The sequence below is a fragment of the Euleptes europaea genome, chromosome 16 (genome assembly GCF_029931775.1).
Source record: "Euleptes europaea isolate rEulEur1 chromosome 16, rEulEur1.hap1, whole genome shotgun sequence".
Lineage (NCBI taxonomy): Eukaryota > Metazoa > Chordata > Lepidosauria > Squamata > Sphaerodactylidae > Euleptes > Euleptes europaea.
In genome coordinates, this window is record NC_079327.1 from 20,849,519 (window position 1) to 20,993,697 (window position 144,179).

General features: G+C 42.7%; 1 protein-coding gene across 1 annotated transcript; it reads left to right on the plus strand.

The window, feature by feature from the left end:
• The first annotated feature begins 55,295 nt into the window (after nt 1–55,295).
• Nucleotides 55,296–100,553, plus strand: IPO5 (importin 5). The gene is made up of 26 exons (XM_056861713.1): nt 55,296–55,397; nt 61,214–61,294; nt 62,918–63,110; nt 64,173–64,275; nt 64,830–64,926; nt 65,487–65,591; nt 69,397–69,519; nt 70,619–70,739; nt 72,498–72,585; nt 73,479–73,585; nt 81,613–81,737; nt 81,820–81,909; nt 81,992–82,165; nt 82,447–82,665; nt 84,122–84,205; nt 85,282–85,414; nt 85,491–85,612; nt 86,133–86,229; nt 87,641–87,813; nt 88,745–88,856; nt 89,790–89,845; nt 93,172–93,294; nt 94,095–94,314; nt 97,209–97,437; nt 99,297–99,438; nt 100,415–100,553. Exons 1-26 carry the CDS (start codon nt 55,302–55,304, stop codon nt 100,499–100,501), a joined length of 3,300 nt encoding a protein of 1,099 aa, XP_056717691.1. The 5' UTR covers nt 55,296–55,301; the 3' UTR covers nt 100,502–100,553.
• The last annotated feature ends 43,626 nt before the right edge of the window (nt 100,554–144,179 follow it).

The window sequence follows — 144,179 nt, forward strand, 5'->3', positions numbered from 1 at the left end:
TCCTCCTTTCTCCCATTCTATCACTGCCTGTCCATTGCATAGGGTTGCCAACCTCCAGGTACTAGCAGGAGATCTCCTGCTGTTACAACTGATCTCCAGCTGATAGAGATCAGTTCACCTGGAGAAAATGGCCACGTTGGCAATTGGACTCTATGACATTGAAGTCCCTCCTACACCCCACCCTCCTCAGGCTCTACCCCAAAAACCTCCCACCAGTGGTGAAGAGGGACCTGGCAACCCTAACATTGCATTAGCCTTGTGTTGTATTGTTGGCATTGTAATACTACTGGGGGTGTATTTTGTTTGTTTGTTTTTTGCACACATGGCTTCACCTGCTTGCTCATCAACTGATATATCGATTAATGAAGAGACTGCCCCAGCCCTTCCCTTTTCCAGGGCAATGCAGATGCAAAACTCTGGGCATCTGCATGCCTTGAGCACATGGGAAAGGGGATGCAGGGGAGGTGGTTGGCAGGAGGGGAATTCCTGCATTCATCTGAGCATGTGATGAGGAAGCAGACGATACAGGAAGCTACCAGATAATTCTCAAAGTGTAAAAACTGTATTATACATGGTGTTGAGCCAGCGTGGTGTAGCGGTTAAGAGCTGTGGACTCTAAATCTGGAGAACCTGGTTTGATTCCCCACTCCTCCACATAAGCAGCGGACTCTAATCTGGTCAACCGGGTTGGTTTCCCCACTCCTACACATTAAGCCAGCTGGGTGACCTCGGGCTAGTCACAGCTCCCTTCGAGATCTCTCAGCCTCACCTACCTCACAAGGTGTCTGTTGTGGGGAGAGGAAGGGATGGAGATTGTATGCCAGTTTGATTCTCCTTAATAGAGAAAATCGGCATGTAAAAACCAACTCTTCTTCTTCTTCTTAAACTTTAGATGGCACATTCTGGAGACAGTCGCATTCCTACTTCAGGCGACCACACCCTTCAGCACCAGCAATGCTGCATCTGGACTGTGCAGATTAGCTGGTCACCTGACAGGACTGAGCAGGAGGTTTGGGGCTCCCTGTCCTTAAATGGCTGGTTTCATCTGCTCTGCACTTGAACACATGAACACATGAAGCTGCCTTCTACTGAATCAGACCCTTGGTCCATCGGAGACAGTATTGTTTCCTCAGACTGGCAGCAGCTCTCCAGGGTCTCAAGCAGAGGTCTTTCACATCACATACTCGCCTAGTCCCTTTATAAAGATAAAAGATAAAATACAAAATGCCATATAAAATACAATTAAAATCTATCCTAGTTGGTCATCAGTTCTGGCTAGTTACATTCTTTGGCACCAGTTTGGCTCTTTCTAGCTGCTAGAGCAAAAAGTGACAGCCTGTAAGTGATAAATGAGTCAGTATCTGACAATAAAAATACTAATTTATTGGAATCAAGGAATGAGTTTAACCCAGTCAATATGGAGGTACCATAGTGGTGAATAGAGTTTTACCCAAACCAGCCTCTCATTCCTTACTGGCTCAAAGGGAGCAAGATGGGGGGGAATAATGGGTGCTAAAAGCCTCAATGGCCCCAAGACTCACCAGGTGAAGAGCTGATGATGATGTTGAGGGCCTCTGTGGCCCCACTAAGGTATATTTGGAGGAAAGAGCAAAGACCAGTAGTAGGGGCCAAGCTCACGCTTTAAGCCACGGTTGAATTGCCTGAGCAAAGAACGCAGGGGAAGAAATTGTTTCCTAGGTTTTACCTTAGGAACCCACCCTGATAAAAGTGGAGGGAAGTCAGAGGTAATCTGTTTTTTTGCATTGCAGATGAGTTGAACAGTCAAAGCTAGTTTAGTCCAATGTAGGGTCTTTTGCTTTCATGTCAAGGTAGGGGAGCAATAAATTATGTTAAATCAAACTGATTTCAATTACTCATGTAGGTATACATATAAACATATTACTCCAAATAGGATGTTACAGGAAGGGCCCAGTTTGAGCCCAGGGCCTCCTTGGGATAAGCATAGAAACCTAATTTCAATCACATAATTATTTCTTGGAAGAAATGAAGAGAGTGCCTCTGAGTATATACAGAATAATTGCTAGGAAACCACAATCAGCACCCATGTGCCTGGCATCTGGCACGAAAGACAGGGCTTGCAGGGAGCCTTACGCTTGGGCTCTCTTTCTAGAAATGTAAACACTTGCCTATTGCCTGCCATAAACCTAATCTATCCTGAAGAGTCTGTTATCCTGAATGGAACATTATTCTTTACTGGAAAGTAAAGCATTTGAAGAGCTGTTAAAAGGGGGCAGCCTGTTTCTGCTTTTTTGGTGTTTTGAAACCCCGGCCTGGCTTTTATCGTGGGTCCTATTTATTTTATAGGTTTCGGAGAGACTCCTTCAGAATGGTGAGTATCTCTGATATCCTCATTAAAGGATACACCCAGATTCCTTCCCTTCCCTTCCCCCCCAGGGCATATTTATGCATAGGGTTGCCAGGTCCCACTTTGCCATTGGTGGGAGCTTTTGGGGGTGAAGCCTGAGGAGGGCAGGGAGGGGAGGTAGGGACTTCAATGCCATAGAGTCCAATTGCCATTTTCTCCAGGTGAACATTTTCTCCAGGTGAACTATCGGCTGGAGATCAGTTGTAATAGCAGGAGATCTCCAGCTAATACCTGGAGGTTGGCATCCCTACTTATGCAGCAAAATGTACATGGCTTCTATTCTCATTCTCTCTCCTGAGTTCCATGGGAAATGCAGTTCTTTGGGGGGGATAGGAATCTATAACAGAAGTCACAGCGTTCTCGCTATATGGAATAAGCTACTGAGTCATAAGCCAGGAAGCCCGGCTTCTGATCTGATCGGTTCCATTAACTCATAAATTGGCCTTAGGGAATCAATAATACTGACCTGCCTCGCAAAATTGTTGCCAATCTTGCTGCCAAATATGCTGCCAATCTTTTTTAAACTATCTGCACTGTATTCCTCCCCTTCCCCTCTGACTGATTAGCCAACAGCTCTGACCATGAGCTTGGCTATTCCTATGATTAAAATATATATAATCAGGGCTAAATCTGCTCTGTACTTTTTTTTTAAGGGGGGAGGGAGAGAGACATCAAAATCCTGCAACCAGGCAGCACAAATGCCACAAGAAGAAAGCAGAATTCTGCAAGCTGAATATATTATGCAGATTAAGCAAAAATGAATTCCCCAGTTTTATTATTTTACACAGTTCTGCTTCTGTGAGGGGAACAAGCAAGGAGCTGAAGGGGTAAAGGAAATTGGAAATAAATTTGCAGCACATGGTGAATTCTCAAAAGCAAGAGGAGTTATTGGAAATCTTCTTCAGCAGCTGCCCCGGCTTTTGATATTTCACCAGTCCTTGCCAAATATTTTCCACCAGATCTTCTCAACCATAAAGGCTAGAAAATTCTTTCAAAAATAAAACTGAGGCTCTCAGTTTTCTTTAGTTAATTCCACATTCCACAGCACTCTATCCCGTCTCCAGGAATTGCAGTGCCCACATTTCCACACAATGAGTTCTCATCAGGTACAAACCTAACATGCTCAAGGTTCACTCTGTTCCCCATCCATTTGGCCCATAAACGTAGCCCCAAATGGACTTCACACCCAGTTCAACTTGCAAGAACAGCTAATGAGCACAGGTGATGTCTGACACGTGTTCTGCCAACACAACACCCCTGAGACCAAAAGTCTAAGGTAGCCCATTCACACTTCAGCAGATCCAGCTATAAATGTTAACGTGCTAACTGACTGAAGTTGAACACCACCTCTAATGTGGATTAGTCCAGCAGACAGTATAGAGAATGCTAAATCTCTTTTTCCCCCTCACTGGCCAATGGAATCCCACTGATTCAATTACTCAAGGCTTATGGCACTGTTGTATTTAGATTCTCATTAAGGTAGGGTTTGGAAAACAAGTTGAGTAGATATCACTGGAAATTGGATCTCAACAAAGTACCTACTGTGGTGGTGGTGGTGAATTTAACTAATTAGCCCAGATGTCCAAGTTGCCCTAGGTTGTATGTAGATCCCATGTAGAGGAAATTGCTATAGAACTCAATAGAGTCCTATTTCCATCTTCCACACCTCAGTGTGTAATCATAAGATGTTATGGGGACTGACACATCTTGTGCATGCTTCCTATATTTCCGTTCAGTCCTCCATGTCTTCTTGAGTGAGAGGGAAAGTCTGATGGGTGTGTAGATATGTGCCCATATCGCCCAGTTTATGAAAGGGCCCATCATGCTGCACGAGGAGGAGGAGGAGAAGATGAAGAAGACGAAGAAGACGAAGAAGAAGAAGACGTAGATGAAGACGAAGAAGAAGAAGAAGAAGAATTCTATTGATCCTAGGATGATATCTCCATATGCAGTTACTGTAGCCATGATAGCATGAGTCAGGCCCACAAGTTATTCTTCCTGTGAGAAACATCTGCTCAAGTAACATTGAAAGACATCTGGATCTTGTGTTTACATGGAAGTCATCCCTTGATATTGTAGTCATCTAGAGATGAACACACGTGCACAATCTGGTTTTACATCAGCTGCTTTCTTGGTCTTCATTTTGCTTTCAAGGACTACTAATAACCAACACAACAACAAAGGAGCAGAAGCATGGCTTCAGGTAGCTATGTTTTTGAATAGTCATCACAAAACAAATGCAGATAACTACATGGTATGATGCCCTGCTTATAAGTGACCTGGCAAGGTTGGCAGAACACCTTCCTGGGAGCAATCCCCATGGAATAAAATGGGACTTACTTTTGAGTAGACCTGTTTGGGATTGCTCCTATACATTGTGGAGTATGCAAAATTAATTCATTGTAAAACAAAGCCACGCTAAAGAAAACACTTAATATCACACGTGCATTGCATTGCAAAGCACTGGAATGGTGACAAGTGATTATTGTTCAGCCTTCCTACATGGCCATCAGTTGATTCAGAAATCGTGGAGTTAAACACATAAGGGCGCCCACAGTGAGGAAAGGACTGAACAGGGTTGTAAGTAACAAGTGTGCATGCAGCAGCCAGCTGCAATACACTGAAGACCAACAGCAGCACACTCAAACAGTGGTCTTGCTTAGGCAAGTCTGTAAGAGCCAGGGCAGGCAACAGCATACCTTGATATGGGGCAGCTGCCAGGGCCCAGGGCTTCTGGTGGGGCCCACTGCCACAGCCTACACCACTCCCTTGCTGCCCACCTGCCCTTCCCCCACCTGCTTGCTTGGAAGCACTCTGACACCCATGCTTCCAGCCATATGCACTGACCAGCATTGTCAGAGAATGGGCATGTGGGTGATGCAGTAGCGTTGCCAGGTCCCTCTTCGCCACCGGTGGGAGGTTTTGGGGGTGGAGCCTGAGGAGGGCAGAGTTTGGGGAGGGACTTCAATGCCATAGAGTCCAATTGTTAAAGAGGCCATTTTCTCCAGGTGAACTGATCTCTATCGGCTGGAGTTCGGTTGTAATAGCAGGAGATCTCCTGCCAGTACCTGGAGGTTACACAAAATATGACACCACTGTGTTCAATAGTATAGCTAACCTGAAATCAACACAGAACGGCAAAGATACCTAATAGACATTAGGTATCTTTGCCGTTCTGTGTTGATTTCAGTTTAGTACCTGGAGGTTGGCGACCCTAGTGATGCAGGCAGGTGAGTACAGGTGGTGAGAGAGCTCGTGAGGGGGTGAGGCAAGGATGCACAGTGGATTGAGAGGCATGAGAGGGAGGCCTGGTAGTAGGCGAAGGAGAGGCGGGGGGGGGCTGGGTATTCTCTGCCTCAGGGACCCAAAAATCTGAAACCAGCCCTGCTAAGAAAGTTCAGCGCATCGATATATGGCTAGATGTCAGACTGCACGAGACAGGCTTTAAAAGTTGCCATCACAATGCTTCCTTTTGTGTAATAACCGTGTGAGAGTCATTAGAAAGCCATCCAAGAAAAGACTTCCCTTCTGTGCACAAAAAATCCTCGTGATGCGCTTAACACTGGGCTCTCTCACGAGTTGCAATGTGCAGGAGCTCCAGAATGGTTCCTTTCAAGCTGCATCCCTCCAGGCTCTTCTATCAAAGAACACTGGCGCCTTTGTGTTGTTTGGCTCTTCACACATCATTAACTGAGGGTTAATAGAGAGTCGAGGGTCTATTGTCCCTGCTGTTTGTCCTTTGTCCCCACTACCAACACCAAGGCTGCCACAGTTCATTCGGATCTTTGTCTAATTCAGCCAGAAGACATATAAATTAAGGATACTGGAGAGGGAGACATGATTGGTTCTTAATTTGGAAATTAATTAATTTATGAATGGTATATACCAATTGCCCCTTGCAATAGTAAACTCGCAGACTTTGGCAGCGATCCTAACAATATGTTCCTGGGAGTTATCCCCACGGAATAAAAGGGGACTTATTTCTGAGCAGGCCTGGTTTGGATTGCTGCCACACTTTGAGATCCTATGCAGATAGGGTTGCCAACCTCCAGGTACTAGCAGGAGATCTCCTGCTGTTACAACTGATCTCCAGCCGATAGAGATCCGTTCACCCGGAGAAAATGGCTGCTTTGGCAATTGGACTCTATGCCATAGAGTCTATGGCATTGAAGCCCCTCCCCAAACCCTGCCCTCCTCAGGCTCCACCCCAAAACCTCCTGCCGGTGACGAAGAGGGACCTGGCAGCCCTACTCACAAGGTGTCTGCTGAGGGGAGAGGAAGGGAAGGAGATCGTAAGCCGGTTTGTTTCTCCTTAAAAAGGTAGAGAAAATCGGGATATAAAAACCAACTCTTCATCATCATCTCTATTATCTGGAGATCAGTTCTAATAGCGGGAGATCTCCAGGCCCCACCTGGAGGCTGGAAACCCTAAGCAGGAGCCATGTGAGCGAGGCTGATTGCCTGGCCTCCTTCCCACTCAATTGCCATGTTCCTTCCAAATGAGAATTTTTAAAAAAATCTGTTAACATCTTTTCTGAATGCCATAAATATGTTCTATGAGCGACAATCCGTATCAGCTGAAAGGAAACGACAATCTATGAACCCCAGAAACAGGGAAGCAAAGGGAAGGAGTCTGATGTTTGTGTTTCCTGCTGTGAAAGTGAGCAATGGTAAATGATGACAAATCTTAACAATTGCAAACGAAACTCCTAATTGAACCAGGAGTTAATACAGGAAATATGCTGAATTTGGGGAAGGAAGGACAAACGTCTTGTTAGCACTTAATTAGTGTGATCGGTGGATGCCTCGTTGCCCCCACAGGCCTCGTCCTGGAGGCCTCAATTCTAGAGGCGATCTTATTATCTATGTTCTGTTACCTTTAGGTTTCCTTTTCCCATATAACTTAATTGCAATGTTTCGGAAGGAGAACTTTAACTCTGTGAGAAGCTTAAGCACCCCCAGCGGGATGTGCGTAAGGATGAAAGAGGAAAAGCTCACGGGCAAGGCTGCTGCTTCTAGCCATGTGCCCTATATATCACATGGCACAAAGGCTCACCTCTTTATGTCTGTAAATGAATTGAAAAGGCCTCTTTTGCAACGAGGGTTTCTTGCACACATTTGGTCAGCACTGACCTTGATGATGTGAAGAAGGCATGTACCAGTCTGAAGACACATACTCTTTAGTATTCGTACATCAAGAGGTGGTCAATGAACCAGTAGGGTTGCCAGTAGGGTTGCCAGGTCCCTCTTAGCCATCGGCAAGAGGTTTTGGGGGTGGAGCCTGAGGAGGGTGGGGTTTGCAGAGAGGAGGGAGTGATCTCTGTCGGCTGGAGATCAGTTGTAATAGCAGGAGATCTCCTGCCACCACCTGGAGGTTGGCAAGCCTAGTTGCCAACCTTCAGGTCATGGCTGGAGACAGGGTTGTCAACCTCCAAGTGATGGCTATTACAACTGATCTCCAGGTGGCAGAGATCAGTTCATCTGGAGAAAATGGCTGCTTTGGAAGGTGGACTCTATGGCATTACACCCCACTGAATTCCCTCCCCTCCCCTAACCCCGCCCTCCTCAGGCTCCACCCCCAAAATTTCCAGGTATTTCCCAATCTGGAGCTGGCAATCCTAGCTGGAGATCTCCTGCTATTACAACTGATCTCCAGGTGACAGAGATCAGTTCCCCTGGAGAAAATGGCCACTTTGGCAATTGGAGTCTATGGCATTGGAGTCCCTCCCCTCCCCAAACCACGCCCTCCTCAGGCTCCAACCCCAAAACTCCAGGTATCTCCCAGCCTGGAGCTGGCAACCCTAATGGACCATACATTTCCTTTGCATGGAATTGTTGACCATAACACTAAAAAAAAAAAAAACACCTATCTGCTGTTGGTGAGGAATTGCACACTGGTCATTTATGCATGAGTGTTTTTCTTGAGGTTCATTGCTCACTGAACCCACACTTTTCTGTTGCGAATCCAAAAATTGCTATGCACCAGCAGTCTTCAAGGTCAAATCAAGAAGCATTTGAGCCCCCATCCTTTGAAACGCTGCTTTGTAATCGGCTGTAGTGCTTACAGTGAGAGAACTGTCCAGTTCCCCTTCCCCCAATTCCGTGGAAGCACAAGTGCCATGTTAAAAAGCATTTCAAAAACAAAACGGAGCTCTTTAAAAGGAATGTGGGGGGGGGGGAGAAACCCAAGCCTTGTTTTTAAAACCCTTTCTCGTGTGAATCTGCTCAGAAAGAACTCCAAGAAAACAGGAAGCATTTAAATCCCCACCCCTTGACACTTCTATGCAATTGGCTGTAGTGCTTTTTGTGAGAAAAACATTCCCCCCTCCCAAGTTTCTGTATCCCGCGCTTTGGCTTATGCATGGAGATTTCACCTGGGCTGATCTCAGGAGACATCAAAGAAGCAGGATTTCACAGCAACAGGAAGACCCGGGATTTGCAAGGGCTGGGTGCGAGGTCATCTCTAATGGATGGAAAACTGATGAATAACTCCAATGACCAACCAAGTCAGACTGGGGGTGAACATGAGTGAAAGTACCCACGCATAAACGGCCACTGTCTGCTAGCTAGTGAACATCCCAAGCTTTCTTTTTTCTATAGAAACGTTTTGTTATTTATGGTTATTTGATTTACAAATTAAAACACGTGTTGTTCCCTGAATACCAACAAGGACAAGAGAGGCATCGATGGCATAGGAAGTCACTGTTAAGTCTTAATTTCTAAATAATTTAGGCAGTTTGATTTTTGCTGCCTTTGTATTTGTGGCCCGTGAGTTCAATTTCAGAATGGATTAGAGCAGTTCTGATTAAGATAGAACAGCTCTGCGACTACCAGGAGCGTGAAGTAAAAACTGAAACGGCAGTCAGAATGCATCTTAGAAAAATGTTCAAAAACCGTATCCTCAGGGCAATTTCCTGTTTGACTGGCAAAGCTATTTTGTTAGCATCTGATAAAGTTGTTTGAACTCTGGAAGCCTCATACATCCAATGAATTATTTGGACATGTCATATGAAGCATTCAAAGACATATATATTTACTGAGTAGCTTATGCTCTCTGAAAAATTGTCTTTCCCACTGTGTGTTTCCGTTCACCCTGTTCACAGGTTACAACGAACATACTTACAACTTGCATGTACGTGCGTACACCTGTTTTGTAAGAAAGAGCCAACACTGGTTCACTTGGCAAATGAAACAGTACCAGGATAAACAGCAGTTTGCATTATTCGCATGGGACTTTTGTTTTTAATCACAAAGGTTGACAAGAAAGGGGTGGTATGTGGGCAGAACCCAGCTCAATGTAAGCACTTGTAAGTGCAGTTGATTTCAGTGTGCGAAAATAATGTGCCTGTGCTGAACTCTCCCACTAAAATTATGAGACTTAAGTGACTCCTATCCACTCTATGTGAATGGATTACTTCTTTGAGTGGCTCTGATTTTACACTGGTCTCTCACTGTATTACCTAACACACACATACACTGTACGTAAAATCAGGCCTAGTTATTGAACACTTCATGCACTTGAAGAAGTGAGCTCTGACTAACAAAAGCTTATGCTGAATTTTTTTTGGTAAATCTTTTAAGGTGCTACTTGATTCTTGCATAATTTTGCTACAGCAGACTAACATATAAGGTTGCCAGCTCCAGGTTAGGAAATAGCTGGCGATTTTGGGGGCAGAGCCTGAGGAGGGCAGGGTTTGGGGAGGGGAGGGATTTCAATGCCATAGAGTCCAATTGCCAATGTGGCCATTTTCTCCAGGTGAACTGATGTCTGGAGATCAGTTGTAATAGCGGGAGATCTCCAGCGAGTACCTGGAGGTTGGCAACCCTATCAGTAATGGTGGACAACCTTCCCTGAAAGTCAGGTTTCCAGAACAATAGATATTGCCCCTGGAATGCACAGCCTGTAGGGAATGCTGGGCATGTTCAGTAGGGCCCCTCAAGCACCGGTGAGGCCCAGCAGCAGGCCATATAACATCACACATGACTGCTGTGTGCATGCTAAAATACTTCCCAGAATCCTTTGGAAAGTGCAGGTGTTCCATGGCAGACATGTCAATGTGCAAAAAGTTCTCAACAGATGGAAAGTCTGAGAAGCAGGCCATAAAAGACAACCCAAAATTCTTGGCAACATGCAAAGGGTTCTGTAGAAGACGCACAGGGGTTTCTCAGCTGAAAGAGTGATCTGAAAATTTGAATCTCAATGATTTAGAAAAAAAAACAGAACTGACAAGAAATTGCTATTTTTTCATTGCTTACTCAAAGTATCAATAGGATACATGCTTTTGCTTCTTTACCAGAATGGATATAGACACTGTTTCCTTCCAGTTTCACATTCCCTAGGATGCTGGTGAAGTTTTATGTTAAAGCACACAAAGAGCGCCATCTAGTGCTCCATATATTGGAATGAAAACATCAGAAAATTGAGTTAACCTCTGTAAATGATTCTCCTTCTACTAAGTAATAGGGGAAATCATACTGAAACTGCACTATTATTTCTCTTTCAGTGAAACAGCAATAACTGGATATTCTAGATCCACAAGTACCCTTATACTCGTTCAATGTATGATTGAACAGTGCACAAAAGCAAAGGAAAAGCCTCAAACTGGTGTTCAAAAGTAGTCATTTTTAAAGGAAGTTCAAATGCAAACAGTAAAATGCTCAAACGCAAACATAAATAATAATCATCAGTTTATGGTTCTGCTGTACAATATATAAAATGCATAAAAACAGACACCGAATCAATCAGATAAATTTGCCACTTCTGCAAATTAGTATCTCATCGAAGGTAAATTGAGGCAAACCCCTACAGATACAAAACACATATAAAGCATCCTTTCTATGTTAAACATATGTCTGTATCCAACAATAAATAAGCAAGTTTAAATTATGATGGTCGATTGTGTTTTGTCAGAAATGACCTCAACGTGCCTCCTTAAAAATCTGACATAAATGCATGTGATGGCAGAAGTCCCCAACACTACCCAACCTGCATGGGCACAATCTTTCTTCATACAGAATAGTGTTACATCAACCACATTTTACAGCTGTCTCCATTGTCTGAAGCCTACAGGAACTCAAGGGAGTCCTGTGGTGCATAGCTGTAAGCTGCAGTACTGTAGTCCAAGCACTGCTCACGAACTGAGTTCGATCCCAACGGAAGTTGGTTTCAGGTAGCTGGCTCAAGGTTGACTCAGCCTTCTATCTTTCCGAGGTTGGTAAAATGAGTACCCACCTTGCTGGGGGTAAAGGGAAGATGACTGGGGAAGGCACTGGCAAACACCCCATAAACAAAGTCTACCTAGTAAATGTTGGGATGTGACATCACCCCATGGGTCAGGAATGACCCGGTGCTTGCACAGGGGACCTTTACCTTTTTACAGGAACTCAAGACTTTCTGAAGATTTAAACATCTGAAAAGTAGAAAATGATTTGCCCAAAGAACCTGCTATCTGAAGAATGAAAAGGGAGAAACATGCAAAATTCAGCTTACCATAGAATCGTCTTCCAAATCTATGTTAGACAAGGATACTTTTTAAAGCAGGCTTTAGCTCTCAAAAATCTCTCTGCAGGAAATCCTGTGAGAAAATCCTCATCTGTTCAATGTTTTGTGGATCTGAGATGGGCATCACTGATGGACAACAACAGAGGGAAGGGGAGGTGTTGTGCAAAAACATGTGGGCTCATTCACGTGGCACCACGCCTTGGTTTGGTGTTATGCCTGAACAATTCCAATGAGTGCTGATTTGACATCTGCAGGTCCAGTTCCACATATTGAGGGGTCCCTTAGTAGGGTTGCTAACCTCCAGGTACTAGCTGGAGATGTGATATTCCAACTGATCTTCAGCCAACCGAGAACATTTCACCTGGAGAAAATGACCGCTTTGGCAATTGGTCTCTATGGTATTGAAGTCCCTCCCCTCCCCAAACCCCGCCCTCCTCAGGCTCTGCCCCCAAAATCTCCAGATATTTCCCAACCCACAGCTGGCAACCCTATGCATTCGGCATAGAAGCTTGCCCCTTATCTGCACAGCTTGGCCATGCTGATCCATGCTACAGTAACTCCAAAGCTTGGTTATTGTAACACAGTTCCCCGCAGGGCTGCCCTTGAAACCAGCTCAGAAACTTCATCTGGTGGCAGTCTGTTTACTACCTGAGGATGGCTGCAGGGAGCATATTAGGCCTCTTCTGAGCTCCCTTCAGTGGCTGCCAATTTGTTTCCTGGATTTAACTCAATGTGAGGGTACTTGCCTTAAAACCCCTTCTTAATGTGGAATCCAAATACTTGGTGTCTCCTACTGTATACCCGTGTGACACTAGGCCCAACAAGACCTTCTGTCTCTCCTATTAATGGGCCCAAAGACAAATAAATGGTAGTTAAATAAGTTAGAAATCTGTTGCAATGGAAAAGATGTATTTGTGAGATGTTTGTTTGTTTGCTTGTTGTTAAGATGAAATTGTTACTTAAAAATATAAATGTAAAGTTATAACCTAGAATTATCAGAGAATACATAGATGGTGGTGGGTAGATATTTAGTTGAACATACAAGTATAATCTATACGTACAGCAGCAATCTTAGCATGTTGGAATCCTTGTATGGTAGCAACCTCAGTTTGATGCATTATATCTGATGATGTTTTTTCAATGTTTGTAGTTTTTATGAAATTTTTCCATGATTTGCATAAGTTTTGTATTTTATGTATTTTCTGTATTCTTTTTCTTTTTTTTCTTGGTATCTATCATTATGAACTAAAAACAAACAAACAAATAAAAAGACCTTCTGTCTGTCCCATCCCTCTGCATCTGACCAGGCCTGGACTTGTTCAGTCTTCACCCACCACTCTCCAAACACCTCCTAGATGGACAAATGGACAACAGTGGGCCATGCCAATGCCAGTGCCTGCCTGCCTCTTCTCTCCCCAGGGGAAGCCCAAACTATTGGCACTGCTCAGAGGAAGCTGGCAGCATCTACCACCAGGGCAAGGCAGTGGCACAAGCTTCTCAGGGGCTAGCACAGTGATCTCCCAGCACCTCCTCAAAAATGCCAACCCTTGAAGCGAGCCCTGAAACTTTTATCTGGTTTTTTAAGGTGGTGGTCCGAAAACAGAGGTGGTTTGAAATATTGTCGTTACAGGGAGGGGGGTGTTTTTTTCCAAAATGTCCCATTTTAGATATAGCCATTGATTCCTCTTATTGTCTTTTTTTCTCTTTTAGAAGAGAAAAAAGATGTAGACAAGCTGGAACGCGTCCAGAGGAGGGTAACGAAGATGGTGAAGATGATGAGGAAAGGTTGAAGGAGCTGGGTACTGTATGTTTAGCCTGAAGAGGAGAAGATTGAGAGGGGATATGATAGCCATCTTCAAGTACTTGAAAGGCTGTCATATAGAGGAGGGTGCCGAGTTGTTTTCTGTTGCCCCTGAATGTTGGACCAGACCCAGCGGGTTGAAATTAAATCAAAAGAGTTTCCATCTAGACATTAGGAAGAATTTTCTAACAGTTAGAACAGTTCGTCAGTGGAACAGACTTCCTTGAGAGGCGGTGAGCACTCCTTCCCTAGAGGTTTTTAAGCAGAAGCTAGATGGCCATCTGTCAGCAATGATGATTCTGTGACCTTAGGCAGTTCATGAGAGGGAGGGCATCTTGGCCATCTTCTGGGCATGGAGTAGGGGTCACTGGGGGTGTGAGGGGGAGGTAGTTGTGAAATTCCTGCATTGTGCAGGGGGTTGGACTAGATGACTCTGGTGGTCCCTTCCAACTACATGATTCTATGATTCTAAGTATTTCTTTCAGATTTCTCTTTGATTTCTGTTTGAAGATAAATCAGTACGTCTTTCTGTAACTTGAGCTGTTTTATGTTACACACCAAACTTCTCAACCAGGAGGATAGGGAGGTTTCAGAAGACATCGCCTGCCTCTAGAAAAGAGCAAGAGTCCAGTAGCACCTTAAATACTAACACAATTCCTGGCAGGGTCTGAGCTTTCATGAGCCACAGCTCACTTCTTCAGTCTGCCTCTGAGCATCTACAGAGGAAATTCTGAAATTTTGCAGAACGCCCCACCTTCCTGCCCCTCCTGTCTTTGAATTTCTCTTTGATCAAAGTGGAATTCGTTAGAAACTAACTTTAAATCCTTTAAAAGAGAAAAGGAAACAGACTGCTGAATTTCAGAGAGAAACTGGTTAAAGACGAATTGAGAGATTTCTCTCAACAACAGTATTTGGAAGCCACAAATACCTCTTTTTAAAAATTCTGCTACAGTGTGTATATCTGCCACTAGGTGGAGATGGCACACACATTTCTAGTTGTTAGTTACAGCAAAACCCAAAATGGAACTAAATAAACTAAAATAGGGTGCGGCTTCTCATCAGCAAAAATGCTATCCATATGTCATTATGTAAAGATATATTTTGGTGAGCATCCAGATGTATCATGGTTACTGAGAATGGTTAAATTGTTAACTGAGCATAGTTAAATTGTGGAACTCCCTGCCCTCCGGGATTAGGGGCCCTAAAACTTAAGCTTCGTTAGTTTCATAGTAGATCCGCCACTGAGGAGAATCAAACCAGCTTAAAATCTCCTTCCCTTCCTCTCCCCACAACAGACACCATGTGAGGTAGGTGAGGCTGAGAGCGCTAAGAAAGTTGTGACTAGCCCAAGGTCACCCAGCTGGCTTCATGTATAGGAGTAGGGAAACAAATCCAGTTCACCAGATTAGATTCCACCGTTCATGTGGAGGAGTGGGGAATCAAACCTGCTTCTTTAGGTTAGAGGCCATTACTCCTAATCACTATAGCATGCTGGTATAGAGCCTGTGTGGTGTAGTGGTTAAAAGCGGTGGTTTGGAGCGGTGGACTTTAATTTGAAGAACTGGGTTTGATTCCCCACTCCTCCCCATGAGCAGTGGACGCTAATCTGGTGAACCAGGCTAGTTTCCTCACTCCTACACATGAACCCAGCTTGGTGACCTTGGGCTAGTCACAGCTCTCTTAGAGCTCTCTCAGCCCCACCTACCTCACAGGGGGTCTGTTGTGTGGAGGGGGAGGGAAGGTGATTGTAAGCCAGTTTGATTCTTCTTTAAGTGGTAGAGAAAGTCAGCATATAAAAACCAAATCCTCCTCCTCCTCCTCTTCTTCTTCTTCTGCAAAACAGAATCAATAGTGGCCTCAAAAATCAAACCAAGGATAAAAAAAGAAGAAACATGAAAGCAAAATGTTTCAGCAATAAAAGCACAAACAAAGAAACCTATGCTAAGCAAAAGTGTGTGTGTGTAAAGTGCCGTCAAGTTGCAGCCGACTTATGGCAACCCCTTTTGGGGGTTTTCATGGCAAGAGACTAACAGAGGTGTTTTGCCAGTGCCTTCCTCTGCACAGCAACCCTGGTATTCCTTGGTGGTCTCCCATCCAAATACTAACCAGAGCTGACCCTGCTTAGTTTCTGAGATCTGACGAGATCAGGCTAGCCTGGGCCATCTAGGTCAGGGCAAGCAAAAGTACATCCTTTTAAATATATGGATTTGGAGGGGTGTAACTCTGGTTAGAATTCCATTCCAAGAGTTCTTCACATTACAATAATCAGCGGTTACAGTTCTCAACGTCTAAATATGACAATCTACATACCATCCTTTATCAAATAGTGTTGTCAGAATATCACTATGTGTTCGGAACAAACAGAAACTCCCCTTCTTTTGTCTCTTAAACTTCCTGAAATGTTCAAGATATGTTTTGGTGAGCATCCAGATGTATCATGTTAACTGAGAATAGTTTTACAATACAATACAATACCTTTATTGCCATCATAACATGATACAGTATAACATGCCAAAACGTCAGTGAAAATAGGTTAAAATCTTCCGTTGTTCATTAAAAATAATATTTATCGATTAAAATTGTATTTTAAGTTCTCTTAAATTGGGGGAGCATGATGCTTATCTCGGTAAGGGCTGAAGCTAACCTGAGAACAGTTAAAATGTTAACTGAGCATAGTTAAAGTGTGGAACTCCCTGCCCCAGGATCTGGTGATGGCTGCCAACTTGTGAGGCTTTAAGAGGGGAGTGGACATGTTCATGGAGGGCTATTAATGGCTCCTAGTCAAAATGGATACTAGTCATGATGCATACCTATTCTCTCCAGGATCAGAGGAGCATGCTGAATGGTGCTGTAGAACACAGGCAGGATGGTGCTGCTGCAGTCATCTTGTTTGTGGGCTTCCTAGAGGCACCTGGTTGGCCACTGTGTGAACAGACTGCTGGATTTGATGGTTCTCGGTCTTTGGCTCTCAACCTGTGGCTATAATTGGCAGGATCTGTGCCTGAGGTCTAGAAGACCAGGAGCAGACCACAGAAGGCTCAGGATATAGCTTCCATTTCATATCCAAAGACAAGACTTCCTGGGCAGATTCTACTCCTCTGCTACCCACCTGTGCTTGTGGATTACCGGTGGTGGGATTTTGCAAGATTATTCGCCTGGGTATGTGTATGTCAGCGGGAGACAGCAAAAGTACTGCCATTGAGGTATTGGTAGGCAGAGGGTGGTGTGGTGGTGAGGGGTGGGCTGGATGAGGAGAAGAAAGGGTCATCATAAATTTATGACCAATTTTTCTTCCAATCCTTCTATCGCCCAAGGGCCTCCTGGTAATCTGGCTAATCACCCATTTTGCTGCTAAACGCCAGGTTGGTTTACAATAAATCAAGCTTCATACATGATCTAATATTGGGTGAGGAGGCTGACCTGGTATGTATCAAAGAAGAGGCGGTGGGGAAGAGGCGGTGGTGGGCCTCTCCGAGCTCTGCCCCTTGGTTTTCCAGTGTAGCATCAACCTAGGCTTGGTGGGTGGAGAGGGGAAGTAGACTTTGTCTATCAGGCCTCTGTGGCATTCCCTAGGTGCTTGTTGCGCAGAGTCCCCCAAATATATGTGCCTGATGCTGGAGACTTGAAATAGAATAGGGATGCTGTTGGTGCACCACCCACACTGCTGCCCAGTGGTCTCCCTACCTGAACTGATGGAGGCAGTGTTGGATTTGGAGTTGAGGACCCTGAAGCTTATATCCTTGAGGATTTTGATGTTCATGCTGGGACTACCCTGATAGGAGTGGCTCAAGATTTCATGGACGCCATGACCACCGATGGGGTTGAAACCACTACAATAACAGATGCTTGAGATGGGCAAAACTGAAAAAGGAGAAGAAGAGTTGGTTTTTGTATGCTAATTTTCTCTACCTTTTAAGGAGAATCAAACCAGCTTACAATCTCCTTCTCTTCCTCTCCCCACAACAGACACCTTGTGAGGTAGGTGAGTCTGAGAGATTTCAAAGAGAACTGAGACTACCCCAAGGTCACCCAGCTGGCTTCATGTGTAGGAGTGGGGAAACCAACCCTGTTCACCAGATCAGAGTCTGTCGCTCAAGTGGAGGAGTGGGGAATCAAATCCTGTTCTTCAGATTAGAGTTCACCACTCCTAACCACTATACCATGCTGGTGTGTATAAGCAAGCAGCCTATAGAAAACGGGATAAGGTATACAATTCAGAAATGTTCTTCCTTAACCTCTATGTGTAGACTACTAACAAAACATTATGTCCTCCCCTGTCCTAAAATTAAACCATAGTTTACATTTAATCTTCAAAACAAAAGTTAAGATTCATTCTGGATGGGGCAAAAATTTCCTTACAAACTCTTTGATACAAAGAGTTTTTTAAAAGGCAAATCCGACTGATAGAAATAATACTTCTCCAACACTTTCAAAACTCAAAGAAAAGTAGAATGTCCTTACCCAGTTGGGGTTGGGTGTTCTGCAAAACAGAATTGATGGTGGCCTCAAAAATAAAGCCAAGGATTAATAATAATAGTAATAATAATTTTAAAAAGAAGAAAATGAAAGCAAAATATTGCAGCAATAAAAGCACAAACAAAGCAACCTGTGCTAAGCAAAGGTACACCCTTCTAAATACATGGATTTAAAAGGGTGTAACTCTGGTTAGTATTATATTCTGAGAGCGCTTCACATTACAGTAATCAGCTGTTACAGTAGTCAGCTGTTCTAGGCATTAAAGTCCAAATGTGAGAATCTACAGACTATGATGAGTCATGACAGAGTTAAGGCATTTGATGAGAACACACTGTCAACCCATCCAATAGCAACTTCTGAATATCAACATGAGAACAAAACAAATAGAAACTCCCCTCCTTTTGTTTCTTAAACTTCCTGAACCATAACAATGCCTATTTTTCTATAGGTGTGGCTACTATATGGTTTTTTTAACATATATATAAATTAGTTTCTTCTTCTAGCAAAGGTGAAATGCAGGACTACTTGCACCCCAACAACCTGCCTGTAGTCTGAGATTTTCTCTGGGTGCTGACTCTGGTGCAAGACTGGTAGGTAAATGGGAAAGTCCCTTTTACAGACCATTCTTTTTGGAGGGGGCTTTGAGGGGGATTAGATGAAGCATCTTCCCAAAGTTGATTGTTTTTTGGTTGCTAGTTTTATATTTGGTATTAGGACTGACTTTAAGGTTCCAAGGTTTTATCATAGTTCTGGATAGGGTGTAGGATAAATTTTAGCTGTTGCTGTTTACTTGATTTGCTTTATTAGTATTGTTACTTTGTTCCTATTATCCTAGTTTTAATTACTTTTTATTTGTATGTAACTGTTTTATTTCTCTTCTTAGAAGATGCCCTGCATGCTTTTTAAAGAGAAGGGCAGGACATAAATGTTATAAAAAAAACAAAAATGAAAATATAAACAAGAATATTGTCGAAGGCTTTCACGGTCAGAGTTCATTGGTTCTTGTAGGTTATCTGGGCTGTGTAACCGTGGTCTTGGAATTTTCTTTCCTGACGTTTCGCCAGCAAGTGTGGCAGGCATCTTCAGAGTAGTAACACTGAAGGACAGTGTCTCTGTCCTTCAGTGTTACTACTCTGAAGATGCCTGCCACAGCCCGGATAACCTACAAGAACCAATAAACAAGAATCTCACAGAGTTTAAGATACTCTGTTCATAAAGTGGAACAAAAGCATAAACCACATAGATACACACTGTGAAACATAACAACTTTCCCGAACCCAAAGGAACCTACCAAGCCCTCAGCCCCAGAAGCCAGAGTAGATGGTGACCTGGAAAATCAGGTCAAGGAGGAAGAAAGAAGAATCTTGAAACGAGAGTGTTTCAACAGTAAAAGCAAAAGCAAACCAGCCTATGCAAATAAAAACATTAAGCAATTTTCGCTTGACAGCAACAGCTGAGGTCAGTCTATAACTGGGAACAGAATCCACCTGTGAAATATCTACTGACTTATCATGGGTCATGATAATTCTGAGACAGTTACGGTAATTAGAACTCGCTTTCCCAGATATCCAACCACCACCCTGTACCTAAAGAGTAAAACCTTGAAAACAGTAGTTAAGCAGAACAAACAGAATCTCCTCTTTATTCTACTAAACTGATTCAACAAGGGCTTCCCTGGTCTGAGGCCATCGCAAACACCACAGGACCCTCAAAGATTAATCAGCCACAGAGAGAATCTGTTCTCTATAATTCAGAAGACAAAAGTTTCTCATGTTAAACTGACTCCCCATAATCCAGATTATTTAAATTGCCACCATTGACTGGCTCAAACATGCCTGCTTTCTGCCAGAAAATTACACACCTTACTGTCCCTTTACCTAAGTCTTGAAAGACTTGTCATCATTATCATTGTTGGGCACTGCTGCTTGTCTATAACTGGGAACAGAATCCTTCTCCAAATAGGATTTCTCATTTTTGACCAGATTGGGACTGGATTCTTGTGAAGTACACTTTGACCAACTCCAAATCTCTCATGTTTGTGCAGCACTCCCACGCCATTGGCTATTCTGCAGTTGTTCTGCCATAGCAATCGTTCAGAACACATTAAAATCCACTTGTGAATGGCTACTGTAGTGCAATGAGTGTGGAATATTTAACCATGTGAGGTGCTTTTCAACCTGTTCATCAATGACCTGGAGTTGAGGTTAAACAGTGAAGTAGCCACGTTTTCAGATGACACCAACTCATTTAGCGTGGTTAAAACAAAATCAGACTGTGAAGAGCTTCAGAAGGATCTCTACATAATGGAAGAATGGGCATTAAAATGGAGATTCAATGTGAGCAAGTGTAAAGTGATGCATATTGGGGCAAAAAATCCCAGCTTCACATATACACTGATGGGATCTGTGCTGGCAGCGACAGACCAAGAAAGGGATCTTGGGGTGCTGGTGGATAGCTCAATGAAGATGTCAACCCAGTTTGTGGCTGCTGTAAAAAAGGCAGATTCTATGCTGGCCATAATTAGACAAGGAATAGAGAATAAAACTGCTGACATCATACTGCCCTTGTACAAATCTATGGTGAGACCACACTTGGAATACTGTGTACAGTTCTGGTCACCACACCTAAAAAGGATATTACAGAGCTTGAGAAGGTGCAGAAAAGAACAACCAAAATGATTAGGGGACTAGAGCAACTGTCCTAGGGGGAGCGGTTGAGACGCTTAGGGCTGTTTAGCTCTGAAAGAAGGCGGCTAAGGGGAGACATGATAGAGGTCTATAAAGTTATGCATGCTTTGGAAAGAGTGGACAGGGAGAAGTTTTTCTCCCTCTCCCATAATACTAGGACGCGAGGTCATCTGTTGAAGCTGGAGGGTGACAGATTCAAAACAGATAAAAGGAAGTATTTTTTCACATAACGCATACTTAAATTGTGGTACTCCTTGCCCCAAAATGTGGTGATGGCTGCCAACTTGGAAGGCTTTAAGAGGGGAGTGGACATATTCATGGAGGAAAGGGGTATTCATGGCTACTAGTCAAAATGGCTACTGGTCATGATGTATACCTATTCTCTCATCATGATGTATACCTATTCTCTCCTCCAACACCACATTTCAAAGGAATCTACTTTCTTCCTATCAGCTTTCTTCATTGTCCAGCTCTCACACCCACACACAGTAATAGGGAATACGATGGCATGAATTAACCTGATTTTAATTAACCAATGGCATGAATTAACCTGATCTTGGTGTTTTACACTCCTTACACTTAAGAATCTTTTCTAGCTCCTTCATGGCTGCCCATCCCAGTCTCAATCTCCTTCTGATTTCTTGGCTGCATCGCCGTAATGTACTTCCTTAATCTGTGGAAATGTAAAATTGGGTGATTCCTAATTTTGTTGGCCTTGGTTGAAAACATCTACTCTGTATGGTCAGTTCCTGTTTCACCTGTTTTATCTGGCATACTAGCAGCAATTAACATTTATTTATTTACACCCTACTTTACTTGTGCAAATAGCGGAATGTTATTCTACAAACACATTGAGACTTGATTCTGATTAGACATGCTTAGGCTGCACAGACAAATGCTTAATGCACCTAGCTGTAATTTCTACTGGAGTCATCCGATCTTCCCAGTTTTAATATATTTTTATAATTCAGGTGGAAGTTGATGATAATAACATCACTACATCAAATATTGGTAATGTTTCAAAAATCATGTATGTTCCTATGTATTATTGTACACATGTGCAAGGAGCTCTCATCAGCGCTTCAGCACCAACTATCATTGTTTCCTGTAATAGTGCAGGCAAAAAATGGGTGAACTCATGAGAGATGAGCTCATGTCAAAATCAAAATCAAAATCACACCTTTATTGGCATAAAAGTAAATACATATTGAAGTTAAAAGGAGATTTTTAACTTTGAACGGACCTCTTCCTTGCAACATTAAAAGTTAAAACTTTAATATAAGTCCCAGAAAGCTCGCAACCCCTGCAGTAACCTGGGGATAAATATAACTTAAAAGAAATCTAAGTAACTCCTTATCAGTGCCACCGGGGCAATCTGTCAGAAGGGGTTCAATAATCTGTTCCCGTAAAGGTGAGCCATGCTTGCAGTGTAGCAGTACATGGGCCACGGTTCCAACCTGTCCAGAGGCACAAGAACACAGCCTTTTCTCATAGGGGACTCTGGCATATCTGCCAGTGGTCCAGGCTGTGGGGAAAAATTTAGACGGGCTTGCATAAAAAGACGCCTCAAGAAAGGGGAGGTCAGAGTGCAAAAGTAGCTAGGTAGTGATCCCAGGGCCGGATAGATACCAAAGGCAAAGGGTGAGCAAGAGTTTGTAGCTCTAGCAAGGAGCGTTTGTTTCCCAATGTCAGTAATCCTTAGTTCTAGAGTTCTAAAGGCTTGCGCCTCATTTAGGGGGAGTAGCCCCTCGAAGGATTTGATTTTCTCACTGATATTCTTGATTTTCTCACTTGATTTTCTCACTGATATTCTGAAACAGAGTGATCCGATAGCATATGCCACGTCAGACTCAGAGGGGTGGCTCTATAGTGAAGCTAAAGCTGTCGATTCGGTTCGTCCCAAACCGAAAAACAGCCGAATTTCCCCCGATTCAGCGGTTTTCAGTTTGGAAAAAAATTCAGTAAAATTTGAATTCAGCGAAATTTGGCCCGTTTTGATTTGGGAAATGCCGAAGTCTGAACTTCCCGATTCGGATCTGTAGAATTCGGCACTAAGTTCGGAGTTCTGGAAAAAATTCGGCCGAATAAAGCCATTAAAAACACGTTTGTGTTTACGGCCCAACTGCTGAGGCAACCAGACCCCTGGGCCGGGGTAATGGTACGGCCCAATTGCCGAGACAGCCAGACCCCCGGCAGGGCAGATGGGTGGGGGGACCCCTTCTGGGCCCCATAACTCGGGACCCCCTGACCCAATCTTCACAAGACTTGCAAGAAGGGTCTTCTCAAGCTACACTGAAATTTTGGAATTTCTTCCTCCAAAAATGCCCCCGCCTGGAGCCGCAGAAAGCCGTGACTGTGCTGTAAATGGAATAAATATGCACATTAAGGAGGGGGGATCCCTTCCGGGCCCAATAACTTCAGACCCCCTGACCCAATCTTCACAAAACTTGGGGGTTCTTGCAAGAAAGGTCCCCTCAAGCTACACTGAAATTTTGGGACTTCTACCCCTAAAAATGCCCCCCCAGAGCCACGAAAAGGCTCGAATGTGCACACATACCCTCCCTCACGGGGATCTCTCTCACACAGAGACACTCTCTCTCTTTCTCTCCCCAGGCCACACAGCAGCTGGGCTCAAGCACTCAACTGTGACTGATTGGCCAGAAGAAGACCCAGCTTGGCCACCGATTGGCCGGGAGAGAATGCTGCTTACTAACTGACGGTTATTAGAGCCCCTGACTTTGCTGAATTTATTCAGCGATCGCCCAGAACTCGCTGAATTCGGCTCGTCATTTTCCCGCCATTTTTGAATTTGGTTGCATTTGAACTGAAAACCGCCGAATCGGGGGAAATTCGGCTGTTTTTCAGTTCAGGACGACCCGAATCGACAGCCCTAGCCCAAACTATTGGCAATGCTCAGAGGAAGCTGGCAGTGTCTACCACCAGGGCAAGGCAGTGGCACAAGCTTCTCAGGGGCCAGTACATTTATCTCCCAGCACCTCCTCAAAAATGCCAACCCTAGAAGTGAGCCCTGAAACTTTTATCTTGTTTTTTAATGTAGCAGCCAGAAAACAGAGGTGGTTTGAAATAGTGTTGTCATGGGGAGGGGGGTTTCTTTTTCCAAAATGTCCTATTTTAGATATAGCCATTGATTCCTCTTACTGTCTTTTTTTTCTCTTTTAAAAGTCGTATTTCTCTTTATTTCCTCTTTGATTTCTATTTGAAGATAAATAAATCAGTACATCTTTCTGTAACTTGAGTTGTTTTATGTTACACCCCACACTTCTCAACCAGGAGGATAGGGTGGTTTCAGAAGACGGTGCCTGCCTCTGAGAATCTACAGATGGCAATTCTGAAATTTTGCAGAACCCCCCCTTCCCACCCCTCCTCTTTTTGAATTTATCTTTGATCAAAATGGAATTGATTCGAAACAGACTATAACTTCTTAAAAAGAATAAAAGAAACAGACTGCTGGATTTCAGAGAGAAACTAGTTAAAGAAGAATTAAGAGAATTTCTCTCAAGAGCACTAGTTTGAAGCCACAAATACCTCTTTTTAAAAATTCTTCTATTTTATGGATATTATATCTGCCACTAGGTGGAGATGGCACACACATTTCTAGTTGTTAGTTACATCAAAACCCAATATGGAACTAAATAAATTAAAATAGGGTGCGGCAACTTCCAAAAAAGTGCTATCCAATTATTATTATGTAAAGCTATATTTTGGTGTGCATCCAGATGTATCATGTTAACTGAGAATACATATTTGTGGTGTGAATTAGATCACTGTGCACAAAGGATCAGGGGTGTACATTGTTTCTTTAATCCTCCCAACAAGTCTGTGGTATAGGTTAGACATCTCACCACATAGCCGAGGCTTGTGGAGTAGGGAGTGAGAAGTGGAACCACCTAAGAACCCGCAATGAGACCTGCTGAGAGCAACACCCTTCCTCTTTTACATGTGCTGATAAAGGCAAACCAGCTTACCAGAGTTGCAAGCCAAAGGGCAAGAGCCAAAGGGCTCATGGACTTTGGCTTTCAACCTGTGGCTATAATGGGCAGGATCTGTGCCTGAGGTCTAGATGACTGGGAGCAAACCACAGAAGGCTCGGGATATAGCTTCCATTTCATACCCAAAGACAAGACTTCCTGGGCAGACTCTACTCCACTGCTACCCACCTGTGGTGGTAGGTTGCTGGTGATGAGATTTTGCAAGATTATGTGTCTGGGTATGTTGACAGGAGACAGCAAAAGTACTGGCATTGAGGTACTGGTGGGCAGAGGGTGGTATGGTGGCAAGGGATGGGCTGGGTGAGGAGGAGAAAGGGTTGTCATCAATTTATGATCAATTTTTCTTCCAGTCCTTCCATCAGCCAAGGGTCTCCTGGTAATCTGGCTGATCGCCCATTTTGCTGCTAAACGCCAGGTTGTTTTACAATAAATCAAGCTTCATACATGATCTAATACAGGGTGAGGAGGCTGACCTGGCATGTATCAAAGAAACCTGGGTTGGTGAAGAGGCGGTGGTGGCCCTGTCCCAGCTCTGCCCCCCTGGTTTCCCGGTGTAGCATCAACCTAGTGGGTGGAGAGGGGGAGTAGACCTGGTCTATCAGGTCTCTGTGGCACTCCCCAGGTGCTTTGTTACGCAGAGTCCCCATTTTAAATGTATGTGCCTGATGCTGGAGACTTTAAATAGAATAGGGATTCTGTTGATGTACCACCCAAACCCTGCCCAGTGGTCTCCCTAAGTGAACTGATGGATTCAGTGTTGGATTTGGAATTGAGGACCCTGAAGGTTGTAGTCCTTGAGGATTTTGATGTTCATGCTGGGACTGCCCTGATGGGAGTGGCTCAAGACTTCATGGATGCCATGTCCACTGATGGGGTTGAAACCACTAGAGTAACAGATGCTTGTGGCTGGCAAAACTGAATGAGGATAAGCAAGCAGCCTGTAGAAAAGCGGATAAGGTATACAATTCAGAAATGTTCTTCCTTAACCTCTATGTCAGTGGTTCCCAAACTTTTCAGGCCACCGCCCCCTCGGTTCTACAAATGCAACCCCAGCACCCCCTACCCTATCCTATAAAAAGCATTATTCAAAATAGGGGTTTGCATGACTCACTAAAGAAGATAAGAACAATAAAATTTCAAAACAGTAACGATTAATTGCGCATCTATTCAAAATCAAATTAAAACTTTTTAGTTGAAATTTATTTAACAAAACTGATGAACTTGATCCAGTGGTACCAGCTCTTCAAAGTCTGGAAAAAAAATTCTGATAGTTTCCAGCCAAATTTGCCAGCATGGTGCCATAGCTTGATCTATTATAAATTAGTGAACAACACAGTTGAAGGGGCACACCTCTAGCGCCCCCCTGCTGCCCCCTTGCCTCTTAGTACCCCCCTAGGTAATCCACCCCCCCAGGGGGTGGTACTGCCCACTTTGGGAACCACTGCTCTATGTGAAGACTACTAACAGAACATTATGGCCTCCCCTGTCCTAAAATTAAACCGTAGCTTACACTTAATCTTCAAAACGAAACTCAGGAGTCATTCTGAATGGGGCAAAAATTTACTTACGAACTCTTTGATACAGTTTTTTAAAAGGTAAATCCGGTTGATAGAAATAATAATTCTCCAACTCTTCAAAACTCAAAGAAAAGTAGAACGCCCTTTCCCCAGCTGGGGTTGGGTGTTCTGCAAAACAGAATCGATGGTGGCCTCAGAAATCAAGCCAAGGGTTAAAAAGAAGAAACATGAAAGCAAAATGTTGCAGCAATAAAACCACAAAAAAAGCAACCCATGCTGAGCAAAGGTACACCCTTCTGTATAGATGGATTTAAAAGGGTGTGACTCTGATTAGTATTGTGTCTGATTAGTATTATATTGCAAGAGCGCTTCACAATACAGTAATCAGTTGCCACAGTAGTCAGCTGTTCCAGGTATTAAAGTCCAAATGGGAGAATCTATAGACTATGAATCATGACAGAGTTGAGGCATTTAATCAGAACACACCGTCTACCAATTTTTCGTCAGATAGTGACATTTGAATATCACCATGCAAACTGAACAGAAACTCCCCTTCTTTTGTCTCTTAAACTTGCTGATAGTTCAACAATTCCTATTTTTCTATAGGTGTGGCTACAATATGGATACGTATATATTTGTTTCTTCCTCTAGCAAAGGCGATACTGCAGGACTACTTGCTCCCCAACAACCTGCCTGAAGTCTGAGATTTTCTGATATTGGCCTTCTCTGTGTGCTGACTCTGGTGTAATACTGGTAGGTAAATGGGAGAGACCCTTTTCCAGACCATTCTTTTTGGAGGGGGCTTTGTTTTTTTGGTTGTTAGTTTTATAACTGGTATTAGGACTGACTTTAAGGTTCCAAGGTTTTATCATCGATCTGGATAAGCTATAGGATAAATCTTAGCTGCTGCTGTGTTACTTGATTTGCTTTATTAATATTGTTACTTTGGTCATATTATCCTAGTTTTAATTAATTTTAATGTGTATGTAACTGTTTTATTTCTCTTCTTAGAAGATGCCCTATGTGCTTTTTTTAAATAGAAGGACAGGACATAAATTTTATAACAAAACAAAAATGAAAATATAAACAACAATCTCACAGAGTTTAAGATACTCTGTTCATAAAGTGGATTTATAGTATAGATCTCTTGAGAAAAATGCTGGTCGATTCAAGGTGTAAACAAGGGGACTCCTTTGACGAGTTCAGATGTTGCATTAAGGTACACGTAGACCTTGCATTTACATTACATTACTCGAGAAGGTGGATAATGGCAATGCTGTCATTGTGCAATTAGATACCTTATAGTAAAACCCTAAACCCCGTCTGCCTGCCCATGATAGACTCAAACCAAACCTGAGCCCCATAAACTTGAGAGTTTCAAAAATTGCTTGGAGTTCTGAACACAGTCCTCCCAGTACATGTTTGGTTTGTCAGGACACAAGATGAACACGGAAACAGTATAACATGTGGTTAGGCCGGGGGTCCCCAGTATGGTGATTGTGAGTGCCATCGTGCCACCCAACACCATTTTTGGTGCCCACCAAGTATTTTTAGACAGTGGGTGGAGCCAGGTGGGGCATCCTGTTAAATAAAGCTTCTGCCTGAAATGTTCAAGAGCTACAGTTAGAGTTACATACATAACATCACTCCCTGACATTTTGTGTGGTTGGTTGCACCTCCTGTGGCAGCTATTCTGTGGTTGGTGTCACATCCTATGGCAGCCACTTTGTGGTTGGTTCCCCCTCCTGCCCTGCAGCAACCATTTTGTGATTGCGCCCATCCTCCTGTGTCAGAATTCCAAAGGTGCCCACAGACTCAAAAAGGTTGGGGACCCCTGGGTTAGGCCCTCCAATGAAAGATCCCGTGTTCCTGATATCCTCTCTCCAGGTGACTTCTTTCAGATAGTACATAATTGAGAGTTTCCAGGGCTCAGGTTTACCTGGAAATCATAGCCTCTGACCATAAACTTTTACAGTGAAGGATTGCAGAATGTGTTCAGGTACCAATATTAGAAGAAGGTTACAGCCAGATACCACAAACAGTAGCAGCCAGGAGGAAGGCAAAGCAACTTCTTACCTGCTACAGCAACCGGACAATAGAATAAATTTTAGTCACCAACTGTGATTGATTTTTTTGCTCCTCTGAAGGAAGCCATTGTAAAATGTACTGTGCTTATTGGTGTCATTTTTATTATAAAGTATTAAATAAGTACCAAAAAGATATAACTTCCTATATATAAATGCAAATTGCCATCATACACATAGTATCGACATACTTTGTGACTTCTTCCAACATTAAATAAAGAGTATCCAGTGTTGCATTAAAAAATCCTTAATGTCTTCTTTATGATATGCTTTTATTTTAAGACTGATATTTTGTCCATTAACATAACAATATTTTACTTTTTCTGACATTTCCATGTGTATTTTCCATGCATATATCAGTCTTTTTTCTTTGCTGTCAAGTTGCAGCTGACGTATGGTGACCCCTTAGGGTTTTCAAGACAAGAGACATTCAGAGGGGGTTTGCCAGTGCCTTCCTCTGCGCAAAAACCCTGGTATTCCTTGGTGGTCTCCCATGCCAAATACTAACCAGGGCAAACCCTGCTTAGCTTCCAAGATCTGACAAGATCAGGCTAGACTGGGCTATCCAGGTCAGGGCTATCAATCTTACTCTATTATAATATGTTAATTATGACATTAATGTGAAGCCCCAATACAAATATGGAAATTAATTATCAAATCTATCATAAGTTCCAAGTCATCATCTAGAATTATATTTTTAAAATAATCCCACAGAAACACCCTAGGTCTGAGTGGTAAGTTATAGCTATCTATTATCACAAAAAAAAACTTGTTTCCAGAATTGTTTTTTTATGGGGCATTGCCAAAAATATACAGCAGATCAACCCATAAGTTCTGGCACTATCAACACATATCTAATATTGGGTTATAAATAAGTCTCAATTTCAATAGTTGACACTATTTTTTTATAAAGATTTTCTCACACCACTGCTGATATAATATCAGGAAGGCTCTTAGAACAAATCCAATTCCAATCTTCCATTGAAACTTCCAGCCCCCAAACTCTATTCCATTTATACTGATTATCCATTATCCAATTCGACTGGTGTGTGTGTGTAAAGTGCCGTCAAGTCACAGCCGACATATGGCGACCCCTTTTTGGGGTTTTCATGGCAAGAGACTAACAGAGGTGGTTTGCCAGTGCCTTCCTCTGCACAGCGACCCTGGACTTCCTTGCTGGTCTCCCATCCAAATATTAACCAGGGCTGACCCTGCTTAGCTTCTGAGCCTTATTATTAGCCTTATTATTATCACTATGATTATCATTATTCCTAGAAGCCATTTTTTGGTCTCTTTAAACATCATTGTGGTCGCCAAGCTGAGGAAGGATTGGATTCCGAAACGCGTACTTGTGATAGACCCACCTTGGACCTTTCTTCGTCTCTTCGTGATTTTTCATGGACTATAATTCTTGAGTATACATGAGCCCTTGCTAAGGCCATAGAAAAAATTTCTTGAATTTATGTTGTTCATGTTGTTTAAAGCAATCTGTATTATACATTTTTTGTTATTTTAGACCCTGTGAGGTTTCTGTGTGGCTTTCAACACAGTGTTTATGAATATATGTTGTGTTTTGGATTTTTCAAAAAATAGAATTATTATATTCTATAATATTGTTTTCTTTTCAAGTTGGTATATTTAATATTATTATCTTTAAAGCCACGTGCTGCCATTTATTACAGTACAACCTCCAGGTAACAGCAGAAGATATCCTGCTATTACAGCTGATCTCCAGCCGATAGAGATCAGTTCGCCTGGAGAAAATGGCCACGTTGGCAATTGGACTCTATGGCATTGAAGTCCCTCACCAAACCCCGCCCTCCTCAGGCTCTGCCCCAAAAATCTCCCACCAGTGGTGAAGAGGGACCTGGCAACCCTATGGATACCCCACCAGGCCTGGCCTGGAGACCCTCATCCAGGCCTGTCCTGGAGACCCTCCCATGTTGCCAACATCTAGGCCTGGCCTGGAGACCCTCCTTGGTTGCCAACCTCCAGACGTCATCTGGGCATCCCTCCTTTTTGTGCATCTTGTCAGATCTCAGAAGCTAAGCAGGGTTGGTCCTGGCTAGTACTTGGATGAGAGACCACCAAGGAATACCAGGGTCGCTATGCAAACGAAGGCAATGGCAAACCACCTCTGTTAGTCTCTTGCCTTGAAAACACTTCTGGGTTGCCATAAGTCAGCTCTGACTAGATGGCACTTTACACACACACAAGTGTTTCATGATATCCCTAGCAGTGTCCAATCACCACAGAAGGCATCGTGTTCTTTCTTTCAGAGCACACATTGCCTACTCAATAGGGCTGCCAACATCCAGGTACTAGCTGCTATATCTCCTGCTATTACAACTGATCTCCAGCAGCTTAGTTCAGTTTACCTGGAGAAAATGGCTGCTTTGGCAATTGGACTCTATGGTATTGAAGTCCCTCCCCTCTCCAAACCCCACCTTCCTCAGGCTCTGCCCCAAAAACCTCCCGCCAGTGGCAAAGAGGGACTTGGCAACCCCACTACTCAAATGTCTCTACTATATGAACATACTTATGATCTGATTTTTGCAAACTTGCTCTTAACAGCCAAAGTTGTTAAACAAATTATCAAGCTGGCTAATAAACAATAAAACAATCCAAATAAAACTTTAAAATTTTGATCTTTAGATATCTATTGGCATTATCACATGTGTGTTTTATACACAGTTCTAATTGGTCAAGTTGAGTTCTCACTTGTTCTAACAGAATGTTTGTATTACCTGAAGCGCTGTAAAACTAAGCCATTTGATCATGTCTAGGTGCATCATCTTCTTGCCCATCTTCCGCCTGAACAAAAACACAAGTTTGGAAAGGCAGCAGTAAAGAATATAAGAGATTTTGCTTTGGTTGTGTCAAGAAACATGACCAAAAGTTGTGATGCACTTTATACCCACTGTAATATCTAAATACAGGGCTTTATCAGTTACTACTAATGTTGTTGTAAAGGGACCTGCGATTAATATTGGTCTGCCATCTTACAGTATAAACATGATCTGCTGCTGAATATTAAATACAGATTCATACATGTCAACCTGTGAGTGTTCTGAACCCAAGATTCACTTAGAGGAGGGCAGGGAGCTGTAACTCTTGGCAGCAGAGGATAGGACTTGCAATAATGGGTTTAAATTGTTGGCGGAGAGGTACCAGCTGGATATTAGGAAAAAGTTTTTGATGATAAGAGTTGTTCGACAGTGGAATCAGCTACCTAGGGAGGTAGTGAGCTCCGTCTCACAGGCAGTCTTTAAACAGAGGCTGGACAAGCACTTGTCATGGATGCTCGAGACTGATCCTGCATTGAGCAGGGGGTTGGTCTAGAAGGCCTGTATGGCCCCTTCCAACTCTATGATTCTATGATGTGGGAAATGTTCTTGTGGAACAGGTTGTACAGGGAAGCAGCCAGGTACACTTTCTGTGATTGCAGCTGCTTTAGTTCTAGTTTTCATCAAAATTGTTGTGACTAAAATACAACTTCATTCAAACCAACATTTCCCATTGTAATTTTATGCACACATATGGCTAAGGATAACCCTCTGCTGTTCACGTATAAGGAAAACTGTGTGAGCCGAGCCTTTCCTATGCTTTTCCTAGGCTCCTGCTTAGCATCTCTCTGATTCCCCTAATGTATACAGGAAAAAATTGATAAAAATACTTCCATATGTACACTTTACACATCTGTTGTATTCAGACCTCACAACAAATCGGAAGACTGCTAGTGGCAGACTAATACGGCTACCCATTGTGATCAATGTTAAACTGTTATCAGGCATGAACACAGCTTGTAGTTGTGTTCACACACCCTATCCCATCTTTTACTTCCCTCCTCTTTTGCACTTCCAAAAATGAGGAGAATTAGAACATCCTGGTCCAGATTAGCTCCAGGACATCCCTATGGTATTTGCAATGGGAGCAAAGGTTTACTTATGAGAAGATAAGAAGGTGCAGGAAGCGTAGCCAGGGAAGCTATGATATTATTATCATATGATATTATTATCACTATGATAATCATAGTGATAATAATAAGGCTAATAATAAGGCTTATTATTAGCCTTATTATTATCACTATGATTATCATTATTCCTAGAAGCCATTTTTTGGTCTCTTTAAACATCATTGTGGTCTCCAAGCTGAGGAAGGATTGGATTCCGAAACGCGTACTTGTGATAGACCCACCTTGGACCTTTCTTCGTCTCTTCGTGATTTTTCATGGACTATAATTCTTGAGTATACATGAGCCCTTGCTAAGGCCATAGAAAAAATTTCTTGAATTTATGTTGTTCATGTTGTTTAAAGCAATCTGTATTATACATTTTTTGTTATTTTAGACCCTGTGATGTTTCTGTGTGGCTTTCAACACAGTGTTTATGAATATATGTTGTGTTTTGGATTTTTCAAAAAATAGAATTATTATGTTCTATAATATTGTTTTCTTTTCAAGTTGGTATATTTCATATTATTATCTTTAAAGCCACGTGCTGCCATTTATTACAGTTTCTACTATTTCCAGCATAGGTATTTTCTTCTTCCAGTTACCTGGAGGTTGGCAACCCTAGGTATCCACCACCACCACCACCACCACCACCCCACACACACACACACACACCATCCAGGTCAGGGCTATGAAACAGTTAATACCTCTTAAATAAAATACAACTCTTCTATAATAAAGAAAAGGGTATGTGAGGAACAGCAGAAGTTCTGAGTTGCCTTCTTATTTTTAATCTAGGAACTAGCACAATCCAATGCTGCTAATGCAGACATACCTTTAAGATGCAGGCATTCTGATGCTCTTTTCTTAGAGTACATAAGTGATTGTACATTGATTGTTTTTAAAACGATGTTCACTTTTACTATGCCACAATTTTGTGTCCAAGGTTCTTCTGCTACTCCTTTAGATACTCCACCAAAAAGGGAAAGAATGTGACAACCAGGAGCAGAAACTCCTCAGAAGTCAAACAACTGGAGAAACAGCAGAAGTTCACAGAGGAGCAATAAGAAAGTTTTCCTGAGGGCTAAAATTTTGGATATTTGATGTCTATTTTTATTCTTCATTTTTTCACTAATGATATGGTGTTAGATATTACAGATTTAAGCAGGCTTATGGGGTTTCCTTGAAGGGATACTGGTATCTTTTTACCCGCTTTGTTCTAAAATGGCAATTACAAGAATTTGAGCCTGGCATTCTCAGGCTTGCCATAGGTTTTCCTCACAGAGGCAACAGTACTGTTAGTAGATACATGACAGTCAGTGGTGGCTTTTCCCAGAAGCAGCAGCAAGAAAGACTTCAACTTATGAATTTCTGTGTGTTGTGCAATAATTATAGTCCAAAACAGATGAAACTTCATAGCTAAAAAGTGTGAATCAAACATTCTCATATGTTGAACACTTATTTTCTACATTGGTTTTGTACAGAATTAATTTATAACTAGGATCCTGGTCATGATGACAATGAATGGCTTATCCAGCCCAATGCAGTTAACCATGGGCTTTTCTGCATTCTCATTTTCCTCTCTTGTAAGTTCCTGTTTCTTCAGGGGTTTTTTCCCCAGTTCTGTAGGTGTTTTGCTCCCTCTAGTGGCCGATTCAATATCACACAGGTTTTTGTCCCACATAAAAACCTGCAGTTTACACATGCAGGGAGATATGCTGAACATAAACATGTGTGGTATAGATTCGGCCACTAGAGGGAGGAAAACACATGCAGTATTGGAGGGGAAAGCCGAAAGAAACAGGAACTTACATGAGAGGAAAATGAGAATGCGGAAAAGCTCCATGTCTGGCAACATTTGGAATGTCCAAGGACTTGGGTTTAAGCTCTGCTCTCTGAGACCCTCTCTCCCAACTCTTATGACTGTCTCCCCTCTTAGTAAGTATTTAATTGTACAGACCTAAGCAGAGTTACTCCAGTCTAGGCTCCTTGATTTCAATGGACAGGAATACCTCTGCCTAGGGTAGCCCCTTAAATTTATCCCACTATGCTCTGCATCAGCTTCCGTTTTCTAATAGATATATGCTTAAAACTTCCCACCTCTTTACTCTGAGACATGCCAAACTGTAATCTCCTGTGATGAGCCAGGCATATATTTACCATGACTATGAAGGTTCAGCCAGCTTGACATTATGATTCCCTTTTTATGAATGCAAAACTCAAACACAGGCAGTTGTATTTTTAGGCATATTGGTTGTCTCCTACCTAGGAAGAAAACCCCAGTTCTTTCCTTTTCCACCGTTTATATGGAAAGATAATTTGTTACAAGAAAGCCTCCGTTTTGGTCTCTTTCCTCCTCCCACCCCACCATACCCTGTAGCATTTGGATTGATGAAAACTGGGGTGTCAAGCTAATTGAACTGTCAAACCATAAGAAAACACTGGTAAAATAAACAGCAGGACCAAACCAGCATGGAAAGTCCAAAAAGCATATTTATTTAGCTAGATTTTATACCCCACTTTTCTCCCAAATGATAACACAAAGCAACTTACAAAATTAGGTTCCCCTCCTGTTTTACCATCACAACCCTGTGAGGTAGGTTAGGCCAAGAGAGAGTGACTGTCCTCCGAAAAAGAAGAAGAGTTGGTTTTTATATGCCAACCTTCTCTACCACTTAAGGAAGAATCAAGCCGGTTTACAATTGCCTTCCCTTCCCCTCCCCGCAATAACACCCTGTGAGGTAGGTGGGGATGAGAGAGCTCTAAGAGAACTATGACTAGCCAAAGGGCACCCAGCTAGCTTCATGTGTAGAAGTGGGGAAACCATCCCAGTTCATCAGATTAGAGTCTGCCGCTCATTTGGAGGAGTGGGGAATCAAACCTGGTTCTCTAGATTAGAGTCCACTGCTCCAAACTACCGCTTTTCACCACCACCGCTTTTCACCCCTACACCACGCTGGCTCTCTAAGATCACCCACTGAGTCTCCATGGCAGACTTGGGTTTCAAACATGGGTCTCCCCAGATCCTAGTCCAACACTCTAATCACCTCACCACGCTGGGTGCAATTCTGGAAAGCAAGGATCCTAATCTTGCTTCTGTTTGTGACTTCTTCATCTTTTCCCAAAGCCGTCCTCTGCTGTGCAGTATTTTTCTTGGGCACTTGATGCTTTTCAGCTCAATGAAAGATGGGGGTCTTGTGTGAATGAAAAAGCTCCTGTCACTCCGCAGTAGAGAACCACCCCTGTCACAGAAAAGGGCACAGCACATGTAGAAGCAAGACTTAGGTCCAAGCCTCAGAAAACAAGACCTGTTCATGTAGATTATAAGTATGTTTAAAATGTGTTGAACTGTATTTTTCTGTACTAAAAATGTGCCTTGATGTGTTAACTATGTAATCAGTGGGTTTAAGGGATATGGGATAGAGGGTGTGCTGATGGGATGAAATAGAGGAAAACATGTAGAACTTAATAGTAACTTATGTTATGTAACTCTTAGGCTGATATAAGGCCAGACAAAACCAGACTACTGCGTATAAGCCAATCACCACCGTAGGGTCTGGTGAAAAATGTATAAAAGGAGGAAGAGGAAGGGTTTTATTCACTGCAGGGTTCTGTCAGATTGATAAAAGAAATAAACTCAACAATTTGTGTGGTGAGACTCGATCTTGTGTCTGGCCAAGATGTAGATAGTAAGATTAAGAACTTTTGTATTAATCTGGTAGTTTAGATAAGTATTAGGTAGGTTATGGGAATATTCTGTCAGAATTATAATCAACAAACAATAAGGAATGCCTTAAAAATAAAAGCATTGCATTGCATCATCTGGTCTCAATCTCTTGCAAGTGTAACGCGTCGCTGATGAAAAGAACAGGGGAGGGGTTGTGGCTCAGTGAAAGGCCCTCTGTTTTGTATGCAGAAGGTCTCAGGTTCAATACCTAGGATCTCCAGTTAAAAGGACCACAGTAGGTGATATGAAAGACCTCTGCCTGAGACCCTGGAGAGCTGCTGCCAGTCTGAGTAGGCAATACTGACTTTGATGGACCAAAGGAACCTACCAAGCCCTCAGCCTGGTGGTGTTGGGGATTCCAGAAGCCAGAGTAGATGGTGACCTGGAAAATCAGGTCAAGGAGGAACAAATAAGAATATTGAAACAAAAGTGTTTCAACAATAAAAGCAAAAGCAAACTAGCCTGTGCAAATAAAAAAATTAAGACATTTCCTCTTGACAGCAACAGCTGAGTTCAGTCTATAACTGGGAACAGAATCTATCTGTGAAATATCGACTGACCTATCGTGAGTCATGATAATTCTGAGACAGTTAAACTTGCTTTTCCAGATATCCAACCACCACCCTGTACCTAAAGAGTGAAACCTTGAAAACAATAGTTGGTATGCCAATAAAGGTATTGAAACTGAAATTGAAAACAATAGTTATGCAGAACAGACAGAATCTCCTCTTTTGTCTACTAAACTGATTCAGCAAGGGTTTCCCTGGTCTGAGGCCATCGCAAACACCACAGGACCCTCAAAGATTAATCAGCCACAAAAAAAATATGTTCTATACAATTCAATAGACAAAAGTTTCTCATGTTAAACTGATTTACCATAATTCAAATTATTTAAATTGCCACCATTCACTGGCTCAAACATGCCTGCTTTCTGCCAGGAAAGCTCTCTTCTCTTTCCTTATTTGCCATATTTTCCAGGACCCTGAAATATCCTCTCTTCCCCACTGTCCACCACAAATTGCATACCTAAAGGAAAGACGACTGGGGAAGGCACTGGCAACCCACCCCGTAAACAAAGTCTGCCTAGTAAACATTGGGATTTGACGTCACCCCATGGGTCAGGAATGACCCGGTGCTTGCACAGGGGACCTTTACCTTTTACTGTCCCTTTACCTAAGTCTTGAAAGACTTGTCATCATTATCGTTGTTGGACACTGCTTCTCTATAACTGGGAACAGAATCCTTCTCCAAATAGGATTTCTCATTTTCGACCAGATTAGGACTGGATTCTTGTGAAGTACACTTTGACCAACTCCAAATCTCTCATATTTGTGCAGTGATTTAAATCCTCATCTACCACAGCACAGAGAGGTGGAAATTAGGTATTCTTATTGAGATTAGCCATTTGAGTAAGTGAGGGAGATGGATATCTCTTCTGAGAATATACGTCCCTGATTGTCTCTTTGTAGTCTTTATGACTTCAAAGGTTTTGACTGAACCACGTCCAGGGAGGCCGGTGCTGCACTCCCAAGCCATTGGATATTCTACAGTTGTTCTGCTATAGCAATCATTCAGTACACATGAAAATCCACTTGTGAATGGCTACTATAGTGCAATGAGTGTGGAATATCTAACCACTTGTGGCTACAGCCCTAGAAGCTTTTGATTTTAAAAACAGGAAGACCAATAGTATTTTTTAAAATGATAGGAACAAGCAACTGATGGGAAGAAAGTGGAATGGGCAGGTGTTTAAATTGGGATCAGTCACACCCATGTACCCAGCCCTCCCTTGTCACTTGGGTGGGGGAGGAATCTGTTTACAAACTCTTTGCATGATTCAAAAAGCGGAACAAAACCACAAACCACATTGATACACATTGTGAAACATAACAACTTTCCCAAACCCACAGGAACCTACAAAGCCTTCAACCTGTTGGTGTTGGGGATTCCAGAAGCCAGAGTAGATGGTGAGGGGGCCGTGGCTCAGTGGTAGAGCATCTGCTTGGCATGTGGAAGGTCCCAGGTTCAATCCCCGGCATCTCCCGTTAAAGGGACTAGGCAAGTAGGTGATGTGAAAGACCCCTGCCTGAGATTCTGGAGAGCCACGGCCGGTCTGAGTAGACAGTACTGACTTTGATGGACCAAGGGTCTGATTCAGTAGAAGGCAGCTTCATGTGCTCCTGTACCTGGAAAATCAGGTCAAGGCGGAAAAAGGAAGAAATGTGAAACAAAAGTGTTTCATCAATAAAAGCAAAAGCGAACCAGCCTGTGCAAATAAAAACATTAAGGCGTTTCTGCTTGACCGCAACAGCTGAGGTCAGTCTATAACTAGGAACAGAATTCACCTGTGAAATATCTACTGACTAACATGAGTCATGATAATTCTAAGACAGTTAATTAGAACTTACTTTTCCAGATATCCAACCACCACCCTATACCTAAAGAGTGAAACCTCAAAACAATAGTTATGCATAACAGACAGAATCTCCTCTTTTGTCTACTAAACTTCCTGAAGAAGTGGGCTGTGACTCACGAGAAAGCTCATACTGAAATGAGTATTTTTAGTCTCTCAGGTGTCACTGGACTTTTGTTTTAGTAAGCTTCCCAAACAGCAACTCACAGTTCAACAATTCCTCCTTGTGTGTACCTATTGTGTTCTTGTGTATATAAGTGAGCTTCTTTCTCTTGAAAAGTCATAACTATCTGAGCCATATGAACCTGCACGTAGCCTGAAAATAGCTTTCAGCTATTCGGAGGTGAGATTGTGTCTGAAGTAAGGTTGGTGGATAAATGAGACAGGGCTTCCAGATATCAGTTAAGACAATTATTTGCTGGAGAGGAGTAAACAAAAGATCTCCCCAAAGGGGACTGTTTTTGATAAGTTATTTTGCTCAGGTTTTTATAAATGTTGTTCATTTCATTTTAGCATTATGACTGACTTTAAGGTTCCAGCGTGTTGTTAGATTTGGATGAGCTGTGATAGATTATAGCTGCTGTTTACTTTGTCTGTTTTATGTGGTGATGAAGTGTTTGTTCGTACAATGATCTTCTACATGTTGATGTCATCTCAAGTTCATATTTCAGGGAATTTGGCATAGTGTCTTCTGATTGTCACAATGCCTATCATGACTGTGGTTCATAATGTCCTAGAATGAGGTCCCCAACATGCACCCATGTTAGCACTCCAGCATTGTCCCCTCTACAAGTCATCAATATTATTGACCCTTTGATTAGGGAAATGGGCTCTGGTGATGAGGGTGAATGGACCAAAAGGTTTCTGCTGGGAGACAGCTCACCAATCACCACCCAGGTCGCAAAATTCTGTGCAGTAGCAATGAAGCTGTGTATGTATGTGTGTGTTAAGAGCGTTCAAGTCGTTTCCGACTCATGGCTACCCTATGAATCAATGTTCTCCAAAGTGTCCCATCCTTAACAGCCTTGCTCAGATCTTGCAAATTGAGAGTCGTGGCTTCCTTCATAGAGTCAATCCATCTCTTGTTGGGTCTTTCCCTGCTATCTTCAGCTTTTCCTAGCATTATTGTCTTTTCCAGTGACTTGTGTCTTCTCATAATACGTCCAAAGTACAACAGTCTCAGTTTAGTCATTTTAGCTTCTAGGGTCAGTCCCGGCTTGATTTGATCTAAAACCCACTGATTTGTTTTTTTGGCGGTCCAGGGTATCCGTAACACTCTCCTCCAACACCATATTTCAAAAGAATCTACTTTCTTCCTATTAGCTTTGTTCATTGTCCAGCTCTCACACCCACACATAGTAATAGGGAATACAATGGCATGAATTAACCTGATCTTGGTTGCCAGTGACCCATCCTTACACTTAAGAATCTTTTCTAGCTCCTTCATGGCTGCCCTTCCCAGTCTCAATCTCGTTCTGATTTCTTGGCTGCATTGCCTTAATGTACTTCCTTAATCTGTGGAAATGTAAAATTGGGTGATTCCTAATTTTGTTGGCCTTGGTTGTAAACATCTACTCTGTATGGTCAGTTCCTGTTTCATCTGTTTTATCTGGCATACTAGCCCCAAATAACATTTATTTATTTACACCCTACTTTACCTGTGCAAATAGCTGAATGTTATTCTACAAACACATTGAGACTTGATTCTGATTAAACATGCTTAGGATGCACAGACAAATGCTTAATGCACCTAGCTGTAATTTCTACTGGAGTCATCCGATCTTCCCAGTTTTAATGTATTTTTATAATTCAGGTGGAAGTTGATGATAATAACATCACTACATCAAATATTGGTAATGTTTCAAAAATCATGTATGTTCCTATCAAAATCTGGCCAGAATTTCTATTATTGTACACGTGTGCAAGGAGCTCTCACCAGCGCTTCAGCACCAACTATCATTGTTTCCTGTAATAGTGCAGGCAAAAAATGGGTGGACTCATGAGAGATGAGCTCATGTAAAGGGTTAGCCAAGAGAAGAATTGTTTGTTCTTTTTCCTGTTGCATAAGTTCATTCGATGCCTGCGAAATGAAGACAGATATTGCTAGATAGGGGTTTCTTAGCTAACTCGGTAAGTATACTTATTTTGTGTGTATGCAAGAAAATATTTTAAACGATATGTTAATTTTAAAAGGTTATTGCATTAAATAGAGCTTCTACTAAAATGCTGAAGATATACTATCACAGTTATGCAAAACTTCACTCTCTGACATTTTGTGGTTGCCGAAGCCTCCCATGGCAGATATTTAGTGGTTAGTTCTGCCTCCCATGGCAGACATCTTTTGGGTTGTGCCCTCCACCGTGTGTCAAATTGCAAAGGTACCCACAGGCTGAAAAATATTGGGGACCCTTTTCCTATAATATCTTTTGAAACATCACAGCATTCACATATTCCCACACAGTTCCATAAAGGGGCAAAATAGTAACTTTCTGGGGTCATTTCAGTTCAGGAAAACAGTGTAGGGAAAAGCCTTCAGTCCTTTCTCCCTGTATACCATGGTCTCAATCTGAAACAAGCCCCCATGTGCCTAAGAAGTAAGTTTCAAAAATAGCTAGCATCTCTCAACACAGAACTCTGGGTGGAAACATCTGGTTTGACAGAACCTTGGTTAGACCCAGACACAGCATAATGTGTGGTTAGTACCTGAGATGAAAGATCCTGTGTTGCTGAAATCCCTTGGTGCCTTTCTCTCCGGTTGAGCATAATTGAGAATCACATCATCTGATCATAAGCCTTCATAGTGAATGACTGCAAACTGTGATCAGGGACCAATACCAAGAGGGCAGAGTAGTCCGGTACCACACATAGCAGCAGGCAGGAGGAAGAGAAAGCAACTACCTGCCTGCTTCAGCAACGAGACATTAGAATGAATTTTTAAGCACCAACAGCGACTGGATTTTTTACTCCTCTGTCTAGCAAGTTTTTGAGCTGGACCTTAATGCATTTTCTTTATATGGAAACTGTTCAGAATTCAATGCTGTAATGAGCAGGCTATGGTGATCTTGTTTTGTGATGTGGTAATCAGAAAGCAATGAGCCCCATGGCGCAGAGCAGTAAGCTGCAGTACTGCAGTCCAAGCTCTGCTCATGACCTGAGTTTGATCCCGACGGAAGATGGTTTCAGGTAGCCGGCTCAAGGTTGGCTCAGCCTTCCATCCTTCCAAGGTCAGTAAAATGAGTACCCAGCTTGCTGGGGGTATAGGGAAGATGACTGAGGAAGGCACTGGCAAACCACCCCGTAAACAAAGTCTGCCTAGTAAACTTCGAGATGTGACGTCACCCCATGGGTCAGGAATGACCCGGTGCTTGCACAGGGGACCTTTACCTTTTTAATCAGAAAGCAAAGGCAAAGATTTGGAAGCACAAACACTTTATTTTAAAAGGATGTTGTTAAGGCAGCTGCACTTTATTTGCCACTAGGGGGAGATGGCCAATATACTCATGTGTGTGTGCAAAGTGCCATCAAGTCGCAGCTGACTTATGGCAACCCAGTAGGGGTTTTTAAGGCAAGATACTAACAGAGGTGGTTTGCTATTGCCTTATACTGCATGTAACCGTCGTTTTTTCTGTTAGTCTTTAAAGGGCCATCCTCGGGCCATCCTAGGGGAGGGGCTGTGGCTCAGTTTGTAGAGCATCTGCTTGGCATGCATGAAGGTCCCAGGTTCAATCCCCGGCATCTCCAGTTAAAGGGACTAGGCAGGTAGGTGATGTGAAAGACCTCTGCCTGAGACCCTGGAGAGCCGCTGCCGGTCTGAGTAGACAATACTGATTTTGATGGACCAAGGGTCTGGTTCAGTATAAGGCAGCTTCTTGTGTTCATGTGTTCACATCACTGCTGTTTGGTGAGCATCTTAGTACCATGACCACAGAGACAAAACTACAGAGGAAGACAATTGAAAAGGAAGGGAAAGGGGCCAGAGGTAAAGGTGCAAAACAACAGAAAGAGGAAGGGGTTGAAGCCAGATAATATGACATGGGGTCACATGAACATAAACACATGATACCCCATCTGGTAGATTTGGAATATTTATGCACAGTACAATATAATTCATCTGGTATCTGATGAAGGAAGTATTCACTCTCAAAAGCTTATACCTCGAAAAACTTGTCAGTCTCTAAGGTATTTCTGGACTCGAACATCGCTAATATAATTCATTTCCATTTTATTTTATTTTTTTCCCCTTCACAGTCTCTCCAAGTCATCTGGCTTAATAAAGTTTATTAAATGCCCCTGTTAATCAACAAACTGTTCCCTGAAGAAGAATTCCAAGAAAACTTTAATAATTCAACTTGGCCACAGAAAACACTAGTGCTGTTTAATGTAAAAAAAAATTCACATCGGGGAGTTCTGGGCTCTGAATACAACAATCCTGGTGAAGAGCATGCTGAAGAAATAGCTTTAAAAGAAATTGAAGACTATTTCCCAGAAAAAAGCAAAGTAAAATATAAAATAACTTTATATAGTTCATATACTCCTTGTAATAAATGCTGTAATACTATACAGCTTTTCTTGGGACAAAGAATTGATATACGTATGGAAATTCAAGCTTCAAGACTATATTTTCCTGCAAACGATGACCGGATAGGTTTATGCCGCCTAAAGGATAGTGGTGTTTCAATCAAAATTATGGACAGACATGATTACCAAAAATGTTTTAATATGTTTGTCCACCCATCAAAGAAGTTCAATCCATGGCCTAAACTGGATGACAATAGCAAAAAGAATGCGAATGATCTGGATGAACTTTGGAAAGAGGTAAGAACAGAAAGTGTTTATACAGCTACCACCAAAAGTCCATTATGAAAATAATAAAATCTGATACAAAGGAATTTGTTCAGGTGTATAGAATAACGTCTCCAAAAGTTTATACTGACGTTTATACAAAGTTTATATAGGGGAGGGGCTGCGGCTCAGTGGTAGAGCCTCTGCTTGGCATGCAGAAGGTCCCAGGTTCAATCCCCGCTATCTCCAGTTAAAGGGACTAGGCAAGTTGGTGTCTAGGTACAGCCAACTTATGGCAACTCAGTAGGGTTTTCAAGGCAAGAAACTAACAGAATGGGCAGGTCAAAATCTCATACAATCTTTATTACTCTCACCCCCAGAATTGTACTTTTGCCCAGGAAGAAAGGAAAGGGGTAGAAGAAAAGGGCAAGAGAAAAGCACCCAGTTATGACGAAATGATTGATTCACCCAGTACTTCAGGTAATTAATACATTCTCTTAAAACTAATAAGAACATAGATTGCCCAGTCAGCATTGATTTTATACATGCACACAATAATGCCAAATGAAATGTAAAGACTGGGATTTTAAGGTTTTATTTGAATTGCTTATTGGATTGTGGTTTATTAGTTAGCATGAGCATTTATAAGTGTACCTGAAAAGTTAACAGTTTAGGCTGCTATAACTGAACAAGATTGCAACATTCAGATCACGTGTGCTGTTATAGTAGAAACAGGGAATGTATTTTGTATACTAGGACTTTTACAGTAGGTAATTTGAATCACAACTATTGCTTTAGATATGTCCAAAGAAACACCCCTGATCGCATTATTATTTCACACGTGCCTCTGTTTTCCCAGTTTGTGCTAGAGCTGTAGATGATAAATAAACTCAAATGCTAGGTTCAGGTTTTGTTTCATTTCCTTCATTTGTACACTTTTCTCCCCTGGGGTCCCAAAGTGGCTTACAACATTCTCCCTGTCTCCATTACATTCTCACAACCCCATGGCCGTGTGGATTCAAACATGCATGGCCGAGTGTGGATTCAAATTTGCATGGCCGAGTGTGGATTCAAACATGTTTCTCCTAGATCCTAGTCCAACACTCTAGCCCAGCGTTTCTCAACCTTTTTACCCTTGCAGAACCCTGCAAATAATATTCATGTCTCAGGGAACCCCTACATATGATTTATATATGATTAGCCTATTCATCACGATTTCTTGCAGAACCCCTAGCGATTTCTCACAAAACCGTAGGGTTTTGGGGAACCCTGGTTGAGTCCAGCCCCTACCCCACACTAGCAGTCTTGTTTTTAAACACTGGGCACACATATGTATGTACCATTGACTCACAACTGACTTACAGCAACCCCAGCAAGGGGTTTTCAAGGCAAGTGATTAAGCAGAGGTGGTTTGCCATTCCCTTCTTCTGCATAGTCTTCCTTAGCTGTCCCACATCCAAGTACTGACCCACTGTAGCTTCTGAGATCTGATGAGATCTGGCTATACTATACCATTCCACATCCTGTAGGCACACATAGCTATGAATATGAAAGTAGTAAACCTTTAAAAGTAGGGTGGGAGGTAAAGTGACTGTGTTTCAAGGGCACATTGCAGCTCCTACTGAAGAGTTAATTTACTCATATGCAAGCATGGCAGCTTATTCGTTGCAGTAACATGCTGCTGTAGTTTCCTTAGAGTACTTAAGTGAATGAGTAAGCTGAAAGAAGAGGGACAATGTCTCTCATGATGTTTACTCAGACATTGCTAGGGATGCTATGAGACAGTTAATATCTCATTAATAAAGTAGTAACTACCCTACAAGGAAGTAGTGTGTATCTTAGGAACAGAATAAGATCTGAGTGGTCCTCAAGTTTGTGATCTAGGAACTATCAAAAACCAAATGAGCTAATGCAGATGTACCATTAGGAAGCAGACCTTTGGATGCTGTATTTTCAGATTACACTGATTATTTCAATAATAATTATAGATAGAACTATGCCATAAGATGGTGCTGAAAAAATGTCTGTTATTCTTTTGTCACCAGGGATGGAGAGAACTCTGCACTCAGGATCAGAAATTCCTGCTAAGTTGAGCAGCTCTGACAAAACAATAAAAGTTCAAAGAGGAGCAAAGAAGAAAAAGATTTGAAGTCTTGTGAGGTTAAGAAAAATTGATATTTGCAGCTGTTATTCTAAAACAGCAATTGCAAGAATATTAGCAGGGCATTTCCCACTTAGGCTTTCCATAGTTGTTCCTGACAGAGGAACTGTGTTTTCAATAGATACATGCAGACAGTGGTAAGTTTTCCTGTGTCTGTGTAAAAGTGCCGTCAAGTCGCAGCCAACTTATGGTGACCCCTTTGGGGGGTTTTCATGGCAAGAGACTAACAGAGGTGGTTTGCCAGTGCCTTCCTCTGCACAGCAACCCTGGTATTCCTTGGTGGTCTCCCATCCAAATACTAACCAGGGCTGACCCTGCTTAGCTTCTGAGACCTGACGAGATCAAGCTAGCCTGGGCCATCCTAGTACTGAGAAAAACTTCGTGTACTGATGAAGTCATGCAAAAGAAGACTTATAACTAGAAAGCTTTCATATGAATCAGTTATAAACACTTGTGTGTGTGTGTTAAGTGCCGTCAAGTCGCTTCCGAATCATGGCGACCCTATGAATGAAAGTCCTCCAAAATGTCCTATCTTTGACAGCCTTGCTCAGATCTTGCAAATTGAAGGCTGTGGCTTCCTTTATTGAGTCAATCCATCTCTTGTTGGGTCTTCCTCTTTTCCTGCTGCCCTCAACTTTTCCTATCATGACGGTCTTTTCCAGTGACTCGTCGTCTCATGACATGACCAAAATACGATAGCCTCAGTTTAGTCATTTTAGCTTCTAGGGTCAGTTCAGGCTTGATTTGATCTATAACCCACCAATTTGGTTTTTTTGGCAGTCCACGGAATCCGTAACACTCTTCTCCAACACCACATTTCAAAGGAATCTATTTTCTTCCTATCAGCTTTCTTCACTGTCCAGCTTTCACACCCATAGGTACGATCCAGTTAATCATTATTGACGTTTGGAACATCCAAACATTTGGATTTCAGCTTACATTTACGACCTTTCTCTGAGTGTGCAGTATTTACATTGTCGGACTAGGATCTGGGAGATCCATGTTCAAATCCCCTCTACCATGGAAGCTCACTAGGTGACCTTTGACCTCTCTCAGCCTAACCTAGCTCACAGGCAGGATTGTCATCCTCCAGATGGGGGATAGAGACCTGGAATTGCAGCTGATCTCCAGACTACAGAAATCAACTCTCCCCTGCTTTGGTGGGTGGACTCTATGACATTATACCCCACTGAAGCCCCTCCCTAGGCTCCATCCCCAAATCTCCAGGAATTTCCCAACCTGCAGATGGCAACTCTTTGTGTAAGGATCAGTTCTATAAATAGTGTTTTAAGTGTACTTCCTGATTTTCTGCTAGAAATGTCTAGTTTGGTGGAGGCAGGTAGCAGTGTACTTTAAGCCTAGTTGTTTTACGTAACTGTTCTCTACTTCTCCTTGTAACCTAACCATTTAGCCTCCAATAAAGTTATCTGAAACTTCATGTTATCTTTGGGTGAAACCAATACTTAACAGGGGATGTTGTGAGGACAAAGTGGGTGAAGGGGGAACAGTGTAAACCACTCTGCGTGCCCATTTGGGGGGGGGGAAGCAGGGTAAAAAGATCTAAATAAACAAATGCTGTGACTATGTTGCCCCTCTCATTAAGTCTTTAAACAGTGCAAAATAAATTCCAATTGACTTAGAATAAGTCTACAACTTTATTTTATAGTCTGCTTGTGCCTTTCTTATTGAGTCTCAAGGCAGATTACACAGTGTAAATCAATCCAATCAATAGGACAAGACATCTAATCAACTCATATATAACAGGACTAGGATTACAGCAGTCTGAAACAAAGAATAAAGACCAGCAGCTTGTTCAAGGGGTATTGTGCTTGGAAAAGATTTGCAGCGACCCCACATTGAAGCAAACTAGCACTTCTCTACAAATCACATCAACCTGTAAACGGGGTTTGGACCCTTTCCAGACCAGAAGATCCATCATCTGATCTCATCATGCTAACTGGAGTAGAAGAGGATGTCCCCAAAGAGAAGCCTCACTTTGTCCAGTATCTGGCCACAAGATTTTTCTCCCAAAAAGAGGAAAGATTTTTATATCCCAATTGCTACATATTTTGCATTATCTTTGTCAGGGGATCTAATATATTACCATCTCTTTGTCAAGATTCCTGTTAAATGAGGAAGACACAAGAGCCAATATTATTTTATACCCTGATGAAGCTAATGTGAAACGTATAGGGAATGCACTATAAAATATTTCCTCTTATTGGTATTAGATGATACAAATATTTTTACCTATAAATATCTAATAAATATTTTTTCTTGTGCCATTACCCTTTTCATTTTTTTTGTTAGTGGTATGACCCTAGGACCCTCAAAGATTACTCAGTGTAGCTAGCCACAAATAGAATCTATCACATTGACAAAGGTTTCTTTTCTTGGACTATGACAACCCCATTTTTACTATTTGAATTCTTCACCACGTCACCGATAGGCCTTAAGAGAGTCACAAACATACCCCATCCCTGCTAGGAAACTGCTCCTCTTTTCCCTTATTTGGAACATCTTCCAGGACTCTGAAATAGCCCCTCTTCCCCACTGTCCAAAATTACACAAGAACCTAGAGAATCTTAAGTCTAACAAAATTTATTTCAGCAGGAGTTTTTGTGCATCGGCGCTCACTTCCATGGACACCTAGAAGTGTACATCTATTATGGTAGTGGAAGTGCTGTCAAGTCACAGCTGACTTATGGTGACCCCGTAGGGTTTTCAAGGCAAGAGATGTTCAGAGGTGATTTGCCATTGCCTGCCTCTCTGTAGCACCCCTGGGCTTCCTTAGTGATGTCCCACCCAAGCACCAATCAGGGCTGACCTTGCTTAACTTCCAAGAACTGATGAGATCAGGCTAGTGAAAAGCCATTAAACCTGGTTAAATACATAACTATCAGTGCGGGGATGATGTCACAAAGAGAAGCCTGTGTAAAAACAAGATCCAGTCCCCAAGAGTAGATGTAAGACATTCCCAACCAACATTTAAAACAGCTGAAGTGTGTCCTGGGAGATTAAAATTGTCCTCCTCTGTTTCCAAACATATTGATTTTCAATGGATTTTTGTCTATTAATTCTTTTGTGTAGGAATTGTCCTTTTTCTCTAATGTGGAGAGTAGGATACTGCGGACACATGACGACATATATTGAACTGGAGGATCAGCAAACCCCCACACACACCATTGTGGGGGACTGCAACACAGAAATGGTAGGGAAACCCACCATGTGGAAGGCCCACAGCATTACAACAGCCACAAGCAGCAATGGGGAAACTACACAAGGCCATTCCCATGTGGAAAACTTCCTAGCAAGCCAGATATATACAAAGAGGGAGCGGGTAGAGATCTTTTAGGTCATGCTTTTTTAAAAAATGGAAAAAAGGCTTCTGGCTGGCAAATTCTAGAACTGAAGAAGCAAACTTGGAAGTTGCATTCCGGGGGCTAACAAGGAAGCAACATTTCACACAACAGAGGGTAGTACTCATATGCCTAACTCACTCACAGGAGCTTTTTCTTTTGTACTCTTGACTTCGAATGGTGCTCTGCTCATGCCTCTGGTAGGAAGCTGTTGTGACTACTTCCCAGTATTCATCAACTAGCACTGCATCAAGAAACATATCTCAACATCTCAGTAAGATAATTATTCTCTCACCACTCCACTTGTTCTGGGTGTAATGTAGTCTGGTGTGCTGCACCTCATTCTGTCGGGTAGCTAGACATGTCCTTTCCCAGGTATTTTGTGCATCAGCGCTCACTCCCATGGACACACAGAAGTATACACCCATTGTGGTGGTGGAAGTGCTGTCAAGTCACAGCTGACTTATGGTGACCCCATAGGTGCAGATAACCTATTGCTGTCCTTGGACCTGTTACTGGCCATTGCTACATATGTCTGATTTCTTTTCAGCACATGCCTTTCCTCTCTGGGGCATGCCATTGTACACTTTGAGCAGTCATCAATAAACGTTGTCACAGCCCCATGCTGGGTATGTGTTTTCTCACATGCATGTTGTCTGTTTCTTTTTCATTCCCCCAAGATATAAAACTCAGCCTCTCAAGTAACCAGTGTCTTGGGGTACCCCGGTAAGGCTGCTTCTGAGCAAGTAGAAAGGGCAGAGCTGCCAATTACTTTAGCTTCCCTTCATGTGTGCATGTTCTTAGCATGTATGAGCAGTCTTCAGCGTGTGGGTGGGATTTCAGACACAGTCTGCTTTCTTAAATAGGAATTAAGCTATATTACTAAATATTAAACTGGAGCACATACATGGAAAATAGCTATCATAGTTAGGAGAATACAGATCTAAGGAAATAAAATGAAAACATGTCTAAGAAAGTTGTTTTGCATGGAGCAAACACATCCCCATCCTCCTTGTTGTACTGTTACAGAGGAGGCCCACTGGTCAACACATCTGGGTGAAGTGTTTTAACCCAGAGCAAAGGAAGATTTCACTCTTAAAAACTTCTGCCTGCTTAGGTGACTGCCCCCCGAGAGTTAGGAATCCCGCCCCTTGTGGGAGATGCTCAGCTTTCTGCCAATGAGGCCCTCTGGCACGTAGCGCTAGTCTCTCTCTCTTCGCCCCCTCACTGAATTTTATGATGCCCATTCATCAGTTCCCTTTGGCAGACAGACCAAATGGTCTGGTCTTCCCTGCTGACACCAAGTTCCTGTTTTCTCTGACTCTTCAGCAAACAGTTGGCATGGTTTCAGGCTCCCCCAATCATAACAAACATGATTTTGTATCTATTGCCCCTTGGCATTGATGTCTTCATGGGTCTACAGAAATCACTATCAGCTCTAGACTTCACTTTGCCTATTAAAAGTGGGTTGAATTCCCTTTGCTTTAACACAATATTTACCTTGCCCTGTACTGCCACGTGCAGTTATTGGCATACTTTTAAGTAACTTATTTTTGTCAAGTTTAGAAATAGCATCAATGTCCCCAATAGCCACATCTTCGCAGAGTGACACATTTCATAGGAGAGCAGCGCCTTGCAGTCTCAGCTGGCTCCTTTTGGCATTCAAGGTGAAACAAGTTTTGATGTCTAGTCCCTCCTGCAATCAAATCACTTCCTTTCGTGATTTTACATCCACCTTTTGCAAAGCTCAGTCCTTTCTGAGTCAAGCAAAGCACTGAAATAACACTGCCCTGCAATTCTGGTACATACAGAACATCTTTCAGATGTGCTTCTCTGGCACCACCTGCTGGCATTTTGCAGTACAATGTTCCAGACCCCATTCCACAAGTTTCTACAGATCTCCCATCAATTAGGCATAACCTCTTATTTTTTTATCACTAAATTCTTAAGCTTTTGTCATTAGTCATATGTGCTAAGGCTATTAAAATAATATACCACCGATTAGTTACTTGCCCCGTGTCAATTTAAAACCTGCTTTTCTGTCATCTCTATCTTTTATGGGGATTTCTCCCACCTACTTTGTTGCTTAGGAATCCAGCTCCATTCTATATACGGCATGGGGCAATTTTTCTTTATATGAACAGCGGTACCACAATAAAAACAAATTACTTTCTTTTGTCTTCCTTTACGACATACAGTGAAGGTGGAGCAAGCAACACGGCTTTACGATTCTCCCTCCAGCACTGCGCCACAGCCGATTCAGAACACATGCAAGAATTAAATCTGCCTTTGTTCCAAATCCATTTACTAAGGAATCATGTGAATTTGGTAAGCTGGCAAGGGTTAAAGTAATATCTTGGTTATCCATTTCTTTTCCAATTCCTCTTAATTGTTCAATTAAATCCGTTATTTCTTCTATGTGAGTTTGCAGATTTCCACTTTCTGCAAGCTTCATCCCATAAAGCTTTACTTGTAAATATACTTTATTCTGCAAGCTTTTATCTACGTGCAAATCTTTCCACATACTTGAAGCCATCTCAACTGATGTGTCTCAACTGACTGTTCTCTACAGAATTAGAGATTTCAGTCATAGCTTTGCTATTTTTCAAATCCCAAGTTGCTTGCTTTTCTGCATTTTCAGATGGCCTCTCTTGTTCTATCACTTCCCACAAATCCTCTGGATCCAATAGTGTTTTCATTTTCACATTCCAGAAGTGGTAGTTTTTCCTGTTAGTTTATGCATTGGATCAAGATGCCAAGCCATGCCTTCTTCTGTTCTGTTTCACTTATTTAAGCGACCGCCTTCGGATTACCTGGGTCCAAAACCTGTTAACAGATTTTTATTCATAAAGTGCCCTGCTGTGAGGCACAGTCTGTAAAAGAGAACAAAATAATTATTTAAGACCATCACGCTACTAGAGTGAGAGTTACATATTCTAGCACACTGATCCTCAAACCTTTTGAATTGGCTCCTACTTCTCCCCAATGTAAGGTGCAGTAATCTCACATCAGTTAACATCAAACCAGTTTATACCTTATTTTTCATCTTCAGTATTCATATATATAACATTGTTAAGCAACAGCCAAGATTTTCCATGGCCATTTCTCACATTATACCCAAATTAACCCTCTCAGAGCCTCCTCTCCCAGTTCACCTTTCTCTTCCTCCTCCCTCCTAGCAAGTTGTAACCTACTTGCAAGAAAGTTACAACTTGTTTGCCAACCTCCAGGTAGGGGCATAGAGATCCCCCAGAATTTCAACTTATCTCCAGATGACAGACCAGTTCCCTTGGCGAGAATAGCCTTGTAGGATGGACTCTTCCCTTCCCAGGCTCTGCCCCTAAATACCCAGAAATTTCCTAAGCCAAAAATGGCAACCCTAGTTACAATCCATTTTTGGGTCCCAAACCCACTGTTTGAGAACCACTTTTCTACCTACATTGGTGGCAAGAGGACAGACGGGAGTCTGAGACAGAAAATAAGCCCGAAAGTTTCATTCTAGGGAATAATAAGGAAACAAGGCCCAGCAGAAGGCAGTACCCATATCCTCCGTCTGACTAGATTTTCAATTCCCCATCCCCCTGAGGGAAACTGAATTATTTTGTACACTTAAGGTTGTATACTGCAGCTGAGTATGTGGTCAAAAAGACTTGAAAACCCGGGAAGCAATTTTTAAAGCAATCAAAGTTTCCTTTTTAAGGCAAACATTTCTCAAGAAAGCTTTCTTGCATTAATTAAGAGGCTCACTTCTTGGCCCAAAACGGTCCTGAATTAATTAAGAACTGCATGCCCCAACCCAAAGCTACACATAGAACTGGAACTGATGGCGTGCAGTAAGAAGCAGCAAAATATACAGAATCATAGCGTTGGAAGGGGCCATATAGGCCATCTAGTCCAACCCCCTGCTCAATGCAGGATCAGCCTAGAGCAGTGGTTCCCAAACCTTTTGAGTCACAGAGCACTAATTTTCACCTAGCACCTATATACTAAACCGAATGACAGTAGTATCTTTCCGTCCAATCTCTTCATGGAGCACCAAGTGCTCCGCGGAGTACAGTCTGGGAACCGCTAGCCTAGAGCCATCCGTGACAAGTGTTTGTCCAGCCTCTGCCAGAAGACTGCCAGGGAGGGGGAGCTCACCACCTCCCTAGGAAGCTGATTCCACTGTCGGACAACTCTTACTGTAAAAAATGTTTTCTTAATATCCTGCCGGTACCTTTCTTCCCGCAATTTAAACCCATTATTGTGAGTCCTATCCTCTGCTGCCAACAGGAACAGCTCCCTGCCCTCCTCTAAGCGACAGCCCTCCAAATACTTAAAGAGAGATTATGCTACTACTGCTGCCAGAATCATATATGCGTCATACTGGAAATCTTCTGTTTCCACAGACACGGCTGAATGGATTAATACGCTATTTGAGTATGCCCTGATGTCAAAGCTAACACATCTGATGAGAAACTAGATGAGTTTAACCTGAAATGGCAATTATATGACAAATACTTAGGTGTTTCAAGTTCCCTGACTTTCTTGCGGGTATAGAAGCTGAACATTAAGGTAAGACCAAGCTTTAGTAGTATGTTGTCTTACAATATTGACATGGCAAAGGGTATAGTTAAAGTGTAATAGCCAATATTTGACCAGCAACCACCCATTAGCAATCCCAATTTTCCAGCTTCTTAATATGTAGAAGATACATATAAATTAAAAATCAATGTTATTAATAGTGCAAGTATAACGTTCAAATGAAGACAGACGTATGTATCCTGTATTACATTTAAATGTAGACACTGACACACTGTTTTATATCTGATTCCCCCTTTTCTTTTTCTGTACCCTATCAAATATTTTTTTAAAAAAAAGTTACTTAAAGAGAGCACTCATGTCCCCGCTTCAACCTCCTCTTCTCCAGAGGAAACATTTCCAAGCCCCTCAAGCTTTGAACACATGAAACTGCCTTCTACTGAACCAGACCCTTGGTCCATCAAAGTCAGTACTGTCTACTCAGACCGGCAGCGGCTCTCCAAGGGTCTCAGGCAGAGGTTGTTTCACATCACCTACCTGCCTAGTGGTTCCCAACCTTTTTTGACCAGGGACCACTAGGACTTTTTTGTTCGGTGCAGGGATCCCAAGGCTCAAAATAAAAATTCCAAGAATTTGAAAGTAAACTTTAATCATAACTGTTAGTTAAACATTAAACTTAGAATAATATTTGAATATATATTTTTATAATAGAGAACTTTTAATTGAAAATATTAATTTATTATAGGTTTATAACTTTGTTTCGCAGACCTTAATTTAGTTCTCGTGGACCCCAGAGATTGAACCTGGGACCTTCTGCATGCCAAGCAGAGGCTCTGCCACTGAGCCATGGAACTTCCTTATACCAAATCAGACCGGCAGCGGCTCTCCAGGGTCTCAGGCAGAGGTCCTTTCACATCACCTACCTGCCTGCTTGGTCTCTTTAACTGGAGATACCGGGAATTGAACCTGGGACCTTCTGCATGCCAAGCAGAGGCTCATGCCACTGAGCCATGGACCTTCTCTATGGAGCTGCCTTATACCGAATCAGACCCTTGGTCCATCCAACTCAGACCCGCAGCGGCTCTCCAAGTCTCAGGCAGAGGTCCTTTCACATCACCTACCTACCTGCCTGGTCTCTTTAATTGAAGATACCGGGGATCGAACCCGGGACCTTCCGTATGCCAAGCAGCAGGCTCTACCGCTGAGCCACGGCCCCACCAGTCGCGGGGCTTGGTCTCCAGGCCCCTGATCATCCTGGTCGCTCACCCCACCATCTCATTACCTCACTCCAAGGGATGCTAGTTCAGAGGCCACGGGCCCCAGTCTGAAGGAAGGGCGGAAGGAGAAGCGCTGCCGAGGCGCTCCGCCGGCCGAAAGCGGCGCGGAAGAATGAGGCCCTGCGCTTGCGCGCTTTCCCTTTAGGCCGCTCCGACAAAGGCCCGCCCTCCCAAACTCCCGCGCTTTCCCCCCTCCCCTTTCCAGTACCCCCTCGGTTTTCCCGCCCATTCCCCGAAGCAGCTGTGAGCGCCTCCCGCCAATGGCCGCTCAGCTGGGTGACCCGAGGTCCCGCCCCCCTCCCATCGCCCAGAAAGAGGGCCGGACGGCCCGGGCAGGCATGGAGGGGGAAAATGACTTCACAATGGCTCCTTTCTGTCCTATCACAAACGCGGCAGGAGGGGCGGCCAATCAGAGGAGAGCGCCGCCTGGCCCCGCAGCCAATGCCGGGGCCGCCGCCTGGCGACCGAGGAGGAGGGGTTTGTCCGGCCGACGAGGGAGGGCGGGTAGGTGGGAAGAAGCCTCCCAAGAGCGCGGCTGTGGCAGCTCCGCCTCCGCCGGGTCGGTGCGCGGCCTGGAGCGCCCTCTTCCCTCCCTCTCCCGCCCCTCGCGCTGCCCGGCCGGCCTCGCTCGCTCGCCTCGGCAGCCATGGCGGTGGCAGCAGCGGAGCAGGAGCAGCAGCAGTTCTACCTCCTCCTCGGCAACCTGCTCAGCCCGGACAACGCGGTCCGGAAACAGGCCGAGGTGAGCCGCGCAGGGTTGTTGTTTTTGGGTTCTCCCCCCCCCTTCCGCGGAGCCCTCGTGACCCGCGCGCAGCCCGCAAGCCGGCCTTGCCCTGTCAGCGGCGCGCGTGGCCCGAGCGGGAGGGGGGCCCACGTGCTCCGGGAGGGACCTTCCGAACGGGCGGCCGTTAAAACCGTTGGCCGGCTCCGATCGGCGGCCGGCCGCCGTTTCTTCACCCTCCCCCCTCCTCCGTCTCGGATCTGCCTCCCTTTCGGCCTCCTTTTCTCCGGACCCGCCGCACACGCTTCTCTCAGCCGCTCCCGTGCTTGACCCGTCCGCTCCCCCTCCTCGTCGCTTCCTCCCGCCCTTCATTCTTAACCCGCCACCCTGAGCCTTTCAATGGACGCAGCCCACGCCTGCCCCCCCCAAATTTCTGGTTCCCTTTCTCCTTGTCCTGACTAAACACCCCCCCCCCCATTTCTGGATCCCTTGCCCTCATTCAACACCCCCCAAAAAAAAAATTATGGTTCCCTTTCCCCTTGTCCTGACTAAACCCCCCCCCCAATTTCTGGTTCCCTTGCCCTCATTCAGCACCCCCCAAAAAAATATTTCTGGTTTCCTTTCCCCTTGTCCTGACTAAACACCCCCCCCAAAAAAAATTCTGGTTCCCTTTCCCCTTGTCCTCATTCAACACCCCCCCCCCCAAAGATTTCTGGTTCCCTTTCACCTTGTCCTGACGAACACCCCCCCACACACACATTTCTGGTTTCCTTGTCCTGAGTCAACCCCTCATTTCTGGTTTCCCCTTGTCCTGACTCAAACCCCCCCCCCCCCAATTTCTGGTTTCCTTTCCCCTTGTCCTGACTAAACACTCCCCCCCCCCAAAAAAAATCTGGTTCCCTTTCCCCTTGTCCTCATTCAACACCCCCCCCCAAAAAAAAATTCTGGTTCCCTTTCACCTTGTCCTGACTAATACCCCCCCCCCCATTTCTGGTTTCCTTGTCCTGAGTCAACCCCCCATTTCTGGTTTCCCCTTGTCCTGACTCAACACCCCCCCAAAAGATTTCTGGTTCCCTTTCACCTTGTCCTGACTAACACCCCCCACACACATTTCTGGTTTCCTTGTCCTGAGTCAACCCCTCATTTCTGGTTTCCCCTTGTCCTGACTCAACCCCCCCCCCCAAATTTCTGGTTCCCTTTCCCCTTGTCCTCATTCAACACCCCCCCCACAAAAATTCTGGTTCCCTTTCACCTTGTCCTGACTAATACACCCCCCCCCCAATTTCTGGTTTCCTTGTCCTGAGTCAACCCCCCATTTCTGGTTTCCCCTTGTCCTGACTCAACACCCCCCCCAAAAAAATTTCTGGTTTCCGTTCCCCTTGTCCTGACTAAACACCCCCCCCCCAAAAAAATTTCTGGTTCCCTTTTCCCTTGTCCTCATTTAACACCCCCCCCCAAAAGATTTCTGGTTCCCTTTCACCTTGTCCTGACTAACACCCCCCCCCAATTTCTGGTTTCCTTGTCCTGAGTCAACCCCCCATTTCTGGTTTCCCCTTGTCCTGACTCAACACCCCCCCCCAAAAAAAAATTCTGGTTTCCTTTCCCCTTGTCCTGACTAAACACCCCCCCCCAAATTTCTGGTTCCCTTTCCCCTTGTCCTCATTTAACACCCCCCCCCCAAAAAAAGATTTCTGGTTCCCTTTCACCTTGTCCTGACTAACACCCCCCCCCAAATTTCTCGTTTCCTTGTCCTGAGTCAACCCCCCATTTCTGGTTTCCCCTTGTCCTGACTCAACCCCCCCAAATTTCTGGTTTCCTTTCCCCTTGTCCTGACTCAAACCACAAAAAATTATGTTTTCCTTTTCCCTTGTTTTGACCAACACCCCCCACCCCAATATTTCTGGTTCCCTTTCCTCTTGTCCTGACTCAACCCCCCCATGTCTGGTTCCCTTTCACCTTGTCCTGACTAACACCCCCCCCCCCAAATTTCTGGTTTCCTTTCCCCTTGTCCTGACTAAACACCGCCCCCCCCCCAAAAAAAAATTCTGGTTCCCTTTCACCTTGTCCTGACTAACACCCCCCAAAAGAATTCTCGTTTCATTGTCCTGAGTCAACCCCCCATTTCTGGTTTCCCCTTGTCCTGACTCAAACCCCCAAAATTTATGTTTTCCTTTTCCCTTGTCTTGACCAACACCCCCGCCAACATTTCTGGTTCCCTTTCCCCTTGTCCTGACTCAACCCCCCCCCCCAATGTCTGGTTTGCTTTCCCCTTGTCCTGACTCAAACCCCCCCCCCATTTCTGGTTTCCTTTTCCTGACTCAACCCCCAAAAATGTATGGTTTCCTTTCCCCTTGCCCTAACTCAAAACCCCTCCCCCAAATTTCTAGTTTCCTTTCCCCATGTCCTGATTCAGTCCCGTCCCCCCAGCTCACACTGTCATTTCTTTCCTTCAGCAGTGACACTTCCAAAAAAAAAATCTCATTTCCCACTCCCTGTCCGTGATCTACTGCCTGGGAGATAGATAAAGCTTGCCCCACTCATTGGGCTCCTCCAACAAGTTTTCCAAATGCAAGGGAAGGGTCCCCCTGTTTGGGGTGGTGTGACTCAGTATTGAGATACCTGGTGTATTGTCGTCATGGACGTGCTCCACCTCCTCTCAAGGTTCCCCGTGGATACCCCTTTTTGGTATGGTGACCTACTTTGAAAGAACAGAGCAGCACGGATCAATGGCACTGCAAAAACCTGGCAGCCACTTTTGGTTCAGGACCCACAGGTTGGAGAAATGACCTGTGGGATGGGAAAGCATGAATGCTCCATGGAGGTTATTTGACTACAGTTTAAGTGGTTAATAAAAATCAATCAATGGCATAGTAAACTGTCTAATCTATAATTGTGGATGTACATGAATGTGTACAATGCTGAAAGCAGAAGGCAAACCAATTATTTGATGTTTATGTCTAGTCATTTTTTTATCCGTGCCTCACTTGGAAATGTTACAGCCCTTAGAGAGACAGCTGTTCTGATTGCCCTTCCTCTCGGGATCCAGATTGAGTTTGCAAAAGCAGGGAGAGAGCCTAAAGAAGAATGGGGGTTATGGCGCCTCAGTTAAAATAATTTGCTGCATAAAAAGCTCTGGGATGTGATTAAAGTCATTAGGCTCTCCTCTCTCTTGTATTTGGATGTAGTTAGAATGATGCACATCTTTCTTTTTGTATATTTGAGAGAGATTCTCAGTGAGTGTCTGAATTGTGGGATGGTAATTCTGCCTCCTTAATGTAGTATTTCCTAATCTGTTGAATCCTAATCTCAATTTATGTGGTACTGAATGAAGCTTTCCCTTCTCTATTGTATACCTCTCATTATTAGCTAAATCTCAGATCTATGGAATTGCTCTATCATTAGTAAGTTAGAATAATGGTTTCCTCCCACCCGCAGGAGTGCTTTAGATTCCTTATTGTAAAAACCTAGTGGGGAATCTCTGTTCCATTGAAATAACTGCCAGTGTCTGACTTGGCATTGTTTTCCATTGGATGGTTGTGCTGAGGCTTTTATCCTTTGCATCACTTCAATGGTCAGTAGAGTTCAATGCATTCTTTCATAATGAACAATAGTATAAAAATACTGTTCTGAGTACTGTAATATAAAGCAGTACAGTGATTATTTTTCTTCACATGATCCCTAGAATCCATACCCACCATCACAATTGTACATTTCAAAGCAATCAACTCACTGAAAAACAGCAAATAAGAGGTTTGGATATTTTTTTCTTTTGAACAAGTAATATGGCTAGGATCTGAAGGCTTCAATGAAAAAAGCTGCAGTTAGTTGTCATGTATTATGAGCATTGCATCACTTACCTGCAAATAAGAGGGTGATTAGGGGACATGTCCATCTGTGAGTCTGTCTTGGAGGAGCTTGGATGTTCTGTTGATCACCTGTGTATAGATAGCTTCATGTTCAGAGCTAGATACTGATGGCAGGAGGAGGGAGTTGCCTTTATGAATTTCCTGGAAGCATCTGGTGGAGCAAAGCCTGTTACATTATGTCTCCAAGATTATTTGACGAAAGCTGTTTTAAGTAGAATGGTATCTAGATAGGCAGAGGTCTGGAAGACACCAGTAAAAATGAAAAATTATCACAAGCCTGCCAAATAATAGAAAAAGTCACTCATTTTTTAACAGTATTAAAGTTATATAGGCAAATGCAGTACTTGGTTTTAATTACACTTTATCAGATACATGTATTGGTGTTTAACTTTGAAAGTTTACATGCTGCTATGTTAATAATGGGTAGTCAAACTTATTTTACATTATCAGGAATCTATTTTATTTTAATGATTACATTTCATTCAGGGATTTTAGGCTCAATGTGGCTTATGTAAAAATAATAAATTTGGGAAACGTGCAGTGCATTATAGTTCTGGAGAAGCATAACATCTACATTCTAATTCTTGTTTTGGTTTTTATCCCATTTCACTCTCCTAAAGGCTTACAATTAGATGTCTCCTTTCTTTGTCCTGTGAGGGCTGCAAATCTTTTCATTGTCCAAGGGCAGAGAGGGAGGAGCCAATATATAAGCTGATGTGCATAGTGTTGACTGTGCAGTCCTAAACAAATCTACTCAGATTAGTCCTATGCAGTTCAATGGGGCTTGTTCCCAGGAGAATGTACTTAAGATTTCAGCCTTGATCTGTTGCCTTGCAGTGTGCTCCATGGTTTCCCCTTCCCGCATAGGATGATAGGTCTTTTTGCAGAGAGGGATGAGTCAAGTGTAACAACTGTATCACAGTGGAGGTGCTGATCATTGGCTGTTGGATCTAGTAACCTAAGTAGTAGGTGTTTGTAGCTCAAAATGCTATAACTGTTAAAAAGAGAGGAGGCTAACTTTATTTAGTGGAACGGAGAAATGTTCAGAATTGCCATTCTCTGTCTATTTCTGGTCCTTATGATCTTGTCCATACGATCGCATTTCTCAGCCACTCTAGTGTGAAGGGATAATATGGAAGTGGGAGACTTTACCTTGGGGATAATTAAGTTATAGCAGTCAATGACACTTACCTCAAAAGATTGGGAAGTCCAGTATAATTTAATACAGCAGTGGCTCTCAGTCTATGAGGTCAGGACCCCAAAATGGATCATGACTTGCAGGTGGAAGGCCAGAAAGAAAAGAGTTGATGGCCAATTTGGATTTATCTCCTCATGATGACCCCTTCTCCTATAGTACTGTATATTTCTAAATACTAAAAGTGAAAAAATGTTTAAACCTGTCTCTTGCTTCAAAAAGTTTGAGAACTACTGACCTTTATGAGTGGGAATAAGAGTTCTACTTCTGTATTAAAAATTAAACTAGCTGTCAAGTTTTGTTTAGAATTGCTTCTAAATCAAACTTGATTTGAACTTACAGAGAAATAAAAACTGGTGTGTTGTTGTGTAAATTGCTACACATCTATTTGTTTATAAGTGATTTGTTAAAATTTAGTGAGCGGGGTAGGATGGGATAACATATTTCAGAACTTTAACGATCTGAGATAGAATAAAATCCATGGTTGTTTCACTTCTTGCTTCACAGATTTTTAAAAGTTTTTAGGTGTGAATTTCGTAATTAGCTTTTTTCATTACAGCAGGCTTTTGGCAATTTGATATTTGATGTTGCAAGGATTCCATTTATCTTGTGAAGGGCAGGACTTTCATTTTATTATAACAAAGTTGTAGTCTAGTCCTGATATAAATACTAAGGTGTCATGCTTTCTAGCAAATTTATATCTATTTAAAGAGTATGGGAGTGGTTCAATCTTGGTACTCTATTGCTAACCTGTTTCTTGATCTCTTCCTTTGTAGGAAACATATGAGAACATACCAGGCCAATCTAAGATTACATTCCTTTTACAAGCTGTCCGAAATACTACTGTTGCTGAAGAGGTATCTGTTTTCCAAAAAACTTCTAATAAATCCAGTTTCTTCCTTTCCACTCTCCTTCCCTGATATGCATCAAAACAGTTTGTTAGCGTAGCCATGCTGGGAAAACCATGGTCTCTGTGCAAGGTTTCCAGTTCTTATTTGCAGGCAAACCATAGTTTTCCCAATTCACATGCAGTGGAAAACTATGACATGGTGTGAAGCAGGGAGAAAAGGAATAGGCAGTGCATAATGGGAGGAGGAAGCCCAAGGTTCATTCACATAGTGCTAGACCCTGGTTTTATTGCATCTGAATCGAGCCATCATATTTTCAGTGAGCTGCTTCATTATCCGTTCTTCTGACAAACTCCAAAGTAGCTCTCTAAATGTGTGGAAGTCAAAATAGGACATTGGATAGGAGTAGGCTGCCATAGGAGTTGCTGATGGGAAGCTATCTAAAGTAACTGATGTGCACCTTTGATTTGTGGTGCCTTGAAATAACCTTGTTGTCACATGGGAGAGCATTAAGAGAATTTTGCTAGCCAAACCTCCTTGACTTTTGTTGATTGTGCATTAAGTCAAATTTTCCCTGAGGAGATAACAAAATGTTGTTAAAGCATTTGAGAATTACGTCTTGTTAACTTCAGTTGCAACATGTTGGCACATTATGCACAGTTAAAATCAGTTTTGTAATGAACCTGTGATCTCTTTGACACTTGTGCAAGTGAAGCTGTCATTTCTGTCAGACCGCACCTGCTTCTGTTGCTAGAATGCGCCCATCTCTGTGTTCCTTGATACTCTAGTCCCTCTCTCCACACAATAAGATGATGGGCCCATTTTCTTCACTTTCCCCATGTGTGGTGTACTAGTCCTCCATAATGTGGCTGCTTATTAGCAGAATTGCATATTAGCCATCTCTTCTATCGTCCACTATAGCATTTAGTTAAAAATTTAGCATGCAACCAGTGTTAATTCAAACACCTCATGCCAGTTCCCTTGGAAGCACCAAAAACCTATGTGTGTTTAGTCATAACAGAAACCTCTGGTTGATATATGATCATTCATACTGATGTAGCTAGAAAATGGTGTATTTCCATTTATTCATTTACAGGTGATTAGAGATAAGTCAATTTGTTCTAACTTGGAGTTTGCAGTTTTACACTTAGATCATGTGAACAAGTTCTGTGTATGCAAGATAGTCTTTACCATGGAGCGCATTTCCTCTTCCACAGATGAATGTAGTACAGCTGTGTTATACATTAATCTTATTCCCCTTAATATTAATGTGAGGAAAGTTTAGAAACTGTTTAGAAATGGTGTTTCAATGTACACAATCCTGAATTGCAAAAAAAGATTTGTATTAATTTAGTGAAGTTCTCTAACATAATTGCCGGCTTACAGTTCTTCCGCTGTAGAGTCAGTTGCCTTGTATAGTTCTTATACCAACTGTAGAGTGCAGTGGTTGGGGAAAAATATCACGATGACTAAAGATGCCAAAAATAGGTGTGGTACAGCTAGCCCTTTGGCTCCACTGCTTGGTTTTTGTGCACAGCTATGTAGGAAAACAACATTACAAAGAACTGAAGTGGAATATGTGTTTGAATTATCTTCCACAGCAACCCTACTAACATCACTCTGTCTTAATAGGCTAGACAAATGGCTGCTGTCCTTCTACGAAGACTTTTGTCAACGTCTTTTGATGAAGTTTATCCGACTCTACCCCCGGAGGTTCAGGCTGCCATCAAAAGTGAACTGCTCTTGATTATTCAAATGGAGACACAGTCTAGTATGAGGCGAAAAATCTGTGATATTGTAGCTGAACTTGCCAGGAATCTAATAGGTAAAAGTTTTTTATTTGTACTGTACAAGAAAAGTTAGTTGCGAGAACTAACATTTTAAAAACTGCAGTTTTCAGTGGTAAACTATTAACAGTGGCCACTTAGATTTCCTAAGAAAGCTTTCCTCAGTAGGATTTTCTACTCCCAAAGAATGGGAGACAAAGTCCAACTTCTCTTTGAAGATCTTGTGCAATGTACTCGCTTTATTTCTGAATTCTGATGTCTTTGTGGTCTTTGCTAAAGACTTTGCTCTGGTTCAACTACCTGTTGCGACTAAAGCACAGCTAAGAGAAAATGAAGGTAGTTGAAATACACATTAACATTTTTAGAGAAACTGTATTTGTAGTGGTTGCCTAGATTTAGATGTATGCACAATCCTGAACCTTGGGTGCCTTATATGATGTTCATGGGTAGGATATCTTTATACAAATCCCTTTGCATGGATAGTGTTGTGTGTGTAAAGTGCCGTCAAGTCACAGCCGATTTATGGCGACCCCTTTTGGGGGTTTTCATGGCAAGAGACTATCAGGTGGTTTGCCAGTGCCTTCCTCTGCACAGCAACCCTGGTTTCCTTGGTCGTCTCCCATCCAAATACTAACTAGGGCTGATGATAGAGAAATAAAGTAGGCTGGACTTTTCTCCGAGTTGGTGTCTTTCTTTTTTGAAACAGCTTTGCTGTAACTGTTGTACCTCCTGGTCCTTCACACTTCTACCTACTTTAGCAAACAGTGCTCTAGCTTTGTCCCACAGTAGATGAAAGAATCAAGTTATAGAGCCACTGAAATACTGGTGCATTTAGTGCAACAGCTGCAGATTTTCTCAGTGTTGGTGGACTTTTTGAAAAAAAGTTCTGAAGGATATGGGGAGGTCCATCAGGGCCCTCCAAACCTGCAAGGAATTTCTGTGCAAATGCAGTTTTTTCCCTTTAAGATATGCTTTCCCCCCCTTCTGTCACTTTTAACGCAAAGAGATTGCTGTGGTCCTTTTTGTCAAAGTACTGTAACTTAGTTTAGGCTTTAATTTAGCAAAGAATTATCTTACTGTTCAAAATCTATCTCTTCTAGATGAGGATGGCAATAACCAATGGCCAGAGGGTCTGAAGTTCTTGTTTGACTCAGTCAGCTCTCAAAATGTGGGACTGCGTGAAGCTGCTCTACATATCTTCTGGTATACTGCCAAACAAGTGCCTCCTAAGTGCATTTGAGTAATTTATTTAGCAATAAAACATGGGTGTTTTTATTCTTCTTATTATTTTTAAGTAGTGGGATCTCCAGAATTGAATCAAAACAGTGGCTTTCAAACTGGGTACAAAAGGGAATCCTGTGTTCCACAGATCTTTAGAAAGCTTATCTCACGATCCTCAGTTGAAGAGAAGAGTAATGGTGGACAAGTAGCCATAGGGGAGTGTTGCATGTGTTCTGGGCTCAAGCTCTCATTCGACTGGGTTATGTTAGTGCACTCTCATTCACATAGGCTGAGTGTGTCAGTTCCTGCATGTACATCATACCACAGAATCCTCAACTCACAATGGTTCTGTGGCTGACAAGTTCATGTAGAAAGAAAGCTTGAAAACCACTGTCTTAAATAATGACACCTTGCAGTGCCTTCAGAACACATCATTTACATTTGTTTCATCTGTTCTTTGTGTGATTGCTCAGCGTAAAGACTATGAGGTTTGAAAAATGCATAAATGTGCATGTGTTTTTTTACTGCCCCTTAAGGAATTTTCCCGGTATTTTTGGAAATCAACAGCAGCACTATTTGGAGGTCATCAAGCGGATGTTGGTACAGTGTATGCAGGATCAGGAGAATCCAACGGTAATTTGAAACCTGTTTCATTTTGTTTGCGGTCACGGCCAATTTGAGTTTACATAAGGATTTCTTGTTGCCATCTTAGATCTTTATTCTCACTTTGAACAACCAAATAACTGATATGTAAATGTGTTCCTCTTAGCTGATTGATAGACATTTGCAGCTTTGCAATAGTGAGGAGGGGCTCTGCAGTTGAGCTCCAATATCTGGGGTGTGTTGTGTGCATAAAGTTCCCCATAAAGTCTAGACTTCCTCTCCAAATGAGCTGAAAATTAGGTGGGTTAAATACTCTTGTTGGAAGACCTTCACAATGGATTTGTGTGTGAGTGGAAGGGGGGGATAACTCTCAGACTCTGTGCCCCATTGCAGTCTGATGTGTTTGCGGGAGGGGAGTAGTCATATACTGTTATTGTTTTAAGCACTGCAACTGTGCTGGAATCTCTGAATGCTTAACGTTTGTTGCTGTTTAGGGGAGAAGTACACAAATTAAAATTGTGTAATCCCACTCTAGGAAAAGTATGAGAAACATTGTGTTAAGGTGACATTTAGTCTTTTCTTTCTTCTAGATCAGGACGCTGTCTGCTAGGGCTGCAGCTGCATTTGTTCTTGCTAATGATCAAAATCTTCCACTTCTTAAACATTTTGCAGACTTGTTGCCTGGTATCTTGCAGGTAAGAACTCTTCCAGAAAGATCTTGAGTATGTCACCTCCCCTAGATTCAGTGTTAATGTTTGAGATGCTTGGAGTGTTGATCTTGTGCAGCTCAATATGAATTTCTTGAACGAGCATCATTGGCTGCCACTGGTAGTAAAATAGTTATGACTCCTTTTAAAATATAACATTTTGCCTAGTGAAGAATAGACAATTAACACATAATGTTCCAGTTCTTGGGCTTCTTGCTTGTAAACATTAGGGTACAGCGGCTTATGCAGAGACAATTACCAAATTCAAAGGCTAGGAGTATTAATTATTACCAGTTCCTGCTTTTACAGAGAAGAGTTGAAGGATTAAATTATAATCCTCAATTACCATATTGACTGGCTTCTCTAAAGTGATCAACATTCCAAAACTAATGTAAATGTTTAACCTCTGATGCTTGAATTTCAGTTATGTAATTAAGTCATCCTGTACTTAAACACTCCTAAATTAGACTTCACCTAATTTTTAAATGTATTTACTTAAGAAACATTGTTTTTGTGCTTCATATATTTAACCTCCCCAAGGTAACTAGCAGCCCATTCCTGAGACTTCAGCAGCCGGCGGAGGTGCTGCCGCGGCTCCAAACCCGTTCCCCAACTGTCAAAAAGCTTTTAAAAAGCCTTTTAAATGTTTTTTTAAAAAATGGGGCGTTTTGCCCCATTAAAACAACAAGGCTGTTTTAGATGGCGTACCCGGGGTGAAAGGGGTCAGGAAGCTGCCTTCTGGCAGCTCCGCCCCCAGCACTCTGGTGCGAAGCTTTGCGCCAGCAGGACACCAGCGGGAGGCCAAGTCAACGCCCCTGGGCCGCGCTGCCAGGGCAGCACAGAGAGGCCGGCGTGAGCAGTCCAATGCCTGTGTCCCTACTTCACGGCAGTGCAAGCGGCCTGGACGCCGGCACAGGCCCTTGCACTCCTGAGCTCTTTCAAGCTCGGAAATGCGCTGTTAGTTTGCAGAATGGTCTTTTCACAATGTCTGTTATATGAATAAATTGGTGCTTTAATAAGAATCAGGGAAGATATAACTTACTGACAAATTCACATACAAGCAATTACTAAAATGCTTAATGAAGTGCTATGCAATATAATAAAATGACTGATTATCAATTTGTTAACTGGAAATTCTTTCAGTGTAAAAGTTAATCAAGTCTTGCAAAATTGCAGATTGGAAGTAATACATTAGACCTCCAGTTTATTTTAAAAAAGTGACCTAACCCTTAAAAATTAAACGTAGATATAATTTTATAGACCTTACAGAAAATATATTTAGTATGCAGCACTACATTTATTTGGGTGCTGTGTTGAGTCTAAACTATATATTCTCAAAAACTAGACTTGTAACATGATATTCTGCTTTCTTACTCACATCTTAGTTATTAAATGCAAAACAAACTGAACTTAGTACTATCCAAGATCTCCAGTGCAGATATAACACAATGTGGTTAGGTCTGAAAACAGCAGGGGCTTTTGTGTGTACTAGAGCAGAGAAGGGAAGGAGCTTGCAGTCCTGTATGGTGTTCCCAGTTTCCTAGCCCCTTAAATGAGGAAGAATTAGGAGGATGGGGAGAAGCCTAAGGAGGAGGAATGGGCATAGTTGCGTGGGTGCCTCATGAAATTATTATTATTAAGTAAAGCAGATGTTGCAAATTATTTTTCAGCATTTGGATTTTTCAGTCAGTTGTGTTGGAAATATTGAGCAGAGTTTCCATACTGTAGATTATGAATTTGAGTGTGGTTATATATGCTAAAGTATGAAACCATCAATCAGATAGAAGATCACTTGTGTTATAACTACTGGAATAGAAAGAACTGTATGTGATTGTTATTAGAACCACTAGGACATAAGTATTAGAGGGGTTAGGTAAATTGTATTTTAGTGTTAAGAGGGAGCTAAATTAAGGGGGGGTAAGAGTGTGATTGATGTTAAGAAATTATTAGGAACCAGGAAAATTGAAAATATAAAGGAGCCATATAGTGTGCTGGTGCCACAAACCATTCAACAGTCTATGGTGAGGGGGAAATCCAAAACGTGGCTATTGTGGGTTGAAAGACCAACTGCTAAGTTGAGGTGGAGACAGGCTATAATCCTACCTGGGAGGCTAGTGGAGGGCCGGAGATACCTATGATTGGAGGGTATAGGAGGTGTGGTGGGAAGAGATATGATAGGGGAAGGAGACAGAGACATGGCTATGCTCGGTCCCCTTCCTATCTCTGCCCCATCCCAAGACACGATGGTAGTGAGGTTAAGGTTTTCAACCCTTCTCTGTCACAGATGTTGTTCAATGCCAGGTCCATTAATAATAGGACCAGAACGTTGCAACCTTATTTTCAGTACCGGTTGTAGACCTGGTATGCGTGACTGAGACCTGGGTGAGAGAAGCTGAAACAGTCACCTTAAAAGAGCTTGCTCCGCCAGGTTTCTGTCCATCAGTCGCAAACAAGGGTCTGGGAGGGGTGACAGTGCTCATTCGGGAGTCTTTCTCCTTTAGGGCAGTCCCCACCTTGGAGATCTCCGGGACTGAGCGTGGGGGTCTGGTGTGTGATGCTGAGGAGAGTTTGGCTATCTTAAAGGTGTACCAATTGCCTAGTGCACCAGTAGATATCCTGCCGAGCCTAATAGAGGTGGTCTTGGAGTGGGCCTTGAGGTATCCCAGGTTGATGGTCCTGGGAGATTTCAAAGTCCATGTGGAGGCCGGATCTTCTTCATCTTTGCCTTCAAACCTAGTGTTATCCATGGCAACACTAGAACTCCCAGGATGTATCAGGTCCCACACACCAAGCAGGCCACACGCTGGATTTGATCTTTGATGTGGGTGTGGCTATAGGTCCGATTATTAGGGATAGAGTACCATGGTCAGACCATTTTGCTCTGAAGGTCTGTTTGAACCTTCTAACCGCCTCCTGTGTGGATGCCAAGCAGATTTACAGTTGCCCATGGAAACTTATGGATCCAGTAGGTTTCCAGAATGCTCTGCTTCCTGGCGGTTCACTGGATGTGCTGACAAATGACTAGCATAGCCATCTTTCTGAGGCCATCAATAGGATCACTCCCCAACGTCCTCTTCACCCCCGTTCCAAATTAGCCCCTTGGTATACCGTGGGGCTAAGGGAGAAGAAAAGGGAGCTTAGACAACTAGAGCGAGCTTGGTGGCGTAATCACGATGAAGTTACAAGAGCATCTTATTGGGCATTTATGAGATCCTGTGAGATGGCAGTGAAGGCCGGTAAGAAGGATTATTATGTGATCTCCATTGCATCTGCGAGCTCTTGCCCGGCACTATTGTTTAGGATAATTCGGTCTCATATCCCTTTCAGAGGATTCTCAAAATATTCGAAATCTGTCCGCTAGTTGTGAGGCATTTGCAAGCTTCTTTGGGGATTATATCTTGTCATTCTGCTGCAACCTCCCCACTAATTGTGAAACAGTGAGTGAACTAAAGGCCCCATGGCCATATTTGGGTCTGCTATTAGATCATTTCAGGTGACTCCTAGGCTGATATAAACAAAGTCTTCTCTGTCTCCATCTCTCTGATGTGGGTTATCAGCCACCATTGTCAGTTTTGGGTTTATGAATATTTTTCCCAAAGATGAAATTGATGAATTAGGTACCATCTGTAGTACCATGTATTAGGACAGTTTTGTGATTATAATTATGTTTTAAAATTTTTGTATTGGTATATATTATATTATGATATTAGCCGCCCTGAGCCTGGCCTGCCAGGGGAGAGCGGAATATAAATTAAATAACATTTTTAAAAATATTGATTGTAATCTCTTACAGGTAGTAAATGAATCTTGTTATCAAAATGATGATTCAGTCCTAAAGTCCCTTGTAGAGATTGCAGATACGGTTCCAAAGTATTTACGTCCAAACGTAGAAGCTACTTTACAGCTAAGCTTAAAGGTAAGTCTGATTTTTTTTTATTGTTATATTTTTTGTATTTCTCACTGACGCTCTAGATGGATTACATGGGGTATGTCAATGCAATTATTAGGATGAGAAATCTAACAAGGACTGCAATAGGACTAGGACTACAACAGTCTGAAACAACCATAAAGTATATGACAGGATATGAGGAAGTGGTATTAGATAAGTATAAAAACAAAGCAGTGAGAGTAGGGTAATACATACAGCAAACAAATGTTACATACTATTTCCAGTGGTATAGTCCTGTTCCTTTCACAAAAGCACATTCCTGAAGTTAAGAAGTTTACTGCTCTTCCCCCCCAGCTTGGGGTTTTGAGTTATTGCTCAGTTATGTATGGTAGGTTTAGCCTCCTTCATTCCCTGTTTCAGCCAGGATCAAGTTTTTGAAAATGCACGTTACCTCATTCCTTTTCTGCTCAACCCCGTTTCAACCTTAAACGAACTCTGCTTTTCCCATTCCTCTTCTTGCCGGAGTCAAACGGTCTTTCCTAGCTGAAACCAGATCCAAAGAGTGTGCATACATACATACTTGCCTCGCATTGAGCTTTCCCCGCCCCCTTTCCAAACCCCTCTTCTGTTCTGTTTGCTGATAGCCATACAGGGGAAGCAGCGAAGATTGGCATCTCTCACAGCCAATCATGAAGAGGCAGGGATTCAGTTGCCTCCTGCTTCCTGGGAGCTCTTTCTGAGAGAAAGAAAGGCTTTTTAAAAATAAGGCTTGGATTTCGCCTCCCCCCCCCTTCTTTCAAATGGCTCCATTTTTTGTTTTTTGTTCTTAAAATGTTTTTTTATGCGACAGTTGGGTCTGGGGGGAAGGAAATGTTCTTTCACGAGGTGAGCCAATCACAGACCATCAATTAAAGGGGTGGGACTTGATTTGAACTTGGGAGACTGCTTTCCTGTATTCATGCCCCCGATTTGCACACAGTTCAAGCCAATGCATACAGTTTTCCCCAACCCAGGTTGCTTTGATCCTGGCTGAAACGGGGAATAAAGAAGGGTAAAGTGAGCATGCATAATCGGCCATTGACTATCTGGTCTAGTCTTAAAGTTCTGAACTATGTCTCTGTTTCAGTTGTGTGCAGACACTAATCTCAGTAATATGCAACGTCAGCTGGCCCTTGAAGTAATAGTTACATTATCTGAGACTGCTGCTGCTATGCTGAGAAGACATATCAACATTGTTGCACAAGCTAGTAAGTAAACTCTTGGATCGTTTTAACTATAAAGTATAATCAGAATTAAAATGGAAGTTCTAGATATCTTTGGCTGGATTGTAAAGTAACTAAAAGATGGTGTCTCTGATCCACTACCATTCATGCAGAGCTATTTTTATAAGGGCACAGTGGTGCTTATCAGCAAACGTGGGTGGGTGGGGTTAGATAAATAAATTGGAAAGGAGTGAGATTTATTAGTTAATTTCATTTATACCCCATTTTTGTTCCCCTTGGGGACCCAAAGCGGCTTACAGCATTCTTCCCTTCTCTATTTTATTCCTAAGACTTCTACATTTTCCCTTTCTTGCCACCTATGGCTATATTCCTACTATATGATCATAAAGCTTGTATTATGAACACGTCTCCAGACAGATATTCAAGCACTCTGTGCAGCTTTCTAACATTTTATAGTTCATTGGCTAACTTGAAATATTTTTATTTTCATAGTATCTAGTTAGCAAGCTACTTTCACCCATTTTTCTCTTGTCCCTTGCTCCTTTTTAACGATGTTTTTGACAAACAGTAGCCTTAGTTGCCTCTGCTCCAGGCTCCCGATAATATGAGATTATGAGGATTGTTCAGCCTTCTAGTATTGCTGAGCTTTCCAAGCGCTGATTTCTGTCAGTCAGAGGTGGGGGTGGGAGTTACTGAAAAGGCTAAAAGATTAGAGGAAAGGAAGCAGGGGAAAGTAGGGGGCTACCAGGGGGAGGGATGGGGGAAATAGTGTGGGGAGGGGATGCCCCCTGCGAGTCTCTGTGGTTCCCCTACTTGTTGTTACAGATATGTTAATTTCACATGGGAAACCATGGCTAGTTTCCCCCTTAATGCAGTATAGGATTAACTATGTGAATCATATTTTCTGTCAAGCTTTCAGATTTGTGCATATTTGGTTTTCATAATGCCTTTGGATTCTTTTGGTATTTTTGTTAAAGTAATTGGTTGAAAACTGCATGATCATAACATTCCCTTTACATGTATGTTATAGGCTTGGTTTATAGCAGGCCAGTGATTCTCAGTGTGTAGTGGAATTTCCTAGCGCCTGAGCACATATGAGAAACATCAAAATCTTAACAAGAGTATGCCAATAAATATGGAAAACCAAACAATCTGTCACAGACTGGAAGCGCTCAATCTACATTCCAGTTTCTAAAAAGGAGACATGGAAGACTGCAGCAACTATTGGACCATTGCATTGATTTCTCATACGAGTAAAATGATGCTCAAAATCTTACAACAAAGTCCATTACCATGTATGGGACAAAAATGCTTGATGTTCAAACTGGAATCAGAAATGGAAGAGGAATTAAAGATCATATTTGCAAATTTATGCTGGATACTAGAGCATATGAGAATTTCAGAAGAAAATCAGCTTGTGTTTAATAGATTACAGCAAAGCTTTTAACTGTGTGGATCATGAAAAGCTATGGCTGGTTTTAAAAGGAATGGGCATGCCAAGGAGTGAACTAGGGACCTTCTGCACTCAAAGCATGTGCTTTATTACTGAGCACTAGTCTCTTCTCTATGGAATGATTATATGCCCCTGTGAATCATAAAATTTAGCCATAGTGTTTTGCAACCCAAAAAGCTGGTGTTAGTCCATGTTGTGGCTGGACTGAGTAAATGTGATGTCCTGTTACCACCAGCATTCTACTGGGATCTAAGACTGTTGAGATTAGATAATCTTACGAATCGCTGCTGTCCAATAGGTCATAGGTGACATTGGTAAATCTTTTTTAGTTCCTCAGATGTTAGCAATGATGGTTGACCTAGAAGAGGATGAAGATTGGGCGAATTCTGATGAGCTGGAAGATGATGACTTTGATAGGTAAACAAATAGATTTACAAAGAATAAGATGTTAATGTTGCTCACATCTCTGGAGGGTTCACTCCACTCCAAGCTTTGTCTTGATACTGTCGGTTGTTGTGTTAGAGCAATGTTAGGCTGGCCATCAGACTACCAAGTGGGTTCATAGATATCTCTTAAGAATACAAGAGGGTAGGTGTACATCTGAATGAGGGCTCTAGTTTGTACCACACTGTTATATTTTTAAAAGGGTGGTTTGTTCAAATTTATTGATACAGCCATTAAAGCATGATGAGTTACACTCTGCCAAAAGTACTTCACTGTGTTTAGCATACATCTTTGTTTCCTTGGTAAGTACTTTGTAAATATTGTAAATATTCTCCATGCAAGAAAACAAAAACGAATATCATAGTTACTAGATAATTTGTTTATATGCTTGCATGTTTGAGGTTCATAATGGACGAGAGTAGTAATTGTTGCCTGAAATTCCAACTTTCAGAATCCATATAGGTAGAATGTATAGATTAGGAGCAGGAGATTCAATTAAAGTTGGTTTCCTGGGATTGACATCCTTATGATTATAGCTGTACATGGCCAGAAATCTTAAATACAATGTGTGATCTGTTAACAGACTCCCGAAATTCAGCATTTTAAAGGTGTAGTGTTTTGACAAGCATAATCAAGGAACAAGTTTAACATCAAACCTATGCAGATGGATTTTGACAGTTTTTAATAGCTGTACATGTTCAAAGACCACTGTCCGTTGACATTAACTATTTATTTAGTTTGTTGTGTGACACAAGATGCTAAGAAACATACTTAAATGAATAAAACAAATTGCTATCTTCAGTATTCTCCTGAATGTTGGACTCAGATTTTTTTTCTCTTTTTTTTAATTAATAAACTAACTTCAGCAATGCTGTTGCTGGTGAGAGTGCTCTGGACAGAATGGCATGTGGCCTTGGTGGGAAACTTGTTCTGCCGATGATAAAAGAGCATATTATGCAAATGCTTCAAAATCGTAAGTCATTTAATTCTGGACTTGTTAACATTTGCTCCAGCTTTGTCTGATACTACGGTTGTGATCAGTGACAATGTACTACCAAAGATGGATTTAAGTGACCACAGGCAGTGGCTGGGATTTAGAAAGGAGGATATGGTGCAGAACTTCCTGTAGTGATCACCCCCTGTGTACATCTTTTGGGGCCAGAGCATCAAACTGTCGTTCTGGCCAATGAATTTTTCTTGTCCAAGGTCTAAGAAGTCCCAGAAACAGATTCATTAGCTTTTAGTGGTTCCTTTCCATAACATGCCATTTTCAGATTTAAATTGTCTAAGCACACAGTGGGGCAGTAGGATTGTATCTGTTTGCCATGTTCTACCTTTTGTTGTATTGTGAACACAGAATATATTTGATAATATGGCATCTTTGCTTTCCAAAATCAGAAGCCCTAAGTGTGTGTGCAGACAGAAATGTAGTCAACACAAGATCTTTTATTTTATGGAGGCTGGGAGCAAGGCAGGCACAATCCCACTATGCATTTACATAACTGCATGAAAGTGTGTATATGGCTTTTGAGTATTGGGAAACAACTCTCTGGTCATTCAGTATTGCTGCACAGTTTGACTTCTTCCTAATAGCATCCTGTAACCGATGAATAGGGCAAGTTAGTCTTGGTTCTTTTGAAGCGTGCATCAATCTATTTGAATTTGCTGGACTGAGCTATGGTTGTATTTCTATTTTCAAATGTTTAAAAGTTATCATTGAACCTAAAACATGACCCTAAACATTTCAAGAGCTGTGGGTAATACTTAACCATTCTTATTGTGCTTGTTAACATGCACTTTCTTTTGCTGCTGGAATAAGCAAAGCGAGTAATCTAAACCACCAAAGTAAAGAAAAATTGTGTTGCATTTTAGTTTCTGTTTTGCTAAGTTGTTTTTAAACAGAGGCTGGAATGGCAGTTCTAAAATTGCCGGTTGGAATTTATCGGTTCAGGGATTGATAGTTCTGAGTGTTCTATAAATACTATAGAACTGTGCTGATGCTTGTGTATACTTCGTATGCATATAAAACTCCCAGAGACTACGTTCCTTTCTTGTCTACAAAATGACAGTTTTAAAAAATGAGCTGTTTTCCTTTTGGTTGTGCAACTCTGTGCAGGAGTGTTAAATTTTTTAGTTTACTGGACACTTGCTCTTTCTGCTATACAAAGCTGCTCCATCACTGACACTTCTTTCCCTGTCCTTCCTGTGTAGCAGATATTCAGTGCTAATGGTATCCCGTTGATTTTATTTCCCCCCTGATCCCATCAGATTTCTAAAATTCCCACTAAATCTGCTCGGATTGAACACCAAGCACTCCAGTTCTCCCATCTTCAAAACCTTCTAGCATTTGCCTATAAACACTTAGACAGTAAATTGTTTCATTCTCCAATACCTGCTAGAATGTACATTTTCCCTAGAGCCCTTTGATCTCTTTAAATGGCTGTCATTCTCGCTCAGAGGGAGAAGGGCATCTTCATTATGGGTGTTTCCTTTTCCTCTTATCTCGGGAGGCAGGAACCAAATATTTAAATTTTTCTGACCTCTGAGGGTAAACGCCCCCTTGTGATCAGTTCTATTTCCTGCCTTGAACGGGAGAGCAGCCTTCTAGCAGCTCTCTGCTACAGAAATAATAGAGAAACCTTAACCTTACTTATTAGACCTAAAAATATTCTTATTTTAACAAACCTAAACTTAACCTAACTAATCTACTACTCAATTCTATTTACTGTCTTAATTTTCTGCCTATTCTCCTCAGAAGGGTCTTTTCCCGCCAAAAAAAAAAAAAAAAATGGCGGATTGGCATCAGGACAGCTATATAGCACCTGCCAATTTAGACCCTAGCCTGCTAGTGGCCTTACCACTACAATTAGATGAACCCTCGGACAGTCACTCTGGTGACCTGAGGACCAAAACTCAAAAGGGAAAGGCAAAAGCGGCAAGAACGGCGCAGGCAAGTACAAACGGCTTGGCTCGACCGCTAACAAGCGCGCCAAATGCCTGCTGCAAAACGCACGCTGCTCTGCCGCGCCTGAAAGACGCGACTGCCAGATCGCAACAGAAAGCGGCCGGGAGAAAACAGCGGCGGTAGCCGCTCCTCCCACACAGCATGAACGGGGGAAATGAAGGAGGTTGGCGGCTCGCCTTTTTGCCTCGCCCGCCATGCTCCGTCCTTAGGCGGCTCGCCTATTGTTATTCAAGGACGGGAAGCAGCGGGAAGCAGCCAGGAGAACACAGCGGCTATAGCCACTTCTCCCACACTGCACAAACGGGGAAAATGAAGGAGGCTGGCGGCTCGCCTTTTTGCCTCGCAATGCTCCGTCCTCAGGCGGCTCGCCTATTATTATTCAAGGACGGGAAGCATCAACGGAGACATCGACTGCCGGTAAGGTGACTTCGCCCCCCCCCTCATAGATGCAGCCTGTTTTACTCCTATAAGAGCAGAACTCTCCGCCCTGATTAAAAACGCCTTCTCAGATGGCTTAAGGGCAGTACAACCTCCTTATCCTGCCCCATCCATACAGGGATCGTAGGGATCACACCCTCCAGCACCACAAACAGTAATCTGATTGCTAAAAGGGCAGAATATCAGCCAAAGCAGGGGAACGGCTGTGGCTCAGTGGCAGAGCGTCGGATTGGCATGCAGAGGGCCAATTCTGGTAGTAGGTGATGTGGAAGACCTCTGCCTGAGATCCTGGTGAGCCAATCACCAGTCCAAGTAGTACCAAGAGAGTACGTGCTGGCCAGCCTAAGCAGCGCTGAAAGCTAATTCACGGTCCCAAAATTGCCAATTGGTACCCAGACTGTCTATAGTATTTAACGCAGAAGATTTCCTTCTGCATTGGCATAAAAACCTAGCTACTCTTGATCTCTCAGAGGACTCAGAGTGGGAGAAAAGACTCCAGATAGGTTTGTGCCAGCGCTTGATTATTTCTAACTCTGTTGAAAGCAGAGCGGGAGAAACCAATGGCACCCATACAATGCTCCACAGCCTCTAGGAAGCCTTTATATTTGGTTTATCGGTGCTTCTAAAATTCTAAAAGTGCCTTCAGTAGAATCACCTGTCACTGCCTTCACTCCTTCAACCTTGTTACATGGCCTTGCCATGATTAAGGACCCTACAGATAGGAAGGCAGAGTTAGCAGGCATAAATGCTCAGAGGCCTTGGCACTCACTATCAAGCGCTTCTATCACATCTGCCCTAGTATACAGAGCGGCAATAATTTGGACTAGGAAGTTATATCAACTTTTTCCACAGGAAGAAAGAAACGCCTTTACAGGAGTACCCATGTTTTTTTTTTAGAGTGGTATTCTTTCTAACTGATTCGAACTTCGATACCATGCCATATGCAGCTAGGACACTAGCCGCAGCATCAGATGCCAGAAGGGCATCCATGTTTTTTTTTTGAGAGTGGTATCCTTCCAGCTGATTCTACCTTAGATACCATGTCATCCATGTTTTCGAGAGTGGTATTCTTTCTAGCTGATTCCTCCTTAGATAACATGTCATATGCAGCTAGAACACTAGCCACAGCCTCAGCTGCCAGAAAGGCTCTCTGGGTACGCCCCTGGCAAGCGGAGTATATAGATCAAAATTGGTTATTATGGGCTTCCTGTATCAGGGAAAGACCTTGCTTGGAGACAATTTGGTCCCCATATCAGTGGAGACCAAAGACAAGTTTCTACGCAAGGAATCCAAGGGATCACTCCCCCTATGTCCTTTCGTGCATACCATATACTTCAAAGATACAGACCTGATCAACCTAGAAACCACCGGAACCAGAATCGCAGCTCCTTTAGTAAAGGAGGACGATTCAATAAATCTCCAAAATCCTCCACCTTCCAGGGCAATAAAGGGGATAAACCCGACCGCCCAACCAAACAGTGACGCCAGCCACCAGTCAGTGGAAGGCAGGCTCAGCCTATTACACCGTCAGTGGTCACCTCCCAACCAGGCCTCTGGGTCACAAACATTATCTCACAAGGCTATCAGATAGAGTTTTTCTTACACTCCTTCACATCGACTAGTAATATCTCCAACATTCCCCCCCCCCAAAAAAAAAAAAATCCATAGAACTTCAGAGGCCTCTTAGACATCAAGGCGATGGAGCCAGTCTCACCATTAGAGCATACATTGGGAGTCTATTCAGTATTCTTTACTGTTCCCAACAAAGGCGGCGGATGGAAAGCCATCCTAGACCTCAAGTTTCTGAACAGATTATCCCATTAAAGCGCTTCAGGATGGAGACACTAAAGTCAGTCACACAGGTCCTCAGGGAAAAGCATTTTCTTACATTCTAATACACCCGGCACATTGTTGTTTCCTTCGGTTCCGTACAAGGGACACCTCTTCCAATTCAGGGCCTTACGATTCGGGTTATCATCGCCCCTCCTCGAGTATTCACCAAAGTTCTGGACACACCAGTCACATCTCTGCGCAAGGAGGGCGTGAGAATCACCCTTCTCAGACGACATTCTGATTTGCGCAAGCTCAAACTAGCAGAGCATAGATCATTCAGAGAGAGTTCTGAAGAGGTTAACAGAACACGGGTCATAATCAACTTCAGAAAGACCCACTTAGTTCCATCCCAACGATTGAGAGAGATGGGGGATGGACATAGACACACTGACAAACTCCTTATACCTTCCAGTGGACAAAAATCCACAACATTTCATCTCTAGCAAAGAAAGCGATTAATTCCCGGTCGCCTTCTCTAATGTCCCTGACCAAACTGAAGGGTCACATGTCTGCATGCATTCCCACAGTTCAAGGGGCACGCTTACGAGCAAGACCTCTTCAATGGTTCTTAAGGCCATACCAAAGAGACATACCAAGGAAGAAGTGACAGAAATCTCATCCTGACCGAGGAAGTCAGATCAAGACTAGTATGATGGTTTCAGTCTCAGAATTTGACGAAAGGAAGTTGGTATCTCCGTCCAACACCAATTCAAATCTTCACGGACGCGTGTCTATCAGGTTGGGAAGCCACGCTCAAGGGACAATGGCTCAAGCAACATGGACCATCAAGAACAGAATCTTCACATCAGTGCCCTAGAAATCAGGATGATCCTCAGAAGCGACTACATTTTTCCTTGGGCCGAGTCCAACATCTCATCAAAATCAGCAGAACATATTCAGGGCACAGTCAACATACAAGCAGACTGGCTCAGCAGACAGGACATCAGCGAGGCAGAATGGTCTCTACATCCAGAGGTCTTTCAACTTATTACTCAGAGATTCGGCACGCCACAGATTCATCTGTTTGCATCCAGCATCATCCACCAGCTGCCATGGTACTATTCCATGTACCGTCAACAGGGGGTGGAACAAATGGACCTCTTAATGTCACCAGGGCCACACGACCTACTGTACGGGTTCCCCCCCTCCCTCCAAGGGTATTGAGAAAGGTACGACTTCAAAAAGCATCAGTCAGATTCATAGCTCCATATTGGCTGCGACGACCGTGGTTCCCATCTATAATTCAGATGTCCATACAGAACCATTGGAGACTTCCAGACAGACAAGATCTCCCTCTACAAGACCCAATATGCCATCCCAATCCAGGGTGGTACAAACTGACCGCATGGGCACTGAAAGGAGATGACTTATAGCCCTAGGTTATAGCCCGGTGGCCGTCACTACCATATTGACAACAAGGAAGCCATCAGGAGGGACAGAGCTTAGGGCTAGCTACCTGCACTCTACAAAGGCAACTGGCATCTATAGCTACCATAGTACCCAAGGTATCTGGATACCGCTTAACCAAACACCATCACATAAAAGCCTTTTTAAGGGGCGTCAGTTATTTAGCTCCTCCTGTTAGACACAGGTTCACAACTAGAGCCTGCACACAGCTTTGACAGCACTCACACAACTACCATTCGAACCAATCACTGAGATAGGACAAAATGTAGCTGCAAGTTTCACAGGGAGCAGGACATAGTGCTTTCATCTTCTGCACTAACCCCAAGAATCCTAAGGAGAAGGCCTGGCACTAGCTAGACCTAACAAGGGCACTACCTGTTTACATTTATCTTACTAAAATTATTAGGAACTCTGACTCCTTATTCGTTCATATCTCACCACCTGACAAGGGCAAGCATATGTCCAAGGCATCCATTAGTAGGACCATCACCTTATACATAACACAGGTTTATAGAATAAGTAACCTACCTGCTCCTGCGGGCGTTACTGCCCACTTGGGAAGAAGTGCGGCTACTTCAGCAGCCTTCGACTGCCGTGCTTTATGGAAGAGATATGTAAGGCTGCAACTTGGTCCTCGGTGTCCACATTTGTGAGACACTACAAATTAGATCTATACTTGTCAGCAGATGCCGCCTTAGGCAGACGAGTACTTCAAAGTATACTTCAGGACGTCTAACCCTCCCAAGGGCGGGGGACAGCTCTTGTATGTCCCATAATGAAGATGCCCTTCTCCCTCTGAGCGAGAAAGAGCCTTGGCTACTTACCGTGAAGGCTTCTTCTGCTCAGAGGGACGAAGGGCATCTTGCCCGCCCAGACGTCAGTAAAATATAAATAAAACAAATAAAATAAAATTACAGGTAATCATGGTTACATCTAACTTCCAGTTGACGTTCAATTCAAGTTAAACGCTGTTTGTTGGTTCATGACTTATAGTTATCCTAAAGGTTCATCGTTAATGTTTATTAGGAACTTATTTCTTGTATAGAATTATAACTAACATGTTTCTTCAGTCTATCTTAAATATATAAGGCTCGGAAAGTCTTTAACTGATCACAAGGGGGCGTTTACCCTCAGAGGTCAGAAAAATTTAAATATTTGGTTCCTGCCTCCCGAGATAAGAGGAAAAGGAAACACCCATAATGAAGATGCCCTTCGTCCCTCTGAGCAGAAGAAGCCTTCACGGTAAGTAGCCAAGGCTCTTTTCCTGGCAACCTCTCATTGTCCAGTTCTAACCTGTTCCTATCTAGATTGACCAGACCAGTTCACTTGTCATCCCTTAGGTACAGATGAGTCCTTCTAACACCTGTACGACTGTCTCTCTGAGTCAGCGTCTAAGTGAAAGCCCTGATCCCAGAGCAAGACTTACTGGTTGTTCCTTCCTTTTGAGTAGCTAGGATGGTTATTATTAGATTGTTTTAGCAGTGGAAAGGCTTCCACTATGAGTTTTTGCTAGTTTTGGAAAGTAGAATTAATCACAAGGGTTTTTGACCTTGCCACCTATTTTTGTTACATTATGTTGGTTTTAATGGCAGTTCAATTTTATATTATCACTATAACCCACTTTGAGTCCAGATTTGGAGGAAAGAAGCTAAAAATGCTAATAAAATAAAATCATATGCCATCTAGATTCTCTTGGCTTTTTCTCAGGAGTTAGCTTAAAAGGTGTTCTGTGTCCTTTTTGAAAAACAGCAGTAGTCTGTTCTATTTTGGTTCGGGTGGAGCCCATCTTTTTTGTACAAGATCAGGTTTTCCCAGACAGTTGCCTAGTAGTCAGGGGATGGTAGACAGCACATCTGTTGCCTATCCACCTTCCTCTTGAGTAGGCTACCATGTTAAGTTTCTGGCTTTAGGTTCTGATCATTTTGCAGCTTGGCCCTAGAATTAGAGTAAAAGGGGAAAATAGGTGCATATTTGAACTTGTCATTTCCAGTATCCATTACATAAACTGTTAAAATACAAACATTAAAATGTAATAAAATTTATTTATTTACTTCATTTAAAATCAGGCCAGCGTTTTTAAAGTACCGTAGATTTGGCTTTCTAGATCAGTAAGCTTTAGTCAAATTGAGTAGATTCCAACACCAGCATAAATAAACTTGAGAGCCTTTCTTCACTTTAACTGATTTCTTGCTTCGTAACACATCTGGGCCTTTCTATTTCTGTAACTCAAAATTGGTATTTTAGTAGTTTAAAAGTAACTGAGAACTCTTCCCTTGGTATATCGGGTTTGAAAGTAGAAAGGATGGTACTTGCCCTTTGCAGCTAATGTTGACTTCATTTAATATCTTTCAATGTAGCTGACTGGAAGTACAGGCATGCTGGCTTGATGGCTCTGTCGGCTATTGGTGAAGGCTGTCATCAACAGATGGAGGGGATTCTGAACGAAATAGTTAATCTGGTTTTGCTTTTCCTCCAGGATCCTGTAAGTTTAAAACATTTTAACTTCCTCATAATCTGTATTTGATTTTTAAAATGAATTTACTAATTAAAGCTATATATTTCAGCACCCAAGAGTGAGATACGCAGCTTGTAATGCGATTGGTCAGATGGCTACAGACTTTGCACCAGGCTTCCAGAAAAAATTCCACGAAAAGGCAAGCACAGCATATTTATGCAATGTATATGGGCTTTGATTATTTTGGAACCTTTTTCTCATGGTAGCTATCTGTGTTGTAGGTCATCGCAGCTCTTCTGCTGACCATGGAAGATCAAGGCAACCAACGTGTTCAGGCTCATGCAGCTGCTGCACTGATCAACTTCACTGAAGATTGTCCAAAATCACTACTAATTCCTTATCTAGATAACTTAGTGAAGCATCTGCATTCCACTATGGTATTAAAAATACAGGAGGTAAGACTCTTACTTGGTGGATGGTGGGTGCAGTGCTAGTTTTTGCTAGTAGTGCATTAAAATATTTGTATTCACCAGTTCATACTGTTTTTTTCTATGGTCTTCTGATGGTCTCTACTTCATGCTGAAATGGCCTTAGTAATGCTAATACAGAGTTTCACCATGAGTTCCAGGTTTTTAAGGCGTTCTAAATGATATATTTAGGCAGAAGTAGTTTGGAACTACTTTGTTCTTGATATTCAAAAAAGGTTTTAAAACTTCTTTATTTTTTTCTTCCCCAGCTGATAGAAAAAGGCACTAAACTGGTTTTGGAGCAAGTTGTTACATCCATTGCATCTGTTGCTGATACAGCCGAAGAGAAATTTGTTCCATACTATGATTTATTTATGCCTTCCCTTAAGCACATTGTAGAGAATGCTGTGCAGAAGGAACTTAGGCTGTTAAGAGGAAAAACTATAGAATGTATCAGTTTGATCGGCCTTGCTGTCGGTAAAGAGAAGGTAAGTTTAAATTTGAATGCTAGCTTTTAAGTGGACAGCTAAAGGTTCTTTTTCCAGGGTTGTCTTCATTTAGGTATAATTTTTTTTTTTTTGTTAGAATGGAAGAGTCAGTAGCTTAAAACTGGTGGGGTAAAAACTGAAAATAATTCATTTTAGCTATGCTCAGGTTTTTTCCTGAAGTCTTCAGGTATTGTTCTCTGCTACATACTAAAATGGCCCTAGTAAAGCTTATTCAGATTTTCTCCATGAGTTCCAGGTTTTTTAAGGCATCTTAAATTATATAACAAAGATTGCATGCTAAATGAAACAAGATTGCATTTAAGGAACTATAAAATGTTGAAGCCTTTGGTGTTCATACTTGATGCCAGATTTGATCAGGAAGGACCATTTCCAGGAACACCATTTACAAACCGGGAAAATAAATTAGTCACATTCACTTAGATACTACTGTCAGTTCTTTTTGATAATCCTCCTAAGGCAGGCAGTTCATTAAAGAAAGTCAAGGGGCCATTCCTCTTGGTTTTAGTAAGTTTCCACCAACTGGGAGTTCTCTCACTTGATAAACTCCTGGGAATAATGGGTTGTGAGAAGGTAGAAAAGAGTGAACAAGAGATGTTAAAAGCGATGATATTAGCGGCTCACACAGTTATAGCTTTTGGATGGAAAGATAAAACAAAGTGGACTATGGACAGGTGGAATAATTATGTGTTCGAATATGTGCAAACAGATGTATTGGGATACTTAAAACAACAGACGATGGGAGAAACAGAAGAAATGGAATTGAAGACTAGGTGGAACCCATACATTAATTGGGTGAAAAGAGGAGAAGCCAACGAAGAGACTTTAGTAAAACTAAAAAGGCTATGCTCATGGCTGAAAATATGATATTATGGATTGGTCCGTGGGGGGAGGGGAAGGGGAAAATTTGTATTGGAAGAAGGAAAGTGTAAATTGTAATTATAAAGGTATGGAGATGTAAAATGACCTCCAATGCAATAAAAAATATATTTTAAAAAAACTTGATAAACTCCTAGATTACCAGATTCATTTTTCTGATGCTTAGATCATTTTACAAGAGAGGGATGAGGTGATGGGTTGTGTAACCTTATTTGCTACATTCCTCTTCAGTTGATCCAGATGAACCCTTCCCTTATTCCATCTTTTTTTGATACAGATATATCAACATCCAACCCCCTTTTTTCATAGGTTAGTAGGGACTTGATATACTTAAATTCTGTTACAGTCAGTGGAACTTAAATGTTCTTTGCTGTAGTGGATAATTATTATGGTTGTTGAAGACCATTTGTTTTATTTATTTTTTTAACTTTATCCATAGAAGTTCTAATAATTCAGGCACATGTAGATAATCACCACCGTCAGAGGTATCAGCATGAAGATGGGGGGGAAATGGAAAATGTTCTCTACCATAACTTGATTGGTTGTGTGCTTTTTCTAGTTCATGCAAGATGCCTCAGATGTGATGCAGCTGTTGCTGAAAACACAAACAGCCTTCAATGAATTGGAAGATGATGATCCTCAGGTATGTTGGAAACCTCTAGTACTTCCAGTGATGAAAGCGCCCATTGTAATCCCTTGGTTGCTAGATTATCGCTTGCAATGTATCAGTGTGCTGGTTATGTTGACGGCAAACCTGTACCTTGACCAAAATGCTTGTGAGGATACAGACTTTGAATAGGATCTGCAGAAGAATGGGTTATTATTGGGAAGTGACTTCTTCAACTAATAATGAATTAAAATTCAGGACTCCATTTGTGCGTGCTGTACATAATCTGCATTATTCAAGATGGCTTTTTTTACTGTAAGTAACTATACTGGGGGAGGGGAGGATAGTTCTGTTACTAGTTCAGATAACAAGCTAGTTAATAGTTCAACAAATATAGGAGATCAGGCTGGGATGGTGAGCCCATGATCTTTCTCCAATTCCACACACAGCCCATGTTGGATGACTAAATTGCAAGACTTTGTTATTAGATGGAGTTTTCACTTGTCCTATTGCTGTCTGAAGTTAACATTTAATAGTCACATACCTATCTAATAGTGCAAATATACAGACAATCCTCTTCTTGGAGGATGCCAGAATAAGTACGTGCTTTGTCCAACAATTGTGTGTGCATTTCTGCTCCATGGGTACTTCTGTACATTAAGTACAGTATCCAAAACCCATTCAAAGAATGGGGTAAAAATAGCTTTCTTTTGTGATTTGTTAAACTCTGACTGAGAGCTGATGTAGCATAATGGCAAAGAGTGAGCTACAATTTAAGAGGTATTGATTGTGGTCTCACCTATATAATCACTAGGATGAGCATAGGCAAGCTGTTGTCTGCCCTTCCCCCATCTGTAATAGGATAAACATCTACCTTACTGTGTTAAAAAGATTGCATCAACTGCATGTTCAAAGCTACGTATAAATGCAAAGTAATGTTAAACTTTCTGATATAAGTTGGTTCCTAATAATAGGGAATTCAATGTACAGCCTGAATAAATGTTAATTGTAAAAGTGGATTTAATATCACTTTTTGTGTTTGGGCGGTATCGCAACGTTGTAGTCAGTATACCAGAAAGCAAAGGGAGTGAACAAAAACTGTTAACTTACAGATATCCTACATGATTTCTGCATGGGCTAGAATGTGCAAGATACTTGGAAAAGAATTCCAGCAATATCTTCCTGTTGTTATGGGCCCCCTAATGAAAACAGCGTCCATTAAGCCTGAAGTGGCTCTCCTAGACAGTAAGTTCTGACACTTGTTCTAAGCTTGTTTCGTAAGGAATGGCACAGTATTTCTAAAATTATTTTTCCTCCGTAGCACAAGATATGGAGAACATGAGTGATGATGATGGCTGGGAATTTGTAAATCTTGGAGACCAGCAGAGTTTTGGTATTAAAACCGCAGGCCTTGAAGAAAAAGCAACTGCATGCCAGATGTTGGTGAGTACTAGGGTCTTCTATTTTGATGGCACACTTTTGAAAGAAAGCAGTATTAATCAGAACTGAAGCTGGGTAAGTGGCAGCACATAAGCTGAATGTAACTCATAGACCGTGAAAATGCATTGCCGGAAAAGGCGGTGCATTTTCTTTTGTGGGTGGGTTTAGCTAAATCTTTGGGGCATCACTTGAGAATGCAGAAATGTTCCAGCCTTGGGGGAGCAGAAAGAAGGATAGAATTGGCTGACTCGGCAGTCCTAACAGTGATAGCTGCTCCAGGGAGGCATGGCTAGCATGTAACACACAGCCGTGCCTCCCTATTGGCTGCTAAAAATTCTAAACACCCAATGGGGCTTCATGCCTTCCTTGAATCCCATTGGATCAGGGCAAACTGCTCCTCAGCATTTATGTTGGGAATTCTACCTGTATTGTTTTGAGGTTTGTAGGTGCAGTTTGCCAGTTCCTGCTGTCATGTATGCTTGCTGCTTATTTAACAGTTCTAACAGAATTTTGTGTATTTTAGGTTTGCTATGCCAAAGAACTGAAAGAAGGTTTTGTGGAGTACACAGAGCAGGTTGTGAAACTGATGGTTCCGCTGTTGAAATTCTATTTCCACGATGATATCCTTTATTAACGTTGTTTCCATGATCTCCTGTGGAGTTCTAACGTTAACAGTCTTCACAGTGTTTGACTTGGATCCTAAGCCTTGCTTCCATTTGCTCTCTTTCCCTCTTTTTGATTGTGCGAGCATTCCTCTAGCACTAAGCACTTCTGCTAACACAAGACTTAGGGGCTTTCAGTGTTCCTGCCAAGAGAGGAAGTGCAATTTAGCCACAGAGGACCACATTCACATGGATGGGCCCAGTGAAAGAAAGGCTGAGGATACAAGCCTTTATAAATACTTGGAAGCACAGTGGGATCTCAGTATTGAGGCAAGGCACAACTAAAATAGTGACTGTAACTTGACCAGGATCTTGAAATGCTGTCCAAATGGCTCCCAGCTGCTTGAACCATGCAGGATGTTGCTTTAGTTTAACTGCTGTAGCGCAAAGGCCTGTGTTTTGCAGCTGAAGTAGGCTTGTAGGATCAGGCTGCCAGCTATGAAAATAAAACATGGAAGCCCCTCAGCAGTTTATACTCTATTAAATTGAAGGGTGGGTATGTCTTTTTGAAACGTCATAAAATGCAAGTCACTATGGACTCTAAATTAAATCTTTCCAAGTGGTCCAAAGCTTAGTCTGAGGGATAAGTACTGTTTATATGGTATCACTTGCTGATTTGGTGTGACTTGGTTAATGAAGCAAAGACTGCTATCCAGACATCACTGGTTATTGTGCTGTAACAGTCATTTGCAAGTGGATTTCCCTGTCCACATGGGGAGTATTCAGTTGCAAAAGGTTGCTAGAGAACAACAGTTATGAAAGGGGTGGGCTGCACCAATGTCAGCGCTGAGAAGAGAAAAACCAGTTCAGAGTCAGCGCTGAGAAGATACTATATTCCATGGGAAGAGCTGTATATGTTTTGCATGCTGCTTCATCAGGGGATGTAAAATAACACACAAAACCTAGATTTTTAAAAAATATATATAGTTATGGAGAACTAAAATCTGAAGACAGACAATTCAGTAAAATTGAGCATAGCAAAAGTATTTTACAGGCACTATAGAATGTTCTGACCCCATACAGAGATGAAATGGTTGAGGCTTCTCTGTTTTATGTATTATTTTAGATTGCTTGGACAAAGCAGTGTGCAGAACATGTAGAAATCTTTTGAGTGGAATATAATAAAATATTTTCCCATTATACTGTGTTTTTTTCTTTGCTAGAGAACAATACCGCAATATCCAATGATACGTGGATGCAGACAAAACAGTAACAAAACAGGCTTTTCATGCTTAATTGTGATCTTAAATCAAGTGCTAGGGTTCTAAGATGGTACACAGTGAGATTTCTTTCATCATAGTTTCAGAAGGAAATCTATAATTTCTACTCTGGACACTTAAGAAATACTTCTTTCCTTAATACATTTAACGTGTGCGTGTGGCTGCTGCAGAATCGATGCCTCTGCTCTTGGAATGTGCAAGAGTTCGTGGCCCAGAATATCTCACTCAGATGTGGCATTTTATGTGTGATGCCCTCATCAAGGCGATCGGCACAGAACCGGATTCAGATGTCCTCTCAGAAATAATGCATTCTTTTGCCAAGGTAATGCTTTACTTGGTTTAAACCCTCTCTTTTCTTCTAGTACTAGTGAATTTTCCAAGATCTTAACAGAAGGAGGAATGCATTGGACACAAATATTTACTTATGTCTCATTTTGTTGGTGTTTGTTTAATGTGTATGCTTTGATTTGAGAATTAGCATGATTTCAGAGAATCTTTGTAAGGCCAGGACAGTGATATCATTGGGAGCAGTGATATCATTGGGAGCTAACATGTAGCAAACAGACTTGGTTTGCCATGCAAACTCACTGCAGTGCCTGTAATTCCACAGTTTTGCAGGATTCAGATGGAATTACTGGATTCATACAGATGTGCCAGTTCTGCTACAAAACAGATGAGTCAGTTAAATAAATGTTTAAGATAAAATGGTTATTGGAATACTCCTAAATTGTATGCATTCTTACTGAACAAGATGTTCTAAAAATACAGTCCTGTTTAAATAAATCCTGTCCAGATTTATGCTGAAGATTGATTCACTGTTTGCTCAGAAAATCAACTAGAGCTGATAATAAACTTCTTATGAAATCCTCTCTGTAGAAATTTCAAATTTGAGTTTGGATTATTGGTATAAAGCATTACTTTATACACATGCTTTATTTGTAATTCATACAGCTCAGTAGCATTAAACTGTATTTTGCCTTTCTGCTAACAGTTCATAGTAGCACCAAGTAGAGAAGATTGCACAGTTTCTGACAAAAGACTGATACTGCAAGCTGAACTGTTTTTCTTTGCAGTGCTCAGCTCCTGACGTGTAAAGTAGTACGTTTTCAGTACCGTGAACCTTACAGATAGTTTGACATTGAGTTCACGAAACTGGTATCTTACCATTTACAGTGTTCTGGAACTGGCTGGTGTCGAAGCAGTTTGAATAACTTCCTTAAACTTCAGGTTGATTATAAACCTTGTTTCATTAGTGTATAGAAGTGATGGGAGATGGATGCCTTAATAATGAACACTTTGAAGAACTTGGGGGAATATTGAAAGGAAAACTGGAGGAGCACTTTAAAAATCAAGAGTTAAGACAAGGTAAGCTCATTCTCTTACCGAGCAATCCTGAAGGGGGGGGGCAGAGCTGCTGAGAAGGTAGCACGACCCCTACGCTGGCGTAAATGCTACTTGTGCTGGCTAAGTGGGTATGGATGCCAGTGCAAGGGCACTTACACTGGTGTAGGGATGACACATGGCAGTATGAGGCTCAGGTGCCAGCACTGCCTCCGTGGCTGCGTTTGTCCGGCAAAAGTCCTCGCGCCAACGTCCGGGGGGGCATTCCCGGGGGGGGGGAAAGCTCTTTCAGCCCGGGAGCACCCCTTTTTGCAGGTGTTGAGTTACGTTTGCAAAAAAGGTGGCGTAGCCCTGTGAAACTCTATGGGTGAGTTTCACGGGTCTTAGGGGAAAATAGCTTTTCCCCCTTTCTAAGCTGCTGCAAGCCGCTCAGGAGGTGGCACGGTTGAACCGTCCCCAGGCGCCTTGTAAGTACCCCCCCCCTTCAGGATTGGTCTGAAAGTTAATTTTAAGTACTTTAGTTTTAATATCGGGATCTTGACCATAACTACTTAAGTAATTAAGATTGAATGGGCTAAAAGTCTAAAGCCTATGGACAGGCAGTGTGTATATATAAAAGAATATTTTAATATTGAGCTAATGTCAGGGCACACTGTGTTGAAATACCAGCCCCCAAATTTCTTCTGAAAAATGTATTGTACGAAACCCTTTTGAAAACCACAACAAAAATTTTGCAGGAAAAGCTAGATGCTGCTTTTTCATGTTCTAATACCTTATTTCAGACTAGGTTGCCACATATTCCTGCACTAAAACAATATGCTTGTGGTCCCCCCCCCCATCCATTAGTTTACCAAAGAAGCCCCTTAAGCTTCTTTTCTGCAGGTCTTCTTGCAGCAGTCCTAAACTCTTGTGAAAACAGTTGTACTAATAATACATTAACAATTTACTTTTGAACAGTGAAAAGGCAAGATGAAGACTATGATGAGCAAGTTGAAGAGTCCCTGCAAGATGAAGTAAGTCTATTATTAAGACTTTTGTTATTGCAGCTTATGTTGTTGAAAACTTTTTTATATTGTATGAAATGCCGCTGAATTGAAAGTTGTAGAGATGCCCATTTAGCATGTTGCCTTCTGGGAGAGGTGCTCCTACATCATATGTCCCTGGAAGCAGCTGTTGAGGAAAACTAAAGACATCTGGAGGTCCAGTTGCAGCTGTCTGGTGTCTTATGTACATTTACCTGCCTAAGTAGGCAAACTCTTGTGCAGGAAATGGGCAGACTTACAGAATGTGCTATATTTTTATGCTTGGCAGACAGATTTACAAAGAATGTGTTTAGCTAGTTGTGACCAAACTCAGGTAGATTTGATAGATTGTTGCTGGTACCTGCAAGGCATCTGTTTTAAAAAAAGCAGAGTTGTGCCAATCAGGCGGATCATAAATAATCATGATGTTCTCATGTTAGCTAATTGGCATCAGTCCATCAGCATGCCTGAGAACAAAGCAAATTTGTCCTACTTCCTGTCAAAGCAAGTGATGTTCCAAAGTCAAAGGCTGAAAAGCCTACAAAGCAGTACTTGTCAGTGATTCATGTCCCAGAAGCTCGTCCAGAAGACGTGTGACAAGATTTCATTGAGGCCATGAGGAATGAGATACTGGTAGGCTAATACTTCGTGGCATTGATGCTGTCTGTGTGGTTTCAGATGACAGGTAGCTGTGAGCTGACACATTGATGTCCTTGTACTTTTATCCACTCTGCTTCACAGTTTTCAAAAGAAATTTGGATAAAGACCAGCACATGGATTCAGCGCTGTTACATTAGCCCCGCTATTATTATTTGGTGTACCATTGACTATTGCCAAAGTTAATGAGAACTAGGATTCCTGCTTTATTTCTTTTTGAAGTTTCATGCCCAACACGCCAACACGTAACTCTGGTCCAGCAATTTATTTGCAGTTTGCGAAACCGTCTTTGGAAGCTAAAGCTTGGGTTGCAACATTTACTTTTAGACTGAAAATTCTTCATTCTCCAGAGCATTTACTTCATGGTTTTTGGAGATGGCTTTCGGAGTTCATGGCAAAAATTAGTTGATGATAGGTTGCGGAGACTGAGTTGGTCTTTTTGAGGTTTTAAAGCAAATATAATATCCCTCTGCATGTAAATCAGTCAGACCTAGAGTGTTGCACCTTGACAAATTTGCTGGGTTCACTACTAAACACTGGCCTGGCAGTCCTCAAATTATTCTACATCCAAAACTGCCATCTACAATAGTAGCTGGTATCTAGAAAATGTGAAATTGCACCTTACCCCAAAGTACCAGCACCTCCTTTGGGGGCTTTCCCAAGTCCAGGTCTTCATGCACCAGTCAGCCCCATTAAGCCAGAGAAAGAAGAGAGTGGACTCTCAAGAACATCCTAGTGGGGATCTGCAGAGGAAGGTGGGGATTAATAGAAATCGGTGCAACCTCATACATGAGTGCAGGCACTTCCCATTTTATTTACAAAAAAAGCACTGTCCATGGGTAATTTGTATGCAACCTCAGAACAATAATATTTAATTACCTCTTGTCTAAAGTTCAGTAGAACAAGTTTTTCTCTGAGTCTTCTTGAGTGAAAGTTATCCTTTCCTTGTAAGATTCATATTCTGGAATGGCACCTGAGGAAAACCTAGATAATTGCCAGCTTATTTATTGTCTATAAGTTGTCGTTCTCAGATCCATCTCCATCCCACTCATCAAAACTAGTTGGATGTGAGGGTGATCTGGCTGCGACATCTGTCACCCCATTGATCGCCAGGGTTGATTCGGCTGATCTGGCTGGCTAGGTAGGTGTCCCCTACCTCCATCACTGCTCCATATGCGTCCCTCCCGAAGCTGTGCACTCGGTGGAAGAGGACGACCATCTCAGATAGAAGGAGTGTACTGTTCTTCGGTCATCAAAACTAATTTTAGTGATACTTTAAAAACCTTGGCACAGTTGGCATTTTCAGGATATCGTTTTTGTCAGACAGGGATCCAGTCTCACTCTTAAGTACCTTCAAGGTTGCAGGTGTAGCTAGAGGATTTTGTGGTGCAGTGATCAATCCCCCATAGCATACTGGTGGAGATCTATTAAGAAATTGATGTTAAACTATGCCTCATCGTTGTATTTTGTACTGTGGTCATGCAAATGGCTTGCACAATCTGTAGCATTGTAACTTGGCTATACATATTGGGTGCGCTCTCTGCATTGCAGATGAATGGATGAGTGATCATACAATTGCAAAATCTTTGCAATCCGTTGGAAGCAGCAGTGGTGCTCGGTTGCCCTGTACCACTTAGTTATTTTTAAACAGGTACATTCTGTTTGCAGAATGGTTTATCTCAAGACTGCATAGAAAGCTGTAGTCACAGCATACATGTAGTTCTGTCCTCATTTGATTGGTCTGCAGACTGTGGTACTAATCTCCATTGCTGATAAGACAGATAAACCACACCAAAGCAAATACATGATATTTGTCAAAGCTGTCATATTCAGTAGAACTGCTGTTATCAACAGTCACTGAATTTCAACCCCAGGCCAATTCAAGAGCCCATTAACACTGAAGCCTGTTTATTTTACTACACATGTTATCACGTCTGCACATCTATAAGAGCTTTGAGAACTTTTGGAAGTGGGGTGGGGCTGAGAAGAGATAATCCAGAGTAAGCTTTAATAGGGGAGAAATGCAGGCGACTGGCTCCAGGAGAGAGGGGTGTGAGCTGGACAGGGCTTGACAACTGCAGGTCAGATGTAGCTACAGGGTCTGCTGTGGGTAGGGTAGAAAGGTGGGTAGAAAGAACTAGCACTCTGCCATATAAACATTTGTAACCAGCCTCTAAGCTAAAACCCTCTCTCCTTTCCCCCTGTAATGAAGAATTGTAAAATGTCTTACTGCTGGAAAAAGGCATAAACTGGTTTGTCTGCTAATACAGAAAAACATAAGACCCATCACTTTATAGATCTTTTCATTTACTTTACTGATACCATTGCTGATACCATACCAATGGGGACTTTACCGGAAGCCCATTGCGGTTTATAACTACTCCAATGCCTGTGCATACTTACCAGTTGGATGTTTGGACTTTTGGCCTATTATACCTCGACTTAATTTTTAGAGAAATTGTATACTTATACTTACCTTTGGGATACTGTAACTGTGAATTTTGTTTGATTTTTGTCTTTTGCTCTTTGAGCACGTATTTATTCTTATAATTAAGGTTGTTCCTTTGAATAGACCTAATTGCATTTCAGTTTGAGTCTGAGCTTTTATTGTTAGCTATACAAGTGCATTATTTTGATTCCTTGCCTTTCTTCTTTACCAGCACGATAGCGATGTCTATATTCTAACTAAAGTGTCAGATATTTTGCACTCGATATTCAGCAGCTACAAAGCAAAGGTGTTACCATGGTTTGAACAGCTGCTACCACAAATTGTCAACTTAATTGTAAGTATCCTGGGCTACTTTGCATTAAGCTGACTTGGGATCAAAGGGCTTTGTATTGATATTCTTACCAATGGGAACGTGAATGCTCCAAATAGAGTAATTCTTAGGATCAAAATTCATACGAACAACTAAAGTTTATCATGCAGGTACACCTGTCCTGTTACAATTTTACTTCAGGTAGGTTTAGAGTAATATGGTTTGCAAGAGATTAAAGATAGCCAAAAGCTAAAGAGAAGAAAAATGTCTTTCCTCTGTAAATGCTAGCATCTTCATGCTGACATGGTATCAGATCTTCAGGTGACCAGTGATCGTCCCACTTATAAACCATAGAAGAGTGCTGGGGCTTCACAATATGTATGTGAAGCATTTTGAACAAACTTTGTGTAAAGTGCCGTCAAGTCGCAGCCAACTTATGGCGACCCCTTATGGGGTTTTCAAGGCAAGAGACTAACAGAGGTGGTTTGCCAGTGCCTTCCTCTGTGCAGCAACCCTGGACTTCCTTGGTGGTCTCCCATCCAAATACTAACCAGGACTGACCCTGCTTAGCTTCCAAGATCTGACAAGATCAGGCTAGCCTGGGCCATCCAGGTCAGGGCTTTGAACATACTAGAGCTATATAAATGATAAATAGTTTTGCTAGACTAGAAGTAACAGTCTAGGATTCTGAAGAACATTAGGATGCAATAAACGGCACTTCAGGCTGCCTATCCTTGATGGGGTAAGTTGGGAAGGAGGGTTTGCTTTAAATGATCATTGCAAAAGTTGCATATATATATTTGGTCTCAAATTTTTCTTCACAGTGTCCACATAGGCCGTGGCCAGACAGGCAGTGGGGCTTATGCATGTTTGATGATGTCATAGAGCACTGTAGCCCTTCCTCATTCAAATATGCAGAATACTTCCTGAGACCAATGCTACAGTCAGTGTGTGATAACAGCCCAGAGGTTCGTCAAGCTGCTGCTTATGGTGTTGGAGTTATGGCGCAATTTGGTGGGGACAATTACCGGCCTTTCTGCACAGGTGTGTGTGCTCAGAATATCTTCCAGATGTGATCTTTCTAATTCTGGGTATAGTGAAACTTAAAGATCTTTTAGGAGACTAATCTTTTTTTAATTGATGCTAATTTTAACCATTATATTTTTACTTTTGTGCATGTGACTCGTGCTGAATATTTATTAAATGGAAAAGCAGCATATATATTTACTAAAATTAAATTACACTTAAGCCTCACAGGTAACTGGATTGTTAATAGTGGGCATCCTTGGGGGAGCTCCATATTTAGTGATGAGTGCTGCTGAATGTAGAAAAACTGAATTTACTAAGTGCATCTTTAATGGTCTGAATTGTAATTCTATTATTTTAATTGCATCCCTTGTTAGCCTTTACTTTCCCAGGGTACTGCCACTAGTAACACAGTTGCTTGCCTATTGGCAAATATACTAAGCTGTTTTGCTGGCTGCCTTTCTGATTCTAGGTGTTCAATTCAAGGTGCTAGTTCTTAGCTTTAGAGCGTTTCATGGCCTGGGGGCTACACACCTAAAGCTGTAGATCCCCATAATAGCTCCTCTTAGTGGTTGTCTTTCATTTCCCAAGTGTGCCTTGCACCTTTTCCATAGTAAAACCCAGCTGTTGTTTTGAAAAAGCTATTGGAAGAATTGCAGTATCCTGACTGAGAGAAGACTAATCTTTCATGGGGCTTAGTTATTTTTGTAGAGTTTGTTTGTTTGTATATTACTATGACTTGTTCAATGGTAAACAGACATTTTTGTTGGCATCATAATTTGACATTTCCTTTTATTTAGTTTTGTTGTGGGAATTGTGGGTTTAATTGTTTTTGATTTAAAAAAATCTAAGCATAGGATAAGGCGAGGAAAAAAAATTTAAATTAAATGTATGGCAATTGGACAGTTGATAAAGAAACTGAAGATGTTTTTTCTCAAATTATGAAGGGCATAAGCTACTTAGAAAGGAAAGACAGCAATCTGGTGAAGTGGGACGTCACCAAGAGCCAAAGCAATACCATGGCAGTTCTGTCTGCTAGTTCTAATCATGGTGCACTGATTGCACAAAGTCTATAGGGTTTTCTGCCAAACAAAGGGGCCACAACTGCTGCTCACAATATCACCTACATTGCATATCAAGAAACTATCATAGGATACTGTAGGGTTTTTATATCCAGGGCAACCACAGTTAAAGAAGAAGAAGGAGGGTTGGTTTTTATATGCCAATTTTCTCTACCACTTAAGGGAGACTCAAACTTACGATCACCTTCCCCTCCCCTCAACAGACACCCCGTGAGGTAGGTGGGGCTGAGAGAGCTCTAACAGAGCTGTAACTTACCCAAGGTCACCCAGTTGGCTTCATGTGTAGGAGTGGGGAAACCAACCCGGTTCTCCAGATCAGACTCCACCGCTCCAAACCACCGCTCTTAACCACTACACCACTCTGGCTCTGTGATGCAAGGACCAACAAAATTTGGGGGTGGGGAGTACAAGGATGCATTTTCAGTTTTTCCTAAAGGACACTAGACAGCACAGAAAAAACCTATGCAAAAAAATTCTTTAAAGTAAGTGAAGTGCTTTTTCAGGCAAGGTTTTACTTACCCAAATTGTATAGCATTATATTTTTTTCCATTGGAAACGTTATAATTTGGGGGAGCACTTTAAAAATAGCTGGGGAGGGGAACTTAAAATGAGTGCAAAGCTTTTAAGACAGGTTTTTACTCACTGAACAGCATCAAAAAGACTAAGGACTTCTTTTTCAATTTTTCCATTGGAAAAATAAGGAATTTGCAGGACCACTGAAACACTTATGAAACATTTTTTCATATATTTTTTCAGAATAAATGAAATTTGCTAAGAGGGCACAGGATGCAGCAGTTCACAGCTTTCTTTCACTTTACTGTTGGGCATATTAGCAATTTTGCTTCTAGAAAACAAAGACAGTTCTATACTTCTGTAAAATATATTTACATGTTAATGAAGCTACAAATTATACATTTTTATCTTGTTAAAGCAGATAAATAGGTTTTGGTTTGATAGGAAAGTTAGTATTGCATATGCTTCAGTTTTCCCCCCACATTTCTGTGTGTGTGTTTTTTTTTTCAGGGAGGAAAAACAATTTTTGACTAACGAAAATTCCTGGAATTTCTGAAACTTTTAGATCTCTAGACACAGTGAAGCTTTTTACTGAACTCTTATCTGTCATTAGGGTACATCTTCCTACACGACCCCAAACCTATTAATCCAAGTTACCACAGCCCAAAAGCACTTTGCTACTTGGGACTAAGTGCTTTTCAAGTTTTCTGTCATACAGACTCAATCATGAGATGCAGTGTCGTGTTTAACTTACTGGATCTAGATGACATAGGCAATTTCCAGTAATTCCCCTTTCCTTCTGATGACCCATCTCGTGTAGATCGTCAGGGTCCCTTATCCCCCAGGATATTAGGACTTTGTAAAGATCAGTGTACTGCAATAGGAAGGACAAGGCAGGAAAGTTACTCACTGACGGAAAATTTATTCTGGATCCAAGCCATTAGCTTCAGCAACAGTGTCATTTCAGACTTACTTTGCCAGGAAAGATGCTTGTTGTGGTTTTTGTCAGTACTTAGACAGGCTCTTCAAAAGTTGATGCGATACTGTACACTTCAAACCATTGGTATGAGTCCGTAGACATCATACATTCATTTTTAAAATATGTAAATAGACTCCTAAATACATCTAAAACTCATTAATATCCAGAAAGTAGCTACTGGTAGTCTGGCATTTTGCATGCTGTTTTACAGACCTATTTTTTTAAAGTTTATGCATATATCTAACTTTTTCACAGCCTGTTGTAAAATGAGTTATTTTCAATTGAAACATTTCAGTATTTGTATATGAATGTGAATTTTTCAAATGTTACATTGTCAGAGGCGCTTCCATTACTGGTGAGAGTTATTCAAGCAACAGATGCAAAAGCCAAAGAGAATATCAATGCAACAGAGAACTGCATTTCAGCAGTTGGGAAGATCATGAAATTCAAGCCTGACTGTATAAATGTTGAGGAAGTACTGCCACATTGGTTATCATGGCTTCCATTGCATGAAGACAAGGAAGAAGCTGTCCATACATTCAATTACTTGTGTGATTTAATAGAGAGGTAAGTAGAAAATGCAGTTGAAGCATCAAGTTGTTGCTAGACTTTATTCCCACTTGTCTGCATTATCTATCCAATTTTTAGTGCAGTTTTTAGAGTTCACTTTTTTTGACAGCATAAGAAATCTGTTGAACATAGAACTTCAAACACTATTCCATCTTAACCCATTGTGTATTTGCCATGTCTAATCTTGCAGGGTACAAAAACATGTCTTTTCCCCCCCCTTGTATGTATTCTATGTATTCTGTATTTCACCACTGTCCTGTTTCTCACCTGATTTTTGAGTACAGTTGGCACCTGTGGGCTATGCCATGTTTTTTGTTGGTGTAACTTTGCACCTCCGATGGGGTATTCCCAGGCTGAAAGGGCTTAAGGGAGCCAACTAACTCCAGCCATGCCCCACAGTCACGCCAGCACAGGGGCCTACGCCTTGCTTATGCCGGTTCCCGAGAGCGGCGGAGCAGTGCTGGGCGCCTACACTAGAATAACTGGCCCTGGCGAATCTCAGAGATGCGCTGACGTAAAGGTCAGTCAGTTCCCTGAGTGCATTCGCCCCCCTTTAAGATTGCACTGTAAATCAGGCAAGTACAAATCAGCAATGTTATTTTAAACTGGAGATACCAGGGAGCTCACCTGTTAGGCAATCCTTAAATGGCATGACATGTTAAATACTCTTAGATCTTTATTTAAAATATTTATAAGTAATATGGCTTCCAGTGAGGGCTCTTTCATTTACTTTAGCCTTTGTACGTAAAGTTGCATGAAATCCTGTTCAATCAACTATTGTGTAAGGGAAAGATGTCAGACAAGGATGTATTTTATCACCCTCTCTCTTGAACAACATATAAAGAAAACTAGATTAGATGAAGGTGGAGTGAAAATTGGCGTACAGAACATTAACAGTTTGAGATACATAGATGGCACCACATTACTGGCAGCAAACGAAGTCTTGAAATGACTACTGATGAAGGTTAAAACGGAAAGCTCCGAAGCAGAACTACAGATGAACATCAAGAAGACAAAAGTAATGTGTGCTGAAGAATTACGCAACTTTAAGGTTGATGAAGAAAGCGAAATTGTTCCAAGATTTTCTGTTTCTTTGCTCCATCATCACCCAAGAGGGAGACTACAACCAAGAAATCAAAAGGAGGTTGATATTGAGGAAAGATTCTTAAGTGTAAGGATGTGTTGCTGGCGACCAAGATCAAGATAAGTCATATTATAGCATTCCTCATTACTGTACCGTGGACCCTCCCAAAAGACAAATCAGTGGGTTCTAGATTACATCAAGCCTGAATTCTCCCTAGAAGCTAAAATGACCAAACCTTGGTCACATTATGAGAAGGCAAGACAAAAATGCTAGAAAAAAATTGAAGGAAGCAGGAAAAGAGGAAGACCAGACATGAGATGGATTAACTCAATCAAGGAAGCCACAGCCCTCAGTTTGCAAGACCTGAGCAAAGCTGTTAACAGTAGCACGTTAATTTGTAGGTTATTAATTCATAGGATCGCCATAGGTCAGAAGTGACAACACACACATACACACAATAAAAATAATAGTGTTTCATCAAGTCACAAGGGACTCATGATGACCTGGGACCATGGATTTTTCAGAGGTGGTTTGCCATTGCCTTTCTCTGCAGTTTTCATTGGTGGTCTCCCATCCAAGTACTATTGGTGGCTGACCACTTCCAAGCTCTGATGAGATCAGGCTATTCAGGCAGCTCTGGTTATTAATGTCTGTCTCTAAAGGCAACTTGGAACTGAATCTCAGGTCTTACTTAACATAGGCTGTTAGCTTTAATTATCTTGCAAATCTTTATTCATGTGGACTGACAATTCTTTTCTCCTCTTTCCCACAGTAATAATCCAATTGTCCTGGGCCCCAACAACTCTAATCTGCCCAAAATATTCAGTATAATTGCAGATGGTGAAATGAATGAAGCAATCAAGCATGAAGATCCATGCACCAAACGACTGGCTAACGTAATTCGGCAAGTGCAGGTGAATACAGATATTTTTGTGTACAAGGGTTATTTTATCACTATAAGCTCCCCCCCCCCCAAGTGATTGAGCAGAAAGAATAGATAATAGTTAGTTTTTCAAGTATCCTTTGCAGTAATTGAAATAGTCCAGTGGGTTATTTCACACAAAGCTTTCTGTGAAGTGAGCAGCATATAACTATTTTATAATAGCAAATGGGAGAAGGGAGGGGGCATATTTTGGTGGTGGTTGCAGAGTCATCAAGTATTTCAAATATCTGTGCCCAAGGAAGACAGGCGAATCAAACGAGATCCACATTTTTACATTTAGCAGAAGCCAGAAGTAAGGAAGTTTCCTTATGGCAAGGAGAAAGGGATTAGTGGGGTTATCTTTTAAACCTCACTTCTAGCTGGTTTATCTCTTCCCACTCAAGTATTCTAGAATCATGTGTTTTCTGTAGAAGATAACAAATCTCTGCAAGAATGTTGAGAGTGCTGTAACATTTCTGTCTTTTCAATGAATAACTCTTTAAGCCTTTTACTGCTGGTTTGACTTCTCAACCTTAATCATCCAGTGTAGTGTAGTGGTTAGGTGCAGTGGACTATAATCTGGAGAACCATGTTTGATTCTTCACTCCTCCTGAGTGGCAGACTCTAATCTGGTGAACCGGGTTGGTTTCCCCACTCCTACACATGAAGCCAGTGGAGTGACCTTGGGCTAGTCACAGTTCTCTCAGAACTCTCAGCCCCACCTACCTCACAAGGTGACTGTTGAGGGGAAAGGACGGGAAGGAGATTGTAAACCGCTTTGATTCTCATTAAAAGGTAGAGAAAATCGGCATATAAAAACCAACTCTTCTTCAGATGAGTTTAGATACCTTTTGAAATGAACAGATTTTGTGTTTTTTAAGGGTAGAATTTCCCCCCTAATGTTTCAAAAGGATGTATATGTATGTATATTTCAGCTTAACCACTTGTTTTCCCCCTTCATTCTCTAGACATCTGGTGGGCTATGGACAGAATGCATATCTCAGCTCAGTGCAGAGCAGCAGGCAGCCATCCAGGAGCTCCTGACTTCTGCGTAAAGGGCCTTAACTATCATCTGCAAGAAAACTCCAAATAAACGTTTACCCTTTGGTTTAGGTTTCTTTGTTTGGTTTTTAAGAGAGAAAACTGTAGTGCACATAGGCCATTCTGCAACCCACAGGCAGTGGCAACAGGAAGAAACGCTTTGCAAAGGGTGTTGCAATGAATTTCTACCCCTCAGCACTGAAGGAGCTCCCTGTAAACCCTGCAGTAGCACTGAAGAGTATTTTTCTAATGGTATGAACCAGCCACATGATGGTGAAAGGGAAAACATGTTGAATTTTCATTACGTATAAACAAATTAAGACAGCTTTAAGACCAGGTATTCAGTAGACTCCCATTATAACAGATTACAGGCATTTTTACCCTCTAGTGTTAACATGTATTGGAGTGTGAGTATTTTTGTAGGGTAGAGAACACCCTTCTGCCCATCAAACCAGTAGATTAAAAGATGAAAACCTGACGACAACATCGAGCATGAAGACTTCATCGATATCGCATTCAATCCTCCGAAACAGGCTTGTGTAGTGACTCAATGAAGAAAGCCATTGAGCTCCCAGCCCTTGAATGTGAAGTGTCTTTGGCATGTCTGACAGTATCTCATCCACTCCTCAATAAATGACATTGAAATACAATACAAAGCTTGTGTAAAAGTGCAGTGCTGTGTGGTTTCTTGTTTGAATTCAGTGAAAATAGTGTGCATCCCCCCCTCCTTTCCCCGCTGTGGGCTTCTATCGATATAGGTACGTTTTCGTGGCTTCTGTGCAGGCACACATGGGACTGCGCAGGCGCAGGCCAGCCACAGAGATTAAAAAGCTTATGGAAGAGTCGGCTCCCTAGGAGTGCTCCCCTCCCCCCGTCAATGACCAAGCCTTAACGGCTTTTTTCCCTGCCCAACGGTCACTTGATGGGGCGGGGGAGCACTCTTCCCTCAGTTCTCTTTCTGCCACCGCGGAGAGAACAGTGTTTAGTAGTTGTTCCCTGTAGTGACTGAGGTAAAACAGAATTACTGAATTGCCTCCTACCACTAGGGAAATACTTTTATTAAAGAAGAGTATTGTTAAAACAAAAACAAAAAAAAGGCGCTTTTAAAAAAAATGCCACTCTTGCGGCACAAAAATGGCTTTGACTGATGAACACCAGGACTGTCTTCTATGTTTAGGAGAAGGCCATATAGTGGCATCATGTAGACGCTGCTCCTTGCTTACAGACAAGTGCCACCGAGATCGCGCCAAAAAATTGAAGGCAGCACTGTATGAGAAAGCCTTCCAGCCTGATACCAGGAAGCTTTCTGGTAATCCCCCAGCTAAGAGATCTAAGGGGATGACAGAAAATCCTAAGGCTTCATCAGAACCACCGGCGAAGGAACACAAAAGTAAACATTTATCAAAGGGCACGGACGTTGTAAGAGAGGGCTCTACTCGTTCAGCACCGGTGGGGCCGATCATAGCCACATCATCTGAAGAGGGGCGGAGAGATATCTCACAATCATCACCCCTGTTACCGGGCTCACCGAGGCATCGGGAGCCATCCAGGGGAAACTCAAAGTCCCCAAGGAGCAGATCTAAGTCCCCTCATACCATCTCTTCTAAGGAACGGGGCCATAGCCCTCACAAGAGCCTGCAAACTGTGGCAGCTACTGCTTTAAGGCTCCCCCCTACCCCCTTGCCTTCGGGGGTGGAGGTTATTGATTCATCCTCGGGTGAAGAGGACTTGGAGGTGCCCGATATTATGGCGTCTGACCCAGAAGACCTACTGGAGACGGAGGTCCAAGACTGGGATCATCGGCTCCAGTTCCAAGGCTGGAACCCGAGGAGTTTCTGCCCTCTGCCGTGGTACACACCATTCCCATACGGAGGGTGTCCATACGTCGACGATGACTACCGACGCCATGACGACGATGACTTCCGACGTCATGCCGGGGGCGACAGCTACCGACGTCATGAAGTAGGCGACGGCTACCAACGTCAAAACGGCAACAGCTATCGAAGCACCGATGCCGTTTGCAGCTCGGGGTAGCACCAAAATGATCAGGCTCGAGGGCAAGGGATCCGCGAAGGCAACAATGCCAGGAATCGCAGCCCATGCCTGATTTGGGACGAGAAGTCCCTATGGCCGTCGACATCGGCAGGGGCCGACGTCAGTGAGGCTTGTGCGTCAGCTTCACGGCCCAGGCAAGACCTCGAGGACAGAGATTCCTGTGATGAAGCTGATCATGCATCAGAACTTCCTTCTCCGGGGGATACGGTGGGGGATCCCACCCCAATATCCCCTACAGAGAACATAAAAGTGTTCTCGGAGCTTCTGGTCCGTATGGCCAAAGTGTTGGGGCTAATGACCATACAAACAGATCCCAGGCCATCTGACCCCATCATGGGGGTGCTGTTTAGTTCTGAATCAGGTCCAGCTAAACTACCACTGGTTCAAGGTATAAAACAGATAGCTATGGCTACCTGGATTAAACCTGCATCAGTAATAGCATCCATCAAAAAGATAGAAAATTTGTACAGGGTAGATGAGGAATGTCAGTTTTTATATAAACATCCTCCACCCAATTCTATTATTACAGATGTTTTAGATGCAAAATATAAATCTGGGTCACACTCCGCTCCCCTTGATAAGGAGGGGCGCAAGCTTGTCAGTCTAGGGCGAAAGTTTTACTCCTCGGCTGCGCTGGGCATTAGAATCGCCAACTTCAGCGCACTGACTGGCCGATACCAAATGTCCTTATGGGATAGAGTATCAGAAGTGATTGATGCCCTGCCTGAGGAAAAAAGGGCTCTGTTGATTTCCATTCAATTAGAAGGTAAAAAACTGGGCAAAACTCAGATTGCTGCTTCTAGACATATGGCAGACTGCTCAGGTAGGGCCATAGCCTCGAGTGTGGTGCTCAGGCGCCACTCTTGGTTGCAGGCGTCATCTCTAACGCCTGATGTCAGAGCCAGAATTGAAGATATGCCATTTGATGCAAAGGCCCTCTTCTGCGAACAAACCAATGAGGTGTTGCACAACCTTCGGAAGCAGAACGCTACTGCTAAATCTTTGGGGGTTACCCAACACTGTGGCCCCTCATACAGGCCTTGACCTTACAATAGGCAGCCTCAGTCCTACTATACTGGCAAGTTTAGTAGAAACCAGTCCTGGGGCTACCAGCGGCAGCAACAATCCCAGCCGCACTACCAAGGTAAAAGATACAACCCCAGAGGGAAGAGCAGGAAGGTAAGCAAGATAAAAGATACAGCAAGGATACAGTATCTTTTACCTTCAGCAAGATACAGTATCTTTTACCTTCAGCAAGGTAAAAGATACAACCCCAGAGGGAAGAGCAGGAAGGGGGGTTACCCCCCCCCAGAACAAACCAATAAGAAAGGTTCGGCATGACTAACTGATTGTTCTTCAGTTACTGTTTGTTCTGCGGTTCCAATATTTGGTAACCGTCTCTCTCAGTTTTACAGTAAATGGTCACAGATTTCGAATGACTCCTGGGTATTGAATATAATACAACAGGGGTATTCTCCTCTTTCCCTGTGAGTATGTCTCAACCTGCTGTCACTGGGGTACTACAACAAGAGTTGTTAGATGAGGTCAGCTCCCTTTTACAGAAGGGAGCGATTCGGATTGTCCCGCCCACTGAGGATCAGATGGGATTCTACTCCCGGTACTTCTTGATTGACAAAAAGGGAGGAGGAAAGAGACCCGTCTTGGATTTGAGAGCCCTGAACAAATTTGTGAAAGTACGCAAGTTCAGAACGTTCCTACAGCAGATCTTGCCCCTACTGTCTGGAGATATGTGGTTTGCAGTCTTGGACAAAAGATGCATACTTCCACATTGCCATCCATACAGCTTGTAGGAGATATTTAAGATTCTCATGTGCGGGAATCAATTAAAATATGCAGTATTACCTTTTGGGTTATCTCCAGCTCCTAGAGTGTTTACTAAGGTCATGGCTGAGGTGATAGGGTACCTGACACTGCAAGGTTGCTGCATATTCCCATACCTAGATGACTGACTGCTGGTGGCTAATTCCCAGCATGAACTGTCACGGTCAGTCATTATCACAACCAGTACTCCTGCAGACCTGGGCTTAGTCATTAATTTCCAGAAATCACGCCTCACTCCAACCCGAGTTACAGATTTCATAGGTGCAGTATTGCATGCGGACCTGCATGCTGCCTTCCTGCCTTTAACCAGGGTTAGATCGATACAGAAACTGGTGACATTTTTCACACGACAGAGGTTCCAGAAGGCAGTTACAATTCAGAAGTTCTTAGGGCTGATGTCCTCGACCACGGCTGTGGTCCCCTACGCAAGGCTCCGCATGAGGCCACTTCAAAATTGGTTCTTAAGAGCCTTTACAATGAATGTGGATCCTCAAGGGAAAAAATTGTCTATCCCTAGAGTAGTCATCAAATCTTTGGGTTGGTGGTTGGAGGAGCGTAACCTTCTCAAGGGTGTAGACTTTGGTGTCAGCTCTCACGAGGTTCAAATTTTTACAGACGCCTCTTTAGGAGGTTGGGGCCCCCACACTGAATCCCTTAGCTAAAGGACGATGGACCCCAAAGGAAGCTAATCAGCACATTAACATTTTAGAGATGAAGGCGATTAGATACGGCCTTTCTTCTTTTTCAGAATTCCTTGCAAACAAGGCCGTTCTCATCGCCACGGACAACACTACGTCAAAATACGTAAACAAGCAAGGGGGCACCAATTCACTAGCTCTCTGCAGAGAGGCTACCCTTATGTGGGAGTGGGCAATCAAGCGTCATGTGTCCCTTTCGGCCATTCATATTGCGGGCTGTTCCAATGTCACGGCAGATGCCCTGAGCAGGGACACGTCCGAGGACCACGAGTGGTCCATCCCCCTGCGGTTTTTGCACCCTATTTTCCACCAATGGGGTTGGCCAGAAGTAGACCTTTTCGCGTCCAGCGAGAATGCAAGGTGCAAACTGTTTTGCTCAAGGGCAGCGACGGAGGTGGGGTTCCTAGGGGATGCTTTTCAAATGCCTTGGTCAGGTAGACTGCTGTACGCTTTCCCACCCATCCCCTTAATACACAGGGTAATAGGAAAAGCCCTTCAGGACAAATCACACATGATATTGATAACACCCTTTTGGCCAAAGAGGCCATGGTTTGCCATCCTCTGGAACGTGACCAAATGCAATTACATCAGCCTTCCGAGCTCCCCATACCTCCTAACCAGAGGAAGGGTACTTCATCACGATCCCTCCTCGTTACACCTAGTGGCGTGGATGATCAAGGGGTAACTGTTTGGTCTGATAGGGTAGCTCATGTTTTACTTTCATCACGTAAGCCGTCTACCAGAAAGGCATACGCTCACAAATGGACGAGATTCTCCAAATGGGCTATGGAGAAAGGGATAGAACCGCAAAGTTGCTCTTTGTAGGCTGTGTTTGACTACCTTTTGTCCTTAAAGGACTCCGGCCTCTCTAATTCTTCGATCAAATGTCATTTGGCAGCAATTTCATCATGCCATGATGGTGTGAATGCGGCCTCTTTATTTTCCAATAAATTATGTAAAAAGTTTCTAAAAGGATTGGAAAACTTATTTCCGCAGGTGCATGTTCCTATCCATCAATGGAGTTTATCATTGGTGCTATCACACCTGACGACTAAACCCTTTGAACCTATGGTTTTGGGTGACCTCTCCATAGTGTCCTACAAGACGGCTTTTTTAGTGGCCATAACCTCGGCAGGAGGGTTAGTGACCTCAGGGCCCTGAGGGTAGACCCGCCTTTCACCAAATTTTTTCCCAACAGAGTGGTCCTTCGGCCTAGTCTGACTTACCTTCCTAAGGTGGTGTCCAAGTCCCATCTTTCACAGGATATTACCTGTATTTTTTCCTAACCCAGACTCCCCGTCTGAGAGACAGCTCCATTCACTCGATGTGCGCAGGGCACTGCTTTTTTACTTAGATAGGACCAGGTCATTCAGAAGGGATAATAACCTTTTTATTTGTTTTAGGGGCCCAAATAAAGGTAAGGTAGTGTCTACACAAACATTTTCACGATGGGTAGTTTCGACCATCAAATTGGCATATTACAGCAGGGGTAGACTGCCCACTACACCTGCATGCACATTCCACAAGGGGTCATGCAGCATCAGCAACCTTCGCTTCTTCAGGAGACATCGCTGAGATCTGTAAGGCTGCAACGTGGTCCACGCCGATGACCTTCATCCAGCATTATGCAGTGGACGTGGATTCCAGAGCCGACGCAGCTGTGGGGAAAGCAGTGTTGAATGCGTTATTTCGTTGACCATCACACACCCACCTCCACAGTAAGTGAGCTTGCTATTCTCCCATGTGGGACTGCACAGAAGCCACGAAAATGGAAAACAGTGTTGTGCTTACCTGTAACTGTTGTTCGTTGAGTGGTCTTCTGTGCAGGCACACATCCCTCCCTCGTTCCCCGCTGTGGGCTGTCACCGTAAAAGAGTGTACTCCCCGTGGCGGCGATTGGAGAACTGAGGGAAGAGTGCTCCCCCCACCCCCGTCAAGTGACCGTTGGGCAGGGAAAAAAGTCGTTAAGTCTTGGTCGTTGACGGGGGGGAGGGGAGCGCTCCTAGGGAGCCGACTCTTCCATAAGCTTTTTAATCTCCGTGGCTGGCCTGCGCCTGCGCAGTCCCATGTGTGCCTGCATAGAAGACCACTCAACAAACAACAGTTACAGGTAAGTGCAACACTGTTTTTCTGCCTCCACAGTGGCGAAGGGAGAATCATAGAGTTGGAAGGGACCACCACGGTCATCTAGTCCAACCCCTGCAAATGCAGGAAATTCACAACTACTTCCCCCCCATACCCCCGTGACCCCTACTCCATGCCCAGAAGACTGCCAAGATGCCCTCTCATGATCTGCCTAAGAACTGAGGGAAGGAGTGCTGGCCCCACCCCTGTCACGTGACCATTTAAGTGGGAATCGCCTTGTGGCCATGATGAAACGAGTGCTCCTTGGGTGCTCTGAAGCTTCTAGAAGCTTGTAAGAAAGGCCTCCGTGGCCAGCATGTGCCTGCACAGAAGACACTCTACGAACAACAGTTACAGATAAGCGCAACACTTATTTCCTCTGCTGTTGAACTGCAAGGGAGTACAAGAGGTCAGTAGCAGTGACTTTTCCAGCAGTGGGGCTCCCAGAGAATACAGGAGAGTGGGCAGGGAAATGTGAGGGGGGGCAGAGAGAGGAGAGTGTCCCCCAAGTATTCCCTGCCCAGGGCCAACCAAAACCTGGAACTACTTTGCTTTCAGGATTCAGCTATTACTGGTTTCTTCCCACCCCTCACTTCCCACCCACCCAAAAAACTCATGAGGACAAACTTATTACTCCAAGAGACAAGGTTTAAGTATGGTTGGTGCAGCACTGATAGACTTCCTATTTCACATTAATGAAATGAAATTGAATCACTTTCTGTTTATACATTATACCTGCTAATTTTGTTTACTAGACTATTTTCTCCCTAGTGACTTCCCACATTTTCTCATTTTTCCTTAGTCTTGATTTCTCTTTCAAATCCTAAATTGTTCCATTTTTTACCAGTTCTCATTCCGACTCTTTGTAGCCTTTCCTCCCTTGCTTTGTTTTATCTCTGCTTAAAATCTTTTCTCCTTGATGCCTTCCACAAACGACATTTTCTCTGGCTATCTCACATTCCTGAGATTCCTGCTCAACAGCCTAACTTTGGACTATGCAAAAACTTTCCTTATAGTGCATATAATGCATGCATCTAAAATAAGCAGTCTTTTCACCCTTTTCTTATATTTGAAAATTTATTATGTGGGAGGGAAGAATTTTGCTTTTAATAAGTCTCTTATTATAAGGGAGCTGTATCCTTTTATAAAGTTAGTGTTATATAAACTAATATTGGTGATCTAGTTATAAAATCCAGAAATGATACCAGTCTGTCCTAACGTATACTTGAGGAAGACCCCCCACACTTGTTTTGGATGGAATTTTCTTTTTTATTAAGAGAAAATGAGATAACAAAGAAAATGGAAATATAACATTACTAAAATACACAATAGTTTTGGATGGAATTTTCATGGTATTTCTAGGAAAATCTGGAAGTGACTAGAATTTTAAGGAAAAATATTCCTGCAGTGGCTACATTCTGTTTCTCCACCAGATGGAGGCATGTTTTTAGCATAGCACACATTAATGAAAGTATGCTGTTAAATCACTGCTTAGCAGGGAAGACAGAAAAATAAATTGCTTGTTGTGGATATTCCTTTTGCAGAATGTTGTGTCCAAGAATTCTGAATTGGACAGCTGGTGCTTATGAATATGTGTGAATCAGTCCCTTGGTCCATTAGGGTCAATATTGGCTACTCAGACTGGCAGCAGCTCTCTAAGGGCTCAGGTGCAGGCATTTCACATCCTCTATTTGATCCTTTTAACCGGAAATGCTGGGGATACAACGTGGGACCTTCTGCACGCCAAGCAGCTGCTCTGCTACTGAGTCACAGCTCCTTCCCCAGCTACTTTCCCTCAGAGTATATCTGTCAAATACAAAAGTAACTTTGATCCCCAAAAAGTTGTGAGTCTGTCCCAGCTTTGTCACATTCTAGCATGACTAATTACTGACGAATGAGCTTTCTGCAGTCTAGGATCACAGACCTATCTAGGTGAGTGTTGTCTGGTGGGTTTCAGGCATAGAAGATCTTCCCCAACACCTATTTGATGCCGAGGATACTACCTTGGACCTTCTCCAGGTAGAGCGCATGCTCTACAACTGAGTCACAACTTCTCCAAACCTGAAAGCATTACATGAAATAGAAGTTCTGAATGCACTTGCCCACCTTCTTGTTCTCACCATAGGAGTACCCCCAGTTTTATATTCTATATAAAGAATGAATGGCTACCATTCATTCCTTAGGACAAAGCAGAATGCAGCACATTAGGGGCCCCTTCCAGTGATGGTAAAACCTGCCTGCACACTGCACTGTGGTTACCCTGGTTTCTCACCACTATGCGGCACACATGAACACATGAAGGTACCTTATACTGAATCAGACCAAGAAACTGTATTAAACCTTTCCCACCTGGGCTGTGGAGAAACATATTCCCTCTGTACTACAAGAGGGCTGGGGGCGGAAGTGGCGACAATGGAGGGGTTAAAGGCTAGGGGGGTCGAGTTCTTAGACAGTGTGTCCTCATTTCATACCTGCAGGTGGAGGTAGCAGGAGCCGGCTGTAGAATTCGGCCCCAGCCATGCAGAGCAGGAGCAACTCTGGCGTGTGTCTGGATGGGTATGCCTGGCTGGTGCAACAGACCATCCTGTGCCACCATGTGGGCAAGTACACCACCGGTTGGATGTCTGCCTGCTTGCCCACGCCCGGGGTGGGGGGGTCATCTGGAGCAGCTGCCAGCTTGGGGCTTGGTCAGCTAATTTTTAAGTTGGTAATTTTGTGTGGCCCGCAAATGATGTTATAAATATCCAAAGGTTCCCCACCCTGATTTAATAGTAGCAAGAAGCTCTCCGAAGCCACTAAGCTCACAACTTCAGCTAACCATGGAAATGTCTCTACAGTGCTGAGAATTCAGCCTAGATGAAGAGCTGAGGTCCTTGTGTGTTCCCTTCCTGTCATGCTGTGGGAAAATTTCTCCATACTTGGTAATGCTTTCATAGGCAGGATATCTTCTCAAGGCTCAGCTTCCTAGACCTATAAGAACATTTTCACATAATAATTCTATCGGGATGTGAAGGGGAAATAAAAAGCCAGCTTAAATGTACTTTTCCTTTTTTCTTTTCTGTTTTGGTTGTCTTTTTTGTTTGAAGATTGCAAATCTTACTATCTGGACTTCTTCAGCTATTCTCACTCTACAAATCAGCATCACAGTGGGGAAATACCTATTTAAGACTGTAAAGATTAATATCCCAAAGCCCTCATACTAAGATTTAAAGCGTCCCCTTGGTATTTTCTATATAAATGTTAAAGGAACTCCTCCAAACACTATCATTTCCTCTGCAGGCACAGGCCTAGTTCTACATATGCTTGAGTTCTCCCCCATTTGGGGAAGGGTAGAATCCATATTTTTCTGCCTACCTGGTCAATCTAGTCAATGCCTGGAGGGTTGATCCAAAATCTTGTGCTCTTACGGTCCTTGAAACTAATATATAATCATTGTAAGAGTTACAGGAAGGATTAAAAGTACATAGTTTAAAGGCTGTTGTAGACACTTCTTTGGTCTCTCTTCTAAGCTTCCCTCTAGTACACGTTGCAGCCATTGATATATTTTAGAGTTCTGTGGGCTGCAGAGGTGACATAAGCAGGGGCGAAAGAAGGTTACTAACCAACAGCTGAATTAATGAGACTATTATCCTGCTTGTCTTTCCTTTTCTGGCTTCTTTGAAACCACTGCAATTCAGACAGATGCTTAAGGAATTATTGAGTGGAGATGCATCCCCTTCAGCGAACCTAGCCCTTATCTGCTCATTTTGGGGACGGTACATGAGTATCACCTGCTCTTCAGCGGTAAACCTTATTAGGAACGGTGAGGAACAAAATGTATTGGTGAGGGGTGGTCCTCCAAGTCCTGTAACTTAATTTCCGTAGTAATGTACTGTTAAAGGATTAAGTGGTAGTGGGGATTGTAATGAATCTTCTGGCAGTGATTGGGAGAGCAGTCCTAATGTTAAAGAAGGGCAGGGCTGTGACTCAGTAGCAGAGCATGGGCTTGGCATGCAGAAGGTCCCAGGTTCAATCCCTGGCATCTCCAGTTAAAGGAACCAGGCAAGTAGGTGATGTGAAAGACCTCTGCCTGAGACCCTGGAGAGCCACTGACAGCCTGAGTAGACAATACTGACTTTGATGGACCAAGGGTCTAATTCTTATGCTTATTATGGCATGGCAAACAGGATCAGATGCAAGCCAGTTCTGTCTGCATCGTGCTTACCAAATGACTCAGCAGCATCAGCCCCCTGGCTGAGAGCAATAAGGATGTAATAGTTCATTAAACACCAATAGTAGTCCTACTCAGCAGCACTGAAGTTTTTCATTAAGCAGAAAAGGAGGTGTTCTTAATTTTATTTTTGGTAGGGAGAAAAGCATTGGTGGTGATTCAGCTTTTCTTTTAAAAGAGTAGCTCTTGGACCTGAGTGTATAAGGGCTTTCATTTTGGCTTTCTCTGCTAACCCAGTAGGGCTGAGAAGTGTAAAATCCATCCAGTCGGTCCTATTTGCAATGAAAATATTACAACTGACATTATGCTTTAAGGATGCTGGGAATTCCATACCAAAGGGAGCAACTTTACTCTGCTTCTGCTCAGACATCTGCTGGCTCACAATGTGTGGTATGTGATGGTAGATAGGCCGAGTAGATGGGTTTATTTGTATTTTGAACAGTGGCATTTAGGTCATATTTCCTCCTACACTAGATTATATTCTAAGCGGATTCCTGTAAATTTCCATTCTGTTCATCTGTGAAGCTTTCTTTTCAACAAAGATATCTTTTTGACAAGGAAAGTGAGGTCCTCTCTTTAGCAGGTAAGTATGAACCCCATGTTTAGTTCCTAGTCGGCCCAGAACAGCTTCCTGCTTGCCGTCTTCAAGGACTGTGTTTGGCTATCAATACCAAACATACTTCTCCAACATCTTCTAAGTACAGAATGGATGAAAGGTCAGTGAAAATGAACATAAGTTGCAAATACCTTCTATCAGAAAAGGGCGAATTGATGGGTACTGACAGTTCTCCTACTGCTTTCTTTCTGTAAGAGCATGCGTGTTTCAAAAAATAGTTTTAGAAATTTTTATTTATTTCTTATAAAAATTAAATGATAGCCTTATAGTTTTGTCTCCTGGCAAAAAAATATTTGTAGACCCAGTCCGCCGCTGCTCCTAACCCCTTAAGTCAAAAAAGGCAGAACACATGAAGCTGCCTTCTATTGAACCAGACCCTTGGTCCATCCAAGTCAGCATTGTCTACTCAGACCGGCAGCGGCTTGCAGGGGTCTTTCGCGCAACCTGCCTAGCCCCTTTAACGGGAGATGCCGGGGACTGAACCTGGGACCTTCCGCATGCCAAGCAGATGTTCTACCATTGAGCCACGGCCCCTCCCCATTCTGCATGCCAAGCAGATGCTCTACTGCTGAGCCATGGACCTTCTCTATGGAGCTGCCTTATACTAAACCAGACCCTTGGTCCATCCAAGTTAGTATTGTCTGCTCAGACCGGCAGCGGCTCTCCAGGGTCTCAGGGAGAGGTCCTTCACATCACCTACTTGCCCAACCCCTTCAACTGGAGATGCCGGGGATTGAAACTGGGACCTTCTGCATGCCAAGCTCATGCTCTGCTACTGTCAAGCAAATGCTCTGTCACAGAGCCACAGCCCCTCCCCATTCTGCATGCCAAGCAGATGCTCTACCATTGAGCCACGGCCCCTCCCCAGCGTCATTTCCCAGGCGAGTCGATTGTGCAGGAATTTCCTGGGGGTGGGGGGAGGAGGAAACCTTCTTTGTTCCCCCCTCTTAATCTCTCGCTGCTCTCCATCAGCCAGCACGAGCAGAACCTTCCACCACTTGTGGCCTCTTCATTCTTCGCGCCAGGACCCCGTGCCCACCAAGGCTCCCCACCGTCCCACTGGGTCTCAGCCAGCCACAAGAAACAGGAGTCCCCCCCCCCTGCTCCCTGTTCTCTTCCCTCCCCTGTGCGGAGGGGACGGAGGCAGGGACAGACTTCGGTTTTATGAGGCCCTAAGCTATTGAAGGTAACGGGGCCCTTTATATGTCCAGCTGTCCTTTGCCAACAACAAATTGTCGCTGTTTGTGTTGAATATATGCTATATGGCGATTTAGGGACCTAATAGGTATCTAAAGCCATTTGCACATAACAAAATATGTGATGCAGAATGTAGGCACCCTATATATAGAAATGAGCAAACCAGTGATATTTTAGGGAGCAGGCTAGCAGGCGGGGCCCATTACTTACATCATAGGAGCCTACCCAACACAAAACACTGTTGCTGTATGTAGGTTTTATTTCATTCGGGTTTTTTTTTTATCTTATATTTTGGAAATGTACATCCTGTTGTTTTTCCTTTACATTTGGGGGGGGGGGCAAGAGAGTGGGGCCCTAAGCTATAGCTTGTTTGTGTGTGTGTAAAGCGCCTTCAAGTCGCAGCCGACTTATGGCGACCCCTTTTGGGGGTTTTTATGGCAAGAGATTGACAGAGGTGTTTTGCCGGTGCCTTCCTCTGCACAGCAACCCTGGACTTCCTTGCTGGTCTCCCATCCAAATACTAACCAGGGCTGACCCTGCTTAGCTTCCGAGATCTGACCAGATCAGGCTGGCCTGGGCCATCCAGGTCAGGGCATAGCTTAGTAGAAAAGGGCAAGAGTCCAGTAGCACCTTAAAGACTAACAAAAATATTTTCTGGTAATGAGCTTTTGTGAGCCACAGCTCACTTCTTCAGATACAGCTAGAATGTGAATCCATCTGTCTTTAAGAGGAGGAGAGTGAATTCAGACAAGCATTAGTATGTAATTGTTAACAGTATGTAAATGTGAATAGCAGGTGTGATGGGATGAGGTGTGGTATGCAGAAGAGTCGGTGATGTCCAGGGGAGAGATGGGTGTGGAGAAATCAGCATTGGTCACGAGCCATGAATGCAAGGTCTTTATTCAGCCCAGGTAAATGCATTGACTTTAGTTTGAATATCAACTGTAATTCAGCAGTTTCTCTTTCCAATCTCCCTTTGAAACCCCTTTGTAAGAGAACTGCTACTCTTAAATCTGCAACAGAATGTCCTGGAAGGTTGAAATGTTCTCCCACTGGTTTGTGAATATTGTGGTTTCTGATGTCAGACTTATGTCCATTTAATCTTTGTCTAAGAGACTGACCTGTTTGTCCAATGTAGATTGCGGAAGGGCATTGCTGGCATGCGATGGCATAAATCACATTAGAAGATGAGCAGGAGTATGAACCTGAGATAGTCTGAATCCACTCTCCTCTACTTAAAGACAGATGGATTCACATTCTAGCTGTATCTGAAGAAGTGAGCTGTGGCTCACGAAAGCTCATATCCTTCCAGAAAATATTTTTGTGAGTTTTTAAAGAGCTACTGGACTCTTGCCCTTCTCTGCTACTGTAGACAGACTAACACGGCTACCCACTGTGAATGATCTGGATTGACCAAGAACCTCTTTGCTGCTAGCTTCCACTCTGAAGATACATGATATATAGTTTGACTACGTTTTGTTATATGGTATAGACTGCACCTTCTAACTTGAACTGAAGTTAGTCTTGAAGGTGCTACTGGACTCTTGCCCTTTTCTGCTACTGCAGACAGGCTAGCACGGCAACCCACTGTGAATGATCTGGATTGACCAAGAACCTCTTTGCTGCTAGCTTCAACTCTGAAGATACATGACATATTTTGACTACGTTTTGTTATACGGTATAGACCGCACCTTCTAACTTGAACTAAGATATTTGTGTGAGTCCTGAAGGTGCTACTGGACTCTTGCCCTTCTCTGCTACTGCAGACAGACTAACACGGCGACCCACTGTGAATGATCTGGATTGACCAAGAACCTCTTTGCTGCTAGCTTCCACTCTGAAGATACATGACATATAGTTTGACTACGTTTTGTTCTATGGCATAGGCCGCCCCTTCTAACTTGAACTGAAATATTCTTGTGAGTCTTGAAGGTGCTCCTGGACTCTCACCCTTCTCTGCCACTGCAGACAGGCTAACACGGCCACCCACTGTGAATGATGTGGATTGACCAAGAACCTCTTTGCTGCTAGCTTCAACTCTGAAGATACATGCTATATAGTTTGACTATATGGTATAGACCGCCGCTTCATATAGTTTGACTACATTTTGTTCTATGGTATAGACCTCATATAGTTTGACTACGTTTTGTGATATGGTATAGACCTCATATAGTTTGACTACATTTTGTGATATGGTATAGACCTCATATAGTTTGACTACATTTTGTTCTATGGTATAGACCTCATATAGTTTGACTACATTTTGTGATATGGTATAGACCTCATATAGTTTGACTACGTTTTGTGATATGGTATAGACCTCATATAGTTTGACTACATTTTGTTCTATGGCATAGACCTCATATAGTTTGACTACCTTTTGTTCTATGGCATAGACCTCATATAGTTTGACTACATTTTGTTCTATGGTATAGACCTCATATAGTTTGACTACATTTTGTTCTATGGTATAGACCTCATATAGTTTGACTACATTTTGTTCTATGGTATCGACCTCATATAGTTTGACTACATTTTGTTCTATGGCATAGACCTCATATAGTTTGACTACATTTTGTTCTATGGCATAGACCTCATATAGTTTGACTACATTTTGTTCTATGGTATAGACCTCATATAGTTTGACTACATTTTGTTCTATGGTATCGACCTCATATAGTTTGACTACATTTTGTTCTATGGTATCGACCTCATATAGTTTGACTACATTTTGTTCTATGGCATAGACCTCCTATAGTTTGACTACATTTTGTTCTATGGCATAGACCTCCTATAGTTTGACTACCTTTTGTTCTATGGTATAGACCTCATATAGTTTGACTACCTTTTGTTCTATGGCATAGACCTCATATAGTTTGACTACATTTTGTTCTATGGCATAGACCTCCTATAGTTTGACTACATTTTGTTCTATGGTATAGACCTCCTATAGTTTGACTACCTTTTGTTCTATGGCATAGACCTCCTATAGTTTGACTACCTTTTGTTCTATGGCATAGACCTCCTATAGTTTGACTACCTTTTGTTCTATGGCATAGACCTCCTATAGTTTGACTACCTTTTGTTCTATGGCATAGACCTCCTATAGTTTGACTACCTTTTGTTCTATGGTATCGACCTCCTATAGTTTGACTACCTTTTGTTCTATGGTATAGACCTCCTATAGTTTGACTACCTTTTGTTCTATGGTATCGACCTCCTATAGTTTGACTACATTTTGTTCTATGGTATAGACCTCATATAGTTTGACTACATTTTGTTCTATGCTATAGACCTCCTATAGTTTGACTACGTTTTGTTCTATGGCATAGACCTCGTATAGTTTGACTACCTTTTGTTCTATGGCATAGACCTCATATAGTTTGACTACATTTTGTTCTATGCTATAGACCTCCTATAGTTTGACTACGTTTTGTTCTATGGCATAGACCTCCTATAGTTTGACTACATTTTGTTCTATGGCATAGACCTCCTATAGTTTGACTACCTTTTGTTCTATGGCATAGACCTCCTATAGTTTGACTACCTTTTGTTCTATGGCATAGACCTCATATAGTTTGACTACCTTTTGTTCTACGGCATAGACCGCCCCTTCTAACTTGAACCGAAACATTCGCGTGAGTCTTGAAGGTGCTCCTGCACTCTCGCCCTTCCCTGCCACTGCCGGCCACCCACCGTAACGCAGCAGCTCCTCTTTCCAGCCTCCCTTTGAAACGCCGTTGCGCGAGAACCGCACAGCTGGTGGAGCTTCTATGTCAATCCGGCCCTGGACGGGGGTGGGGAGGGGAGGGGAGGGGAGGGGAGGGGAGGGGGCTGGCCGGGCCGCGTCTGCGCCGTGCCTCTCCACCCAGGACGCTGGAGGGGGCTCTTGGCCACCTTCTCCGCCTCCCCTGCAGGCGGGGGCCGGGCCGGGGGCGGGAGGAGGAGGAGGAGGAGCAGGGGGGCGGCCAGCCAGCCAGCCAGCCAGCCAGGCGAGCGGCGGCCACAGCTTCCCGCGCCTGTGGTCAGCGGGGCTCTCCTTCCCCGCCCTGGGAGCGCGCGCGCTCTCCGCCTCCCTCTCTCTCCAGCCATGGCGACCCCGCTCCCCCTCCTCCCTTCTCCTCCTGCAGCCTCTTCCTCCTCCTCCTCCTCCTCCCGGAGCCTTTAATGGCTCGGGACCCCCCCTCCTCCCCCCGCAGCAGCAGCCCCCCAACCCACCCACCCGCGCGCGCCGTCGCCGCCCAGGAGCCCCAGAGGAGCGCAGCGCACGGTGAGAGCGGCCGGGGGGTGGGTAGGTGGGTGGGGTGGGGGGGAGCGTTGCAGGGACGGGAACAATGGGGAGAAGGGAAGGCTTGTTGGGGGGGGGGCGCCGGCTGGAGGCGGAGGGGTCTGGCTGGCTGGGGGGGGGGGCGGAGGGGGCGGCTCCCGGGCCCGGGGAGGGCTTCTGTGCGGGGCGCGTCCAAGGAGGGCGCGCGCCGGGCAAGGTGGTCCAGCCGCGGGGATCCAGCCCGAGGGGCGTGGGTGAGTCTCTTGGGGGGGGGGGCGCACCTGATCCCTCCCTCCCTTCCTCTTTAATATATTAATTGAGGGTTTTTTTTGGGGGGGGGGATGCAGAAATAAAAGAGGGGAGGGGAAAGGGGGAGGGCTGTTCCGACCCACTTGGGGCAGCTCTCCTGAGCGAGCCTTGGTTTCCAGCATGCCCTTGAGGCTCTTGCAAAAAAAAACCCACACAAACGTGTCCTTTTATGAACCTGGCTTGACCCCCCCCCTTTGACATCTTTTCCCATGGAGGTGGTCGTCTCCCCGCCCCCCGGCGCGGTTTTCTCCATTGCCGTTTGCAGAAGTTGGTGCCTTTTGTGTCTTGGCTGCTCGGGAAGTTGCTGGGGCCGAAAGGGCAGCTCTCGTGGGACTCTCCCCCCTCTCCCCGCCCCCTTCGCTCTTTGCAGTATATAGGGGGTGGGGGGGGGAGAAACTCCCCCTTTCCGTCCCTTTCCAGATTCCCCCTCTGCTTTTGCTCTGGCCTCTTTTCAGGAACGGAGTTTTTCTTTTTCCCTTTTTCTTTCCCTACACCAGCCCTTTGCATAATCCCCCTTCTTCCTCGTCGCCTGGTTTTGCTTGCTTCGCTCCTGCGCGCGGTTCCTGCGCACAAAGGAGTGCATGGACGGGACGGACTTTGTTTTTTGGGAGGGGGGGGCACCCTTGGTCTTCACCGGGAGCCGTTTAACGTCTCCAAATGGGCGAATCCCCGCCTGGAAGGGAGGGAGGGGGCTAGGGCGGCCTGGCTTTGCAGCTGGTAGGTCTGGGGTGCCATTAAAGGAAAGAGGGAGGGCATCTTGGGCATCTTCTGGGCATGGAGTAGGGGCCACTGGGGGTGTGGGGGGGGAGGTAGTTGTGGATTTCCTGCATTGTGCAGGGGGTTGGACTAGATGACCCTGGTGACCCCTTCCAACTCTGTGGTTCTATTCCATGATTCAAAGGATGGGACGCATCTGGCCCCTTGTCCGCGGCAAAGGACTTGCCCTCCAGCCTTCTTTGACCACGGCGCTGCATGAGAATACAGCTGCGGGGAACTTTTCCTGCCGGATTGTGTCCCATTGTTTGGGTTAGCCCTGCCCAAGACACTCCCTTTCCCTGAAAGCCTTTAGCAAGCCTGCCTTTTAAAAGAAGGCGCTGTTTGACATATGGTGTTTTTTTTTCTTTCATAAATGGGCAGCCCCTTGTAGGTGTAAACATGCATGCCTGCTATGGTGCCACAGAGCCGAGGAAACCGTCTGCAGTCTGAGCAAGAGAGAGGACAGAGAATCCAGATATTGAACAGGGCCTTGTATGGAGCGCTGGCTGTATTTCGAACCTCACACACGTGTATGGGCTGTGAAGTCTTTGTGCTCTGAATGCAGATGCGTACCGGTATCGCATGAAGCTGCCTCAAACTGAACCAGACCCTCGGTCCATCTAAGTCAATCTTGTCTACTCAGACCGGCAGCGGCTCTCCAGGGTCTCAGGCAGGGGTCTTTCACATCACCTACCTGCCTAGTCTCTTTAATGGGAGGTGCCGGGGGATAGGACCTGGGACCGTCTGCATGCCAAGTGGATGCTCTACCACTGAGCCACTGCCCCTCCCCATTCCCTGCTGTGCCCTACACCTCTTCATTCACAAAGAAAGGCTGGGACTTCGCATATGCACATGGATTATGCTTTGTCCTAGGTTCTTGTCAAAGGGTTCTTTCGCCTCAGGAAGATGTTTAGCGGATGCTGAAAAGCAGTTTGCCTCCAGGCACCCTTGCTAATCAGAAGTGTGCAGAAGTTGGGACTACTGCGGAGTCCACTGCGTTTATGGGGAGGGGGAGAGAAGATTGGGGGCATGGCTCAGTGGAAGAGCATCCTCTTTGCATGCCAAAAGTCCTTAGTTCAATCCCTGGCATCTCCAGTTAAAAGAATCAGGTAGTTAATTATGTGAAAGACTTCCATCTGAGACCCTGGAGAGCTGTTTCCAGTCAGAGCAGGCAGTGCTGACCTCGACAGGTCTTGGCTTAATATAGGTCAGCTTCATTTGTGTGTCCATGTGGTTTTGCACAATGCTCTGCCTCCAGGACCGACTTTATCTGTATTTTTTAAAGTTGGTTTTCTCTTTTTTCTGTGGGGTGTTGAGAAATTGGTGTCTTGGTCACTCCAACATGTGTGTGTGGTGTTTTGGCTAGGCAAATGCCTATCCTACTGCTGTCATGAAGTGTGTGAACTGTTCTTGGCCTCACTTCCAAAGCACCTTTAGAAGGGTGGGGTTTTGCATCATTTCAGTAAGCATAGTTGTGACCTGCTGCTCTAGAAGAAAAAGAAGAGTTGGTTTTTATATGCTGACTTTCTCTACCACATAAGGAGGACTCAAACCGGCTTACAATCACCTTCCCCTCCCCACTACTGACACCTTGTCAGGTAGGTGGGGCTGAGAGTGCTCTAAGAGCTGTACTAGCCCAAGGTCACCCAACTGGCTTCATGTGTAGAAGTGGAGAAACAAATCCAGTTCACCAGATTAGCGTCTGCTGTTCATGTGGAGGATTGGGGAATCAAACCCGGTTCTCCAGATTAGAGTCCATCGCTCCAAACCGCCGCACTTAACCACTACACCACGCTGGCTCTATGAAAGTGGTAGAAGGAGGCGAGTCTACAACTAGTGTTAACGTCTGCAGATCTTAAGAGGGATATAAAGGATGATGGATATGCTTGGAAAGACAGCATCCCTAACCTTGTGGTGATGGTACTGTATTTTTTGGGTTGCTTTTAATTGAAGTATTTGTACCTCCATGTTTTGGCCTTTGAGGTTAACCAACGTTCAGAAATGTCATCAAGAAAAGAGAGGACTGTGTTAAGAAATTGATATTGTTTGATGTGTTTTTATAGTAGCATAAAGAGAGAAATCAAAGTTTTGTCTGATACTGAGCGGTAATATCAGAGTGTGTTGATCTGTTTCATAATATATTGTATTTTTATATTTGTACATTTGTCAAAAAAATTTTTTGTCAAAATCTTTTTGACCATCTGAGTCCTCTAGAACAGCTTCGATAACAAGCATGTCCAACAAGTTGCATGTAGAACTGGTGGTCCTTGTCCCTTGACCCAGTAGATCCAACAGTCTCTTCTCGTTTTCACTCCAGAGCCAGCGTGGTGTAGTGGTTAAGAGCAGTGGTTTGGAGTGGTGAACTCTAATCTGGAGATCCGGGTTTGATTCCCCACTCCTCCACATGAGCTGCACAGGCTAATCTGGTGAACCGGGTTGGTTTCCCCATTCCTGCCCATGAAGCCAGCTGGGTGACCTTGGGCTAGTCACACTCTCTCAGCCCCACCTACCCCACAGGGTGTTTTTTGTGGGGAGGGGAAGGGAAGGTGATTGTAAGCCGGTTTGATTCTTCCTTAAGTGGCAGAGAAAGCAGGCGTATAAAAACCAACTTTTCTTCTTCCACCCGCCCTGCTTGCTGGCCATCTTGGTACTGCTGCCTTGTGGTTGGCCCCTTTCCAGCATGAGGGCTGCTTTTAAAGGAAGAGAACTGCTGATCCCCGTGGGAGAGGAGTTAAACATCTCTACTCCACTTACTGCTTCTGGATCATTTGGGGAAACAGTGGAAGTGTGCTTCGTTACTAAGCAACCTCATTTGTAGTTGTCTCAGTCATTCTTCCCAAATCTTTTTTTTTCCTGGCATGGAGCCAGTTGGGATATCCGGTTCTGTATCTCTTTCAATCCTTCTGAATTAGGCTCTCCTGTTTAGGGTTTCCCTGGCCTCCTGGCCTGGATATGAACCAAATGAAGTGGACTCTAGAGAAGACTGATGCTTGGAGGGGACACTAGGAATTCTGGGTCTGGGGGACAATAGGAATTCTCAGCAATGGTGGTTTTTTGATCTGATGAGAGAGTCACAACCAGAGAGATATGAAAGCCTGGACGGGGAGAGAACAGGCAAATTTGGAAAAATCCCATTTTTTCCTTTGAGTACTTCTTTTTGTCTTTGATGAGAAGCATTGGGAAATTTTGAGGAATACTGAACCCCCCATGGGGAGCCCTGGAAAAACTCCTCTGAAATATTTTCTCTTTAAGAATAAGTGAAATGATTTTTAAGTTATGGTTTTCTCACTCAAAATGTTTAGCATGAAAAAAAACTGAACTTTTTCCAGGTTTTTTTTTAATTGGGAAATGTTGGAGAACACTGAAAAAAATTCTGATTTGTTTTTCCTAGTTGTGTGAGTAGTAGTTTGATTATGTGAGACATTAGACCACCTACAGCATTAGATAATCCTACATATGCTCTATACATTTTCAAGACTTTTTATTTAATAACTAAATTTTTTGATACCAATTAATATGCTGTAACGTATTTGATGACAGCTCAGTATTTTCGTTATTAGTTTTCACATGATATCGAAATATCCTGGTAGTTCTGCTTATTGTAACAGTATGAGAAGATTTCTCATATAATAATCTGCTTTCTTTTGTTTACCACAGAATTTGTTTTCTACCTTCAATTTTTATTTTTCCCTACCTCTCAGGTGGCAAGAATTAAGATCCATGTTCTATGGTAGCATGGAGTGCAGCGCTTTTCAACTCTTTCCCAACTGTTGGCCACATCTATAATTTTTCTTATAGAGATGAAGATATTAATACTTTCATAAATTTCATAAATATGCCAAATTATACATTTTTGTGTGCTAAGTTATAAATGATGCGTTTTATGTTGCTAAATCAGTAAAAGAAGTTCAGGCTTGATAGGAAAGCAAGTACTGTATATATTTCCATTTCCCCCCATTTTTTCCTGAAAAAGTAAAGGAAAAACCCACAGTTCTTTTCTTTGTGGCTTCAGAATTGCTAGAAATTTTTCATCTCAAGTCCCAGCCCTGTGATTAACCTGTATTTTCAAGTGCAGCAGGAATGCTCTATACTGTTTGATGCTGCTGTACCTTTTTCTGTTTAAATAAGAACTGACATAGAGCATATTGCTATCTTCTCATCTTCTGGGCACAGTTCACAACCCTAAAGGACAAGGAGCTTGTGAAAGATCACTTCATATTACATGGTTAGGTGTATGCCTAAAGATGTTTTAAGAGTATGGTTAAATATAGAAGGTGTGGCTAAGATGAATAGATGTAGTGTATCACAGATGCATACTTGTTAGGGACTTGTGATAGGATGCTTGGCGGAGAACTCAGTGAAATGTTAAAATGGCATTTGCAACCATCTTTCCCCCTATGGCCCATTTTATCATCTCCTCTGTCAGCTTGGGCCTGTTCAGCAAGGGTACACTACGATCTCGATTTTCAATTACAGTCCCACTGCTGTGACATTCAGTTTCCCTGAAGATCTGCCAAAGCCAGAAACTTCCCACCATCTACTCCAAAGTACTGCAAATTTTCTCTTTTGGCGGCTGATTTTTCATGGCCAGGAGTGAAAGTTAAATTGATGAAGTGTGTGTCTAGCCTGTTTTTTAATTGTTTAAATTTGTTAAAAAGAATTGTAAAAACATTATTATCAATCTCATGTAAAATATTTTGTGTGACGATCTCTAAGCCCTGCTACCGGAATTCCTTTTAAATGGAGATGCTACAGATTGGATCTGGGACCATCTGAAAGCAAAGTGTGTGTTTTGCTGGGAAGAGAACAGCATTATATGCCAGAATATTACAGATGGGTTACTTATAGCCCTATTCCCATTACTTGGTGCTTAGCCCCATATTGCTCTGGGACCACCTAGTGCAGATTCTTTTTTCTTTTTGGTGGTTCGCTTCCCTGGGATGTTGTGTTGACATTTTAATTGACAATACCCATAGTGTGGTATGTGTAATAAGAACTGCAAGTTTTAGTTGATTTTCATTGGTGTAATTCCTCAGTTATGCCCTGACCTGGATGGCCCAGGCTCACCTGATCTCATCAGATCTCAGAAGCTAAGCAGGGTCAGCCCTGGTTAGTACCGTATTTGGATGGGAAACCACCAAGGAAGACCAGGGTTGCTGTGCAGAGGAAGGCACTGGCAAACCACCTTTGTTAGTCTCTTGCCATGAAAACCCCAAAAAAGGGGTCGCCATGAGTCGGCTGCGACTTGACGGCACTTTACACACACACACACAATTACTCAGTTATGCTTTAGTGGCTCATTAAATTCTCCCCTTGATAACTTAGATATTTAGTACTGGAAGGACATGCCACTGTGCTGATCGGATGAGCCATATATTCCTCCTTGATTAAAAACTGAAGAGAAGATGGCTGTTGACTCTTCATAAGATCTATCCAGAGTTACCAAACAGCCTGCTTGGAAGACAAAATGAAATTCAAGGTAATTAAAAACAAGGAACTCCAGGTAGTTAAACAGGGAAGATGAAAACTGAAATTAAAATCGCATCAATATGTCTTTTCAGCCTGGGTTTTTCACAATGCTCGTGGGTTTTGAATGTTCTGTTTTGAAGCCATGTTTGATTGTGGCCTGCCGCTGGAAGTGGGATTATTACATATGATCTTTTCTTACACAGCAGAGTATTTGCTTTTATTTAGTAGTTTGGTGCCCTTCCATGCTTAGAACAAATCTGTTCTTCTGAGAACGTCACAAAAGTGGCTTTGTTGGTTGTTTGCAATGTGTGTTTGTTTATTAGAAAGGGTGGCATCTTAAAACGGTTTAATCAGTTGTCAGCCTTTTGATACAGGTGAAAGTTTGGTTGCAATTTCCAGAAACCCCAAGCTCCCTCAGTTTGTAAAATATAAGCAATTTAATTATCATTTTTAAAAAAGGTTTATTATACTTGGCATAGTTATAGCTGAGTCAAGTTATATTGAATGTGAAGTGTGTTCCCGTCATGATCTGTTTTTCCAAGGCTCCCCCCCCCCCCCGCCAACTAGATTGGTCTCTGTAGAAAGAAGGGAGAACAGTTCAGTGTTTTATCTTCGGTATATAGAAGAATTCTTGTAACTTCTCCACTATATATCTTTGAGAAGCTGTTGATACTGGAGTTCATCCAATGTGACTAACATTCTTATGTTGTGTTTTAACAATCCTTCCAAACTCTTCTACTAATATGTTACCGGTTGAAATGGGCTTGCGTACAAAATGCAAGCCTGCTACCAAAAAAGTAGAGAACATTTTGGATTTATAATCAGTCTTATTAACTCAGTTTGACGTTGTGTCAGATTGATATCCTTGACAAACGCCGGTCGTTAGGGTTTTTTTTTTGCCACGGTTTGAATTGACAAGCAGCTTTCAACCATGGTTTGTTTGATTGTTTGAAAATTCAAGCCACACTTGGGTTGTAAATCACTGTTGATGAAAACAGTGGCTTGGATACTAAAGTACCTTTCTGTCAGCACAGCTCCTCTGATGGAACAGCTGTTCTATTTGCAGGGAAGGAGAGAGATTTTTGCAGATTCTATCTTCCTTTTGCCCCACACACAATGATTGGGGTGGTGGCAGTGATGAAGAAGACTACAGGAGGTGGGGAGAGACAGAGAAGTTGCCTTCCTTTAGCACGACTCCATTCACGCTGCTTAGGATCTGAGCCCATGATTTGATGTGAAATGTGAATTGAGCCACTGAAATGCCCAAGACTAGATTAGTGCATGGCCAATGCTTAATTGATAGATGGGGACACTACAGTTGATTGCAACTGCTCCCTCCAACACGAGGAATTGCTTCAGATGTTTTTGAGTAGTCTCTATCATGTAATTGCCATGGGGAAATCACAGCTGGCTTCTTGCTGCAAGTCCCCATGGCAGTTGGATGTTAGATGTAATGTGTAGTTTGGCTTTGAGGCTGATCAACTGACTGCAAAATCTTGATGGCCTTACTTGCAACTTCATTTTTTGGCTCTCTCCCATCTTTAAGGAATTTGTTTTTCATTTGAAAATGTGACCATAGGCACTTAGCTAAGACTTCAGTGTTATGTTCAGTAACATTGAACTTGTTTTTGAGTTGACTGAGCTATGTAATAGATGTGTGTAAAGTGCCGTCAAGTTGCAGCCTACTTATGGTGACCCCTTATGGGGTTTTCCAGGTAAGAGAATAACAGGGGTGGTTTGCTAGTGCCTTGCTCTGCATAGCAACCCTGGTATCCCTTGAACATAACATAAGAAAGGCCCTGCTGGATCAGACCAAGGCCCATCAGGTCCAGCAGTCTGCTCACACAGTGGCCAACCTGGTGCCTCTAGGAAGCCACAAACAAGATGACTGCAGCAGCACCATCCTGCCCGTGTTCCACTGCACCCAAAATAATAGGCATGCTCCTCTGATACTAGAGAGAACAGGTATGCAGCATGACCAGCATCCATTCCAACTAATAGCTATGAATACCCCTTTTCTCCATGAACATGTCCACTCCCCTCTTAAAGCCCTCCAAGCTGGCAGCCATCACCTCATCCTGGGGCAGGGAGTTCCACAATTTAACTATGCGTTCTGTGAAAAAATACTTCCTTTTATCTGTTTTGAATCTCTCACCCTCCAGCTTTAGCAGATGACCCCGTGTTCTAGTATTATGGGAGAGGGAGAAAAACCTCTCCCTGTCCACTCTCTCCAAACCATGCATAATTTTATAGACCTCTATCATGTCTCCCCTCAGCCGCCTTCTTTCCAAGCTAAACAGCCCTAACCGCTCCCCATAGGACAGTTGCTCTAGTCCTCTAATCATTTTGGTTGCTCTTTTCTGCACCTTCTCAAGCTCTGTAATATCCTTTTTTAGGTGTGGTGACCAGAACTGTACACAGTATTCCAAGTGTGGTCTCACCACAGATTTGTACAAGGGCAGTATGATATCAGCAGTTTTATTCTCTATTCCTCGTCTAATTATGGCCAGCATGGAATTTGCCTTTTTTACAGCAGCCGCACACTGGGTTGGCATCTTCATTGAGCTATCCACTACCACCCCAAGATCCCTTTCTTGGACTGTCGCTGCCAGCACAGATCTTGGTGGTCTCCCATGCCAATACTAACTAGAGCTGACCCTGCTTAGCTTCCAAGATCTGATGAGATTGGGCTATACTATGCTGCTTTCCCTCCCATGTAATAGATAGGTATTATTTATTGTATTAACATTCACAACTGTGTTGACACAAGTTTTCATGGTTGGTCAAGCTGTAAAAGCTGCAGAGGTTGAGATGTTTTGTGATTTCCCATTTCCTTTATAGGTTCTGGCAGCTAAAAATTCTGTATCATATTAACTGTAGCTTCAGTTCAGATGTCTGTTCTCACAACAGGTGAGAAATATATTGGTAATGCTTGTCAGGTATTTGTGCTTCCTGATATTGCAATATTCACATTTGGCTATTAACACTTCGCTGCTGATAATTCTTATATTGGTACACATCAAGGCAAAAAGAGCCTCATGGCACAGAGTGGTAAGCTGCAGTACTGCAGTCCAAGCTCTGCTCACAACCTGAGTTCGATCCCAATGGGAGATGGTTTCAGGTAGCTGGCTCAAGGTTGACTCAGCCTTCCATCCTTACGAGGTCAGTAAAATGAGTACCCAGCTTGCTGGGGGTAAAGGGAAGATGACTGGGGAAGGCACTGGCAAACCACCCCATAAACAAAGTTTGCCTAGTAAACGTCGGGATGTGACGTTACCCCATGGGTCAGGAATGACCCAGTGCTTGCACAGGGGACCTTTACCTTTATCTTTTTACACATCAAGGCATCTTCACAAAATTGCGCTGTTCCAAAAAACATGCTTGCACTAGTTAGTTAGTAGCCATAATTGTTATGGTGCTGAATTTAGCCTGGTGTTGCCTGACATCACATTGACATTTCCTGCATCCTTGAGTGTGTCTGGCATAGCACTGGGTGTCACAGAAAAATCAATAAGGGCTAGAAGGCCAAAAAGAAAGTATTAAAAATGCACATGGCTCATTACATTATCTTAAAATAGGCCCTGACACATTTTCTTTGGCTCTAGAAGCCAATCCAACAATTCAGGAACCAGACTCATATCTCAGCATTCAGGATTATGTATGACTGTATTTTTAAATTATTGCTACCACAAAAAATAATGGTTACAATAAAATTTCTAGGTGCTGTGGCAACCTGGGGCCTGGGATTTGTTAAACCCTGTCTTAAAAGCTATTGATGTGGCATTTTGAACAAAGAAGGGGGAGCATGGACATCTTTTGAGTTCAGAGAGAGACTATTTAGAAGAAGAGGAGGAGTTGGTTTTTATATGCCGACTTTCTGTACCACTTAAGGAAGAATCAAACCAGCTTACAATCACCTTCCCCTCCCCACAACAGACACCCTATGAGGTAGGTGGGGCTGAGAGAGTGTGACTAGCCCAAGGTCACCCAGTTGGCTTCGTGTGGAGGAGTGGGGAAACAAACCCAGTTCACCAGATTAGCCTCCGCCTCTCATGTGGAGGAGTGGGGAATCAAACCCGGTTCTCCAGATCAGACTCCACCACTCCAAACCACTGCTCTTAACCACTACACCACACTGGCTCTCTAAACTTGTAATATGCTTGCTACAGGTTGAGTATTCCTTATCTGGACATCTGATATCCAGGCTGATTAAAAAACCGGACGTTTTGAGCTGGCATGCAGGCATTAAAGGCCCTCAGCAGTGCCACTGATGGTTCAGTGTACACAAAATTATTAAAAGTATTGTTTAAAATTACATTCAGGCTATGTGTGTAAAGTATATATAAAACATAAATGAATTACAAGTTTAGACTTGGATCCCATCCCCAAGATATCTCATTATGTATATGCAAAAATTCCAAAATATTTCAAAATGTGGAAAGATCCAAAATACAGACCACTTCTAGTCCCAGGTTGTGTAGATAAGAGATACTCAACCTGTACGTCTTCCGTGACCTATTCTCCCAACAGTTTTTAGCAGAATAGGGACAAAGGCTTTTCTGTTACAATTTACAGTTTTTATGAAAGCTATCACAACAGAGATCTCTATTTGAAATTTTATACACATATACATATATGTGTGTGTGTATGTATTGTGCTAGACTTAATCTGGCAAATGGTTGTTAAAACAACAACCAGAATATATGTTGGGGTTTTGTTATTGTTGTTGGCTTAGGTCAGGGGTGGGGAACCTTTTTCCTGCCAAGGGCCATTCGCACATTTATAACATCTTTCGGGGGCCATACCAGCTGTAGATCTACCGGGGGGGGAGAGGCTAGGGTTGCCAGGTCTCCAGCCACCACCTGGAGGTTGGCAACCCCATGGGAGGCCACCCAGAGAAGGACTGGAAGGCGCCCCCACTCCCCACTCCCAAGGGGGAGGGCAGCCAGCGGTGGGCCCCAGAAAACGAGGCGCCAGGGGGGCGCAGCCCACAGTCGATTGGCAAGGGAGGAAGGGAGGAAGGAAAACAGAGAAAGAGGAAAAGGGAGGGAGGGAGAAAGAGAGAGAAAGGGAGAAAGAAATGGAGAGAGGGGGAGAAAGAAAGAAAAGGACGGAGGGAAAGAAAAAAAAGGATGGAGGGAGACAAAGAAAGAAACAGAAAAAGAGGGAGGAAGAGAGAAAAGCCTCCCCCCCCCCACACACACACACCTGCACATGCCGGCCTGCGCGACCGGGCCCCAGCCACCCCACCTCCCCCGCCCACACACACACACCCGGCAGCTCACGGAGCACCAAGCAACCGGGCCCCAGTCTCCGTGCACTCCCCCCCCCCCCGAGCTCCGCGGCAGGGTTCCCACGGCAGGGTTCCCGGAGCTCCCGAGGGCCACAAAAAATGTCCTCGGGGGCCGCATACGGCCCCCGGGCCTGAGGTTCCCCACCCCTGGCTTAGGTCCACGCAAAGCCCGGACACAAGAGAAATAGCCAAAAGGTTTTGTCTACACTAAATTTCTTCTTCGTGTCAGAGTTCTTATGTTACGTTGATAGAAATCTTTCTCAAGGGCCTCCTGCTCCATTAAGTGATTTAGCAAAACACATAACAAGTAGTAGAAATGGGTAAGGTGTAAGTTTTCTGATAGTTCATCTCACTATGCCAACTTTCATTCGTGGCCCTTCGTTTGCAGGAATGAACTTTTAAAAAACCCTTTTGTTAGCATGAGATATGTTGATTGCTAGGCATGAAAATATGGATGAGATGACCTTTGGCATTGTATCTGTTGATTTTCTGAAAAGCTGCCTAATAGAGTGGATATTCCTCTCTGGAGTTTTAGAAGGAAGGGTCTTTTGGGGGATGACCCTAGGTTTGCTTGCTCTCCAAATGGTCTACAGCCTTCTTATCTCTCTTTCTCATTGTGCCCTTTATTTTTTCTACTTAGCCTGATTACAAGTTGTGGGGAACTTGCAAAATTGCTCAGTATTTTGTGATAATAGAAAGGTATTATATAACTCTCGTTTTGGCGATTTTTCCTATGGATCGATATGGCTAGCTACAATTTATACCTGCTTCAGAATGTAAAATGTGAATTTGACAAATCTGTGTTTGCAAACATGTATTATGTGTCTGTCTTTACTAGGTGCATATTTGTTGTTGCGTGTACATTCGTTAACAGACCTATGTTTGCTGTCCTATAATTTGAAATGTTCCTATATGGTGGAGGGGGAAAAATAAAAGCAGTGGTGGATCTGAAGAGCTACTTTTGGCTTTCGCAAGTTTTTTGATCACCCCGTAAAATTTTGGACTTCTTCTACCTTTAAATAGCTGACAATTGTGCTGTACCACAACTTATTTTTTCATCCCCTCTTTTTCAGAAGGCTTTTGCCATGTATGGTGGGGAGGGGGCTGCCGTTAGGGAGGAAGAAAGTCCAAACCCCTATACAACCCCCTATCTAAAACTAGTCAGACAAGTTATTTGCTTCTTGCCATAGTGAACAGTATATTCACTTGGCGGCATTTTCTGTTGAATTCAGCGTGAGCATATGTTTCTGTAAATTATTTTCTAGCAGTGGGGAAAGTCTGTTCTACATTTACACAGCGAAGTTAGTGTTTGGTAAGAAACATTTGAGTGTGTGTGGCCTGCCTTTGAGCTGGAGGTAACCAGCTTTCTAAGAAAAAAGAAACTTGGATGCAGCAAGCAAGAGAACCTGCATAATACATCATTGTTCAAAAGTTACTGCCTGTAACTAAGTAGATTTTTAAAAATAATACAGACATGTAAACCCTAGCATATTCCCTTCCTTTACTGTAGGAGAATAACATATTCCAGAAGAATTTTAAGCAGCTAATCCAGAGACTAGTTTTAAAAGGTGAATATAAAGTACACAGAATAAACACTTTAATATGTCAAGAATAATTTTAGCTACTGACAAGATCAGCTGGATATGCAGGTTAGAATTGCATCTTGGGCTCTGGGTTGTATGGAAATAAGCTGAAATCTAGAAGACTCAGAGATCTGTGAAGGACTAGGAGGTTGTCATTCTTGGGCTGCCGTACCACTAGTTGAATGGCCATACTTTGGCCTGACGTTTCTGATAGCTTGGAGGGAGTCCCTATTGGAACACAGCGCTGAGCATCTTCCTGGATTGCTAAGGATGCCTTCTGCTCCGTGGCATTTTGAGTAGTCTGACCAAACTTCAGGCTCTTCATTCTGATTCTGGTCTCCTGCGTTGGCACTTTGGTTGCTGTAGAAAATGTCAAACCAGATTTCTCTGACCTTTTTTCAATTTACATTTTTCTTTCATCGGCATGTGCCCGTAGGGTGCTACTTGCTTCATCTCTCTCTGCATTTTCTGCAGTTTGAGACACCTGTCTGTTCCGGATGGGCTTTCCAGCCTCCCAGGTGTTTCTAGGCTGGAGGGTTGGCTTGTGGTGAGAGCTACAGGCGTTGCAGTTTAAATTCTATTTGGTTATCTCAGGATCACCGCAGAAGTTGTTCCTGCATTTTATCCAGCTTCAGGTTAAAAAAGCATATAAGTAAAATGTTATGGCCTGATTTTAGAGAAGCCGTTTTCATGTACTACAACACCCAATTAATTTAGTCAGAGCATTTGTTAGGCGGGAACAATCACGTTGTCCATTTGAATGCATTTGGGACAAGGTTTATAGCCTCTGCTGCAGTAAGGCATAACTTTTGTCTCCAATTTATGAAGTCTCAAGCATGACTGGAGACAAGGCCCATAAAAAAAGCCCCCTGGGGACAAGTGCCCCCTCCCCCTCCCTTGGGATTTAGAAAGTAGAATAATAGAATGATAGGGTTGGAAGGGACCACCAGGGTCATCTAGTCCAACCCCCTGCACAATGCAGGAAATTCACAACTACCTCCCCCCACATCCCCAGTGACCCAAACCCTCCCCCCGCCAAGCAGGATCCCACAATCAAAGCACTCCCGACAGATGACCATGATAGTATTTTGTTCAGAGAAGGAAGAGAGAGAAACAGAATTTTCAAAGCTGCCTGCTGAATGTCTTGATTGCTTCTCCTTTCACCCACTCATAAACATATGAACACATGAAGCTGCCTTCTACTGAATCAGACCCTTGGTCCATCAAAGTCAGTATTGTCTACTCAGACCGGCAGCGGCTCTCCAGGGTCTCAGGCTGAGGTCTTTCATATTACCTACTTGCCTAGTCCCTTTAACTGGAGATGCCGGGGATTGAACCTGGGACCTTCTGCATGCCAAGCAGAGGCTCTGTCACTGAGCCACAGCCCCTCCCCTCCCCTCTCATTTGTGATCCTCCCCACCACCGCCTTTGCACACCCTTTTAACCTGCCAGTCATTGTGGCTAAAGAATGTGCTAAAATGCATTTTCCCATTGCCTCTGCATTTTTAGAACTGTGATGAAAATTGCAAATGCCACATTTATCTAGAACGTGTATCTCTGCCCTTCTTCAGGAGTCTTTGAACCATGAGGAAAAGTGGGATTTAAATGTTTTAATTACTAAAGAAATAGTCCCAGATACCCTGCTTGGCAAAAAAAAAACAAAAAAAAAAAACCCTCCAACAAAGAAAAACAAAATGTCCCAATTGGCTAGCTGATGACTTTGGATGGCTAATGTTTAGGGTTGCCAACCTCCAGGTAATTGGAGAGAAGAGGAACCTATGCTGAAAATAGTGGAAACTAGGTAAAGAGGCAGCACGTGGCTCAACGCAGCATTACTGAATGCTTACTGAATGCAGCATTATTGTCCTATATATCCATTTTGGCTACGTTGAATTTTCCTTAAGCCCTACGAGGCATTGTCTTAAGCCCTGTGAGGCTGTTTGTGTGACATTAACACTTTTTTATTTTGGTTTGTTTTGGTTTGTGATTTTGAATCAATATATTATTTAAAAATTGAACATTGATTCTGTTTTGAATATTGTTTAATGCTTTTGAGCCACGTGCTGCCTCTTTACCTACTAACCTCCAGGTAATGGCTGGAGATCTCCTGCTGTTACAACTGATCTCCAGCCGATAGAGATCAGTTCACCTGGAGAAAATGGTTGCTTTGGCAATTGGACTCTATGGTATTGAAGTCCCTCCCCTCCCCAAACCCCACCCTCCTCAGGTTCTGCCCCAAAAACCTCCTGCCGGTGGCAAATAGGGACCTGGCAACCCTACTAATGTTGAAGTGTTTGGGAGTCGTGGCCATCCATGATAGTAGTATATTGAACATGAAAATAAAAGTGGTAATAAATCCCGAAGGCCAGTGTCTGTCTCCTGCCCTCTTTATTTTGTTTTGGGTGAAGGCAGGGCTTAGGTGTTCAGGCCCATTGATTATTTTTATTTTATTTTATTTGCCCAGAGGCCCGCAAAAGCTGGGAAACTGTCCCGCTTTGGAGCATGCACAAATGGTAATGGCTTCTTAAATTTACGTGGGATTTAGGCTGCTGATGGGACCTTTTCTCCCGATACACCCTTCAAAGAACTCTGTGCTCAGCTGGAGAAAATTTACTGGTGATCCCTGGCCCGAAAAATATCCAGCTGTCCTCCGCCAGGGCCTTCTCGGCTCTGGCCCCAGTCTGATGGAATGCTATACCCAGTGAGGTTTGGGCCCTGCAAGATTTGAAACAGTTCCTCAGGGCCTGTAGAACTGAGTTGTTCCCGCAGGCATATGGCTGAGGACAGCAACGGTTTCCATCTGGCTGGCCTCCCCTCCTCCTCCTCCTACCCGCCTCTGCTGTGCTTCCCGCTATTGTATTGCCTTGTTTTATTGTTATTCTTCTATTTGATAGTAGGTTATCATTGCTGCCAAAATTGAAGTTGCGTAGTTTTTATTACTGCTGATAGTTTTATTCTAACTTATGGCTGTTTTAATTGTGTTAAATGATCGTAAGCCCGTCTGAGCCGAACCTAGTCTGGAAGAGCAGCCTAAAAATCCAATAAGACGAACAAACAAAACAAAGTGCAGGATTGCAGCCAAATACTCTAGTCTGCTGGAAGTAATTGCAGTTAGTTCATCAGCCTTGTTTTGTATAATATGCAGAGTTAATTTTTCGACCATTGAGGAAGCTTATTCATTTCTTTCATGCTCTTGGGGGAGGCTGTCTCATGCATTTTTCTTTGTGTATCTGTGGTTTTGTAATTCTGTGATAAACGTTCATTAAGAACAGAGTGCACATGCATTTGTGTGTAGAGCCAGCCAGCCATATGTACAGGTTTTCTTATTCTAATGATTTATTATTTTATTCATTTCATTTATACCCTGCCTTTTCATAGGAAAATGTGTTATATGCAAATGATTGTAGATTGTAGAGAGAATGATTGTAGAGAGCCAGCGTGGTGAAGTGGTTAAGAGCAGTGGTTTGGAGCGGTGGACTCTGATCTGGAGAACCGGGTTTGATTCCCCACTCCTTCACATGAGCGACGGATGCTAATCTGGTAAACTGGATTTGTTTCCCCTCTCCTGCACACGAAGCCAGCTGGGTGACCTTGGGCTAGTCACATTCTCTCAGCCCCACCCACCTCACAGGGTATCTGTTGTGGGTGGGGAAGGTGATTGTAAGCTGGTTTGAGTCTCCCTTAAGTGGTAGAGAAAGTCGGCATATAAAAACCAACTCTTCTTCTTCTTCTTCTCTTTCTTCTCCTTCGTCTTCTTCCTCTTCTTCTCCTCCTTCTCCTCCTCCTCCTCCTCCTTCTCCAAAGCAAAAATACACAAGCGTTGCCTTCAGGTGAAGGTAGAGTTTAGGGCCCCATTAACATACCTTACCCCAAAAACCTGGAACCTGGCTTGAAGCACAAGGGAGTGTTAAAGATTGATTAAATTGCATCGATGTGGTCTGCAGCCGTGACTGCTGATTTTCTTCTCCCCTTTAAAAAAATTTCAGCACAGTGATGGTGTAAAAATTCCTGCTGCTTATATTTGCGATCACATGGTTAACATTCCTGGGTATACACCCATATGCACAGACATAAATAATGGGGTTTGTTGGTGGAGAAAGGAAATGTATTCTGTCAGTGGGGGCTCGGGTTCATCATGTATTTGTACATTTTGTTTCTGGCAAGTTGGAAAAAAGTTGCCTGCCAGTACATTAGAATAAAGAAGTTCTGTTTAAGAGTATAGTCACATTTGCAGAGTTCATTCCGCAGCGGGAGATGGGTACTTTGAAGGATACTAAAGGAATACTTCTGCTGGGGATATAATCGGTTGTGCACATAAATACAGGCTTCTGGTGAGCTGCCCTTTCTACCTGGATAGTATTCTAAGCTGTCTAAGGTGTAGTGGGAATAGTACATAACTCACTCTTCAAGCCTGGATTAATAATTCTTGATGTAGCCGTTACCCTGTCAGTGCCTGTAATCTTAAATCAATGTATAAAAATCTTTTCTGTTGTAGGGAAGCTCCATATTGTTCTCCTCAGAGAATGACTGTCTTAGCCGAGAGGCAAAAACAATAATTACTTGACCTCTGAATACCCAATATGGTTTTGGGATTGTCTAGGTTTCTCAGTGTTTACCCCCTTAATACACACTGCTTTTGTTCTCTCTTGACTGTCTCTTAAAAAGTGCAAAAATAGTACAGCTTGGTGTTTGAGATGCCTGTTGACAAAGGCTGCTTTTAACAGTCTGGTAGATATCTTTTCTGGCAAAAACATAGTTGTGGGTCAAAATGGGGTTTGTCCTTGATATGTAGAATGCTGTTGACCATATGTAGAATTGACCATTCCAATATCTTGGTCTAAAATGGGAAGAAACTACATTAGAAGCAAATTAATCAGTGTATAAAGAGAATGTGGAATTGGCAAGTCAGTTTCTTTATTAAGTACATTTGTATCCCTCCCTTTCTGCAAGGAGTTCAAAGCGGCATACACTGGTCTCCCCTCCACCATTTCACACCCTTAATTCCACCCCTGTGAGGTAGGTTAGGCCAAGAAAGAGCAACTACCCAAAGAACTATTGTTTACAATCTATTGTGATCTGTTTATGGGTAGTGTTGCCAGGTCCCTCTTTGCCACTGGCCGGAAGTTTTTGGGGTGGAGCTTGAGGAGGGCAGGGTTTGGAGAGGGGCAGGACTTCAATGCCATAGAGTCCAATGGCCAAAGTAGCCATTTTCTCCAGGCAAACTGATTTCTGTCGGCTGGAGATCAGTTGTAATAGCAGGAGATCGCCAGCTAGTACCTGGAGGTTGAAGATAATAAGCAGCACCACGGCTCACTTAATAATATGAATAAGAATAATATTAGTACAATTTTGAAGATTAATTTAAATTAATTTAATTTAAATTTATATTCAAATGCAGAAAAACAATATCATACACTTAGCAATGCACAAAAGAAAACAACTCAATCAAAAACCATTGAGCAGAGTCCAAACAAGGACCATTGAGCAAGGACCATTTTTGTGTTACCAGCCTCCAGAGAGAAGTTTGATACCCGTGTGGGTCGCTGGTCAAAATATTGGTGAGTCAGAACTTATCCTTGTTCCTTGTCGCAGAAATTATGTTGAGCTCCTTATGTAAATACTGTTTTCCTGATGATAATGTTTTTTGCAGAGGTCTTTGTACCCGGTCACAACGTTGAGAATTCTATATCTAAGGAAAAGTGCTTTTAAAATATACAACTGATGAAGCATACCTGCGAAACGTACACAAACTCCGGATGTGGCGTTTTGTTCTTCAATATTTTTTGGATCTTCCATGACTGACTTCTAAGTTTTGGGACTCATTTTATGCTATAAAAACTTTTGCGCTCATCTTTTTGGTGAAAATAACCTGTTTATGTTTGGACTCTGCTCAATGGTCCTTGTTTGGACTCTGCTCAATGGTTTTTGATTGAGTTGTTTTCTTTTGTGCATTGCTAAGTGTATGATATTGTTTTTCTGCATTTGAATATAAATTTAATTTAAATTAATCTTCAAAATTGTACTAATATTATTCTTATTCATATTATTAAGTGAGCCGTGGTGCTGCTTATTATCTTCAACTAACGTTATTCAGCATACGTATCAATTATTTAGTTTAACTATACCTTAGTACCTGGAGGTTGGCAACCCTATTTATGGGGCATGGTTTTTACCTTTTGAAAACATGTATTTCCATGTGGAACCTGGAAACTATTCCCCCCTCCCAAGGTTCCTAATGTAACTTGAAACTTTTAATAGTAATTTCCCCAAAACTTTTTTTACTTAGATTAAATTAAATATAAATAGTAATCCCAGGAGAATTTGTATTCCAGCAAAATGAAATTATTAAATTATGATTCAAATATGATTCTTTTAAAATGGCAATTAGGACTTTGCAACCAGGGCTATACTGAAATTTCTTTCCAGTTAAAAAAGCTGTACTTAATTAAAAAAAATTGATACAAAATTCAGGCAGTGTTTTCCTGAAGTTTGCGGCTAGAAAATCTAGGATTTGTTGATCTGACCAATTAACTCAGCTGTGAAAATGTCAGGCCACAAACACATGACCTACTTGAAAGGGAAGCTGTCTTCAGGAATTAAATCCTGGCATGCTAGAAAGGGTATAGCGTTCTCTCTCCCCCTCTCTCTATGGAGTCTTCTGACCTGCTGTCCTGTTATTAATTCTAAAAGCTGAAAATGGTGAATCAACCCATCAAAATGTAAGGTGGGCAGAAAACAAGGGATTGAAAGTACAATGAATACTGAGGTCTGTATCCTCGCCTTTAGTTTCCAGATCTTCCAGAAAGTTTCCCATCCTTTTTCTGTAGTATAGTACATTAAAAGAATCCAAACCTGGAGTATGTTTGTTTGACACTTGTGTTTTGTTTGAGACTTATTATAAACAATACTGATTGTAGCATTGTATCTGTGTTGGCTTGTAGTCCTCCTAAATTATTAAATTATGATTCAAATATGATTCTTTTAAAATGGCAATTAGGACTTTGCAACCAGGGCTTTACTGAAATTTCTTTCCAGTTAAAAAGGCTGTACTTTATTTTAAATTTTTCAAAAAATAATACAATCCACCTTATTTGGCATTTCATAAAGCTTATCTTTCCATATATCAATAAAAAACAATATTTGCTCAATGTATGCCTTCATTAAATACAGATATTGAAATTGACTCCCCCCTGGCTTCTTCTTACCCATTTCTTAATCCAGTTACTCCTTTATTTTAAAAGTTGTCTATTCCTAACATATTAATGAGTACTTAATTTTAAAAATTGATACAAATTGATACAAAAATTGATACAAATGAATACTGAGGTCTGTATCCTCGCCTTTAGTTTCCAGATCTTCCAGAAAGTTTCCCATCCTTTTTCTGTAGTATAGTACATTAAAAGAATCCAAACCTGGAGTATGTTTGTTTGACACTTGAGTTTTGTTTGAGACTTATTATAAACAATACTGATTGTGGCATTGTATCTGTGTTGGCTTGTAGTCCTCCTAGAGCAGTGGTTCCCAAACTTTTTGGGCCAACGCCCCCTTGGTTCCACAAACTCAATCTCAGCGCCCCCTACCCTATCCAACAACACAGTTGAAGGGGCCCACCTCTAGCATCCCCCTGCTGCCCCCTTGCTTCTTAGTGCTCCCCTAGGAAATCCCACTGCCCCCAAGGGAGTGGTACTGCCCACTTTGGGAACCACTGTCCTAGAGGGTTGACCATATGAGAGGAGACTAGCCTATCGTGTAGGTTGGAGGATTCCAGGATTTTCTTTTTCCCTGAACATTTGTAACGTGATCCTCTTGAATGTTGCAGGGACCACTCCCTTGATTAATAAGGCCGCCATTATCTCTGCTGTCCACATGATAATCTCCCTTTCCCCACTGCTTGCCAGTAGTTGGCCTTATCCAAGGATCTTGCCCATATCCTCGGGTTCCACAGATTGAACAGTATCCATCAAATCTAAACAAGCCACAGCTCTGGAGTCAACCTTCCTTTTTTTTCCATTTTACATCTCCATACCTTTATAATTACAATTTACACTTTCCTTCTTCCAATACAAATTTTCCCCCTTTCCCCCCCCCTTCCCTCCCCCCACGGACCAATCCATGATATCATATTTTCAGCCATGAGCATTGCCTTTTTAGTTTTACTAAAGTCTCTTCGTTGGCTTCTCCACTTTTCACCCAATTAATGTATGGGTTCCACTTAGTCTTCAACTCCATTTCTTCTGTTTCTCCCATTGTCTGTTATTTTAAGTGTCCCAGCACATCTGTTTGCACATATTCGAACACATAGTTATTCCACCTGTCCATAGTCCACTTTGTTTTATCTTTCCATCCAAAAGCTATAACTGCGTGAGCCGCTAATATAATTGCTTTAAACATCTCTTGTTTACTCTTTTTCTACCTTCTCACACCCCATAATTCCCATAAGCATCAGTTAGGCTCTTATCGGCCAATTAGTTTAATGAATCAGGACTACAAAATATTCGCAAAAGTATTAGCGAACCGTTTGGAATTTTTTTTGCCAAATTTTATTAAAGAAGACCAATATGGATTTGTCAAAGGAAGGCATATAGGGCACCCTGTTAGAAATGTAATTAATATACTGACTCATAAGAATAGAAGAAACTTTGCAATAGTAAAATTTGATATTTACAAAGCATTTGATACATTAAACCATGACTATTTAATACAGGTAATGGGAAAGATGGGATTCAGAGGTCCTTTTTTGAGAGCAATAGAAGAAATCTATAGAGGAGGGAAAGCAATAATTAGGGTAAATGAGGGGCACTCGGAAGAGATCCCTATACAAAGAGGGGTCAAACAAGGGTGTCCGCTGTCACCTATACTGTTTGCATTGGCAATGGAACCTTTGGCTGATAGAATTCGTAACAGTGTAAGAATACAGGGGTATAAGATAGGAAAAGAGGAGGTGAAAATTAATCTGTTGGCAGATGATATATTATTAATAATGGAACAACAATTGGCAGGTCTTAAAGAGCTAATAATTATTTTACAAGATTTCAAGAATATTTCAGGGCTGGGAGTAAACATAAAAAAATCGGAAATTATGTGGTTCAATGGAACGAAAAAGGAAAAAGAGGTCAGGAAATATACAGGAATGAAAACAGGCGTTACAAAAATTAAATACTTGAGAGTACAGTTACCAAAGTATATAGAAAGAATGGTAAATATTAATTGTAAGGAGATATGGAAAAAGATGAATAAGAAGATGGAGGAATGGAAGAATAAAAGCTTGAGTATATTAAATAAAATTAGGGCAGTCAAAATGTTTATAATATCAAAAATGATGTACTTGTTTCAGACTCTCTAGGTGGAACTAAATTCAAGACAATTGGGTGCATGGGATGAAGCCATTAGGAAATGTGTATATGGAGGAAAGAAAGCAAGAGTAATGAAGAAAATTATTTATGCGCCTCAGGAGGAATTGGGATGGGGTCTCCCACAATTACAACAGCATTATGAAGCATTTCCTTTAAAAGCATTGATGGAGATTGAGGGAGCTGAAAATATGAAATGGATAAGAGTAGAGAACGAATTAAATCAAGGTATGGGGAAATATGGGATATTTACAGAAAATTTAAATAAAGCTTTAGAATTAACTAAGGGCCCGAGACGAGCAGTATTGAGTGTTTGGAAGAAATGGAAAATGAAGTGGATGAACAAACAATCAAGATGGACCCCAATAGTCTGCGTGAAAGAAAGGGTTATAGATAGTAACTTAGGAATAAAGATGAAAAACAAGGGTTATTATAGAGTGAAGGACATATTTCATCACCAAGGAAATTTGAAACCTTTTCAGAGAGTATTAGATGAAGTGGGCCAAAGACATTGGCTGGGTCTGAGGGAACTATATGAAACAGTAAAACAAGGAAAATGGGGAGAATGTATGAAAAGAGAGGACAATGAATTGGAAGAGTTAATAAAGAGCGAAGCAAATATTAGAAAGGGATTAGCAGGGAAAATATACAGAATGGTGATAAGAGATAAAGAATTTATGATTAGAATAATACAGGCAAAATGGGCAAAGGAAACTACAATATCAACACGAATGGTGAATAAAATGATGAAGGGTATTAAAATGTTGAAGATGGATAGATATAAAGAGTTGGAAAGGAAAATAATGCTGAAGTGGTATAGAACACCAGCCCAAATAGCACATATGATCAAAGAAATGAGACCGAATTGCTGGCATTGTAATGCAAAAGAGGGGTGGTTCTCACACTTGTGGTGGGAGTGCCCAAGGGTAATAGAATTTTGGAATAAAATACTTAGTAAAATTAGAGAATTGTTTAAGGTTGGAGTCAACCTTCACACCCATTTCATCTGTGAAGTGTTTAACCAAATTTATAGTAAAGGGCTCATGGAAATTACCACCACTGCTTTCTGAGTGGGCTGGAGTAAAACAGGCCCCTAGTTACCGGACAACAATTGTAGATGCAATCTAATGAAGAAATATGGACAATCTCAGACAGAGTTTGTAAACTTCTGAAAATAGATATACATTTCCCTGTATTTTGAACATACACTGAGAGATACTGAAATGTGATGTCAGAATTCAGTGGTATATCTCCAGTTCGCAGACATCGTTCAGATTTGTCTGGAATTGTCCACATTAGAACTTGAAAATCCACCTTCACCAAATTTTGCCTGTTCATTAATATATGGAACCTATTTCCTCCATGCATCTATAAAGTCAGACATTTAATTTTAGGGAATCTAAAATACGATGAACAGTCACGACATTGTTCCTCTTGTGTATTATTCAACCATGCTCTTTTTGTTGAAACTTTGTACTGATGTCCTCAGAGCTCACATCCTCTAAATAATTGTGGTGTCTGTTAGCATGTCTCACTTCCCACTCCCTCATAAATATTTGCTGGAAACCTTCTGTTCTTGTCTGGTGACTTCAGTCTGAGTGCTTCATCACACAATATGTAGTATTTGGGGGTATTTTCTGCCTTTGGTTTTTAAACAGCATGTTTGGTTTATTGAACTCCCGGAAAGCTTTGTATTGTCATTGAATGAGTAATTCTCCTTTTTTTCAGGTTGTGGACTTCAGTGCTTTCCCCTCAACAATTCATGATGTCTTTTCCTTAAAGCTTTTAGAAACGTTTGTTTTCTTTTAAAATGATTTGTCTCCTTTATTCCATCCCCCTTCCTTTATTCTATCAAATATAACTAGTATGGAATCTAGACAATGGGGGCTACCGCACTTGTATTCCCAGCGATGTAGTAAGAGTTTGAAAATGTTGTAAAAAATACTGTTCGCACTTTCTATTCCCACTGATGTATTAAGAGTTTGAAAACGTTATAAAAAATACTGTTCGCACTTTGTTTGGCCCCTTTAGCGTGAAGACGTCTTCCAACTATTTATAAGCCGTGGTATCCAAAAACCCCTTTAAAGCAATGTTTTTTATAACATTTTCAAACTCTTAATACATTGCTGGGAATACAAAGTGCGGTAACCCCAATGACTTAATTTTTTAAAATTGGCCTTTTAGATTAAAGGGTTAGGATGTTATGTTGGCAGTGCATAGAGGAGGAAGTATGTGCTGTGGCGTGTTTGTCCTTACGATACCACATCTTATTGAGGTTTGTAGTATAGCCTTTGTATACTGAGATTTTTGCAGACTGGTCTATCACTTTTATATAGTAGTTAATTTGCTGCTGGTGAGATCATCTGAGACCTTTTGGCTAAGCTGCCCAAAAAGGAGTTCCAAACTGTGGAAAAGACGTTATCGTAGGATTTCTCATGTAGAAGCAGACGGCAGCTATTCTGTTTTTCTGAATTCTTATAAGCAAACTGGGTTTTTCATGAGGCTGTTACAATCTTTATGCAGTTTCCAAGCTGTTTTTTAAAAGGTTTCTTAGTGAGCGGGCATTTGACAGATACTCTTGAGCTGAAACACAATTTTGGAAGTCTGTGCAACTCCCAACAAGTTATAGGCAACTTTGAATGCTGTCATTTGCGGCAAAAAAATTCTTTCCCATTGCATTACTGTGGTATCTGAGAACTGAATAAAAATATGTGTGCTTTTTTAAATACTGAATGACTTTTGGAAAAGTGTATAACGGAGCTAGGATGAAAATGGGCCTGGGCACAGGCAAAATACAAACTGTTACATTTCTCTTATCTGTCCTTTTCCCTTTCTTTTTTCTGTACCCCTATTAAAAATGGGGGGGGTATTAAAAAAAGAAGTTGAATTTCTTGGTGCAGTGCACCATCAGAGTCTGAATTTTGGATTTCCTCCACTTGTCAGTCTTAGACTGGAATATACCAAGGTTGCTTCTTGTGTGGACTTTAGCAAGTTTATACCACTCACGATGGCTTTTGAATGGGCGAGATTTATGTTTTATATACACCTTGTACACATAGCCTGAAGGCAATTTTATACAATATTTTTAATAATTTTGTGCATGTGGGCATCGTGGGGAACCTGCTGTTGGCACGACCAGCCTGCCCACATGCCATTTTATTACCCTTTGTGGGCGCCGAAAAAGTTTTGGGTTTTGGAGTATTTTGGATATCGGAATTCCGGATAAGGGATACTCAACCTGTATTCATTTTGCCGACCATCTGTTAGTCATTGAATGGATCCAGCCAGCTCTTCTGCTCGTGACCACCACAAAGGCTGTGCTGAGAATCATGGGACCTGCATGGACAAAAGCCATTTGGGATGGGCAATGGGCGAAGGAAGGAAATTAAGTGATACTGATGGAAGGAGTTGGCTAGATCCAACCCATATTAGCCACTCTTACACAATAATTCATTCTTGGAAATGTGTTGAATATATGTCTACAGTATAGGTAGGAACTATCATTATCTGATATTGTAATGTAAACATCTTTATTCTGCACTGTTGGAGTGAGTAAATGCTTGCCTTAAGAACATTTCATGCATTTCAAAAGAGAAAATATTTCGCAAGAGTTTTTTTTTTAATTCCCTTCAGTAATTTCCAGATTTTCTGTTGGTAAATTTGAAAAATAAGTCTTTGGGGGGGAGGGTGGTAATGGAAAAAAAGCTTCCCCCCCAGGCCTTTGCATCTCTAATACTAAATACTTGCTTGTTTTCCTGAACTGATTGTCAGATAGTATTTGAGTGTTTCCAAGCAGAAATGCTATATTTACCCATAATATATGCTTCAGTATTCATTGTATTTGTTAGCTTGCATCGTTTAAATGCTTAATGTGCAGTGGCCAGCGTTTATTAGGGAAGATGATTTAGACTTTCCTCTTCATA

Excerpts from the sequence above, each read along its gene's own strand:
- IPO5 (XM_056861713.1), top strand. The coding sequence starts at position 55,302 with ATGGCGGTGGCAGCAGCGGAGCAGGAGCAGCAGCAGTTCTACCTCCTC. Across the intron at positions 69,520-70,618 it reads CTTTACAGCTAAGCTTAAAG|TTGTGTGCAGACACTAATCT; the intron begins GTAAGTCTGATT and ends TCTCTGTTTCAG. Across the intron at positions 84,206-85,281 it reads TGGAAGATGATGATCCTCAG|ATATCCTACATGATTTCTGC; the intron begins GTATGTTGGAAA and ends GTTAACTTACAG.